Below are 126,384 nucleotides of genomic sequence, written 5' to 3' on the forward strand. Positions count from 1 at the left end.
AAATCTTAAATTCTCCACGTTTGCTTTTAAAATTTCTTTTTATTTCTGACTGCGCTGGGTCTTCATTGCTGCTCAGGCTTTTCTCTAGTTGCAGTGATCAGGGGCTACTCTCTAGTTGCAGTGCATGGGCTTCTCATTGCATTGGCTTCTCGTGTGGGGGACCACAGGCTCTAGGGCACACGGGCTTCAGTAGTTGTGTCTTCTCAGCTCTAGAGCACAGGCTCAATAGTTGTAGCACACTATTGAGCTTAGTTGCTCCGCAGCACGTGAGATCTTCTTGGATCAGGGATCAAACCTGTGTCTCCTATATTGGCAGGCAGATTCTTTACCACTGAGCCACCAGGAATGCCCCTGAATGTTTGTCTTAATTTAAGGACCTGTGACGATCTGCAGCACATGAGAAAGATAAGATGAAATATACATGCTTGCTGGTTTATTAAGTTTACAATAGAAATTATGCTTTGTTTACTTTCCAGTATTAATATCTTTTCTTCATCCTGGTTTCTCCTCATGTTCCACTGGAGATATTGAGTTTCCCAGTTAATTTCAATGTAAGGATTAGTTTTTATAAAGTAAAATATTAGTTTTATGAAAAAGTCTCAAAGAAAACAAAAACATAGATATATCTGATATTTCACAATGTAACATTTGAAATAACTGTCTACAAGAGTCTGGAAATTGTAGGGGGTTTCTACTTTTGGCACTGTGGTTGGCTACACATGAGACTTTCTTGTTCAACAAGACAGATTCTGGCTCGAACACGCACATGAAAGCAGTACCGATCTCATATGAAGTAGGGGGAAAGGCAAAATCAATCAAAATGGGCGGGAAACTCCAGGCAGAAGCGAGGGGTATGAGTGCCCCTGCCCAGAGAAACTTAGCTGTGAGGATTCTGAGCTTTGGGCTCAGAAGCAGAGTGAGGATGAGGGGAAAAGAACTACTCTCACTCAAGACCTTCAAGAAGGAGCTGAAATGGCCCCCAAATAATGATGCTTCTATACCAGCAGAAGCAGAAGTGAATTCTTTACAATTAAGCCTTGACCAGATTTGGCCTGTGGAATTTACAGATTAACAAGGAATGAATTCATAAAGGTTACCATAAATGTGAAGAGGCCAGATACTATGTGTGAGAGTCAGCACAAACAACAAGCATTTTAACTTCGAAGGACTGCAGGATCTGGAGTTCTTGTCAACATTAACATAGCATACTTGAACATGCAAATACTATATACATGAAAAATTAAACCAGATTGCAGCACAAAGACAAAGAGGTGAAAAATATGAAAGACAAAGATATGAAGGGTAGGATGAGGACTAAACATATGTCTAATATGAATTATACAGAGGACAGAATTGTAAAATTTCCAGAACTGATTAAAGATGCATCCAAAGATCCACAGATCCTAAAATCAAATGTATGTTGAATACAATAAATAAAATGAAGTTGCTGGGGGCAATTACAGTATCAATTCTAATTAGGCCATCTAAAAAGTATATGTTATCTAAACGATTTGGAGTCTTTTCTCTGTGGTGTAGTTTCCAACTGAAGCTTAATAAAGCTGGCTTTAAACTAAGATTTCCTAAGTATGCTAGGTTATGGATGTATTATTGGTGTTTAAAAATCAACCAAATTTAAACTACACAAAATTTAAATAATAAAGGGCATATAGTTTGATGTTTCTATGTATTTAAATCTTTATTACTGTCTATTAGTAGTATAAAGAACAAAACACTGATGAACTATAAATATATAGGGATTGCTAGTAGTTATGAATTTAAGCCATTAATTTACCTTGAACTGATTTTTTTGTTTACTATTAACGTTACTGTTAATTTCGTAACAGTCATTTATGCTCTTTTTAGAGTGAAATTTTTTGCCATTAATGAGAGTATTAGGAACAGGCAATTACTACTACAAGTTATCCACTCACTCTTTCAATATAATTGAGTGCCTAAATTTGCCAGGTACTGTTTTCAAATATGGGGATGCAGGGTACATAATATGTGCAGCAAAGAAAAAAAAGAAAAAAAGCAGGAGGATAAGGGAATGCAGAGGGAGACAGAAAGGGTTGCAGGTTAAAATAGGTGACATGGACAGGCTCACTGAGAAGACGACTTTTGGGCAATAACCAGAAAGGTGCAGAGGACCATGAGGATATCCAAAAGAAAAGTGCTCCAGACACAAGAAAAATAATGTTCAAAGCTCCTACGGGAAGCATGCCTGAAGTATTCAAATAACTACAACTGTAGCCAATGTGACTCTTGGGAGGGAAGCAGAAAGCAAAGACTAGAGGGTCAGATAGCATAACACCATGCAGACCAATATAAGGACTTTTGAGTTTTTACTGAGTCAAATATGAAGCCACTGAAGGGTTTTCAGCAGAGGAGTATAATGATTAAGATTTTTTAAAAAAAGGATCACTCTGTTCCACTCTTGACAACAGACTCTAGGTCTGGTGAGGTAAAGGCAGGAGCAGAGCCAAAAAGCTATTACAATAATCTAGGTAAGCAATGATGCAGCTTAGACTAGACAGCAGGCAGTGGAGGATGGAGTACCTGAATGCAAAATCTATTTTAAAGTTAATACGAATGGGATTTCCTGACAAATATGGGGTATGAATGAAAAAGAGAAACATAGGATTCCAAAATTTTTGGCCTAAACAAAAAGACGGAGTTGTCATTTACTGACACAGAATGGAGGAGAAATAGGTTTTGAAAGAAAAATCAGGGATTTTTAAGCATGCTAAACCTAAGATGCCTAGAAGATACCAAGTGGAGATAGTGAAGTGGCAGGTAGATACATGATTTTGGAATCAGATAAAAGAAGAGGTACAAACTCTAGAATCAAAACATATGGTATTATAAGTCACTAGACTGGTTAAGCTCACCAGGGAAGTGAGTAAGTTTACAGTAGTGGTCCAAGGTCTAGACCCTGAGGCTGTTCAGTATTTAGAGGTAGGGGATATGAAGAGACATTAGCAATGAAGACTGAAAAAGAAGAGATTAATGATATTGCAAGGAAAGCAGGAGTATGGTGTCCTGGAAGCCAAGGGGAAAAAAAAAGATTTTCAAGCAGGAGGAAGTAATCAACTGTGCCCCTGTAAATCAGGTAGAACAAAGACAGAGAACTGGTCACTGGAAAGCAGTGTAATGGTCACTAGTGACCTCAATAAGATGGGGGTGGTGGTGGTGGTGGGAAAAACCTCTTAATGAATTGAGTTCAACACACAACAGGGGGAGGTAGGTGGGGTGGGCAGGACTATGGATAAGTCTCTCATGTATATAACATGATTAGAGAAAACTAGTTTGTTTTCTAGTTAAATACAAGAGATTAATTATTCACCTTATTCTCTTTTCCCTTCAAAATCTCCCCCAAAATGACAATAAAAGAATGAGAGGTGTTAAAGCATAAAAGAGAAGACAACGAGACTTTCAGAAGCAGTAAAAAAGCAAATGAATGTGAGGTAACTGACTTAGCAGAGGTGATGAAATTATACCAGAGACTGGGATTCTGACAGCTGTTTACACTGCAGAACTCTTGAAAGGCCCAGCACGAAAGCATTAGGCACCACAACCTGTAGCCAGGTACAGTACACAGAAACGAGGCAAATAAAAAGCAAGGCAATGGCAATACCGGGAAAACCAGAAAGTTATATATGAAACAAACAACAGGGAAGAAAGAAATAGTATTTACACGGTCACAATAATGCAAACATTTTCAGTGACTTGACTAAAAATTAGACCGCAAGTAGATCAAAAGGAGATCAAACCAGTCAATCCTAAAGGAAATCAGTCCTGAATATTCATTGGAAGGACTGACACTGAAGCTGAAGCTTCAATACTTCGGTCACCTGATGCAAAGAACTGATTCACTGGAAAAGACCTTGATGCTGGGGAAGATTGAAGGCAGGAGGAGAAGGGGATGAGAGAGAATGAGATGGTTGAATGGCATCACCGACTTCATGGACATGAGTTTGAGCAAGCTCCAAGAGTTGGTGATGGACAGGGAAGCCTAGCTACATTTCATAGGGTCGCAAAGAGTCAGACATGACTGAGTGACTGAACTGAACTGACTAAAAATTAAAATAATATTAGGAAGAGGGGTGAGAGTAAGTGTGGATAGTAGTATAAGGCAGTCAAATCCTCCCTGGAGGGTGGGAAGGAGAGGGTAATAAAATAGATAACCTGTAATGTTGGTAAGTCAAAAGAGCAAGGTGAGCACATTACTTACAAGTAAGAAGGTAAAAATAGCATGGAGTTAAACACAATTGATTCTGGGATCTGGACTTTGGAGTAAGGCAAGGGACTGCTCTTATTTCCTTATGTGTTTTTAAAACCAGGTGATTATACTAGTTTGATGGTTAAACACATAAATGAATGGATAAAATGTATACAGGAAATAGCAACCTCAGACAAGTTATTTGTTCAATTAGCAAATATTCAAAATGAAAAATTAACTGGGATAAACACTCTTAAGTAATATCAACATGAGTGAAGAAGAGGAGCAGAGAGACAACAGGTAAACTGTCTGGGGGAAGGAGGGAGAATGACAGTGTCAATACTTCTGTGTTACTGTGAGACTCCAATGTTGGTAACTAAATACTGGTAGAGAAGGGTAATCATAAATATGGGTTAGAAGTAACCACAATGAGAATAAAAATAGAATGTATAGCTTCCAAACCTGCAGAAGAAAATCTATTAAAAAGCAAAACCAAAACCAGAAAGCATGCTAAGCACAAAACTTATAAGGCAGCAAAAATAAATAACTGACAAAACCATGAGAATATATCAACAATTGGAGATTTTTAAATGTATTTCTTAGAAACAGCAAAGAGACCTCCCCCAAGCAAATATAAATTTAAAATATACATTCACTTTTAACACACTGTTCAATTTACTGTAATTCCCTACTCTCTGTTTTCACATAGCAGTATTCCTCTATAGTAACACTTGTGCCTCTTTCTCCTTCCCTCTCTCTTACCAGCAGCTTCTTAGGTGAGAAGTAATTTATCTGAATAGTGAGTTTGGAAGGAGAAACTATACACATGCAGTTTTCCACTCTCTCATTGGAGCTGCCTACCTACCTAAAGTTGAAGAGCTTTCTGGTCTGTTTCCCTGACCATTCTGTAAGTTTGGTGGGTCACTCTGCCTGAGACTGGATCAGTTCAGTTCAGTTCAGTTGCTCAGTCGTGTTCGACTCTTTGTGACCCCATGAACCGCAGCATGCCTCCCTGTCCATCACCAACTCCCGGAGTCTACTCAAACTCAGGTCCATCGAGTCGGTGATGCCATCCAGCCATCTCATCCTCTGTCGTCCCCTTCTCCTCCTGCCCCCAATCCTTTCCAGCATCAGGGTCTTTTCCACTGAGTCAACTCTTCACATGAAGTGGCCAAAGTACTAGAGTTTCAGCTTCAACATCAGTCCTTCCAATGAACACCTAGGACTGATCTCCTTTAGGATGGACTGGTTGGATCTCCTTGTTTAAATCAGGGAAATATTAGCAAATCCTATGTCATGCCCCCTGAACTGGCTTTATCACAAACTTCACTGACAACAAGCCCTGCCTGTCTGCTCAAAGCCTTCAATCAGCTGTTCAGCCTCTTATTCTTAAACATAAGCAGACAATCAAAGTTCAGCAGAAACCTGAGAGAAAATCTTTATTGTGATAGATAAAACATAAATACACACACAGTAATACAGGGGGGAAAAGACTACGTAGGAAAATAGAAACCTGAAAACAAAGTAACTTACAATCGTTAATATCCTCAGATGGATCCTACAAGCTTCTAGAGGGGAAAACAAACAAAAACAAAATAGGGCACATATAAAGGAACAAGAATCAGAACAGCTTCAAGCTTTCTCAGTGATCACAATGGAAGCTGGAGACAACAGAGAAATCCCTTCAAATTTTTAACGGAAAACAACAGCCAGCTTGGAATTTTATATCCATACTATTATTTAAACCGAAAGCAGAATTAAAGACAATTTTCAGACATTCAAGGAACCATACTTCATCTCCCATAGAGCCTTTCTCAGGAAGCTGCTAAATGTGCTTTACATCAAAGAGAGTAAACCAAGAAAGACATAAGAGTAGGGTATAGAAATAAGAAAGATCATAGGACTCTTCAGGAAAATAAAAACAAAATCCAGGATAATTGTACCAGGCAAAGAGAGTGGCCAGTTCAGATTTGTGCAGAATGACTCGGGACTTCAACATAATACTTTCTTACGTGGTACCATATTTTTAAAAAAATCTGACAATGCCTGGGTGAGCCTGACCTAAGTTACTAGCTGTACTTGGCTTGCTGATGGTCTAGCTCTTTCCTTCTGCTCCCTGGATCTTTTAAGAACACACAAATGTTCTGCTTTGACCTGCTCCTGAGTGCTGAAGGATAGCCACCGGAAGCTTAAAAGTGGAAAAGCCTAAGCAGCCCAATCCTCCTGATTGTGTTACAGGCAGGTATCTAGTTCTAAATGCTGGCACATCTTTCAAAATATTGGGTTGGCCAGAAAGTTGGTTTGGGTTTTTCTGTACTATCGTATGGAAAAATCAAATGATCTTTCCTGCCAACCCAGTACATAAAATGTAGATAACCCTAGGTTTCCCAGTATAGCTCAATGACTTTTTCCAGAAAAGGAGAAAGTAAAATATCAGAGAAAATGAAGCCAGACCATGACCCAGAGCCCGTTTTCAGCTTATCTTCTAGGACACCTCATCAAATAGTGGCAATTCTGCCTTCTGAACACACAGTTACATTTCTGCATAATACTTCACTTTTAATCATCTTCTATATTCATTTATGGGCTTCCCTTGTAGCTCAGTTGGTAAAGAATCTCCTTGCGATGCAGGAGACTGGGTTTGATTCCTGCAATGGGAAGATCCCCTGGAGAAGGAAATGGCAACCCACTCCAGTATGCTTGCCTGGAGAATCCCATGGACAGAGAGGAGCCTGGTAGGTTCCCAGGCCATGGAGTCGCAAGAGTTGGACACAACTTAGCAACTAAACCACCATACTCATTTATATGTGTATTTTTGATAAATCATTTCATTAAAAAATAACATCAAGTAGGAATGCAAGAATAGCTCAATATCAGACAATCAGTGTTATTCTCTATATTATTATTACTAAAGGTGAAAAATAAAAAAAACACCTGAACAAAGGCATATATAAATTATCAATAAATAGCAACTTCTTTTGAAAAAGACCAACTAGCATAAAACTCACAGCAACCATAGCATTTAATAGAGCAAGTTTAGAATCTGAAGTAGAAATTTGATAAAAATGCCTGCTACCACAGCTCTGTCAAATACAGACTGGCAACATGGCTGAAAGAGTCAAAATGAAAGAAAGGTATTAAGGCCTTTCAGGAAGAAATCAAATTCATTATTTGCATTAAAAAACATTCATCAAAGCTACAAATACAATATCAACATACCCTGATTTGACCTTATAAAAATGTTAACTCTAAAGTAACCTGCAAATGAAATTTCAGCAGCTTGTTTTTGGGAATTTGATAAAAGGATACTAAAAAAATAAAAATCGACAAAAGTTAATTCTATCAAAGTAGAACAAAAAGATTCAGCTATTTAGATATATTACAAAGTTATATTAAGACGATGTTATACTGGGAAAGGAACTGACATCAATAAACAGAACAGAGAGCCCCAACAGTTTTACGTTTATGACAAATTGGTATGTAGTAAAATGGGTGAAAAATGGATTTAATAGAGGGTGTTAGAAAAAAACTTATAATTCTACTCTGCATGCCCAGCAGATATTCATACTCACAAGACTCAAAAGGATATAATTTGGTACTAAGGTCACTTAGCTTGCAGGAAAGGGCACAGTACAGTAAACCTGGCACCCACCTTAGGCAAGCCTCATATGCCACAGGAACCACTATGGTATAAAAATCCCTGAGGGTGGGTTCCTTGTCTCCCCGAGGAGGAACAAGCTTGGTTACCAGTTGTATCTTACTCAAAGAAATTTCAAAGCCTGTGCTTTTTACAACCAAATATATGCTGCTGGATAAACAGCTGGCATTCCTTATGTATCTTAACCCACAATTTCAAGGAAATAGTGCTAATAAAGTAAATGCAAGATAATTTTCCTCTAGAGAGAGAGAAAAGTCATTTTGTTAATACCTCTTTTAATGATTAGCTGGAGAATAAGTTGAATTCATACCTCATACTATATCCAATAGTTTTGGATTCCAGAGCCCGTGAGCCAGGCTGACATCCATTCCTGAGATATATTATATTACATTCTTTGACTATATTCTTCTCAGCCGAAGATGGAGAAGCTCTATACAGTCAGCAAAAACAAGACCGGGAGCTGACTGTGGCTCAGATCATGAACTCCTCATTGCAAAATTCATACTTAAATTGAATAAAGTAGGGAAAACCACTAGACCATTCAGGTATGACCTAAATCAAATCCCTTATGATTATACAATGGAAGTGACAAATAGATTCAAGGGATTAGATCTGATAGACAGAGTGGCTGAAGAACTATGGATGAAGGTTTGTGACACTGTACAGGAGGCAGTGATCAAGACCATCCCCAAGAGAAATAAATGCAAAAAGGCAAAATGGTTGTCTGAGGAGGCCTTACAAACAGCTGAGAAAAGAAGAGAATTAAAAGGCAAAGGAGAAAAGGAAAGGTATAACTATCTGAATGCAGAGTTCCAAAGAATAGCAATGAAAGATAAGAAAGCCTTCTTCAGTGAGCAATGCACAAAATAGAAGAAAACAATAGAAAGGGAAAGACTAGAGATCTCTTCAAGAAAATTAGAGACACCAAAGGAAAACTTCATGCAAAGATGAACACAATAAAGGACAGAAATGGTATGGACCTAACAGAAGCAGAAGATATTAAGAAGAGGTGGCAAGAATATACAGAAGAACTATACAAAAAAGATCTTCATGACCCAGATAACCATGATGGTCTGATCACTCACCTACAGCTAGACATTCTGGAATAAGAAGTCAAATGGGCGTTAGGAAGCATCACTATGAACAAAGCTAGTGGAGGTGATGGAATTCCAGTTGAGCTACTTCAAATCCTAAAAGATGATGCTGTGAAAGTGCTGCACTCAATATGCCAGCAAATTTGGAAAACTCAGCAGTGGCCACAGGACTGGAAAAGCTCAGTTTTCATTCCAATCCCAAAGAAAGGCAATGCCAAAGAACGCTCAAACTACGACACAACTGCACTCATCTCACACACTAGCAAAATAATGCTCAAAATTCTCCAAGCCAGGCTTCAACAGTACATGAACTGTGAATTCCCAGATGTTCAAGCTGGATTTAGAAAAGGCAGAGGAAGCAGAGATCAAATTGCCAACATCCGCTGGAAAAAGCGAGAATTCCAGAAAAACATCTACTTCTGCTTTATTGACTATGCCAAAGCCTTTGACTGTGTGGATCACAACACACTATGGAAAATTCTTAAAGAGATGGGAATACCAGACCACCTTACCTGCCTCCTGAGAAATATGTATGCAGGTCAGAAAGCAACAGTTAGTACCAGACATGGAACAACAGACTGGTTCAAAGTTGGGAAAGGAGTACGTCAAGGCTGTATATTGTCACCCTGCTTATTTAATTTATATCCAGAGTACATCACGCGAAATGCTGGGCTGGATGAAGAACAAGTTGGAATCAAGATTGCTCGGAGGAATATCAATAACCTCAGATACACAGATGACACCTCCCTTATGGCAGAAAGCAAAGAACTGAAGAGCCACTTGATGAAAGTGAAAGAAGAGAGTGGAAAAGCTGGTTTAAAACTCAACATTCAGAAAACTAAGATTATGGCATCTGGTCCCATCACTTGATGGCAAATAGATGAGGAAACAATGGAAATAGTGACACTTTGGAGAAGGCAATGGCACCCCACTCCAGCACTCTTGCCTGGAAAATCCCATGGACGGAGGAGCCTGGTAGGCTGCAGTCCATGGGGTTGCGAAGAGTCAGACATGGCTGAGTGACTCCACTTTCACTTTTTACTTTCATGCACTGGAGAAGGAAATGGCAACCCACTCCAGTGTTCTTGCCTGGAGAATACCAGGGACAGAGGAGCCTGGCAGGCTGCCGTCTATGGGGTCGCACAGAGTTGAAGAAGACTGAAGTGACTTAGCAGCAGCAGTTGACACTTTAATTTTTTTGGCTCCAAAATCACTGCAGATGGTGACTGCAGCCATGAAATTAAAAGATGCTTGCTCCTTGGAAGAAAAGCTATGACCACCCTAGACAGCATATTAAAAAGCAGAGACATTACTTTGCCAACAAAGGTCCACCCAGTAAAAGCTGTGGTTTTTCCAGTAGTCATGTATGGATGTGCGAGTTGGACCATAAAGAAAGCTGAGCACCAAAGAACTGATGCTTGTGAACTGTGGTGTTGGAGAAGACTCTTGAGAGTCCCATGGATTGCAAGGAGATCCAACCAGTCCATCCTAAAGGAGATCAGTCCTGAATATTCATTGGAAGGACTGACATTGAAGCTGAAGCTCCAATACTTTGGCCACCTGATGCAAGGAGCCAACTCATTGAAAAAGACGCTGATGCTAGCAAAGACTGAAGGCAAGAGGAGATGGGGATGACAGAGGATGCAATGGTTGGTTGGCATCACCGACTCGATGGACATGAGTTTGAGCAAGCTCTGTGAGTTGGTGATGGACAACCCTGCCGTGCTGCAGTCCGTGGGCTCACAAAGAGTTGGAAACAACTGAGTGACTGAACTGACTGATTAAATCCAAAACTAAACTCCAGTTAAATTAAATGTAAATATAAAACACTGATAGAACAAGACCTAAAAAAATGTAACAACTGGAAGCAAAATTTCTATTCCATCAATGACACCAAAGACAAGAATTAATAAATAACAAGCCTAAGTTATTTCCAACATCTGCACCTAACAAGGAAACATTATCTAGAATATATAAAGAATTTCTTGCACTATAATCAACATGAAAGGAAAAATCAATAGAAAAATGGGCATATTATAAGTACAGGCCATCCACTGTCTATAAGTATAGGCAATCCATAGAATGGAAAACCAGAATGACTAAAAAGTATATGCTCAGGGCTCCCCTTGTGGCTTGGTGGTAAAGAATCCACTTGTCAACACAGGAGACATGTGTTTGATCCCTGGTCTAGGAAGATCCCACATGCCATAGGACAGCTGGGCCCAGGCGCCACAACTACTGAGCTTGTGCTCTAGAGCCTGTGAGCCACAACTACTGAGTCCAATGTCACAACTACTGATTCTTGCGTGCCTAGAGCCCATGCTTCACAACATGAGAAACCAGCACAATGAGAAGCCGGTGCATCACAACTAGAGAGCAGCCCCCAATTGCATGCAGCAATGAAGACCCAGTGCAGTCTTTAAAAAAAAAAAAGTGTATGTGTGGGCTTATTAATAATCAGATAATGCAGATTAAGACAACATACAATTTCATTAATAGCAGATCACAAAAAAATCAGAAAATATCAAATGCTGCTGAAGATGTAAAGGAAATGATATTCTCGTGTCTTGCTGGTGTAAGTGCAAACTGTACAACCATTCATAACAATCCAGCATTACTAACTGAAATTAAATATGCATACACTCAAAACACCAGCCGTTCTACTCTAGGACATATATATCAAAGAAACTACAGGGCAGAGTCATAAGAAGAAATGTACAAGTTTGTAGAAGTGTGAACAGCTGGAAATAACCTGAGCATCTATGACTAGAGGAAAAGATAAGCTATAGTATATAACAGAATAATATGTATCAGAAGCATGTTATATACAGTAAGACAAATAGTTCCTAAAATCCTAATGTTTTATGAAAGTTAGAAGACAGTTCAGTTCAGCCGCTCAGTTGTGTCCGACACTTTGTGACCCTATGAACCGCAGCATGCCAGGCCTCTCTGTCCATCACCAACTCCCAGAATCCACCCAAACCCATGTCCATCGAGTCGATGATGCCATCCATCCATCTCATCTTCTGTTGTCCTCTTCTCCTCCTGCCCTCAATCCTTCCCAGCATCAGTCTTTTCCAGTGAGTCAGCTCTTCGCATCAGGTGGCCAAAGTATTGGACTTTCAGCTTCAACATCAGTCCTTCCAATGAACACCCAGGACTGATCTCCTTTAGGATGGACTGGTTGGATCTTCTTGCAGTCCAAGGGACTCTCAAGGATCTTCAACACCAGAGTTCAAAAGCATCAATTCTTCGGCACTCAGCATTCTTTATAGTCCAACTCTCACATCCATACATGACCACTGGAAAAACCATAGCCTTGACTATATAGACCATATGGACCATATATGACTATATGGGCAAAGTAATGTCTCCGCTTTTTAATATGCTGTCTAGGTTGGTCATAACTTTCCTTCCAAGGAGTAAGCATCTTTTAATTTCATTGCTGCAATCACCACCTGCAGTGATTATGGAGCCCAGAAAAATAAAGTCAGCCACTGTTTCCCCTTCTATCTGCCACGAAGTGATGGGACTGGATGCCATGATCTTAGTTTTCTGAATGTTGAGCTTTAAGCCAACTTTTTCACTCTCCTCTTTCACTTTCCTCAAGAGGCTCTTTAGCAAAGAAATAGAGGAAAACAGTAGAATGGGAAAGACTAGAGATCTCTTCAAGAAAATTAGAGATACCAAGGGAACATTTCATGCAAAGATGGGCTCGATAAAGGACAGAAATGGTAGGGACCTAACAGAAGCAGAAGATATTAAGAGGAGGTGGCAAGAATACACAGAAGAACTGTACAAAAAAGATCTTCACGACCCAGATAATCACGACGGAGTGATCACTCACTAGAGCCAGACATCCTGGAATGTGAAGTCAAGGGGGCCTTAGGAAGCATCACTACAAACGCTAGTGGAGGTGATGGAATTCCAGTTGAGCTATTTCAAATCTTAAAAGATGATGCTGTGAAAGTGCTGCACTCAATATGCCAGCAAATTTGGAAAACTCAGCAGTGGCCACAGGACTGAAAAGGTCAGTTTTCATTCCAATCCCAAAGAAATGCAATGTCAAAGAATGCTCAAACTACTGTGCAACTGTAGTCATCTCACACACTAGCAAAGTAATGCTCAAAATTCTCCAAGCCAGGCTTCAGCAATACATGTACCGTGAACTTCCAGATGTTCAAGCTGGTTTTAGAAAAGGCAGAGGAACCAGAGATCAAATTGCCAACATCTGATGGGTCACTGAAAAAGCAAGAGAGTTCCAGAAAAACATCTATTTCTGCTTTACTGACTATGACAAAGCCTTTGACTATGCAGATCACAATAAACTGTGGAAAATTCTTAAAGAAATGGGAATACCAGAGCACCTGACCTGCCCCTTAGAAACCTGTATGCAGGTCAGGAAGCAACAGTTAGAACTGGACATGGAACAACAGACTGGTTCCAAATAGGAAAAGGAGTACGTCAAGGCTGTATATTGTCATCCTGCTTATTTAACTTATATGCAGAGTACATCATGAGAAACACTGGGCTGGAGGAAGCACAAGCTGGAATCAAGACTGCCAGGAGAAATATCAATAACCTCAGATATGCAGATGACACCACCCTTATGGCAGCAAGTGAGGAAGAACTAAAGAGCCTCTTGATGAAAGTGCAAGAAGTTAGAAGTAAAATGAGTTTTATACCATAATATCATTTATATAAAATTGAAAAGTTATACAAAATAAATGTTATCATACAGTTTTTTAAAGAAATATGTGAAAAATTTAGAAGATACCTTGGAAGGTTAAACATTAAATACAGAAGAGAGTGGAGAGTATGCAATCGCAGGCAGTAGATGAAGAAAACTATTAGGGTAAAATGAAGTAGAACAAAACTATAGGTTTTCTAGACCAATGATACTGGTGTCATTAATAAAGAATATATTCAATAAGTGAGTCAATTCTGAGCACGTGAAATTCTTAAAAAACAATTTATGTGAGGAGAGAAACACCGTTAGAATACTTAAAACATTACTTCTTTAAATGTGAAAAACTATTCATAAGGCATAATGTAGTAAGTACTCCAGAGGATTCCTGACTTAGCTGTCTTAATTTAAAAGAAACAGTTTCCTTCTTCCAAATGAGATAACCTACATAAAAAGAACATACAATATGAAAGGACACTTCAAGGCAATGCTTAAAAAACAAAATTTCTTTGTGTTGAATAAATATTCCACTGCATTTTTCTAGGCTGTTTAGGTATTCAGCAAAATAATTTAAAATTATGTTTTGGGCAAAGTTGTAAGTACTAGGGAACTAATTTCAACTTTTAATTAGGTGTGAATAAGAAATTTGAGATTGATATAAATACCTTGTGCCATTTAAACAGGATGTGAGAAGTTTAAGTAAACATGGAAAAAATTACAAAATATATACCTGCCATAAGGTCTTTTGATTTATATTTTTTAAAGCAGCACTCATATGTAAGGTACATATAGCAGCTATCACCAATGTTATCAATGAGGATACTAAAAAATAATCTTACAGTAAGTAAATCTCACAGTAAGTAGTTGTCCAGACTAGAATCTAGGTCTCCCAAAACCTAGATCTGAGGTCTTATTTTAATATATTATTGACTGGAGATATATCAATACATTTTTTTAGAGAGTGATATAATCAGCATCACTGTGCAAAGTTGTTAGAGCTTAAAATTGATCAAGGGCTCATTATACAACTTATGATTGTCATTATCATTCCCATTTTGCTCTGTTGGGTTTTTGTTCCAACCTTGTGTATATTTTAAATGCAAGTTTATTTCATAAAATTTTCAAAAATGACGCATCATGAAATTTTAAGGAAGATGCATTTTTCAGTCAATTTTACATAGATACTTTCTCTGATTGTGTAAGGGACATATATACTAGTGTCTCAGAAGATGATAGTTCTTCAGAATATAGTTCTGATTCAGATGGAAAAAAGACAAAAAAAAAAAAGATAAAAAACCTTAGTGATGGATTCTAATACGGAAAGTGAAAATGAAACTCACTGGGCTGGAGACTTTACAGGTGTGTCAGGTATAACTACTGAGTGTAATAACCCAAAGAGTGCTAGTGAAATAACAGAATTAACTTTTGGGTGGCCGAAATAAAAACTGCTGGCCATAGGCATTAATTTCTTCAAAAATTCCCTGGTCAATAATGAGTTAACTCATCTTCAAGCTAGTTTTTATACAAGTGTAAATTCAATATTTTCTTTAATCACAAGTAAATAGAAAAGACACATGAATCTGCAGTAGCTAATATACACAATAATATGAAGAAAAACAGACTTTTACATTACTTGCAATCCTTTAAAGAGTTAACAGTTTGTCTTCAAAAAATGTCAATCAAGTTTAAATTATTTTTATTTGTCCAATAAAATAACTTCACAATCTATTAAAAATAAAATGTTAACTGCATTTAATATTTGTTCTTTTATCTATTAAAGAAAGCACAAGATAAAGGACATCAGTATTGAAGTAAATATATGACACACTGATAGACTAAATCAAATACCTAAATAAAATGTTAAAACATGAAAATTTATAAAGCTTACCTTTTTCCTTTCTATACTGATAAACTACAATCAGAAAAAAATTTAAATGAAACCTGTTTTATTGTTGTAACTTGTGATTATTGTATTTAATTGAAAATTTTTTTGTTTTGGTTTGTATTTTCTACAAAGCAGCACTCCTTAAATAAGTTTCTAAAAATAACAATTTTGAAACCTAAAACTGTCATGATAAGAAAGGTTACAAAATTTCTCTGCTTATTCCTAAATTCCTTTTCTAGATTCTTATTAGAAAAGGAATTTTTAGACACAAATAATGTGTACATAAAATGTACATTGCAATTTAGCATTCTTAACCAACAAAAAAAAACCACCATAAGAAAAGTCAAATTGTTTTTGTCATTTATTTTGTGCTATACTCTTCTCCCTGTACATCTTTAATAGCAATCATAAAGACCCCTTTTCTAATCTAAATAGCACCAACTCAAAATTTCACCTCTACTTGCATTCAATTTAGATGTCTCAACATCAAATTTAATAATTTGTTTTGTAAAAAACTGTTTCAAGAACAAAATTTCCATAAATGACGTTCTAACAAAGCAAAGCAGAACCTCTAACTGTAGAATACAAATGGAAAATAATATATAAGTAACTTAATCTCCTCAACTTGAAGGTTTGAAGAACTAGGTGTTAGAAAAATACATCTAGATAACAATTTTACTATTACTTTTTTCTGTATGGGGTCAACATTGTATTTTAAATGATACATTACTTATTATATTGTCCCAAAAGAGAGGTTCCCAAGAAGCATTTAGTAAAACTCTATGTTGATTATACATATACTTGGTTCCTAATGTTTTAGTTTGAACTATTCCAGAATTACTTAGTTGCTGAACATAAACTCTATAAGAAGAAAAAGATCAAAGTCTTTATCAAATAATTTCAAGTTTTCAACAATATCTGTAATGTATTCTCATACTCTGTATAACTGATATTATTTTTGTAATATGATAATAGCAAGTATATGAATTTTCCAATTTTGTGGGGAAATAGTGTACTGAAATTTAACTGTACCTAAAATCATTCCTAAACAAGTCAAGTATTATCATATTCTAAATGGCAATTCAGCATTTTCTTTATAGTCTCGGTAGTAAAAACTGAACCTAAAAGAAATATGTACCCAATGGAATACACTCTCAACGTTTAAAGAACAGCCTGAATATGGAATTAAAAAAATAATTTTAATAGGTAGAAGCAGAGAATCTGTGAAAAGATTTAAAATCATTACTGCTAGAATTGAGTTGCAAATTTAAAGAACTTGAGTCTAGGCTGGAGAAAAACAAAGTAAATCTTTCAGATTAAGAATTCTGATTCACCCAGGATGGAAACTAGTCATACATATAAAAAGTCATATGACCCTCTGAAGAAAAGGAAGCAATCTGTAAGAAACATAAATTATAGCCTTTTTACTAGCAAGGAAAATTATTTGGGCTAACTATCACCCTGGAACCATTTCCTTCACAATGTTTTTAGCAACCTTTCTAAGATAAAATTTTCAAAAATACAATAAAACATAATAGCATTAATTGTTGTTGGGTGAAAACATTTTACTACTGCCTAAAGCAAACCCAGTACAGAATGTAATACACATCAGAAAATTTTTATTATTCAGTTTAATTAAAGTTGTAGAAAAATTAGCCTGTTCTCATATGTTGTCACTCAATTTCTGAGGATTCCAAGTCAATTAAACTAGAATTTTAAAATGTATTAGTGATCCCTACTGTAGCAAACTGTGTGTTCTCCAGTTCACATCAATCTTACTCTTTCAAGAGAAACACAGGGTTTCAAATAAGATGAAAATGATAGTCTCCATAATCTTATAATCTAGGCTAAACAAATATCCTCACGGTCCAATAACTCGTAAAACGTAACCAGGTCACTAGACCAACATACTAGTGTACAACTTTAATAATTTCTAGCAGCAAAACACCTTAAATAGTCATTAACAAATGTTTTCATTGGATTGTAGATTAATGTTTTTGTAAGAAGAAATTTTTAAAAAGTACTCTATAGTTCAACTTCAGGCAAACATGAAAGTTATCAAAGATCTTGTTTATCTCCATTTTTTCCAGTGGAATCAGATGCAACTGGAACCTTATTAGTTTCAACAAAAACAGATTCAAAGGCAGCTTCCTGCTCATCCAAAGAATCAGCAGCTGTGGCTCCTTTAATTAGTGTTGTGTTGGTAAAAGACTGTTGCTGCTTGGAAATTTTACTGGATTCCACTGTTTTTCTACCTCTTCTTTTACCAAGAATTTTGACATAATTAGCAGGTATAAGTCCTGTTGTTTGACCATCAAGACTGGCTAGAAGCCAACCACGCACTCTGGGTTGTTGCTCTGATGGAAGAAAAGACAGCCTTGTAATTATAACATACTTTGAGGGTCCAACAGAATATTGACAGTAAAATGTTAAAATCTGTGTTATACTTACATAATATAGTATACTCATAAATAAATAGTGCACATGAATATTTAAAATCAAGATGAGTGGGCTTAATTCTAGGATCCCTTCTTATAACATTTTTAATTTTGTATTTATGAAAATTTTTTTCAGCCTTTAAGAACATAAAGTTTATGTCAGTTGGTGCATTCATAGAGAAAAAAAATTCAGTTCTCTCAAAAGCTGAAAATTAACATAAATGTCTTTCATATTTTAAATTGAAATTTAAGGAATGAGTATCTCACTACTTCTTGATAAGTTAAAGTGAGTATAGAAAATAGATACGTTCATTTATATAAGCCAGCTTTCTTTACATATTTTTGGCTGAAATTTAAAAAAATCCATTCTATGTGATTGCGATTCATAATCCTGAAGGACAATGAATTTTAATTTTAATCCAAGGTAGGCAAAAGTTGAAGATCTCAGTTACTTACAGCCACATAACAAGAAGTTAATACTTTAAGCTTAAAGTAGAAAAGATTATTTAAATACTCCCACCTATTTAAAAAAAAAAATTATTGAAGTATAGTTGCTTTACAATGTTGTGCTATTTTTATTTACGTCTTTAAAAAGCTGTTTAATTGTTAAGTTTTAGTTCAAAACTGTAATTCTGGCCCAATATGACATTTTCATGTTTCTCTATAATAAAAAGGAAAAAAAGTTAAATTACCCATGTCTGTGACTGATTTTGTTCTAAATGCCCTAACATATTTATGTTAGCAATGAAGAAAATAAAGAAGCAAAGCCAAAGTGTTAAAAGGCACTATTAGTTGAAGAATAATCTGAGATATAAAATTTTTCTGGAATATTATAATTGAAAGAATCCACATTTGATCTTCTTTACTTTATATTTAATTTATTAAAACTAATTATCTGTATTTTCCTCTAACAATAAATCTTAGAATTCTTTTGAAATCTAAGTAAATCACTATTTTGACTAGATGAAAAACATGAATATAATACCTAACAGCCAGAATTTTTCTTAAATTTACATTTTATTATTTAAAATTTTTTCTTGTAAGCCTAGGTTTTGTGTGTGAAGAGATGAGGCAGAGATTTAGCAAATTTGATCCAAGATTTTCAACTAGTTACCCAATTAAAGTAATGATTTGAACACTAAAGATATTTCTCCCTTTTGTAAAGAGTGACTAACACCAATAAAATGGCAGTTTCCATTAATAGATCACATGGAAAACAGCCAAAGTGATTAAAATACAGGTTCTGAAGTCAGATAAACCTAGGTTCATAGTCCATCTCCATTACATCATAGGTAACACTGGACAACTCACTCATTCTGAGTTTCAGTTTCTCATGTATAAGCCAGGAGCAGAATAATAACACTATTTACATCCCAGCATTATTATAAGGTTTAAATGAAATATGTAAAGTACAATGTCTAGTACATTATATTTTTTTCTTTTTTTGACTGCTCTGTAGTTAGTGGAATCTTAGTTCCTCAACCAGGGGTTGGACCTGGGCTCTAGGCAGTTGAGAGCACTGAGTCCTAACCACTGGACTGCCAGGGAACTTCCCCTAGTACATACTAAGCAGTCTATAAATGACCATTCTTATTATTGTTACTAGTATCTTTACCAACAAAATATGACTTTTCATAGCAAAACTGAATTCCTACAAATACACACATACAAAAAATACAAAAAAATCTTTTTTTTTTTTTTTTTTTGGGTAAATCTACAAAAATTCTGATCATCATTACTGGGGAAAAGTGGAGGAAAAGGCCATTTTGTTTGGAGTTATGGTCTGAGAATTAACCTGAATGTCTATAAATTTCTTGCTGAGGTTCTTTAATACTTATGACAGTAATTCCTAAATATTCATGTTGAAGTCTCTAAGGTAAACATGATTCAAGTAAAAAAGCACTACTAGTCTCAGCAACAAAAGACCAACAGGGATGTTTTAGATGATGCCAAGCAATTACCTTTGGTTTATTAGATTCATTAAATTTAGTGCTTACCTCATGTTTTTGGGTCAGTAATTAACTTGGAATTCAAATGTTTTAAGTTTAGAAGAGATCATATAAGCAAAATCTTTCCTTATCTCAGTGAAATATTGGAACAACTTTGCTGGGACATTTCTCTCCCACTCCCCCAGATTTGGAAGGTTTACACTGACATAAAGAAATTCTAGTAACTACCTCTGAGTTAACTAACAGTGACCAAGATCCTTTTTGTCCCCCACAATCCTTTAATGCAGTTTTCAATACATTAACAAATTCTAAAAGTGCACAGATAATTCCCATTTATTCAAGTTTTCTTACCTTTGAGAGCTAAGTTCAGCATATCACCAGCACGGAAAGAAATTTCTTCCTCCGATACAGCAACAAAATCATATTCTGCTCTAGCAACTACATGGTCATCCTCACCACTTGCCCAGTTGGTATTGTCTATAAACCAAATTAAGAATTAAGATTAGGTTAATAGAACTTAAAAAAAAAAAGATATTCCAGTGGCTATGGTTTGCAAACTATATAAACTTATTTACCAAGAGAAAAGCTGTCCTGCAAAGTAATTTCCACAATTAACACTATGTAAGATCAACAATATGTTCATTACAATATCTTTTATAAACTTTTTCCTTTTCTTTAAGCTCCAAATTCTAGTTTCCTTATTTTAAGCCAGGGGTTGGCAAGTTTTTTTTATAGAGTAAAATAATTTTGATAGGAAATATTTTAAGTTTTGCAGGCCATGAGGCAAAATTGAACATGTTGTATAGTTTATTATATAATGACAGAAAAAATTTTTCCATAAATTTTATGAAAAACTCAAAATATAATAACAGTTGAGTTCTCTTTTTGTAATATAGGTCTATTGTAAAGAATGGAACCTTTTTGGGGTAGGATAATATTTCACTTAATTTGGGGTTCAAAGATAATATTTTCTATCATCTATTATCAATTGCAAATATACATCTGTTGACACTAATTTGTAATGAGATTTAAGGTATCTCATTTTGAAAATATTTTTTCACAGAGCTATGTATTGCCAAATTCTAATACCAATCCATTGAATATGTGATTTTAATGAGCATATTCTTCCTAAGAAGGTGAATAGCATAGAATTGTTAAATTCTCTTGATATTAACCTTTTAACATGTTGTTTCATTAGAAACTAATCACTTTCAAATGAAGATTAAATGGAAGCTCTTCAATGGCAGTTAAATGGGTTCTGAAATATGGACATTTCCTCCACACTTGCATGGAGGTCCAAAAACACATCTGAAATGTAGAATGACCTAAAAAAGTATAATTGCTGCAAATTTATGTGGGAATGGAAATCTTGTTTCATTAACTTTTGACAATCTATGAGGTATAAAAGCAGTGTGACATTACTTGTGATTCAAACAATATTAGTTTTTGTCCAAGTAACTTTACTCCAATGCTATTTTGCCTTACAGTTTTAGGTTGAACTCATTAAGAAGATTACCAAGTCTGCAGCAAAGACTGATTTCCAAAGCCATTTAGTGTTTTCTAATAGTGGCTCATGGTGATTCCCATTTTTCAGAAAAATTTCAATCTTGGCCTTGATCCTCCCAAAACAGTAATAAAACTTAACCACTGACTGCTCAGTCATCTCACTGCTGTATGGTAGGGCAAGTCAGGATTTTCAGCTTCTTCTGATAACAATTCACAGAACTGACAATAGCTATGTCCACGAGAGTGACTGAAGATCATCTTTGACATTACTAGTTCAATAACATAAGATAAATTCAAATATTTTATGCAACATACCTGCTGATGAAGAATACTATGAATAATTATAGGCTTTAAAAACTGTATTTTCAAAATTCTGTAAATTTTGTCCTGCCCAGTCTTCTGTTACACACAAATTTTTACCATTAGTTACAACACATCTCTGTAGATGTAACTTCAAGTTGGGTTGGATTAGTGTGTTTTCCAACTGCTTTGAAAACACTCATCTGTAGTTGTTCCCTGCAGTCTGTACACAGAGGCAACATCTTCAATCACTTCAAATTCAACAGGACTCTTCCAATAAACTACTGAATAGTATCAATATCTATTAGGTCCTCATGAGCCAAGTAAATCCATTCAAGCCAAGTAAATCCATTTGCCTAGTTTTAAAATGACTATTGCTGTTGTTTTAAATACTCTTCCAGAAACTGTTCTCCCTGAAATGTTAATAGTCTCAAACAAGTTTATTTTCTTTGAACAGATTTCCTTGGCTGTTCCAATAACCAATGGTAAACAGATTTCCTTGCTAATATGACAAAGCAGCCTCTCAGAAACTTATCTTGGTTGCAGGCTTATTTTTTTCTTTGTTTGCTCCTTCTCCCCCACCCTGTTTTCAGGGGAGGGAATTCTGCTCTGATGAGATATTCCATTTTGAATTTTCTAATTTTTCTCACTGTTGACTTCCTGTCAGTTGGGAATACTGTGATGAGTGCTCAGTCTGGGAATGGTGATGCATATTGTACCACTTTAACATAGCTATGTTGTCACTGCATAACAAATGCAATGCTTTGTCACCTAATTCAATACTAGAATAATCCAGACAATACTGTGCCTTCAAAGTGTGACATTCAAAGTATACTTCACTGTTCTTTTCTCATGAGGCATGTCTGCACTCATAATAAAAAATATGTACTGCAGTATAACAATACATGTCGCACTCAATACATTGCAAGTTATAATACTGAGATATGCAGTGTGTAGAACAAGTGCAAGGCAACAAGAGTGCCAACAAAGATAGGGTCTCTATTATAAACTACTCAACTCTGGTCTTTCAGTACATATGCAGCCATAATAAAACGCACATGAATGAATGTTGGCTGTGTTCTAATAAAACTTTACTAATGGACACATGCTCCCTCTCTGGCCTCAGATTAAAAAATCACCTCCCCTTTTCACTTGTCTTGGATCGTATCCTCTCCTACTTTCTTACAGGAGACTTCATCTTTTGACTCCTCTCCATGGAAATTAAGATCTTCCACTACTAGGTTCCAATATAATTTCTCAGCCTTACTTCCCAGTATCCTTCTATCCAATATTATAGGACAGTTGATGAACAATTCTTATAGTTCCTGCCTATATACTTTTGTTCAAGCTATTCCATCTGCTTCACAGTCTTGTTTTTTTCCTATATAACTGATGGAACATTACCTGTCTTTCCAAAATCTAACTTAGATGCTACTTCTTTCTAGATACGAATAGTCAAAAAATGTCAGCTTCAATTCTAAATTGAGATAATATTCTGTACCAGTTGACAGAGTAGGGGCCTAACAGTCAACAATGCCTCATTTTGTTTTTGGTTCTAGTGTATTAAAGATGTGATCCTGAGCAAGTGACTTCTTTGAACTTCAGTCTATCACTTGTAAAATGAGGATAATTCCTCTTAGGATTGTTTTAAGAATTAAATGAGTAAAATACACAAAATACTTAGCACAGTGTCTTACATATAAAAAAGGCTCAATAAGTCTTATGTTTCTCCCCAACTGTCATACTCCTTACACTCTTTATGCCTCACTACAATTACCTTATGTGTCTGACCTACCTCTCTCTCAGTAAGTTTTAAAAAGGGTAAGGGGATTATTCCCTATGTTATCTCTGTACCTTCCACAGCATCAAGTTTAGTACTTTGTGAACAGCAGTTAAGTAATGGGTGCTGTTAAACTGAACTAACAAAGAATAAATCAACAAGTCTGTTTTTGCTATATGTTCCTCTTCCAGTTTTGAAGTTCTTAACTGAAAAAAAATTACTCAATCAAAAGATTAAATACAAATGAATATAAAAAAGCTAATTTAACTAATTATTGAAATTTAAGACTTATACATATATATAGTATTTTTTGTTTGATGTATACCATTTTTTAAAAGTCTTTATTGAATTTAGCATTGCTTCTGTTTGGATGTTTTGGTTTTCTGGCTGTGAGGTATGTGGGATCATAGCTCTCTGACCAGGGATTGAATCCACACCCTCCACGTTGGAAGGTGAATCTTAACTGCTGGACCACCAGGGAAGTCCTTGTTACATAGTTGTTAAACCCATTCTATTACTCTTACCTGTTACTTCATCACTGTGAGTAGACAGCAGTTTCCAGATGAGGTAAGGACCACCAAGGATAACAGCAAAGAATAAGAATATTGGCCAAGATTTTGCTGAGTTAGCCGCTCTGTCCTCAGCACCAAGGCAAGCCACAGTTCCTTCACTTTCTGCCCATAGGTCCTCATTCTCTGAGCCTCTTCTTAAACCTATCATCCACTGTAACCGTCTGTAAAGATACCTTATAGTCCTAACTAATGCAAAAGCTGAAAAAACCTTTGTGAAGTGTATTTTTAATCGGGAAAAGTGGTTTGCTACATCCAATACAGCCCTGAAACTGTTATAGACAGCTGAAAAAGTAGCATCCATCATCATGCTGACAGAGGCAAACGCATGCACAATACTTTCAATGGACTGAAATGCACCTCTGCTGCTTTCTTCAGCTTGCTGAACGAATCTACTAGGTGGAAGATCATCTATACGAAGGCGGTTATAGCCCAGCCCGTTATATCCGTAACTATAAGGGCTATAGCTTCCATAAAATGAATTTCCATAGGCACCATATCCAGAAGAAAATGAACTGTAAGCAGGTCTGAAAGTGTTCAAATTACTGCTTCCTGTCTGCTGTGATGGCCTTGGAAGAATGGGTGGTGGCACTCTGGTAAGTGTTGGTTGTCCAGGTCTTGTCAATAAAGTAGGACCCAAATCAGCAGATCTAAAACCGAAAAAGATTCAAAATTGTAACTTAAGCAGACAATAAATTCATTCAAAGTGAAACAGTATTATGATTCTATTAAATCTACTAAACAGGTTCTACTAAAGATTTTTAAGAGTAAGGAATAATTTCTAATATCCAAATGCTTAGAATCTGTGTTAAGAAAAAAATGGGTAAGATAAAATGGCTGAATAAACTCTTTTTCTTGTTTACTTGTGCTTGCATTAGTAATAGTATCTTCAACCTGGGGTTTCTTTTAAAGACGTACGTCCATTTTCTCAGAGTTAGTTACAACTTGATACCTATCCATCCTTATACCTAAAATGGCACTATCTTAATTACTGTAGTTTTATAATAGTTCTTAATATCCAATAAAACAAGTCTTCCCACAATATTCTTCATCTTCAGCAGTGTCTTGGCTATCTGACCGATTGAATATCCAGATATATTTTAGAATCAGAACTTGAAGTATTATACTGCTCTCCCTGCAAAAGCCCTATTGAGATTCTGATTTTGGATTACACTAAATTCATGGATTAATTTGAGGTAGTCAACATCTCCAAAATACTGAGTTTCAACTTAAGATTATAACATATGCTACATTTACTTATGTCTTAAAGGTTTTTCTCAATAAATGTTTTTTAAATAACCACCGAGTCTCAGTGTTTTATAGTTTACTTTGTGGAGGTCTTTCTTTAGATTTACTTCTATATATTTGGGGGTTTTTGATGTTACTGTAAATGGTGTCTTTCTAAAATTTCACTTTGTTGATGTTATATAGAAATAATTGATTAAAAAATATAGTCCTTATATCTAGCAACCTTATTTTGGATTCTTCTTTTGTATTTTCTAGAATCTTAAGTATCTGTGGTCATATTGTATGTGAATAACAATAGGTTATTTCTTCCTTTTTTCAATTCTTACACCTTTGATTACTAAGGTATTGCATCTAGAACTTGCAGTACAATCTTGAATAAATGGAATAATAGAAGGCATCCTAGTCTCATTCCCAATCTCAAAGGGAAAATTTTCAAGATGGCACCGCCAATTATCATGTTTGCTGTAGATTACAGATCTAGTAGTTTCTTTTCTACTTTTAAGGAATGTACAGTGCAGTAGTGGTTCCAAGTGGTGGATATTCCTGACCCAGGGATCGAACTCGCATCTCTTGCGTCTCCCAAACTGGCAAGTGGATTCTTTACCACTGGCACTACCTGGGAAGCCTGGTGGTTCCAATATCAAATGGCAAATTTCAACAATGCAAAAACCACAATTACTTTTGCACCAACCTAATATATATAAAATAGATAACTAATAAGAACCTACTGTATAGCACAGGGAACTCTACTCAGTACCCTGTAATGGCCTATATGGGAAAAGAATCTAGAACAGTGGATACTTGTATATGTATAATTGATTCACTTGGCTGTACCTTTGAAACTAACATGACATTGTAAATCAATTATACTCCAATAAAATTTTTAAAAAATGCCAGTTGAACAAAATGGTGTGTTTAGGGTCAATGTTGTTCTACATGCTGGTACAAATATCCTATCTTGTTGTGAACTGCTACTACATAGTTTGAAAAATAGCATCCAGCCCATAGATTCTCAGTAGCTACAGAACACACCTGTAGTGTCTAATCAGTTTTTAAACCCAACAAGTTCTCAGTCTTGATTATTATTTTTGTTCTAGAAATTCCTTTTTTAATAGTTTCCAACTCTCTGTCAAAATTCTTCTTTTATTGCCCTCAACATATTAAACATAATTTAAAGTCTCTTTGATAATGCCAATATCTGGAGTCCCTATGAATCTTTTTTTCCCTAGCTGTTTACTTAGCTAACATTTATGTTATATAATGTCCTCCTGGGTCTGGCTATTTGATTTTTCTGTGCATCAGCAATCATTATTGTAGCAATAATTTGAGATTCTGGATGATGTTCTCTTTCTCCAGATGTGTTTCATTCTAGATATTGTTTTTCTTTTTTAAAATTGAAATGTAGTTGATTTACAGTGTTTTGTTAGTTGCAGGTATACAGCAAAGTGATTCAGCTATATATATATATATATACACACACATATGTACAGTCAAAGCTATGGTTTTTCCAGTAGTCATGTATGGATGTGAGAGTTGGGCCATAAAGAAGGCTGAGCATTGAAGAATCGATGCTTTCGAACTGTGGTGCTGAAGAAGACTCTGGAAAGTCCCTTGGATAGCAAGGAGATCAAATCAGTCAATCCTAAAGGAAATCAACCCTGAATATTCACTGGAAGGACTGATGCTGAAAATGAAGCTCCAATACTGTGGCCACCTGATGGGAAGAGCTGACTCATTGGAAAAGACCCTGATGCTGGGAAAGATTGAAGGCAAGAGGAGAAGGGGACAACAGAGGATCAGATGATTGGATGGCATCATCAATTCAATGCACAGGAGTTGGAGCAAACTCTGGGAGATAATAAGGACAGGGAAGTCTGGTGTGCTGCAGTTCATGGAGTCACAAGAGTCAGACATGACTGAGTGACTGAACAACAACAAAGTAAGTGCATATACATATACGTAACTGAACATATATATTCTTTTCCAGATTCTTTTCTATTATAGGTTATTACAAGATATTGAATGTAGTTCCCTGTGCTATACAGTAGGTCCTTGTTGTTATCTATGTTATATACAGTAGTATATACCTGGATATTGTTTTCTGAACTATCCTTTAGTTTGGTTCAGGCATGCTTCTAAGGCTACTATCAATTCATAATGTCCTTAATATAATTTCAGGAATTGATTTGAAGCTGGGCTTCTGTTTCTATAAGGGCCTGTCTTCTACTTTTATATCCTTATATCTAGATGTATCTTTTCAGGGTCTAACATAAATGCATGGGTAATTTATCAGTATCTCCTCTTGCAGGGCATTTGAACTCCAACCGTGCTTCAAAAACGTGTTATTCAACTAGCTTCATTATCTAAGCTGCTTTTTCTGAAATCAGCAGAAGCTTATATGGAAAAACTACATCCAAAGGCCACATTCACCTTTATGAATTTTCAGCTTTCCTGAATTTGAGCTCCATAAATCTTTATTTTCTTTTTTGCTCTAACATGCCTTCTAGCATATGTTTTTATATTCTGCTTACCTTTCAACTTCTCCTCAATTACTTTTGCCTAAATTACTTATTCTGCCATCATCAAGTTCTTCCTATAATTCTTTATCCATATTTTGTACAGTTGTTGCTGTTTAGTCGCTAAGTTGCGTATGACTCTTTTGTGACCCCATGGACTGTAGCCCACCAGGCTCCTCTGTCTGTAGAATTTCCCTGGCAAGAATATTAGAGTGGATTGCCATTTCCTTTTCCAGGGGATCTTCCCAACCCAGGGATCAAACCTGAATCTTTGGCACTGGCAGATAGATTCTACAGTATCTTACATTTATTTATGCATCTGATTCTTCCTGTCAACAGTGCGCTCCTCAAAGGCACAGGAGCTCTCCTGCCTCTCCATCACCTACTATAGAGCTCAGCATATAAATAGGTACTGATACAAACACTATAGGGTTTACCAGGTGGCTCAGTGGTAAAGACTCTGCCTGTGTTAAAACCAAACTGAGCACATGTGCACACACACAACACTATGTGGAGTCTTTCATTAATAAGTGTTTAATACACATGTATCACACAGACTATTAATATAGATTTTCTTTATATATTCTTGTATTGTTTCATAAATTGTAATGAATATGTAACTTAAAAAATTATAGGGAATTAAATTTAAACATTTGGTAATAAAAAGATTTCATATACTACATATGAAAGGTAGTATATTCCTCTTACTCTTCTTTGTTATTGTTTTTGGTTGCCCTACTTGGCTTGTGTGATTTTAGTTCCCCAAACAGGGACTGAAACTGGGCTCTCGGCAGTGGCCATTTGGAGTCCTGACCACTGGACCATCAGGGAATTCTCTCTCCTTTGGTTTTAATGGTCTCTGTTTCTGGCATACACAAATACATTCAGTGGGTATATATGGTTTTGCTTTATGTTACAACAAGCATAATAACTAAAGAAGCCTATGGTTAGAAGAATAAAAGATTTTTCCTTAGTGCTGAAAGTGCAAAAAGTCTCTCCCACCCAGTTTTTTATCTTGAAAAGTTTCAAATAGGAAAGAAAAAAAAAAAAAAGAGCATGAAAGAAAAGTACAATCACTATCCACATACCTTCCATCTAGATTCAACAACTGCTATCATTTTGCCACACTTGCTTTCTCTTTCTCACTCTACAGTCTTTAAAAAATTCTTGAACCATTTGAAATTAACTTGCAGACTGAATAAATTACTCCTAAATACCTCTGCGGGCATCTCCTAACAACAAAGATATTTCATACAAAACAGTAATACTGTTTTCCCATCTTTGAAAATTAACAAATCCATATTCTCCATTCTCAATTGATAATTCAGAACATATCCATTACTCTCAATTATCTTTGTCTAAATAGCTTTATTGAGATATAATTCATATACCATAAAATTTACCCATTTAAAGTATAAAAAGCAAGGTTTTTCATATATTCACAGAGGTGTACAACTATCACTATATGCAATTTCAGAAAATTTTCATCATCCCAAATAGAAATCCCATTTTCATTAACAGTCACTCCCTGTTTCTTACTCTCCTCTAATCCTGGGTAATCACTAATCTACTGTCTGTAGCTATAGGTTTGCTTTCTTTGGACATTGCCTATATAGTTGATCCTTGTTATCTGTCATACTTGTGTTCCCATAAAGCTGAAAACACTGAATTAACAAGTACCAAATCACTGCTCAAGAAGGCAACAAAGAGTTAGGTTCCTTCAAGCCTCTGGTCAAAACATTTCATCTGATCAACACATATACTGTTTTATGTATGTTTGTGTTATATAACTACTTTAATTACATTGTTGACTCATTAATAATGAACTCCTGGCCAAAAGCACAACTCCTCAAGTCTGAACAAAGTTTATCTAATGCTAATGTTTTTTCCATAAAAGCTTCCTAAGAATACTAGATAGCACTTCAGTACTATGTGTATGGGTCAGTTTAAGACTGTGAAATCAACAAAAATGTGAAAAATGTGGCTGACACTTAATAGATTTTGAAAGACACCTGTTTACAGTATGTGAACTGAAACAAGAAGTCAGAGTGTTGTGTTTTGTTTAGCCTCAGCAAAGAGATGACTCAGATATTTCACTGCTCTGTGCATCTGATAAGATTATGAAAATGTCTCAAGTACCGATTTCAGACTTACAAATAAATTTCAGTGAGTAGGAGAGTTTGTAAATGGGGAATCTGCAAATAAGGAGTATCTACTGTAAATGAAACATACAATATGTAGCATTTTGTGACTGGCTTCTTTCACTTAATGTTTTGAAGGTTCATCCATGCTGTAGAATGTATTAGTACCTTCAGTTCAGTTCAGTCGCTTAGTGGTGTCTGACTCTTTGCGACCCCATGGACTGTAGCACGCCAGGCCTCCCTGTCCATCACCAACTCCCAGAGTTAACCCAAACTCATGTCCATTGAGTCGGTGATGCCATCCAACCATCTCATCCTCTGTCATCCTCTTCTCCTCCTGCCCTCAATCTTTCCCAGCAGCAGGGTCTTTTCAAATGAGTCAGTTCTTCACATCAGGTGGCCGAAGTATTGGACTTTCAGCTTCAACATCAGTCCTTCCAGTGAACACCCAGGACTGATCTCCTTTAGGATGGACTGGCTGGATCTCCTTGTAGTCCAAGGGACTCTCAAGAGTCTTCTCCAACACCACAGTTCAAAAGCACCAATTCTTCAGCGCTCAGCTTTCTTTATAGTCCAACTCTCACATCCATACATGACTACTGGAAAAACCACAGCCTTGACTAGATGGACCTTTGCTGGCAAAGTAATGTCTCTGCTTTTTAATACGCTGTCTAGGTTGGTCATAACTTTCCTTCCAAGGAGTAAGCGTCTTTTAATTTCATGACTCCTTTTTATTACTGAATTATATTCATCCATAAATAGGTTGTTTCCACCTTGGAGCTATTATGACTAGAATGATATTCCTGGGTCATATGGTAACTCTGTGTTTAACCTTTCTGAGAACTGCCAAATTGTTTTCCAAGGCAACTGTACCATTTTACATGCTCACCAGTGGTGCATGAGGGTTTCAATTTCTCTACAGTCTGTCAACACCTGTCATTATCTGCCATTTTTTTTACTAAAGCCATCCTAGTGAGTGTGAAATGGTATGTCACTGTGTATTTGATTTGCATTTCCCTAATGGTTAATGATAAGAGTCTCTTTTCATATGCTTATTGACCAGTTTTATATCTTCCATGGAGAAATGTCTAGTCACATATTGTCCCCATTAAAAAAAAATAGGTTGTTAGTCTTTTATCACTGAGTTGTAAAAGTCAAAACGTCTTGTTTATTTTTTGCGGGGGGGGAGAGACAAAAATTCAATTATGTCTCACACATTGCATTTGGTTGGTTGTGTCCTCATTCTCATCTAAAGGAAACAACAATGTCTTGGAGTTTCAGAAGAGTCCAGCCAGTTTCTTTAATGAATGTCCCACATTCTGGACTTGTGTTTCCCCTAAATGTTGTTTAACTTGTACCCCATCCTCTGTATTTCCAGTCAAACTAAAGTATGCATCTAAAGGTCTGATCTAAAGGTTCTGGCAAGCATAAATCATCAGGGAAGTTGTTTACCTCAGACGGAATCACATCATAAAAAAAGAAACAAAACTTTAAAAAGAGTCAGTGGACTACCAAATGGTGTAGTGCATCCAGGTTTGGATGACGCAGCTCAGTGTGTAAGTGTTCCACTCAAATGAAACTACCTCATTGAGGCTAGGCACTAGGAAGAGCCACCTTGGTTCATAAAAATTTGCTTACAGTGGTAAAAAAGATTATAAAATTTGCTAACAACAGATTACAATTTTTAGAAAGTTATGGAACTAAGAAGGGGGAAAGAAAGTGAAAGTCTCTCAGTCGTGTCCGACTCTTTGTGACCCGTGGAATTCTCCAGGCCAGAATACTGGAGCGGGTAGCCTTTCTTTTCTCCAGGGGATTTTCCCAACCTAGGGACTGAATCCAGTCTCCCGCACTGCAGGCGGATTCTTTACCAGCTGAGCCACAAGGGAAGCCCAAGAATACTGGAGTGGGTAGCCTATTCCTTCTCCAGCAGATCTTCCAGACCCAGGAATTGAACCAGGTCTCCTGCATTGCAGGCGGAGAAACTCTGATAAAGCATTGCAGGGGAAGACTCTGATAAAGCCTCAAACCCAGGAAATGAAACAAGTTAACAACTGACTCAGTGACTTAATCTGTGATATCCTAATCTAAGCTACCATTTTTATACCAGATTCTTACATGGGGAGTGGGTGTTGAGAGGGAGGTAGAAGCAGCAAAGAAACCTACCAGGCACAGAGTACTGAATGTAGATGAGACAACAGAACTCACAAATTCCTACTCAAAATGGACACATTAAAAATATTCAAAACTATACACAAGAAGAAATAAAAAGACTAGGACACCAAAGTAACAAAAATCAACATTAAGAATTAAAGGTCATTCAAGGAAAATCTAAGTTTATATAACAACAAAGATTTTAAATATGTTTAGAATGGTCAAAGAGATGAGAATAAGAATTAGATTGAATGAATTGATTAAAAAAGTCAAAGATGTAAATGAAGTCATAACATCTGTAAAATAAAAAGTGAAAAAAAAGTAAGTATTAAAAAAATTTCATTAGAACTCTTGTACACAATGCCCACGACACAAGGAATCTTGTAACTGTGAGGCAAAAACAAAATCAGTTGTTGTACAATAAGGTACAGAGGAGAAACATAGACCTTGGGGAATTCTACTTCAAGTCATGGTATTCTAAGTAACCAGATCAACCCTTCCACAGAAAACAATTAAAAAAGCTAGAGAGCCCATTTTAGATGTTTCTCAAGGGATGGGCCAGTTCCAGAGATGGCTGACAGTATGAGAAGCTGAGCAGAGCTTTTTAAAGCTTCTCTGAGCTAAGGAGACAAAAACTAGAGTTCAGGAGCCCAAAGAAGAGGGACAAGGTAATGCCCACACTTCAGACTGGGATCTTAAAAGGTCATATGCTAGGAGTAAGGGGGAAAACGTTAACAAGAAATAGACTAGCCCAGGCAGAAACTGAAAACCACAATTTCAAATTAGTTCAAATTTGAAATTATTAAAATGACCCTGGACTGCTCAAGGTGCCTGTCAAAAGTAAAACCCTCTGTGGGAAGAGACCATCACAGGCCTCAAGTTGCCTTACATTGTCTATATATAATGTCCAGCTCTCACTGAAAAATAATTGAGCCTCTATGATGACAAAACTACATGTAAAAAAAAAAAAAAGAGCAATGTTAGACAATCAAAATGATATATATTCAGATAATGGAATTATGAGGCAGAGACTTTAAACAACTATGCCACAAATACTCAAGAAAAAAAAAAAGGCAAGGTTGGGAATTTCAGCAGGAAATAAACTCTAAAGCTGGATCAAATGAAAATTCTAAAACTAAAAAAAAATAAAGTACCTAAAACTATGAACTCAGTGACTGACTCGTTTAATATCAGATTAGACAACTGAAAGAAAAATAGCAGTGAACTGGAAGAGTGCTCAGAAGAAAATACCCAGAATGAAGCATGAGTAACAAAAGGACACGTACAGAAAAGAGTGTACGACATGGAGAGTATAGTGAAAAACAGAGCATATATATATAATTAGAGCCAGAGAAGTGAAAAGATGATGAGCAGAAGTGATATTTAAAGAGAGAATGCTTGAGCCTTTCCTAAAATCAATGAAAGACATCAAGTCAGATTCAAGTTATCTATGAATCCCACCAAAAATAATATAATGAAAAATACATTAAAGCCCAACAAAGTATGACTGCTGGGGAGAAAAAAAAGGAAGGCGGGTAATCTTGAAAGCAGTCAGAGCAAAAAAAAGATATTCCTTTTGAGGGAGCAAGAGTAAGGCAGGGATGACTGAAACTGTCAGAAAGCTGACACACAAAGGAAGCCAAAAAAAATGTAGGTCCCCTGATGACAATGCTGAGTTAGCATATCTCTAGACTTCCTGTCAACTAAAGAATAACTGTGTCTATAGTCCAAAGCACAGTAAGTCAGATACTGTTACTTGTAGCAGAACTACCCCTGATATGTTTAATAGGAATTCTATAAGAGATGGGAAAGAATAGTGCTCAAACAGTATTTAAAAACAGGACTGGTGAGAGTTTTCCCGAAATAAAGACACGAATCCTCAGATTGGGCACTGTGGGTACCAAGCACAAACACTGTAGCTGCTAAGCAGGAGAATACATATACATACATTAATCTGAACATTTGAACCCAGATCCAATCCCAAAGAAGGGCAATGCCAAAGAATGTTGAAACGACTGTACAAATGCATTCATTTCATATGCTAGTAAGATTACACTCAAAATCCTTCAAGCCAGGCTTCAGTACTACGTGAACTGAGAACTTTCAGATGTTCAAGGTGGGTTTAGAAAATTCAGAGGAACCAGAGATCAAATTGGCAACATTTGTTGGATCACGGAGAAAGCAAAGGAATTCCAGAAAAACATCTACTTCTGCTTCATTGACTACGCTAAAGCCTTTGGCTGTGTGGATCACAACAAACTGTGGAAAATTCTTAAAGACATTGGAATATCAGACCACCTCATCTGTCTCCTGAGAAATCTGTATGCAGGTCAAGAAGTTAGAACCGGACATGGAACAATGGACTGGTTCCAAATTGGGAAAGAAATATGTCAAGGCTATATACTGTCACCCTGCTTATTTAACTTCTATGCAGAGTACATCATGCGAAATGCCAGGCTGACTGAAGCACAAGCTGGAATCAAGATTGCCAGGAGAGATATCAATAACCTCAGATATGCAGATGATATCACTATAATGGCAGGAAGTGAAGAGGAACTAAAGAGCCTCTTGATGAAAGTCAAAGAGGAGAGTGAAAAAGTTGGCTTAAAGCTCAACATTCAGAAAACTAAGATCATGGCATCTGGTCCCATCACTTCATGGCAAATAGATGGGGAAAAAGTGGAAACAGTGATAGATTTTCTTTTCTTGGGCTCCAAAATCATTGTGGATGGTGACTGCACCCACGAAATTAAAAGACACTTGCTCCTTGGAAGGAAAGCTATGACCAACCTAAACATCATATTAAAAAGCACAGACATCACTTTGCTGACAAAGGTCCATATAGTTAAACCAATAGTTTTCCCAGTAGTCATGTATGTAGGTAACAGCTGGACCATAAAGAAGGCTGAGCACCGAAGAACACATGCTTTTGCATTGTGGTGCTGGAGAAGACTTTTGAGAGAACCCTGGACTACAGGGAGATCCAATCAGTCAATCCTAAAGGAAATCGGTCCTGAATATTCATTGGAAGGACTGATGCTGAAGCTCCAATATTTTGGCCACCTGATGCAAAGAGCCAACTCATTGAAAAAGATCCTGATGTCAGGAAAGATTGAAGGCAAGAGGAGAAGAGGGCAGCAGAGGATGAGATGGTTTGATAGCATCACTGACTCAATGAACATGAATCTGAGTAAACTCCAGGAGATAGTGAAGGATAGAGGAGACTGGCATGCTGTACTTCATAGGGTCACAAAGAGTCAGACATGACTTAGTGACTGAACAATAAAGAGCCTAATGAAGCTGCAGAGGGCGAAGGTATCAGGTAAAATTTTGAAAAACGCTAAGGAAAAGACAGTCTGTAAAGAAGTAAAAAATAGAGTCCACAGAAAAATTTCTGTAGCTTTAAAACTCTGATACCAAACCAGAAAGATACAAAGAAAGTAAATTAGAGGTCAAATTGACCTAGGAACATATATGCTAATATCTTAAAATATTATATTTCAACATTGTATTTTTTTTTAAAAAATCAAAATTAAGCTGAGTTCATCCAGAAATGCAAGGATGATTCAAGGATGATGAAGTGATGTAATTTATAAAATTTACCCTTCATAATAAAAATCCAAGCTAGGTAGCGAGATAGAAGTTTGCTGGCTATCTATCAAAAACAAAAAGCAAACATCATAATTGATAGCAAGACTTGAGAAGAATTTCAGTGAAAGCCTGGACCAACAGAAGTCACTCTTCAGTCACTCTTTCACGTCCGACTTTTTGCAAGCCCATGGACTGCAGCATGCCAGGCTTTCCTGTCCATCATCAACTCCCAGAGCTTGCTCAAACTCAGGTCCACTGAGTCGGTGATGCCATCCAACCATCTCATCCTCTGTCTTCCCCTTCGCCTCCTGCCTTCAATCTTTCCCAGCATCAAAGGTCTTTTCCAATGAGTCAGTTCTTCCCATCAGGTGGCCAAAGTATTGGGAGCTTCAGTATCAGTTCTTCCAACAAATATTCAGGACTGATTTTGTTTAGGATGGACTAGTTTGATCTCCTTGCAGTCCAAGGGACTCTAAAGAGTCTTCTCCAACACCATAGTTCAAAAGCATCAATTCTTCGGCGCTCAGCTTTATAAGCCAACTCGCACATCCATACATGACTACTGGAAAAACCACAGCTTTAACTATACAGACCTTTGTTGGCAAAGAAATGTCTCTGCTTTGTAATATGCTGCCAAGGTTGATCATAGCTTTTCTTCCAAGGAGCAAGTGTCTTTTAATTTCATGCAGTCACTATCTGCAGTGATTTTGGAGTCCAAGAAAATAAAGTCTGTCACTGTTTCCATTGTTACCCCACCTATTTGCCACGAAGTGATGGGACCAAATGCCATGATCTTAGTTTTCTGAATGTTTTTAAGCCAACTTTTTCATTCTCCTCTTTCACTTTCATCAAGAGGCTCTTTAGTTCTTCTTCACTTTCTGCCATAAGGGTGGTGTCATCTGCCTATCTGAGGTTATTGATATTTCTCCCGGCAATCTTGAGTCCAGCTTGTGCTTCAGTCAGCCTGGCATTTTGCATGATGTACTCTGCATAGAAGTTAAATAAGCAGCATGACAATATACAGCCTTGACATACTCCTTCCCCAATTTGGAACCAGTCCATTGTTCCATGTCCAGTTCTAGCTGTTGCCTCTTGCCTCTTGACTTTCATACGGGTTTCTCAGGAGGCAGGCAAGGTGGTTGTTACTTCTATCTCTTGAGGAATTTTCCAGTTTATTGTGATCCACACAGTCAAAGGCTTTAGCACAGTCAATAAAGCAGACATAGATGTTCATCTTGAATTCTTTTGCTTTTTCAATGATCCAACGGATGCTGGCAATTTGATCTCTGGTTCCTCTGCCTTTTCTAAATCCAGCTTGAACATCTGGGAGTTCACGGTTCACGTACTGTTGAAGACTAGCTTGGAGAATTTTCAGCATTACTTTCCTAGAGTGTGAGATAAGTGCAATTGTGTGGTAGTTTGAGCATTTTGGGGCACTGCCTTCGTTTGGGACTGGGATGAAAACTGAGCTTTTCCAGTCCTGTGGCCACTGCTGAGTTTTCCAAATTTGTTGGCATATTGAGTGCAGCACTTTCACAGCATCACCTTTCAGGATTTAAAATAGCTTAAGCTGGAATTCCATCACTTTGCTAGCTTTGTTCGTAGTGATGTTTTCTAAGGCCCACTTGAGATGCACTCCAGGATGTCTGACTGTAGGTGAGTGATCAGACCATCATGGTTATGTCGGTCATGAAGATCTTTTTTGTATAGTTCTTCTGTGTATTCTTGCCAGCTCTCCTTAATATCTTTTGCTTCTGTTAGGTCCATATCGTTTCTGTCCTTCATTGTGCCCATCTTTGCATGAAATGTTCACTTGGTGTTTCTAATTTTCTTGAAGAAATCTCTAATCTTTTCCATTCTATTGTTTTCCTCTATTTCTTTGCATTGATCACTGAGGAAGGCTTTCTTATCTCTCCTTGCTATTCTTTTGAACTCTGCATTCAGATAGATAAATATCTCCTTTGCCTTTCGCGTCTCTTCTTTTCTCAGCTATTTGTAAGGCCTCTTCAGACAACCATTTTACCTTTTTGCATTTCTTCTTCTTGGGGATGGATTTGATCACTGCCTCCTGTACAATTTTACGAACCTCCGTCCAGAGTTCTTCAGGCACTCTGTCTATCAGACAGAATGAAAACCACAATCACAGAAAACTAAACTGATCACATGGAGCACAGCCTTGTCTAACTCAATGAAACTATGAGCCATGCCATGTAGGGCCACCCAAGAGAGGTTATGGCAGAGAGTTCTGACAAAACATGGCCCAATGGAGAATGGAATGGCAAGCCACGTTAGAATTCTTGCCTTGAGAACCCCATGAACAGTATGAAAAGGCAAAAAGATATAACACTGAAAAATGAACTCTCCAGATTGATAGTTGCCCAATATGCTATTGGAGAAGAGTGGAGAAATAGCTCAGGAAAGAATGAAGAGGCTGAGCCAAAGCAAAAACAACACCCACTCATAAATATGACTGGTGATGGAAGTCAAGTCCAATGCTGTAAAGAACAACATTGCGTAGGAACCTGGAATGTTAGGTGTCAGGTCTATGGACCAATACAAGGATGTTGGCTACTTATGCTGGCTTATTTATAAATGACAGGATTGTCAACATGGGATTTAAAAAACTTTAACCAAATCATCAGGGCAAATTAAGAGTCTGACATTAAGCTGGATATAATATCTGTATCTTATAAAGGATAGGGAAGAACTTCATGGAAACTACAATAAAACATTACATAAGGTAAAAAAGGATAAAATTTTCACCAATTTCACCTTACACAACACTCATGGATGAAAAGACTAACTTTATCTCAATGAAATTTCCAATAAAATATAAAGTTCCAATAAAAAAATTCCAGTAAGTCTTTTTATAAAGGCTAAATGTAACAAAAGCAATTATGAAGTACAGCAATGCATGAAGGATCCTGACAAACCAAATATAAAAACTTATTATAAAGACAGTGTGGTGTTAGCATAAGAATAGATAAATACCACAATAGAACATATCACATGCTGTGAGCTAAGTCATTTCAGTCATGTCTGACTCTTTGTGACCCCATGGACTGTAGCCCACCAGGCTTCTCTGTTCATGGAATTCTCCAGGCAAGAGTACTGGAGTGGGTTGCCACTTCCTTCTCCAGGGATCTTCCTGACCCAGGGATCGAACCTGGGTCTCCTGCATTGCAGACAGATTCTTTACTGTCTGATCCACCAGAAAAGCCAGAAATATAAAACAGATCCTAAATTTTATTATTCATCAGAGAAGTGCAAATTAAATGTCATTTCACATGCATTAGATTCATAAATACAGTACTATAAAATAATATCAAGTGTTGAAAAAAGTACAGAGAAACAGAATACCTTGCTAGTGAAAATGTAAAAATTGGTATACAACTACTTTGAGGAGCACCATGGTAATAGTCAATACTTGAAGATAAGCATACGGTAAGATTCTTTACCACTGAGTCACCTGGGAAGCCCCTATACAACAGCATATTCTATGGCAATTAAAATGTACTACAGGTATACTTCATTTTATAACGCCTTGCTTTATCATGCTTTGCATATAGTGTGTTTTACAAATTGAAGATTTGTTGCAATCCCACATCAAGACAATATATCTGTGCCATTTTTTCCCCAAAACTTTTTAAAATTTTGTATTGGGGTATAGCCAATTAACAATGTTGTGGTAGTTTCAGGTAAAGAGCAAAGGGACTCAGCTATACATATACATGTTTCCATTTTCCCCTAAACGCCCTGTCTACCCAGGCTGTCTGGGCCAATTTTATTTTTTAAAACAGCATTTGCTCACTTTGTGTCTCTGAGTAACATTTTGGTAACTCTCACAATATTTCAAACTTTTTTGTTATTATTATATTTGTTATGGAGATCAGTGATCTTTAATGTTACTACTCTACTTGTTTTAGAACACCAAGAACTGCACTCATAAGACAGCAAACTGTCAAAATATATGTGTGTGTTCTGACTGCTCCACTCACCAGCCTTTCCTCCAAAGTCTCTCCCTTCACAGGATCCTCTTATTCTCTGAGACATAAAAATGTTGTAATTAGGCTAATCAACAACCCTACAATGGCCTCTAAGTGTTCAACTGAAAGGAAGAGTCACAAATCTGTAACTTTAAATCAAAAGCTAGCAATGAGGACTTCCCTGGTGGTACAGTGGATAACAATTGGCCTTGCAAGGCAGGGGACATGGGTTCAATCCCTGGTTGGGGAACTAAGATCTCACATGCTGAGAGGCAACTAAGCCCACACATCCATGTGCCACAATGAAGATCCTGTGTGCTGCCACACAACTAAGACCTGACACGGCTAACTTGAATAGATAAATATTTTTCTAGAAAAGAAAAAAGTTAGAAATGAATAAGCTTAGTGAGGAAGGCATGCCAAAAGCCAAGACAGGCCAAAGGCTAGGCCTCTTACACCAGTTAGCCAAGTTGTGAATGCAAAGGAAAATTTCTTGAAGGATATTAAAAGTGCTACTCCAGTGAACATATGAATAAGAAAGTGAAACAACCTTATTGCTGATATGACAAAAGTTTTAGTAGTCTGGCTACCTCAAATCAGCCATTAATATTCCCTTAAGCCAAAACCTAATCCAGAGCAAGACCCTAATTCTTCAATGCTGTGCAAGGCTGAGAGAGGTGAGGAAGCTGCCGAAGAAACTTCTGAAGCTAGCAGAGGTTGGTTCACAAGGTTTAAGGAAAGAAGCTGTCTCTATAACAAGGGAGTGCAAGATAAAGCTGCAAGTGCTAACGCAGACACTCCAGCAAGTTATCCAAAGATCTAGCCAAGATAATTAATGAATGCTAAATAATAGATTTTCAATGCAGACAAAAAAACAGCCTTCTATGGGAAGAAGATGCCATTTAGGACTTTCATATCCAGAGGGAAGTCGATGTCAGGCTTCAAAGCCTCAAAGGACAATCTCTTGTTAGGGGCTAATGCAGCTGGTGACTTGAAGGTGAAACCAATGCTCATTTACCATTCTGAAAATTCTAAGACCTTTAAGAATTACGCTAAGTCTACTCTGCCTATGCTCTATCAGTGGAACAACAAAGTCTGCATGACAGCATAACTGTTAACAGTATGGTTTATTAAAAAATTTTAGGACCACTGTGGAGACCTCGTGCTCAGAAAAAAAGATTCCTTTCATATTACTGCTCACTGACAATGCAAGTGGTTACCCAAGAGCTGACAGAGGTGTACAATGAGATTAATGTTGTTTTCATGCCTGCTAACAAATATCCGTTCTGCAGCCCATGGATCAAAGAGGCATTTCAACTTTTAAGTCTGCTTACCTAAGAAATAAATTTCATAAAGTTAACGCTGCCACAGATAGTGATTTCCATGATGGACTTGGGCAAAGTAAATTGAAAACCTTTCTCAAAGGTTTTCTTAATGGCACCTTTTAAATGCCATTAAAAACATCTGATACCTGGGACAAGTTCAAAATATCAATTTTAACAGGAGTTTGGAAGCAGATGATTCCAATCCTCATGGATGTCTTTGAGCAGCTTTAAAACTTCAGTGAAAAAAGTAACTGCACACGTGTTGGAAACAGCAAGAGAACTGAAGTGGAGCCTGAAGATGTAACTTTATTGCTGTAACTTCATGATTAAGACTTCAATGGGTGAGGAGCTGCTTCTTATGGATAAGCAAAGAAAGTGGCTTCTTCAAAAGGCATCCACTCCTGGTGAGGACATGAAGATTGTTGAAATGACAACAAAGGATATAGTCTATTATGTAAATTTAATTGATAAAGCAGCATCAGAGTTTGAGAGGATTTACTCCAACTTTGAAAGAAGTTCTACTGTGGGTAAGATGCTATCAAATAGGACTGCATGCTACACAGAAATATGAGAAAGGAAGAGTCAACCAATGTGTCAAACTTCATTGCTGTCTATTTTAAAAAACTGCCACAACCACTCCAGCCTTCAGCAATGGGGACAAGACTCTCTACCAACAAAAAGATTACAACTGGTTGAAGGCTCAGATGATAGCCTGCAATTTTTTTTTTAGTCATAAAGTATCTTTAAGGTATGTACATTATTTCTTTAGACAAAATGCTACTGCATAGACTTCAATCGAGTGTAAACATAACTTTCATATGCACTGGGAAACCAAAAAACTCATGCAACTTGCTTTATTGCAATATTCCATTTATTGCAGTGGTCTGGAGCCCAATCTGCAATATCTCCCAGGTATGCCTGTACAGCTTATATGAATGAAAAAGATAAATTTCAAATAATACTTAGTGGAAAAACACTTTGCAAATGATAACATACAGTTTGATAATATTTAAAGTTTAAAAATATACTAAATACTACATACATACATATGTAATGTACACACAAACCCAAATACTAAAGTATAAAAACATTGGTGGTGGTGGTTTAGTTCCTAAGTTGTGTCCGACTCTTGCGACCCCCATGGACTGTAGCCCACCAGGCTTCTCTGTCCATGGGATTTCCTAGGCAAGAATACTGGAGTGGGTTGCCAATTCTTCCTCCAAAAAAAACATGCACACTAAACACCAAATAGGGACAGTAGTTACTGTAGGAAAGAAGAATGGGAGGGTTTAACCGTTGCTCTAATTTTCATTTTTTAAAAGACCTGTGGCAAATCTGGCAAAACGTTACTAACTGCTTAAAGCTGGGAGTTAATACATGAGTATTTATCATCTTAATCTCTACCAGTCTCTAGGTGTTTAACATAGTACAATTCACATTTTCTTAAAAAGTGGGAAAATGGTTAATTTTACATAAACAGATCTTAACCAGAAGCAAGAATAAAAGTTTGCTCTTCCCAAGAGCAGTCCAAATTTTTGAAGACAGTCAACCACTCATAAAAAGAGGTAGCAGAAAGTGTCACCCATCTTAACAGCATAATTAAACCTTATTACTTATGTGCCTATCATTATTAAATAAAGTAGCAATTGTGCTCAAACATCTTAATAAAAGATAACAAGATTTCAGAACATAGCAGAAATTCATTCCAGTATGTTCAGAATTTCTATGTAAGGAAACGTACCATAGTAGGTGATTTGACATTCCAGCCTCACTATCTGAATTAAGATGTCCAGGTCCACAGACTTGGAGAATGAACTTATGGTCACCAGGGGCGAAGGTGTGGGGGAAGAATAGATTGGGAGTTTGGGAATGATATGTACACACTGCCATATTTAGATAATCAACAAGGATCTACTGTATAGCATAGAGAAAGCTGCTTAATATTCTGAAATAACCTAAATGGGAAAAGAATGTGAAAAAGGATACACGTATATGTGTAACTGAATCACTTTGCTGTACACCTGAAACTAACACAACACTGTTATGTTCCAATATAAAATAAAACTAGACTCCAATACAAAATTTTAAAAAATTAAAAAGAAGTCCAGATCCACCCAATACAAATCACACAGGCTGTGAAATTCTCCTCTTTTATTCTATTTTAACCTTTTTTGAGTTGTAGATTCATTTAACACTAATTAAATCAAACAAAAAACCATAGGCCTTAGGGGAAAAAAAAAATCACTCGCTATGTAGCTCACAAAGGCCACCCTTAGGCCTCCCTCCTCAACGGTTTTGAACTCCCGCTTTCAAGTTGCTTTCACAAATCTCTATCCGAAACAATGCTGGGTTATGCTGGAAAAGAAGGCAGAGTACAGTCTTGAGTTATAGTTGCGTAAAAGTGACCTTTTGGGCTTTCACCAACTTGTAGAGAGATGGTTAAAGGCTTCAGAGACTTTGCTCCCTAACGAGAGGAGCTGGGCAAATGTCCCTCTCACCTACAACGGACCGAAAGTCTCCTTAAGGTGGGAATGGCGGGAAGAAAAGAATCAAGCAGTTCAGTTTCCCTCTAAGATAAGGGACAGGTACCTGCCCCTTTCTTCCGAGCACCCGCACCCGCACCCACACAGGCGCACAGAAACCCCCTGGAAAATGTCGCTATCGAGAGCTGCCGAATCAGAAACAGCTGTCTGACACCGAAACTACCCCTGCAGACGCCCCGGCTGCACCTCGACCCCCGAAAAGGTGCGGGTGGAGCTGGTGGAGAGGGGGAGGGGACACCTGAGCACCAACAACGGCCTCAACCGCCTCCTGCAAAGTCCGCGCTGCGGCCCACAAAACTCGCGACCTGCAGAATCGCATACTCACTGGAAAGTGGGGCCGGGTCCTGGCCCCGGCCCGGTCCCTGGAACCCGGCGGGTCTCCCAGGGTTTCGGGGGAGGCGGCGGCTGAGACGCCATCTCCGCCTCGTCTCAGCTCCCGCTCTGAACTGGGACTCTCCAGGCCCCGGGACACCGGCCGCTTGAACACCAGGCACAACTTGCAGAGCGCCGAGCCCTCCACCTGGCCCGCTCCTGAAGTCAGGATGTGGCTCGTGGTGCTTTGCTACTTGGGATTACAGTCTAGGTCTATACCACTAATCCATGGGAAGAAATGCTCTCTTTTTATTTGTCCTAGAAAGAATTTCCATTCTAAACCGAGGATAAGAGTTCATCGATATTTCCGGCAGCGGCTACAGTGCCTCAGACGTCGGAGTCCCACTGAGGCTTCCCAGGGACAAGTCCCGCACCCTTCCGGAGTAATGCCCCACGCACTTCTCCCCCCGCTGAGGAGGCAGGGTGTGTTGCGACTGGCCAAGCATCTTGACTGATCTCCTTGCCAACATGCAGGGGAGAGAGAGTTCTCTCAGTCCTCGCGTGAGGGACCTGGTACTTTCGTTCTAAAGCTCTTGTTTCCTCGGGGAACAGAATTGCTAGACGCAATAGGTGCGTTGTCTTTAGTCTTCCCCGTTCTCTCGGAGGGCTGGATGGGGTTAAATTTCAGGCTCCGGCGTCCTGGGAGAAGGTGAGGCTGGGAGGTCTGAGGTGTGGGGTTGCGGACTGGGTGCCGGAGAGGTGTGGATAGAGGGGATCGTTTCCTTCCTTCGGGAGAGGCTTTGATAGCAAGGAGGGGTGCGTGGGAAGTTTTTTGGATCCCAGTGGAGGGGAGAAGGGCTTGCTTGGTTGGCCAAAGACTCGAGGTTAGACATGGGGATGAACTTTCCAGAAATTAGGTTCCACTACAGAGTGTATCGGTAGCGCGATGAAGTTACGAGCACCTCCTTATTTAAAAAGTCCACACCCCACCCCACAAAACGAATGATCCCCTTCTGTATGAAAATGAGTTTTAAAAGATCCCAGGATGTGAGACTCAGCCTGGGTATTTTGCCTGCTCCTTTGCCATAAATAGTTTCTGTAATCATCGGAGCTGTGAAGAGAAAATTCATCCTCTCATCTAGTAAACCAGGGACGGGGCGAGTTACCGCTGGTTTGTGGAGAAGAGACTAGGGATCCTGACACCTGGGAAGAGGTTCTGTTGCAATATGTTCCAGTTCTTTGTGTACACACGTAACCGAAAAGTAAATATCTTGAAGGCAACCAACAATTAAAACCTTACAGCAAGGGATGTATTTCTCAAGGCTTGCTTGGAAAGATAATAAATCTAATACGCAATAACTGATTTCTCATGTTTTATGAGGGAGAAGGCAATGGCAACCCACTCCAGTACTCTTGCCTGGAAAACCCCATGGCCGGGGGAGCCTGGTAGGCTGCAGTCCATGGGGTCGCTAGGAGTCGAACACGACTGAGCGACTTCACTTTCACTTTTCACTTTCATGCACTGGAGAAGGAAATGGCAACCCACTCCAGTGTTCTTGCCTGGAGAATCCCAGGGACGGGGGAGCCTGGTGGGCTGCCGTCTATGGGGTCGCACAGAGTCGGACACGACTGAAGTAACTTAGCAGCAGCAGCAGATAGCCAGTCCAGGTTCGATAGCATATTAAAAAGCAGAGGCATTACTTTGCCAACAAAGGTTCGTCTAGTCAAGGCTATGGTTTTTCCAGTGGTCATGTATGGATGTGAGAGTTGGACTATAAAGAAAGCTGAGCACCGAAGAATTGGTGCTTTTGAACTGTAGTGTTGGAGAAGACTCTTGAGAGTCCCTTGGACTGCAAGGAGATCCAACCAGTCCATCCTAAAGGAGATCAGTCCTGGGTGTTCATTGGAAAGCCTGATGTTGAAGCTGAAACTCCAGCACTTTGGCCACCTGATGCAAAGAGCTGACTCATTGGAAAAGACCCTGATTCTGGGAAAGATTGAGGGCAGGAGGAGAAGGGGATGACGGAGGATGAGATGGCTGGATGGCATCACCGACTCGATGGACATGGGTTTCAGTGGACTTAGGGAGTTAGTGATGGACAGGGAGGCCTGGTTTGCTGCGGTTCATGGGGTCGCAAAGAGTTGGACACGACTGAGCCACTGAACTGAACTGAACTAGAACCCAGCCACAGGCAATCTGTTGTTTGTAGTCTTGCCTGCTCAACTGATTTTTATGGTGAAGAATTCAATAGAACTATCTACCTGTCTTCATTATTTTCTGTCAAAGATCTACTCTTGATAAGTGGCCATAAACATTTAGAAACTTGCATTTAGTAGTGAGTTTAAAAGGTTAGAAAACACAAACTGATTCTAAGAGTCACATCTTCATAGTAAGCAGCTGGTGAGAGCTTCACTCTCCCACTATTATTAATCAAGTTCGTTTGAATTATGACATTGCACGAATTAAAGGTGCCAGTCTTTTATCAGTACCTCAGTATCATTACCATGCAGTTATGATTTTATAAAACATCACTAGTTCCTCATTTTAAACTAATGTGAGTTGATTCATTAATCAGAAGACCCTGCCCCCAAAAAGAATGATTCCATAATTTAATTTTTATTACCCCTCTTTCCAGGCAACAAGAGCCCATTCTCTATGCAATATTTACTGCTAAGTGAATTTTTTCAAATTGAAAAGTAGCAAGTTGTTTTAGACAACAATTACTCTGAAATATTTTGCATTTAATTTGTTTTTGTTGGCGTTTTTACTTGTGTATGGAAAGAACAGATTGTTCTCACTTTGCTAGTAGTTGGTTGTTTTTTAGTTATTATTTCATCAAAGTAAAATTGACATTTTTGAATCTACTGATCATTTTATTTTGAATACTTGTCTGCTTAACTATCATTCAGGTCAGTCAAGTATTACATAACATAGAATGATCTGATTATTTTTTTCTAGCAAAAATATAAAAGATTTATTTTTGGCTGTATGGGTCTTCATTGCTGCATGGGCTTTTCTCTGGTTGTGGCAAGTGGGGACTTCTCTCTTGTGGCACATGGGCTTAGTTGCTTCACAGCATGGCGAATCTTCCTGGATCAGGAATCAAAGCTGTGTCTCCTGCATTGGCAGGCAGATTCTTTACCACTGAACCACCAGGGAAACCGCTAGCAAACTCATTTTTGATTTCTAACAGGAAAGTTGATAGAATTTACTACTCTGTTTTCTCAAACAATACTGAATGGTACAAAATAAAAAGCAAAATTGCAGTCTCTATTCTTGTTTTCACTATCCTCCTCAGAGACAACCATATTTTATTTGTTTTATTTTTATTTCTTTTGATTGATTTAGTTATGTTGGTGCACTTATCGTAATCTAGAATGTTGAATCCTCGACAGCTAGAAACTTTTACCTGATCCATCTAATAAATTGCCTTCAAGTTTATGTTTCAATAAAGATGTAAAGAAAGCAACGTTATTGGAGAGTACCAAATAGTGATTTCCGAATATGAACTTTTTATCCTTTAAGAGTCTTATCCTTAAAGGTGACCATATATTTGTCTATGAAAGTAAAGCACAAAAGATGCTCATTAGTTTTACTTATTCTTTTTTTCTAGTTGCAATTACTGAGTATGTTTCCTCTGACTGTGGAAAACAAGCATGTGGCCCAGTTGTTGCTCAGTACTGGTACCTGTCCAAGATGTATCTTCAGATTCTGTGGTGTGGATTTTCACGCACCATACAAACTTCCCTACAAGGTATTTTCTTTCTTTCTAAAGTTAAGAAAGGGTCTCTATTTTTAAAGTCAGTACCTGTGTATTTGAGAGCAAGTATCTGTTCATAACTCTTCATTAAAAAACTAATAAAATAATTACTGATAATGATAATTTTAGAATTTCCATTACCATAAATGTAAGTTCCTTCTTAAGTGATTATATGTAGCATTTAATGTAGTAGGATCTTTGTGGAGTAATTCCCTGGTACATTTAATGTTTGCATAGACCTTTCCTAAAGACTTCCTAGACAGAATATCACAAAATAGTGTTTCTCACCAAATTTTAGTAAAATATAACAGAAGGGGGTCGAAACGTTATGAGTTTGGTTGCCTTTTTTTCTTTTTCTGTTTTCTATTTTACCACTTGTATTTACAGATAGGGGTACTTGCAACTTTCTAGAAGTAAATGCTTATCATCTAGCATCACTTGCTGCTATTCATAACAAAAAAGTAATATACTGATGTCTTTGACATTTATGGTAATATACAGAGAGCTTTGACATTTTATAGAATATTTCATATAAGATATGTAACATTTTGTGAAATATATTTTACTCTAATAGTGATGTTCATTTCAGAGGCAGATAGTAATTATATATGTATATAAATATGTACTTATATAAGCAGTACAAATTCACACACATGTATGCCTGCACACTCAGTTTCCTATAATTTAAAAAAAAATTTCCCAGGGACTTCCTTGTCTGTCTAGTGGTTAAGAATCTGTGCTTCCATTTCAGGGGGCATGGGTTCAATCCCTGGTTGGGGAACTAAGATCCCACAGGCTGCACATGGCACAGACAGAAAAAAAATTTCCCAGGAGTTAGCAACAGCAGTCATTCCTTCTATGTATTAATCGTTTCTATTATCTTGGAAATTAGTAATTATGTCCAGTATTCATATACATTTTTATATGTCAAGTGCTAATATAATCCTCATACTAACCTATTAGGTAAGTACATACTATGATTGTCTCTATTTTCAGATGACGAAACTGAGGCACAGAGAGGTTAAGCAGCCTGCCCAAAGTTACACAGCTATTAAGTGAGCAAGCTAGGATATGAACTGTCTGTCTGAATCCAAAGCCTAGAATTTGGAGCTAGAAGACATGGATTTGAAACCCAGTTCCACCACTTTCCAGCTTCAGTTTTCTCCTCTGTAAATGGTATTGATGATAACATCCACCTCACAGGATTTTAAGGGACAATATCTAATAACGTATGTGAAAACACTTTGAAAACTGAAAATGGTACATATGCTATGATAACTAATAAATATATCTATATCATTTATACGCATAATAACTACAAAGTAATAAGATTGAGTTTATGTAACTCTCCTCAATTATTTTCAGATACATTGTTTTATACATATGTTGTAAGTATTGTATAGAGACTTAGTGTTACCATTATATCATTTTATGTAAATAAACATGAAAATATCTGAGGACTTTATTTGGTAAATATACTTATATTTTGGTATTTTCTATTCATGTCATATATGTCACATACATATTAATATATCTGTACAATGTTTATTGACATTATAAATCTTAGGTAATAATAAACATATTTGTGTGGGCCATAAGATACCTATATGTGTATATATGTATGAGTACATATGTCTCTGTTAAAGATTTAATAAGAAAACTAATGTCTTAATAAAATGAATTAAATTTGTTTGAGTGAAAGATTTTTCCCTTTGGAGTCAGTAAATTGTAATGTGAGTGAATTTCAAAGGGATATTTATTCAGCAACTGAATAATATATGCCTAATTTAGACAAAACAGAAGAAAAGTCCTCTGAATATTTAGATGAGTGGAATGTCTGAAATATGAGAATGTTTGAAAGCAGTGCCACAATTTACATTCCAATACTAAGAGTGACAGAAATTAGGGAAACCAGAATGTAGTAAAGAGCTTTTTTTAATAATTACTATTAGTAGTATGTAATTATGATGCCAAATTTCAACATTGCCAGCATCTGTTTGCCTTTGTGTAGTTAATTGCCTTGAAATTATTTTTACTTAGTAGACTTTTAATCTAATTTTTTAGATTTCATATTAAACATTATACATATGAGATTTTAGTGGTTGTGAGATTATTAAATAACCTAACATGAATGGAAATTCAGTTTGCATTTCTAGTTGTTAATAATTAGAATTGAAGTTTTTTGTTTTGTTTGTTTGTGTTGCTGAAATTAGCAAGTGAATGACCATCAAAACAGAACTACAAATCAAATTAGTAAATTTGTTAATGGAGCTTTTCCATCTCAGATTTAAGAATTTAGCTCCACTAATGTATGAAACCCTTTTGAAAAAATATTCACACACATATTATAGGAGCTAGGTGAATCTCTTCTAAATTTTCCCGAAAGCCAGTGCTGGTTAATAAAATAAATTCGTTGCTCCAGAATTGATGTAAATCAGCATTGTATAAGTCTATGATATATCATAATTTTCATTCCTGTTTTCATGTTCATCTTTAAGGATATTGTCAAAGAGTCATTACTTTTCCTTTTTAATTAACTTTCAGGAGTTGCTCAGTGAACTACAAAAATTTCTGGAAGCTGAAGAAGATAAATTAGTTTCTGAAGTTCCATACCCACCTCCCAAGAAAATTCGACTCCAGGAACCAGAAGATCGGATTGTTGGGATGGATAGTCTGAGTCAAAACGGAGAGGGAAAGCTCTCAGTGACTGAAGATGGAAGCAGTTCTTCCCAGAACTCGAATTTAAATGTATGCAATATATGCTTAGGAATTCTTCAAGATTTCTGTGAAAAAGAGTTCATTAGAAAGGTACACTGTTGTTATTTTTTTTACTAATGTGTAATATATAAAGATTTTCAGTTCTAAGGCCTATAGTTCCTGTTTCCAAAGGAAGAATGCCATTCATTTTAACTTGTTTCACACAAATGGATCATTGGAATATTTTAATTTTTTTAAAAAACAAAGTCTACTATTCTCAAATTGCCTTTTCATCGTGTCTGAAAAAAATCAATGAAGTATGTATCCATGTATTTCTATTATGAGTCCTGTTCAATTGAACAAAATATAGCAGTTTCCCTTTTGCTGTTTAACATAACTAAGGAGTTAGAGAAACAGTTCTTTTTGAGACCTGTCAGTGTCTAGAAAAGATGAGTATTACAGCCTTGTGAAAGGTACATGATTGAAGGTGACATTGCTTTTTGTTGCCAAATGTTAAGAGTGCCTATTTGGCTTTATTTTGTTTAAAATCTTTTCTGAATTATCAGATGACTTAATAGAAAAGTATTTCAACATTCGATAGATTGTTCTGCACGTGAGTCCTGGCTCTTTTGGTGCCTCGTGATATCAAATATTTGATTTTAGGATGTTTGTGAGAGTTTCCTACTCAAAGATAAAAGTTTAGAAGTTTTGCAGTGCTGTCTCTTGGACCAAAAGTTCATGTTATGAAGATGCGTATAAAATTTTCAGCAATTCCTAGAAATCTGTATAACACTTTTTTTATGGAATAAAAAATACTTTCTATGTAATACTTTTTTAGGTGTGCCAAAAGGTTGAGGCCTCTGGGTTTGAATTCACCAACTTGGTATTGTCGGTCTCCTTCCCACCACAGCTATCTGTAAGAGAGGTAAGGTCATTTACATTCATAAAACTATATGTGAAGTATGCAATAGAATTTCTAAAAAATTAGGGAAGTATAAATATTCCTTACCATATTATGTTTTCACACTTTGTGTATTTATTGAATGACTGAAAGCGTTATATTATTATAAATGTTTAATAATGTTGAGTGAAGGCATGAAAAAAGGAATTATTGGTTCAAGTTAGTCTATCCCTCACAGGACTGCCATCTTTTTTAAAGGTCCTTATTCAGTAGCGACATTCATTGAGCATTAGCTCTGTGTGAGACATGCTGGTCAGAGAAAGAGATTTAACCAGGACTTCAGAGATCTTTGGGGCTTCCCTGATGGCTCAGTTGGTAAAGAATCTGCCTGCAATGCGGGAGACTCCAGTTCAATTCCTGGGTTGGGAAGATCCCCTGGAGAAGGGATAGGCTACCCACTCCAGTATTCTTGTGCTTCTCTTGTGGCTCAGCTGGTAAAGAATCTGCCTGAAATTTGGGAGACCTGAGTTTGATCCCTGGGTTGGAAAGATCCCCTGGAGAAGGGAAAGGCTACCCAATATTCTGGCCTGGAGAATTCCATGGACTGTGTAGTCCATGGGGTCAGTCACAAAGAGTCTGACATGACTGAGTGACTTTCACTACTACAACTACAACTACTCCTCCTCCTCCTCAGAGATCTTTGGGGGCAAATGTATGTGTTTTATAATGGTCCTAGGCTAAGGTCATTTTAATTTTGATGAGCCTTCTCTTTTCCAAAGCAAAATATAAAAAGGTAACACCTCTTTTAGTCAAAGGAAAAATGGAGAGAAAGTACTTTATTTTAACTTTTTTCCTTTAGTAAGTGAAAAAAATAACAGCAGGCATTATCCTAACATTCCTGTGTGTAGAAACTGATGTGAAAACAAAGCTATCTTTGTTAAAACTGTTAAATGTAGCATAGAGAGAATGACCTCTGTAATCTTAACTTATAACGAGTTGTAAACACATCCATTTGTATGTATGAGGTATCTTTTCCCCAAGAATCCCAAAACTTCACCTTTCATCTGTACCATCACTTTCTATGGGTGAGTATGTTTATTAGCCCCTAAAAGGCTAAAGATTGACTTAAGACTTGTTGAAGCTGGATAAATGATAGAGAAGAGGTGGGATGTGAAAAAGAGTAGAGTGATTTTCAGTAGTATCTCTGTTGATAACAAGATAACAGAGCAAATGGAAGAGTAAAGGGGATGATGATGCGATACCAAGGTTCATGAACACTTAAAGTAATTTTCTAGTCAGTCATCAATGAATTTCTCACTGATAGGTCCAATTTTGGTAGAGAAAAACAGACTTTGAAAAGCTAACGGATTCACAAAAAGTTTCAGTATTTGAGTAACAGAGATAGGAAAAGAAATATATTTTCTAAGTGTGGTTATATATCTTGCTACCAACCTCTTCATCTGAATGTTTATGTTTTTACATTAAAATTTGTAGTGTCCGTTTTTACCACATATGTGATTATTTTAACAATCCTAACTTAATATTTGTTGAATACTTGTGAAGTATTTATATTCCATATTAGAAATAGAAGATGCTTCTTTAAATAAAAAGTAGAATTATTCTTCATAAACTCTTCTTGGTTTTTATAATTGATTTTTAATCATTAAACTATTAGCAGAAATATAAACTATTCCAATTATTGGGAAATTAATACATTAATACATTTCCACAGTTTAGTGTATAAAGTTTTCCTATGTATTAATGCGTAACATATTTTTACCCATTATTTCCTTGAGAATAATAACTATTCACAAGTTTGCAGTATACTGTTTTCGCAACCCAGATATTTTCAGCAAATCATGTTTATGGTTCACTTTGTCATTTTCTTTTATTATTATGTTTTGATACTTACTTTTATTGCCATCTCTTATTACTTCTTTGAACTTGAGTTATATTTTATTAGCCAAGTGGAATATAAATTGCTTTTCAAACTTGTTAACTTATTTGCTACTCAACCCAGTTTAAACAAACTACACATCTTCAGAATATTCTTGTATTTTGAACATAAATTTTGTGCATCTCTACTGCCGTGTTTCTTCTATGTTGTCAGCTTAGATCTTATAAAACTTGGAACTTATTGATCTGTATGTAAAATTAACTATTAACCTATGTGCCATTGACTGATGCTGGTTATCTCATAATTCATGTTGGAATATACAATTGAGTCAGTTGAAATCATTCACCTTTTTTCCTACTTCTAAAGAAGAAAATTATGATCACAGATAAATTGATTTGAAAGCAAATAATTTTTCATTAGCCTAGTAGTATTTATTATATTCCTGTTTACAGAAGAATCTAGGAAAGGGATGAGCTCAAATAAAGAATTTTTTAAAAAATCAAACTGTCAAATTTGTATTCACTCTTCCATATTTCTGGCCTTACCAGTTCCTTTCTGGCTAAGCTATAGTTTTAGTTTATCATCATTATAAAAGCACTAATTTAAAAGCTTAGAAAGAAAAATCACCATCATGTTCACTGAGTGTGGGAGAATATGGAGGGAGGGGTGGAATAAAGTTCCTGTAAATGTTTTTCTAGGAACTAGCTGGACTAGTTGGTCTGGTCAGGACAGTTACAGACTAATATTGCTAAAGAGCGGAAAAACAAGTGATGAACTGACAAACACCTGTTAGACATCAAGTAAAACATGATAAGTGGAATAAATGGAGACCGTATCCAGGGATTCACAGAAGTAACAATATGGAAACTAGCTGGATATAATACTTAGAGGCTCCAAAGCCTTCATAACAGCATACAAAATTTGGATGCTAAAGTTAGTTATAAGAGAGAGTAAAAAATATCTTTTAGCTATCATGGTGACTTTCTGAAATTGGCCTTACCACTTGAATGTAACTATGGAAGGATTTTTTTTTTTTTTGCAAGATTCAGATTTGTTTAAAGGAGAGATGTAATATTGTGATGTGGCAAGAAATTATGTACATGCATTGAGATCTGAGATCCTGCAAGTGGAAGGATGCTGAACACCCAGAGAAGCATAAAAAGAGAAATGGCATCAATGACAGGAGTGGAACGGTGTTGATGTCCCTTGGTCAAGGGCAGAAGTGATGAGTTGCAGACATAAGAGAGTCATGAAAGTAGGCAGTAGTATGGGAGAATTTGGTGTCAAGGCAGTTGATTGAAATCACAGTTTAAGGCACATTGTCTTGACAGCTTTTGAATTGGAACAGTTTACTTTCTTGAAGTAGTTGTTCTCAAGCTTTAATGTGCATAGAAATCAATTGGAGAGTTTCCTAGGCCCCATCCCCAGGGATTCTGATATAGTAGGTGAGTGGGACCCATGAATTTGCATTTCTAACAAGCTCCTGGGCAATATTGGTGCTGCTATAAGGACCACACTTTTGAGAACCACTGCCCTAAAGGATAATGGGGGAACTAATCTACTCCTAAGTGAAAAAACCTTTTAAAATTTGTGTTCCTGATAGGATGGGAGAAGTAGGCATAATTAGAATATATACTAGGCTTTTGATATGTAGACTTCAAACAGTTCAGAGGAAAAGGCAGTCAAAGAAAAAATGGCATAGGAATCTGGGCTGGAAAATAAAAGGATTGGGAAATTCAAAGAAAGTGCAATTCAGACCTAAGTTAAAGCCAGATTATCCATGTGAGTTCCCTGGCAGTCCAGGGATTAGGACTTGTGCTTTCACTACCATGGCCTGGGTTCAGTTCCTGGTTGGGGAACTAAGATTCTGCAAGCCATGCGGCCTGACCAAAAAAAAAAAAAAAGCAAATTACCCCAACCAATAAAGTTTAGGGAGAAAAATGCATCCCGATGAAGAAGAAATGGGGGCTATCTTCTCTCACTTTCTGTGTGTGTGTGTATAAACATTTGTATTTATATATTTGTTTGACTTTTTCTTTGATAAGTTTCAAAAGTAATAAGACTAGCCTAATGAACCCTATGTGTGTATCATCCAACTCCAACAGTTAAATTTTTTTTATTTTACCAACCTGAGATCAATTTTTAAAAAATATAGAAAAGGTGAAGTCAAATTAAGGCAGATGTAGAAGGAGGCTTAGATCTATAATAATAGCAAATGGAAAAACGAGTACAGACTTGCAAAAATTGCTAAGGAAGACTTGGGGTACTTAAAGTTATATTTAGATCAACAAAGATGAAAAGGGGATAGATCTGCTTTTTGATACTGAAGGCATACTGCTGATGCATGATATAGAGAAAGCAGAACCCCGAAGATCCTATTTTGTTTGTCAAAGAAAGTGAAAGTTAAGTCCGACTCTTTGCAATCTCATGGATGGTAGCCTGCCAGGCTCCTCCATCCATGGAATTTTCCAGGCAAGGATACTGGAGTGGGTTGCCATTTCCTTCTCCAAGGAAAATGACCTGCAAATGAAAAGGATCGAATGGTCACTGCTAAGGGAATGAAAGCTCCACATGATCAGTTCAGTTCAATTGCTCAGTTGTGTCCGACTTTCTGGAACCCCATGGACTGCAGCACGCCAGGCTTCCCTGTCCATCACCAACTCCCAGAGCTTGCATTTGAACATGTCCATCGAGTTGGTGATGCCATCCAACCATCTCATCCTCTGTCATCCATTCTACTGCCTTCAATCTCTACCAGCATCAAGGCCTTGTGAGTCAGTTCTTTGCATCACGAGGCCAAAGTATTGAAGTTTCAGCTTCAGTATGAGTTCTTCCAATGATTATTCAGGACTGATTTCCTTTAGGATTGACTGGTTTGATCTCCTTGCACTCCAACGGACTCTCAAGAGTCTTCTTCAATACCTTAGTTCAAAGCATCAATTCTTCGGTGTTCAACTTTCTTTATGGGCCAACTCTCACTCCATACATGACTACTGGAAAAACCATAGCTTTGGCTAGATGGACCTTTGTTGGCAAAGTAATATCTCTGCTTTTTAATGTGCTGTCTAGGTTGATCATAGCTTTTCTTCCAAGGATAAGTGTCTCTTAATTTCATGGCTGCAGTTACTATCTGCAGTGATTTTGGAGCCCAAGAAAATAGAGTATCTCACTGTTTCCATTGTTTCCCCATCTATTTGCCATGAAGTGATGGGACTGGATGCCATGATCTTAGTTTTTTGAATGATGAGTTTTAAGCCAACTTTTTCACTCTCCTCTTCCACTTTCATCAAGAGGCTCTTCAGTTCTTCTTCACTTTCTGCCATAAGGGTGGTATCATCTGCATACCTGAGGTTAGTGATATTTCTCCCAGCAATCTTGGTTCCGGCCTGTGCTTCATCAAGCCCAGCATTTTACAAGACTCAACCTGCATATAAGTTAAATAAGCAGGGTGACAATATACAGCCTTGATGTACTCCTTTCCCAATTTGGAACCAGTCCGTTCCAAGTCTGGTTCTAACTGTTGCTTCTTGACCTGCATACAGATTTCTCAGGAGGCAGATAAGGTGGTCTGGTATTCCCATCTCTTGAGGAATTTTCCACAGTTTGTGTGATCCACACAGTCAAAGGCTTTGACATCATAGTCAATAAAGCAGAAATAGATGTTTTTCTGGAACTCTCTTGCTTTTTCTTTTTTTTTTAACAGAAGGCAAAATATATATATATATATTTTTTTTTTTGAGTGACATACATACATTGACCCTTATTTATTTATTTTATTTTTTTATAATTTATTTATTTTAGTTAGGGGCTAATTACTTTACAATATTGTAGTGGTTTTTGCCATACATTGACATGAATCAGCCATGGGTTTACATGTGTTCCCCATCCTGAACCCCCCTCCCACCTCCCTCCCCATCCCATCCCTCTGGGTCATCCCATTGCCCCAGCCCTGAGCATTTGTCTCATGCATTGAACCTGGAATGGTGTTCTATTTCACATATGAAAATATACATGTTTCAATGCTATTCTCTCAGAATGTCCCACCCTCACCTTCTCCCTCAGAGTCCATAAGACTGTTCTATGCATCTGAGTTTCTTATTCTGTCTCACATATAGGGTTATCGTTACCATCTTTCAAATTCCATATATATGCATTAGTATACTATATTGGTGTTTTTCTTTCTGGCTTACTTCACTCTGTATAATGGGCTCCAGTTTCATCCATCTCAATAGAATTGATTCAAATGTATTCTTTTTAATGGCTGAGTAATATGGAACTCTCTTGTTTTTTCAATGATCCAGCAGATGTTGGCAATTTGATCTCTGGTTCCTCTGCCTTTTCTAAATCCAGCTTGAACATCTGGAAGTTCTCCGTTCATGTATTGTTGAAGCCTAACTAGGAGAATTTTGACCAATACTTTGCCAGTGTGTGAGATGAGTGCAGTTGTGTGGCAGTTTGAACATTCTTTGACATTGTCTTTCTTTGGGATTGGAATAAAAACTGACCTTTTCCAGTCCTGTGGCCACTGCTGAGTTTTCCAAATTTGCTGGCATATTCAGTGCAGCACTTTCACAGCATCATCTTTTAGGATTTGAAGTAGCTCAACTGGAATTCCATCACCTCCACTAGTTTTGTTCATAGTGATGCTTTCTAAGGCCCATTTGACTTCTCATTCCAGGATGTCTGGCTGTAGGTGAGTAATCACACCATCGTGGTTATTTGGGTCATGAAGATCTTTTTTGTATAGTTCTTCTGTGTATTCTTGCCATCTCTTCTTAATATCTGCTTCTTTTAGGTCCATGCCATTCTTGTCCTTTATTGAGCCCATCTTTGCATGAAATGTTCCCTTGGTATCTGATTTTCTTGAAGAGATCTCTAGCCTTTCCCATTCTATTGTTTTCCTCTATTTCTTTGCATTGATCACTGAGGAAGGCTTTCTTATCTCTCCTTGCTATTCTTTGGAACTCTGCACTCAGATGGGTATACCTTTCCTTTTTCCTTTGCCTTTCACTTCTCTTCTTTTCTCAGCTATTTGTAAGGCCTCCTCAGACAACCATTTTTGCCTTTTTGCATTTCTTTTTCTTGGGGATGGTCTTGATCACCGCCTCCTGTACAATGTCACAAACTTCCGTCCATAGATCTTCAGGCACTCTGTCTATCAGATCTAATCCCTTGAATCTATTTGTAACTTCCACTGTATAATCATAACGTATTTGATTGAGGTCATACCTGAATGGTTGTGGTTTTCCCCTACTTTCTTCAATTTAAGTGTGAATTTTGCAATAAAGAGTACATGATCTAATCCAATTTTCTGTTGTTGGGTGGGGCTGTGTTCCCTCCCTGTTAATTTGGCCCAGGCCAAACTATGGTGATGATTATAATGGCGGCCTCCTTCAAAAGGACTTGTGTATGCACTGTTGTTTTCAGTGCCCCTGACCCCACAACATGCCACTGTCGACCCACACCTCTGCCAGAGACTCCTGGACACTCACAGGCAAGTCTGGCTCAGTCTCTTGTGGGGACTCTGCTCATTTCTCCTGGCTCCTGGTGTGCACAAAGTTTTGTTTGTACCCTCCAAGAGTCGGTTTCCCCAGTCTCCAGTCCAGATTGTTAAGCATTTCAAAACGGGTTCAGGTGTTCAGATCTGGATGAATTACATTCCAGAATAGATTGAGAAGAAACTTGCAGCCTCCATGATCATTGAGAGGTTTTAAAAGCAGATTTTCCAAATGTCTAGAGACAGATGAGGGCCGTTGTAACTTTCCAAAGCTGAGGAAAGTTGGTTTTGTTACCTACTAACTGGTGAACTTGAATCTAAAAGCCTGGCAAGATTCTAGATCAGAAACTAAAGAGTAAATTGTGGACAGTGAGGATAAGGAAAACTTAGTTGAACAAATTCATTAAAGTCGAATCACAAACAAACAAACAAACAAACAAACAAAAAAAGTCGAATCACGTCTGTATTATTTCTTGCATTTACAGTCTAGTAGGACTGGATTGTCTGTGTGTGCTCAGTTGTATCCAACTCTCTGCAACCCCCTGGACTGTAGCCTGCCAGGCTCCTCTGTCCGTGGGATTTCCCAGACAAGAATATTGGAGTGGGTTGCCATTTCCTTCTCCAGGGGATCGTCCTGAACCACGATTGGTAGAACAGGGAAATGCGGTAGTACCTGTATGACTGGGACTCAGCTAGTCATTTGATCAGGTTTCTTTCCCATGGTAGCTTCCTAAAAAGTGGCAGGAAATGTGACCAGGATGTGAGAACAGTTGGGTGGATTTTGGTCATACCCAGAAGGAGCTGATTAACGACTGGTATCAGACTGGATAATGTTTTTCCAAAGGTGCTCTGCAGATCAACCACTTGAAACTCACTTTAGGAAAGATGTCAAAAACATTGTAGGCCTTGTCTCAGACCTCCTAAATCATAATCTCTAGAGAGGAGTCAGAGAAGCCCCTCCACAAGTTAGGTACATATTAGAATTCCGAACTTCAGGGAGATTTCTGGTGTGCTGCAACACTCTTTTCATACCTTGTCCTGTTCATGATTTCTATCAATGATGATGGAACATGTGATGATGAGGAACACTTACTGTAGTTGTGCATGACAGAGACTTGAGAGTATAACAGACAGGTTAACTGTTAGAATTGAGGTCCAAAAAGATTCCAAGAATAGGGAAAATCTAACAAGATAAAATTTAATAGAATTAAACATATGTTTTTATACTTGTGTTTGGAAAAACAACTGCCAAGTAAAGGATGAGGCAGGAGTAGCTTCAGAGCTCTGTTTATAGCAAGGCTTAGGGGTTTTAGTTAGTAGCCCAATGAAAATTATGGATGTGATTAGATAAGCTCTTTGGATTTCAGTCTGGATATTAGAAGTATAGCAAGGAGAAATAAGAAGGACTTCTTAAATGAAAAATGGAAAGAAATAGAGGAAAACAACAGAATGGGAAAGATTAGCGATTTAAGAAAATTAGAGCTATCAAGGGAAGATTTCATACAAGGATGGGCATGATAAAGGACAGAAAATGGTAAGGACCTAACAGAAGCAGAAGGGATTAGAAAAAGGTGGCAAGAATGCACAAAAGACTTCTACAAAAAAAGGTCTTAATGACCCAGATAACTGTGATGGTGTGGTCACTTACCTAGAGCCAGACATCCTGGAGCGTGAAGTCAAGTGGGCCTTAAGAAGCATTACTACTAACAAATCTACAGAATTCCAGTTGAGCTATTTCAAATCCTAAAAGATGATGCTGTTAAAGTGCTGTACACAATATGTCAGCAAATTTGGAAAAGTCAGCAGTGGCCACAGGACTGGCAAAGGTCAGTTTTCATTCTAATCGCAAAGAAGGGCAGCGCCAAAGAATGTTCAAACTGCTGCACAATTGCACTCATTTTACGTGCTATCAATGTTATGCTCAAATTCCTTCAAGCCAGACTTCAACAGTACGTGAACTGAGAACTTCCAGATGTACAGCTGATTTAGAAAAGGTAAAGGAACCAAGATCAAATTGCCAACATTCACTGGATCATGGAGAAAGGGAGTTCCAGAAAAACACACACTTCTCCTTCATTGACTATGCTAAAGCCTCTGACTGTGTGGATCACAACAAACTGGAAAATTCTTAAAGAGAGGGGAATACCAGACCACCTTACCAGTCTCCTGAGCAATCTATATGTGGGTCAAGAAGCAACAGAACCGTATATGTAACAACTGACTTGTTCCAAATTGGGAAAGGAGTACGGCAAGGCTGTGTATTGTCATGTTAACTTATACGCAGAGTACATCATGCGAGATGCTGGACTGGATGGACTGGATGAATCATAAGCAGGAATCAAGATTGCCAGGAGAAATAGGAACAACCTCAGATACGCAGATGATACCACTCTAACGGTAGAAAGTGAAGAGGAAACTAAAGAGCCCCTTGATGAGGGTGGAAGAGGAGAGTGAAAAAGCTGGGTTGAAACTCAGCATTCAAAAAACTAAGATCATGGCATCTGGTCCCATCACTTCATGGCAAATAGAAGGGGAAAAAGTGGAAACAATGACAGACTTTATTTTCTTGGGCTCCAAAATCACTGCAAATGGTGACTGCAGCCATAAAATTAAAAGATGCTTGCTCCTTGAAGGAAAGCTATGACACACCTAGACGGTATATTAAAAAGCAGAGTCATTACTTTGCCGACGAAGGACAGTAGGGTCAAAGCTGTGGTCTTTTCCAGTAATGAATGTGAGAGTTGAACCATAAAGAAGACTGAGTGCTGAAGAACTGATGCTTTTGAATTGTGTTGGAGAAGACTCTTGAGAGTCCCTTGGACTGCAAGGCGAACAAACCAGTCAATCCTAAAGGAAATCAGTCCTAAATATTCATTGGAAAGACTTGCTAAAGCTGAAGCTCTAATACTTTGGTCACCTGATGAGAAGAACTGACTCATTGGAAGAGACCTTGATGCTGGGGAAAACTGAGGGAAAAAGGAGAAGGGGGCAGCAGAGGATGACATGGTTAGATAGCATCATTGACTCAAAGTATGAATTTGAGCAAACTCTGGGAGATAGTGGAGAACAGAGGAGCCTGGAAGTCCACACGCCATGGGGTCGAAAAGAGTTGGGCATGACTTAGTGACTGAACAACAACAATCTGAAAAGGTTAAGGTGACAGTCCTTTTTTCACTCAGTGCTGGTCATTCCTGGAGTCCCGCATTCAGATGGAATGTTCTATGGAATGCGGAGTCCCGCATTCAGATGGAATGTTCATAAATGAGGAATAAATACAGATGGGAATGCATTTTGTAGTAGTCCATGTACTAATCCCCCAAACTTGTGAATATGTATCCATACCTTAAAAGAAGGGACTTGAACACATGTAAACCCATGGCTGATTCATGTCAATGTATGGCAAAAACTACTACAATATTGTAAAGTAATTAGCCCCCAACTAAAATAAATAAATTTATTTAAAAAAAAAAAGGGACTTGGCAGATGTCATTAAGATTAAGGATGCAGAGATAATACAGATTATCCTTAATTATCTAGTTGTGTATGTGTGCTCATTCAGTTGTGTCCATCTCCTTGCCACCCTTTGGACTATAGCCCGCCAGGCTTCTCTTTCCATGGTATTATCCAGGCAAGAATGCTGGAATGGGTTGCCATTTCCTCCTCGGGAGGATATTTCCAACCCAGGGATCGAACCACAGTCTCCTGTATTGGCAAACAGATTCTTTACTGCTGAGGAATTGTCTAGTTGGGCTCAGCCTAATCATGTGAGTCCTTAAATGTACCCTTCCTGGCTGAGATGGTGGTAAGAGAAAAAGGTGATTGTGGAAGAATGGTCAGAGAGATGCAGTGTTGCTTCCTTTAAAGATAGTGAGAGGGAGTCATGAGCCAAAGAAAATGAGTGGTATCTCCAAGCTAGAAAAGGCAAGAAAACAGGTCCTCCTAGCCTAGAGCCTCCAGAAAAGAATGTGGCCCTGTTGGCACAGTGAGACCAGTGTCAGGCTTCTGACTTGAAGAATACTAAGATACTAAGTGTATGTTTTAAATCACGAAATTTGCAGGAATTTGTTGTAGCTGCAGTGGAAACAAACACACATTTAGATGAGTATATTTGGAATGGAGGAGACATCTGACCCCTGGTCGCAGGAGCTGCTGCCAAAGGAACTTGCGTTACTTTGTTTGGAGAATAGACAATTTAGGGGGATGAATTTTCTCTGCTTAAATATTTGAGGGGTTTTCTCCTGGAGAGATAGAGTTATTTTCAGCCCTAAGTGGGATTATCCGGAATAGAATAGACTGTTTTCAGGTATGGTGAGTTTTCTGTCACCAGAATGTGTAAACCAACGCTGGGCAACTACTTGGCAGAGATGTGCACCGTATAGTTGGTTAGACTAGAGACTTTGTTCAGCCTTTTTAAACAATAAGATCCTATATAGTTTTTAGAAAAATACAGTAATTTTTAAGTGTTACCTTATGTTAGTGATGGATTCCTCTAAACGTCTCCACCACATTTAATTACTGCCACAATAAAATTACTATAGAATGAATAACCTAGACTTATGCTAATATTAGACTAAACTTGAATTGTAGGAAAAGAGCATTCCAATTAAGTCCTTTTAAAAGTAAGCACTTTAAAAAAAAAGTAACTACCATAAAAGTCCTGTTGAGGTTTCTCTTTCCCAGTCTAGTCCAGTAGGGGGCAATATGGTACTATCATTTTGGCATGCTGGCCCCACCAGAGGAGCGGCATGTGGGAAACAGTTGTTTGCTATTGACTTTGCTTTGTTTTTCATTTTTATTGGTGTAGAGTTGATTTACAATATTGTGTTAGTTTCTGCTGTGCAACCAAGTGAGTCAGTTATACATATATCCACTCTTTTAGATGCTTTGCTCACATAGGTCATTACAGAGTATTGAGTAGAGTTCCCTGTGCTATGCTATACAGTATACTGGTTGACTTTGAATGGATTTAGTGTCCCTTAAATGTTACTTTGGTTGTACGAAACAGCTACTTCTCTATATGCAACTTGATATAGTTTGGATTTTATTTGTCACATCAAAACCTTTTCCCTTCCCTTTCATTTGTTATACTTTGTAATAGCCCCAGGCTTTGCACTAAGTACTATAAATTATACATAGCCCTGGGAAATTAGCCAAAATTAAAAGCAGTACAAAATTGTTTTTTTTTTCCTTAAATTCTGACAAATGGGTATGCAAAAGACTTTGAATTTTAAATCTGTGGGTTCTTAAGATAACATCTCAGTTTGAGATGTTATCTCATTAAGAATCTAAAGAAAGCAATGACTTCCTTGTCCTAAAAATGCACATATTCAAAAATTTCTGTGTATTTATAGGGACTTCTTAAACTCCCAATCATTAACCTAGGATCTTTCTTAACTGGACACTCCAGTAATTTTACCCACTATAATTGACTCATGTGCTTACTTTGTCTAAAGGGCAGTGCTTTTTCTAATTATGTTTAGCTCTGGCACACCACTCCAGTACTCTTGCCTGGAAAATCCCGTGGACGGAGGAGCCTGGTAGGCTACAGTCCATGGGGTCGCTAAGAGTCGGACACGACTGAGTGACTTCACTTTCACTTTTCCCTTTCATGCACTGGAGAAAGAAATGGCAACCCACTCCAGTATTCTTGCCTGGAGAATCCTAGGGACGGCGGAGCCTGGTGAGCTGCCGTCTATGGGGTTGCACAGAGTCGGACACGACTGAAGCGACTTAGCATAGCATAGCATAGAACAGAATTTGATGATATCTCTTTGACTCCAAGTACAGAGAGATACACTTTCAAGTTCATGTTGTATGTACAGGCCTAAGCTGGCTCTCTTGGTTCATCAATCCAACTCTCTAATTTAGCATGCATATTTTCTACTTTTTGTTCATTTTTCACGACTTCTCAATTTTTATTTGTATGACAAACACCGTGCCTAAATCACTTTTTGTTCTTTCTTACCCACCATTTAGTATAACACCAATTTAAGGTTCACTTCAATTGACAAATTTTCTAGGTTTACTAAGGAGTTTTCAGAATTTGTAGCTTTATTTTTTGGTTAGAATAGTTAGGTAGGACATAACTGCAATCTCTATATGGTCCATTTATCCATGCAACGCATTTTTACAAGGTTGCTGGTTGAGGTACTGAAAAACATGCAAAACTATAGCAATCACTGTCTCTGCCTCTTAAAGATTTTTCAGTACTCTTTATGGATGGGTTGGGGGGAAGTAACCTTGCTAATGTTTTGCATACATAGGCTGCAGCATTTTAAGCCATTCAGAGGATAGGCAGCAACTGAAACCTATCTTCCTTATAAAAGGTAACCCCAATAGCATGGCTCTGTGAGCACATCAGTATATGAAAGTCTGGTCATGCCACAACCCCAGATGTAAATGCATTAAAATCTCTAGTGGAGAATCTCTAACGGAGAGCCAGCAGTTCCCAACCTTTCAATCTGAAAATTTAACAGATCCCCAGTATCTGTGAATTGGAAAGAGAGTATGTTTGGGTGATTGGGATTATCTCACTAATTATCTCATCTCATGTGAAGAGGGAAAAACCAAAGCTTGCCCAGTGTGTCACATTTATTGGAATTTGGGTGTGTCTCCCTGATTCATGCTCTTTTTTTGTTTTTAATCTACACTGTCTCGCCGTCTTTCATATTTAGGTGTGTTTTATTTACTTAACTACCTTGGCTCTATGGGCATTGCCTTTTCCTAACTACTGCCCTTGTTAAATCATGCACTCAGAAAAGGTCAGGGGACACAAGAATGATACAATCCAGGCAGAGGTGTTGCATCGGGGGCCATGGGACTGGACATGGGAACAGGTTCAGGATTCTGTTACTGGATCTACAAGTGGGACGTGTGTTCCCAGGGAGAAAGGATGAGTGACATGTGGTTAGTCAAGGTTTGTACAGAACCCAAGTTCTGGTTAGGGTGAGCAGTCAGGAGTCTAGCTGTCAGGGAGTCAGAGTAGGTATTGAATGGTTTAATAACTCCCAGTTGGAGGGTAAGGTGCAGGGAGGCCAACAAATAAAGCAAAAACCCTTTCCTAAGGTCGTTGAGGCTTGTAGCAAGGAAGAACAAATCACATTTCCAAGAATGAGATGGCATGGTGAAATAGAACTAGGAGCAAGGCTAATTCTAAAGAAAGTGAAGTCGCTCAGTCATGTCCGACTCTTTGCGACCCCATGGACTGCAGCCTCCCAGGCTCCTCCGTTCATGGGATTTTCCAGGCAAGAGTACTGGCTGCTGCTGCTGCTAAGTCGCTTCAGTCGTGTCCGACTCTGTGCGACCCCATAGATGGCAGCCCACCAGGCTCCGCCGTCCCTGGGATTCTCCAGGCAAGAATACTGGAGTGGGTTGCCATTTCCTTCTCCAGTGCATGAAAGGGAAAAGTGAAAGTGAAGTTGCTCAGTTGTGTCCGACTCTTAGGGACCCCATGGACTGCAGCCTACCAGGCTCCTCTGTCCATGGGATTTTCCAGGCAAGAGTACTGGAGTGGGGTGCCATTGCCTTCTCCAGGGGATCTTCCCAACTCAGGGATTGAACCTGGATCTCCTGCATTGCAGGCGGATGCTTTACCCTCTAAGCCTCCAGGGAAGCCTAATTCTAAAAACCACCACAAAAATAGAATGCATATTGGATTCAGGAATGCCATTGGCAGAGTGTTCAGATGTATGTTTAAATACTTGAAGATGCATATGGTTACTTCCAAGCTTTGCTTTTTTCTTGGCCTGACCCAGCTAAGCCCTGGTAGAGGAGGCAATGGGAAAGAAAACGTTGCTGTGGCCAATCTACCAGTGTGGGTGGTCGAGAGGGAGCAGAGGGTGTTAAGAGCATGAGGCAGCCTTGAAATTTTGAAACTTATTGTTCTAATTTGTATGGCCTTATTCTCATGAATTGTCACATTTTGCATCTTTAAATTTTATAGTGAGAAATGGTTATATAACAGAATTAATAGGAATACAAGATATAAAGCACGTCCTTTTTCTATTTCCCCATCAAATGCAGTTGCTACTTATCACATTGCTACTTACCAACTATTTTTTTGTCAAACGTTTTCTTTTTTTCATTCAGTTTTAGGACTGTGTGGCTGAGTGGACTAAGTTTCAGAAAAAAGGGAACTTCTAAATTAGACTCTGCCTTTTTCAGATTGGGGTTTCTCTTGTTACATAGAGAAGTCATCTCAGTTACTCTATTTGTGGGATCAGCTCCGTGTTTTAGACTTAGTACTTCTCAGCTATTAAATTATTATTCCTGAAAAATCATTCACAATAATTTATATATATAATATATATGTATATAAAGTGATCATTTATTTGTGGAACAGCCACACCACAACGTGTGCTGATGTTTTAAGAACAGCAAGATATAACCCCTTTCCTGGTAACACAGGAGGCAGTAGCTGCCACCATTTAGTATTTGTAGGATGGGGTGCTGCCTGTGCTGTCTCATTTAATTGTAATAGCCCCTTGAAGTAGGTGGGATTATCATCTCTATTTTATAGATTACAGAATTGAAGCTCAAGGTTACATTGCTAACAAATAACAGAGCTAGGATTTAATACTCATGTATCCAACTCCAAAGTATATGCTTTTGATTATTGCTATGTCTGGTGGTGCAAGTGGTAAAGAATCCACCTGCTGATGCAGGAGACTCGAGAAGCTCTGGTTTGATCCCTGGGTCAGGAAGATCTGCTGGAGAAGGAAATGGCAACCCATTTCAGTATTTCTTGCCTGGAAAATTCCATGGACAGAGGAGCCTGGTGAGCTACAGTCCATGGGATTGTAAAGAGTTGGACATGACTGAGCGTGCACACTCCATGCCCTACTTACTGCCTATAATGTGATTTGGTCAGCTGGATATCAGAAGTGGGTTATTGTATATCTATGTTTGGAGGAGAGACCTAGTCTAGGTTTTGATCTTCACACTCAAAAGGTCCATTACCTTCAAAGTTAGGGAAAGGATTCTTGATTTAAGTGTATATATATATATATAATTTAACAAGCATGATGATAAACCAACAGTTTATTTGGTGATTCTCTAAGACTACAACTTTGAAAGTAAAATTAACATTATATTTTTTTAGCATTTCCTCACCATGCTTGTGTTCAACTTTTGTTATCAGATGACTGTACAGAAGAGCTTTTTTTTTTTTTTCCTCAGAAGAGGTTTTAAATAAAATATTTTATCACAGCAGATATCTTAAAAATAGAGGAATTTCCAGTCATTTTTGTGAGGCTCTCCTTCTGATGTTCCTTTGATCTTAAGACAGTTGTTCGGCCTGTGTGATAATGAATTATCATGTTAAGTTCAGTCGCTCAGTCATGTCCGACTCTTTGCAACCCCATGAACCGCAGCATGCCAGGCCTCCCTGTCCATCACCAACTCCCAGAGTCCACCCAAACCTATATCCATTGAGTTGGTGATGCCATCCAACCATCTCATCCTCTGTCGTCCCCTTCTCCTCCTGCCCTCAATCTTTCCCAGCATCAGGGTCTTTTCAAATGAGTCAGCTCTTGACATCAGGTGGCCAAAATATTGGAGTTTCAGCTTCAGCATCAGTCCTTCCAATGAACATTCAGGACTGATTTCCTTTAGGATGGATTGGTTGTATCTCCTTGCAGTCCAAGGAACTCTCAAGAGTCTTCTCCAACACCACAGTTCAAAAGCATCCATTCTTCGGCGCTCAGCTTTCTTTATGGTCCAACTCTCACATCCATACATGACCACTGGAAAAACCATAGCCTTGACGAGACAGACCTTTGTTGACAAAGTAATGTCTCTGCTTTTCAATATGCTATCTAGGTTGGTCATAACTTGCCTTCCAAGGAGTAAGCGTCTTTTAATTTCATGGCTGCAGTCACCATCTGCAGTGATTTTGGAGCCCAGAAAAATACAGTCAGCCACTGTTTCCACTGTTTCCCCATCTATTTGCCATGAAATGATGGGACCGGCTGCCATGATCCTAGTCTTCTGAATGTTGAATGTTAAGCCAACTTTTTCCTTACATGATTTCTGGAAAAACCATAGCCTTGACTATATGGACCTTTGCTGGCAAAGTAATTTCTCTGCTGTTTAATATGCTGTCTAGGTTGGTCATAACCTTTCTTCCAAGGAATAAGTGTCTTTTAATTTCATGGCTGCAATCACTATCTGCAGTGATTTTGGAGCCCAGAAAAATAAAGTCAGCCACTGTTCCACTGTTTCCTCATCTGTCTGCCATGAAGTGATGGGACTGGATGCCATGATCTTAGTTTTCTGAATGTTGAACTTTAAGCCAACTTTTTCACTCTCCACTTTCACTTTCATCAAGAGGCTCTTTAGTTCTTCTTCCCTTTCTCCCACAAGGTTGGTGTCATCTGCATATGTGAGGTTATTGATTTTTCTCCCTGCAATCTTGATTCCAGCTTGTGCTTCCTCCAGCCCAGCATTTCTCATGATGTACTCTGCATATAAGTTAAATAAGCAGGGTGACAATATACAGCCTTGACTTACTACTTTTCCTATTTGGAACCAGTCTGCTCTTCCATGTCCAGTTCTAACTGTTGCTTCCTGAACTGCATACAGGTTTCTCAAGAGGCAGGTCAGGTGGTCTGGTATTCCCATCTCTTGAGGAATTTTCCACAGTTTATTGTGATCCACACAGTCAAAGGCTTTGGCATAGTCAATAAAGCAGAGATAGATGTTTTTCTGGAACTCTTTTGCTTTTTTGATGATCCAGCGGATGTTGGCAATTTGATCTCAGCTTCTTCTGCCTTTTCTAAAACCATCTTGAACATCTGGAAGTTCACGGTTCATGTATTGCTGAAGCCTGGCTTGGAGAATTTTGAGCATTATTTTACTAGCGTGTGAGATGAGTGCAATTGTGCGGTAGTTTGAGCATTCTTTGGCATTGCCTTTCTTTGGGATTGGAATGAAAACTGAGCTTTTCCAGTCCTGTGGCCACTGCTGAGTTTTCCAAATTTGCTGACATATTGAGTGTAGCACTTTCACAGCATTATCTTTTAGAATTTGAAATAGCTCAACTGGAATTCCATCACCTCCACTAGCTTTGTTTGTAGTGATGCTTCCTAAGGCCCATTATCATGTTATTCCCTTAATAATTAGAGTTATTAATCAGACATATCAGTTAGGCTTTTCAATGATGTTCTTTTGTCATGTGTATATCCAAATGTCCAAGAAGAGGGACCTGGTTGCACCCTGAAGTCAGACAATCCAGCTTCACTATTGACTATGTTCATTCAGTATTATTTACAATAACCAAGATATGGAAACAACCTAGATGTTCACTGAAGAATGAATGGATAAAGAAGATGTAGTATAAATACACAGCGGAATATTACTCAGCCATAAAAAGAAAGAAATATTGCCACTTACAACAACATGAACAAACCTGGAGGATATTATGATAAATGAAATAAGAGAAGGATGAAACTGTATGATTTCACTCTTGTGGAACTTAAGAAAAACAAATGAACAAATAAAGCAAAACAAAAACACATTCACAGATACAGAGAACAGATAGGTTGTTATCAGAGGCAAAGAGGGTTGCAGGGTGGGTGAAATGAGTGAAGGGGCCAGACTGTGATGATGGATGGTAACTAGACTTTTGGTAGTGATCACTCTGTGGTATATACAGATGTCAAATTATAATGTTGTACACCTGAAACTTACATGATGTTATATACCAACTTCTTGCAATTAAAAAAGAATCATAAAATAGTTTCCATTTAGATTTCAGTTCCCATCTAGGATTTAAATTTTCTGTGAAGCTGGTGTTATGTGTTTTAATAATATAATATTCATTTGGTATTATCACTATAAATTTGTATTAGAAACCATGGGAGAGTGATTTTAGTGAGACTTTGGATCATATTTCTGAAAGCATTACCTATCAAGGTAAAATTCTTTCCTGATGAAGAAAGTGGGCATGTACACTCAAGTCCTAGTGAGTAAATCAGTAACTAGGAATGAATGCTAAATTGATATTTCACAAGATTTTTTAAAATGCAGACATATAATTAGGGCACTTCTGTTGGATCACATTTTTATTCATGATGCAACCTGAGTTATTTTGCAAATAAGATTAAGATGCACCACAGGTGTCTTCTGAAGAGCTTTTAATCACACTCAGTACAGGTATAGTGTAATGAGTCAGAGTGAGTGTTCAGATAAACAATATCAATTAACATAGAGATTTCTTTCCCTGAGCTTGTGATATAGTAGGTATATTGGATAGCTTGTTGAAAATCTTAGATAGTCTTTTTCTAGTTTGTTTTATCTTTCGTATTTCTGACATTTTAAGTAATTGCCTCATAGAAAACAGAGGTTAAATATTTTCATTTTCTTTTTAGTAATTTATTGTTTTTATATTCATCAGCATTTAACCCCTTCCTTCTTCTCACAGGTAACCATTGTCTTTACACCTCAAGCTAGAATTGAAATGGGTGTGATCTTGAACTTTATATAAAATGGAATCATAACATGATAAATCTTCTGTCTGGCTTCTTTCATTTGATGTTATTTTTGAAGAGATTCATTCATACTGCTATGTGAAACTGTACTGTGTTTTCACGGCTGTACAGTATTCAGTTGCATGTATATACTACAGTTTATTCATACTACTATTAATGGATATTGAGGGCATTTCTAGTTTCTAGCTGCTCTCAACAGTGAAACCATCAGCATATGGTTATCTTACACACATGCAGGAGTTCATCTATGATATATGCCTATGACTAAAGTTGCTGAGTCATAAAGGAATACATGTCTTTGAGCTTGCCAGATTATGCCAGACAATTTTCAAAGAGGTTCTACTTGTTTCCATTCCCATCAACAGTGTATGAGAGCTGCAGTTATGTTGTATCATCATTGACTCTTAGTATTGCGTCTTTTTAGGAAATATTAATTTATTTGGCTGCACCATGTCTCAGTTGTCATACCTGAAATCTTTGATCTTTGTTGTGGCATGTGGGATCTATTTCCCTGAGCCCCGGGATCAACCCCAGGCCCTCTGCATTGACAGCACGGAGTGTTAGCCACTGGACCACCAGGGAAGTCCCAGTATTGAGTTTTTTTAATTTTGGTATTTCAGTGAGTGTTAATGATATCTCCTTGCATGTATATGTTTCAGCTTATGAGTTATAACTATGAACAGTAAACTGTACCTAGTTAAAAAATAGTTTACTGCGTTTTGATCAATGCGTATATCCAAGTAACCATCACCAAAATCAAGATATAAAACATTTCCAACACATGGAAGGTTTTCTTGTGCCTGTTGCAGTGCTTCCACGCCCAGCTCTAGCCAACTACTGATCTACTTTCAGATATTATAGATTTAGTTTGCTTTGTGTTTTTTTAGAATTTCATATAAATGGAATAATACATTATTCTTTTCCATCAGGCTTCTTTGGTATAGCATAATGATTTTGAGACCCATCCATGTTGTTTATATATCAGTAATTAATTCCTTTTACCTGCTTAGCAGGGTTCCATTGTATGAATATAATACCATTTGTTTATCTATTCACCATTTGACAGATATATCAGTTGTCCCAGTATTTGGTTATTTTGAATAATGCTGTTATGACTTTTATGGACAATTCTTTGTGTGGCTATATGTCTTCATTTTTCTACCTTGAAGTGGAGTGTCTAGGTCATAGGGTGGCTTTGTGCTTAACCTTATGAGAAACTGTGGAAAAATTTTCCTAAGTGGATTTATCAGTTTAAGTTTATATCCCACCATCAGTGTATAAGCATTCCACTTGCTTCACATCCTTGTTCGTACTTGTTGCTGCCCTTCCTTTTCATTTGAGCCATTCTGGTGATTGTGTAGAGGTTGTGTATTTGTTTTCTTAATGACTAATGATATTGGGCATCTTTTCATATGCTTACTTGCCAATCATATATCTTTGTAAAGACTCTTCACATTTGGCTTTCTTGACATATTTTGTGCATCTAAAAAGATAGGTTGTCTTTTTTTCATTGAATTGTAAGAGTTCTTAATATGTTTCATGTACAAATTTGTATTATAAATATGTTGCCAATATTTTCTCCCACATTGTGGCTTGCTCTTTAGTTTTCTTAATGGTATCTGTCAAAGAGGAGAAGTTTTTTACTTGTGATTAAGTCCAGTTCACCAGCTTTTCATTCTTCTCGTTCATGTTATTTGTGTCTTGGCTAACAAATCTTTGTATACTGTAAGGTTGCAGAGATTTTTCTCCTGTGTTTTATTCTAAAAAGTTTCTTACATTTAGCTTTTATATTTAGATGTGTGATCCATTCCAAGTTAAATTTTTTGTATGTGAGGTAAAGGTTGATGAGTTTTTTCCCCCCAGTACCATCTGATGTCTCTTTTCCCATTGATTTTCTTGCTACCTTTGTCAAAAATAAACCGGCAGTGTGCCTGAATGTGTATATAAATGTATTTGTTCCCTTTTCTCTTCCATTGACATTAGCCCATTCTTATGTCAGTTCTACACTGTCTTGATTACTATGGCATTATAGTATGTCTTAAAAACAGGAAGTCTTTGAACTTTGTCCATTTTAAAATTTGCTTTGCTTTGACTATTGTAGGTATTTTCCATTTCCATACTAATTTAGGAATCAGCTTGTTAATTTCTTAAAAAAAAAAAACTTGCTTAAATTTTCACTGGAATTGCTTGAATTTATAGATAAATTTGACAAGAACTGACTTCTTAACAATACTGAATTTTTTAAATCCATGAAAGTCGTATGTTTTTTCATGTATTTTGATCTTTAATTTCTTTCAACAATGGTATATAGTTTTTAGTTGTGCAGATTTCACACATATTTTAAATAACTTGTCCCTAAGAATTTCATTGTTTTGGGTGCTCTTGTAAGTGGAATTAGAGTTTTATTGCATTTTCCAATTTTTCATTGCTGATCTGTAGAAATATAATTGGTTTTTGCAGACTTGTAACTTGGAATCTTGCTAAACTTGTAAAAATAGCTCTGATAGTTTTGTTGTAGATTCCTTAGGATATTTGACCCTTTTTTTAAATTACAGATTCAGTTTCTTTAGTTTATATTGGTTTATTCAAGTTTCCTATTGCATCTTGTGTCAATTTTGTTAATTTGTATCTTTTGAGAAATGTGTTTCAATCTAAATTGTCAGATTTACTGTCATAAAGTTTTTCATAATATTCCCTTCTTATTGCTTAATGTTTTATTCCATGACAGTGTAATTTGTGTCTTCTCTTTTTTTCCTCTGTGATCTGTTCAGCTGGAGATTTACCAATGAATGTGATTGATTTGTTCAAAGAACCAGCATTTGATTTCATTGATTTACTCTATATATGTTTGTATTTCATTGATTTCTGTTCTCTATTGTTTTCTTCCTTCTACTTATTTTGGCTTTAATTGTTCTTCATTTTCTGTTTCCTAAAATTGGGAGCTTAGATAGTTTATTTTAGGGTGTTTTTCTTTTGTGCTATAATAGCAGAGTTGATTGTGGGCTTCCCTGGTGGCTTAGTGGTAAAGAATCTACCTGCAAATACAGGAGATACAGGTTCGATCCCTGAGTGGGGAAGATCCTCTAGAGAAGGAAATGGCAACCCACTCTAGTATTCTTGCCTGGAAAATCCCATGGACAGAGGAGTCTGGTGGGCTATAAGTCCAGGGAGTTGCAAAGAGTCAGACACGACTGAGCAACTAAACAACAACAGAGTTAATTAGGTGCTAGATGCTTATGTCCTACAAAGCCTAAGATATATGCTTTCTGCCCTTTTATGTAAAAATTTTCCAGCCTTTGCTCTAGGGACTATAATAAGCATCTTTATCCTAACTCTACCAGGTTAATATTGTAATTTTACAACATTATATTTCTATTTACTGTTCTTAGTGCAATTATTGTGTATTTGTTATGTCCATATACATTTTAACCCTACAATGCTGTGTTATAATTTTTGCCCTGAGAATGTATCTTTAAAAGAAGAGATGAAAACAATGTGCTCAGTTGCTCAGTCATGTCTGACTCTTTGTGACCCCATGGACTGTAGCCTGCCAGACTCCTCTGTCCATGGAATTTCTCAGGCAAGAATACTGGAGTGGGTTGCCATTTCCTCCTCCAGGGATCTTCCCAACCTAGGGATCCAGCCTGCATCTCCTGCATTAGCAGGTAGATTCTTTACCACTGAGCCACCTGGGAAGCCTGACACCTACCTATTATATTTACCACAAATTTACCGTTTCTAGTGCTCCTCATTCTATGGAGATCCAAGTTGCCATCTGGTGTCATTTCCTTTCATTTGACTCATGATCCACATTGAAAAGACCATCATTTTACCTTCTACAGGAAAAATAACTAGCCTTTTACAGAAGTTAAGGAGGAGCATTCACCTGGCTGAATGGAGTGGTGTGGGAGATTTGAGGGTCTACATCTTTTTCAAACAGATTTTTAGTCAATCTTCCTTTTTCCTCCTTCTATCCTAACTTCGAGAATTCCGTGGTGGTGTTTACTCCTCAAACTTTTGTTAGTCCCAGCGTATCAGCTTCCCATTCTGCCAGTTTAGGATTCAGCTTTTTTGTGTGTATATGTGTCTTTGTCCCTTACCACTCCTCTGCTTTCCAACATCCAGATTTCCAGCTACACTCCTACTGTCCCCATTCTGGGTACAAATCTCATTACTTGTTTTTTTATAGAATTAGCAAAAGTATATACCTGAATTTGCTCTTCTTTACCGAGAAATCCAAATATATTTGCTTACTTTTAAAATGTAATTTTTGCATTTGTTTCATTTTCATTTTTATTGTTACATTATTTTTATTTATTACATTAAACAAATTACTAAGATCAGAGCATACTGTCCTGTTTGTTTCATCTGTGAGGTTAGAAATACTTTTTTTTTATACAATAACAACCCTAATGAAAATCTGTCAGTTAAGTGTAGAGAAAATACACACACAAAAATTATTTGTGGTAGAGTTTATATTCTTTTTTGAGAGTTAATAGTAGGACTCATACCCAATAGTGATCCTTTACAATGTTTGCATATTTTAAGTTTATATAATGGAGAAGTGGTAGATAGAAGTAAAGGGTAGAAAAAAATTCATTACCAATTAGACTCACAAGTGTATTTAATAATCATTTTTGACAGCTCATGAACTTAGGCCTTTTTAATTTTTTAGTTATTGTAGCTTCTATTTTTATATCATATTGTATAAATTAGTGGTTGTATCTGAATAGCTCATCACTCTGCCATATTCTAGAAAAGCACTTGAAATTTCCCAGCCAAAATGTCAAAGCTTTGGCATTAGATCTTGCCATTAGATAGGCTTCCCCAAATTATTCTTAGGAATCTGTGGTTCCTTTTCCCTCCTTTTTCTCTCATTGTCTCCATCTTTCTCCCCCTTTCTGTCTCTCTTACCTTCCTCCCCTCCCTCACTGCCTCTCTCCCTTTCCTTCCAAATACTACACAAGGTCACCTAATAAAGGTTTTGACAGGATTTATACTGGACACGATTTAAGGTCCCAGTTCAGTTCAGTTCAGTCGCTCAGTGTGTCTGACTTTTTGTGACCCCATGAATCACAGCACGCCAGGCCTCCCTGTCCATCACCAACTCCCAGAGTCCACCCAAACCCATGTCCATCGAGTTGATGATGCCATCCAACCATCTCATCCTCTGTCATCCCCTTCTCCTCCTGCCCTCAATCTTTCCCAGCATCAGGGTCTTTTCCAATGAGTCAGTTCTTCGCATCAGATGGCCAAAGTATTGGAGTTTCAGCTTCAACATCAGTCCTTCCAGTGAACACCCAGGACTGATCTCCTTTAGGATGGACTGGTTGGATCTCCTTGCGGTCCAAGGGACTCTCAAGAGTCTTCTCCAACACCACAGTTCAAAAGCATCAATTCTTCGGCTCTCAGCTTTCTTTATAGTCCAACTCTCACATCCATACATGACCACTGGAAAAACCATAGCCTTGACGAGATGGACCTTTGTTGGCAAAGTAATGTCTCTGCTTTTTAATACGCTGTCTAAGTTGGTCATGACTTTCCTTCCAAGGAGTAAGCATCTTTTAATTTCATGGCTGCAGTTACCATCTGCAGTGATTTTGGAGCCTGGAAAAATACAGTCAGCCACTGTTTCCACTGTTTCCCCATCTATCTGCCATGAAGTGATGGGACCGGATGCCATGATCTTAGTTTTCTGAATGTTGAGCTTTAAGCCAACTTTTTCACTCTCCTCTTTCACTTTCATCAAGAGGCTCTTTAGTTCTTCTTCACTTCTGCCATAAGGATGGGTGTCATCTGCATATCTGAGGTTATTGATATTTCTCTCAGCAATCTTGATTCCAGCTTGTGCTTCCTCCAGCCCAGCATTTCTCATGATGTACTCTGCATACAAGTTAAATAAGCAGGGTGACAATATACAGCCTTGACGTACTCCTTTTCCTTTTTGGAACCAGTCTGTTGTTCCATGTCCAGTTCTAACTGTTACTTCCTGACCTGCATACAGGTTTCCAAAGAGGCAGGTCAGGTCCCATGGCCCCTGCCTTTCTCCTTTCCCCAGAGACTTCCTGCATTTTGTTGTTGGGTGTATGATTTGATCTGCCTTGGTCATTTGCCTTTATGTTTTGCACACCTGTTAACCAGCATTCATAGCTAGAAACTGGCCCAGTTCGGATGCTGTTCCATACTCAAATTCATAACAAATGACCTTCCTTAAACTTTTAGATAAAACTAGAACTGAAAGTTTGGAAGGTGCAAGGCTTGAGGAAATCCCCTTTTTTGTTTAATGTGCACTACTAAACTGAGTTAGGAGACCTGCATTATAAAAACAACAATTAACATTTTGGTAGAATATCTCATTTAAATTTTCATTTATACGAGAAACAGCATTCTGACTGTTTTACAGATGAGTAAACAAGCAACTAAAGGGCATATAATTGCCCCAAATACTTGCTGCTAAGTAGGAAGAGAACTTGAACCCAGTTCTATTTCAGAATCCCATGCTTTTCCTAGGATACTTAAAAAAAATTTTTTTATTGGAGAATAGCTGCTTTACAATGTTGTGTTAGTTTCTGCTGTATAGCAGAGTGAATCAGTTATACGTATACGTCTATCTGTTCTTTTGATTTCCTTCCCATTTAGGTCACCACAGATCACTGAATAGAGTTCTCTGTGCTGAACAGTAGGTTCTCATTAATTATGTTTTATGCACAGTAGTGCATGTATGTCAGTCCCATCTTCTGGGATACTTTTTGACCTCTTTCCTGTCCTGTTTCTGATACTACTTAGGCAAGTCCCTGGGGAGAAAAAGTGGTAGGCATACTAAACCTTGCCAGATCAGAGTAGTTTGTCATGTGTTTGAAAAGATTTTGTTTGAAGTTTTTGGTACATTGCTTTAACACATTTAGAAAGACTTCAGTATTAATACCATGACAGATAATCTGTTTTTCAAATTATAATAAAATTCTTTAACAAAAACAGGATCATGGTATATGGGGTGGGAGGGGGTGCAAGTGTCATGTGCACATTTTACCATTTACAAAACATTCATTCTGTCATCACAGCACCTCTAAAATGGGCTCTTATATTTATGGGAAATGAGGTTTACATTCAAAATGGGCAGCTCTTGTCTTTGAATTAATTGAAATTTTGATAAGTATTTCTACGTTGCCCTTCCACAAGATGTTACCAATTTACAACAGTGTCTTACACCCTAGTACCCTCACCCAAACTGGGAATATAATACTCTTTCACATTCTAAACTACATGCAAAAATTATCTTGTTTTAATTTACGCTTATTTGATTTTCAAGTGAGGTTTCACATTTCTTTTGCATGTATGTTAATCATTGGGGTTCCTTTTTATCTGGTTATTTGGCTGTTTAAAACTGATTTGTGAGAGCTCTTTGGACATATGGTTATTGATCCTTTATACATTTTCTCTTCCAGTCTTTCATTTATTATTTACCTTTGTTTATAGTCATTCAGCAAACTTAAGTTTCTAATTTTTATGGAACTTTTCAATGAGGAGCAAATGTCTCTACAGTGTTTCGGTTCTTCATTTGGGCTTACAGTTATTTTATCATTTTCATCTCACATTTCATAAATTTATGCCTATGTGTTTTGGTTTTTTTAAACTTGTTTTCATTTTTTATTTAAAGGCAATCTGAGTAGGGTTTCTTTTTTTCATAACATTTTCTGTTTGATTACTAGGAAAGCAATATGTGTATGTTTGTATGTCTTGATATTTATCTTGTAATTGCCCAATTTTCTCGTCTCTATTAAAAATTCTAGTGGTTTTTTTTGGTTGATTATCTAAATATACCATTACTTTATTTGCAAATAATGATCACTTTTCTACTTTTTCACTATTTATGTATATATGATATATATGTCTATGTGTGTTTGTGTGTGTACTTATCTCATAAACTTGATTAAGACCTCCAAAACATGTTACATAATGGTAATACTAGTAGTGACTCTTGTCTTGCTCTTCAGTAATAGGAATGTTTCTGAAGTTTTAGTAGTAATTACATTGTTAACTCTTTTCTTATACATATTCTTTCTCTATTTAAGGAAATTTGCTTCTATTTCAAGTTTAGTAAGTGTTTTAATCAAAAATGAGTATTTACAGTCATTATATTTTTCTTTTTAACTATTATTGTAGTCAAGTAAATGAATTGGTTTTCTTATGTTGAACTTTTGTTGTTTTCCTGAATAACATTTTTAGCCTGATTTTATTTAAATAAAAATTTGACTTATTAATATTTTATTTAGGATTTTTATATATATGCACACATGCATGCTCAGTCACATCAGTCGTGTCTGACTCTTTGTGATGCAATGGACTATAACCCAATAGACTCCTCAGTCCATGGGATTCTCCAGGCAAGAATATTAGAGTAGGATCCTTACTCCAGGGAATCTTCCCAACCTAGGGGTCAAACCCAAGTCTCCTGCATTGGCAGGTGGGTTCTTTACCCCTAGTGCCACCTGGGAAGTTTGTATGTATATATATGTAAATAAAATAACCTCTTACCTACTATTTTAATGCTATCTTTGGTTTGGGTATTAAATTATACAAGTATATTACATATTAGATTATGGATTGGATATTAGATTGTATAATCCTTGTGGATTTAATTATCAGGCTTTCTTTTGTGCTTGGAAAATTTTAGCAAAAAAGAAGTAATTTGTTTCTGTTTCTTGAAGTTCTGATAGACTACTTAACAAACTGTTTTAGGGAGTACTAAGGGGATAGCGTTATTATTTTTTCAATTTATTCTGTTAAAGGTTATTGGTCTATCTGATTTTGTTCATTCATCTTGAGTCAGATTTTAATTATTTGTATGTTCCTTCAAAATTGTCCGTTTCAGTCACATCAGTAGTTCTCAGAGTGTGGTTTAGGGACTACTTAGGGTCCTTGTAAGAGGTTCAGGAAGTCAAAAGTATTTTCATAGTAATATATAATTATTTGCCATTTTCATTCTCATCCTCTCAAGAGTATACAGTGTAATTTTCCAGAGGCTACATGATATATACTATTGCAGCAAATTGAATGTAAAAGCACATATGAAAATCCAGATGTCTTTTATTAAGATGTATACTAAAAAAATTGCAAACATGTACTGCATTGTCAGTATTCTCACTGAATTATTTTGTTTGAATGATACAGTATTTTTAAAGTGTTCTTTATGTTAGCATGTAGTAGATTTATCACTTTCTTATCAATTTTAGATGAATTAATATTTTAAAAATTTAGTTTTAATTGCTAATATGATAAATATTGGTAGATATAACCAGCATAAACAAAAGCTATATTGGGTTCTCAAAAAATTTTAATACTATAAAAAGCTCTGAAACCAAACTATTTGAGAGTCACTGATCAAGATTTAACAATTTTTTTGAAAATGCACGTACTCATCAACTCTTTCTTGAAGTCTTCTTTGAATAGAATATTCTGCTGTATAGATGTGTGTGTGTGTGTTTGTATATATGTTTGCATCTGTATTTACACATACATATGTGCATGCATCTTTGTTTTTTATGTATTCATTGTGTATTTCTTCATGTGTGTCTGTGAGCAGAACCCCAGTGTAGATGGAAGAACTGGCCCCCTTGATATTTTGGGTCTTCTTTGTGGCTGATTTGGTCCACAGGCCAAGTTTACAGAATTGATTTAGGTACATGAAGTGGCCAACTTCTGATTAGGCCTGGATGAAAGGCATAGAGTTCTGAGCCATAGTAGGGAGAATGGGAGGCTCCGCCAGGGAAGTTGCTGTCATAGGTCAGCCCCATCCTCTGACGGTTGCATTGGACTTCTTGAAACCCATCTTGTGTCCAAGGTAGGGATTCAGAAAAGCCCCTAGATTGAGGCTGCTATGTACAGTGTCTTGGCCACTATGAATCCCATGGTCAGTAGTTTTCTGGGATCTGCAGTCTATGCACGTCAACTGTCTGTCCTCAGTGTACCCTCTCCCCAACTTCCACCAAGCTGGACTATTTCATCTTCTTATCCCTGATGACCAGAAGCCTCTGGCTCTGAAGGCTAGTGCCTATGGAGATGTACTGCAGGACACAGGTGAGATGCCTGGGTCTGGTACCTCCTGCCTGCCCACTATGCACTGGGAGCTCCTTCTTGGAAGAGAATAATCCAGCACAGTGTGAATCAGAGGATTACAGACCAAGACCTAGGACAGGGTTTTGGCGGTAAAGCCCCAACTTACTCTTCCAGCAAATGGGCCATGGACTGTTGGCCCATTAACAGACTGATTAATTTGAAGGCATTAAGATCCTGGAAATAACCCTAGTCTTTCTCCTTGCTGTACCTGTCAAGATAATTTCCCTTATCCAGAGGCAGGTTAAGCAATTACTTGGATTTTTATAATGACCTCCTAAAAACTGTCCTTGCTTCCATGCTTGTCCCTTGCCACTTTAAAAAGTGAATCAGTTCATGTCCTTCCTTAGTTTACCCTCCATGGCTCCCCATCTGGCTCAGAATGAAATAAGAGTCCTCTAAGTGCCTTCAAGGGCTTATACTGGCCCTGCCCTACCACTGCACCTTAGTTCTTTGATTTCATCACTAGATACTTGCTCTCTTCCCGGACTGGTCTAGGCACATTGAACACAACAGGCGCACTTCTGCCTCCAGGTCTTTGCACTGCTGTTCTCTGCCTAAAATACTTCTCCCTCAGATATATGTATGGCTTATTCCCTCACCTTCTTTTTTTTTTGCTTCTCAGTGAGGCCTTTCCTTACTACCCTATTTAAGCTTGCAAATTGCTCTTCTTCCATTCCTCTTTCCTGTTTTAGTTTTCTCCACAGTAACAGATAAATATCAACCTCAGATATGCAGGTGACACCACCCTTATGGCAGAAAGTGAAGAGGAACTACAGAGCCTCTTGATGAAAGTGGAAGAGTAGAAAAGCTGGCTTAGAACTCAACATTCAAAAAACTAAGATCATGGAATCCAGTCCCATCACTTCATGGCAAATAGATGGGGAAACAGTGGAAACTCTGACAGGCTTTATTTTCTTGGGCTCCAAAATCACTGCAGGTGGTGACCGCACTCATTGAAATGAAAAGACACTTACTCCTTGGAAGAAAAGCTATGACAAACCTAGACAGCATATTAAAAAGCAGAGACATTACTTTGCCGACAAAGGTCCATCTAGTCAAAGCTATGGTTTTTCCAGTAGTCATGTGTGGATGTGAGACTTGGACCATAAAGAAAGCTGAGCACCAAAGAATTGATGCTTTTGAACTGTGGTGTTAGAGAAGACTCTCGAGAGTCCCTTGGACTACAAGGAGATCAAACCAGTCAATCCTAAAGAAAACCAGTCAATCCTAAAGGAAATCAGTCCTGAATATTCATTGCAAGGATTGATGCTGAAGCTCAAGCTCAAGCTCCAGTACTTTGGCCACCTGATGCAAAGAACTGACTAGTTGGAAAAGACCCAGATGCTGGGAAAGATTGAAGGCAGGAGGAAAAGGGGACGACAGAGGATGAGAGGGTTGGATGGCATCACCGACTCGATAGACATAAGTTTGAGCAAGCTCTGAGAGTTGGTGATGGACAGGGAGGCCTGGCGTGACGCAGTCCATGGGGTTGCAAAAAGTTGGACATGACTGCGTGGCTGAACTGAACTGAACCGATAAATGGATCGTTTCTCATTGCATTTATCACATGAAACAGCATGTGATTTATTTATTTATTTTGCTTGTTATTTGTTTCTTGACTATAAATTTTACAAGGGTAGGAATTTGTGTCTATTTTGTCTACTAATATATGCCTACCACACTTGGACACATTTTTCATTGACTGTGGTCACTCTGGACTGTATCCAGCATGTCTTACCAGGTTCCCAGCAGAAGCCATGGGAATTCATGTCTATTCAGTGATCAGAGTAAGAGAAAGAAATGGAGAAAGGGAGGAAGGAGGTCTTTCTTTCTCCTCAAGGGCCCTCATACTTCTTTTCTTTGCTGAAAAAACAAAAAACCTTTGAGGTTGAGATGATATACACAGAGAAAGTGAGAGAGAAAATTATGTTCCACAATAAATAACAGTGTATTCTAGGGACTTCCCTGGTGCTCCAGTGGTTAAGAATCTACCTTCCAATGCAGGGGACATGGGTTTGATCCCTGGTTCTGTAACTAAGCTCCGACATGCCACAGGGCAATTAAGACCCAACACAGCCAAATAAATAAATATTTTTTTAAACCAGTATATTCTGTACTTTTTACATGTTATCTGAGAGGAAAAACAGAAAATGAGAAGAAAAAAAAAAAAAACCCTTCTCCGCATATGTTATTCTAGTCCCTTTTTCATTTCTAATGGTGTTTGTCTCTGCTAAAGTTCAGTAAATGCTTTTCAAACATTTTTACGTATGTACCCTTCTCCAGCCCCAAAAGAAATTTGAGAAACCATGTGCTCCCTTACATATGTTTAAATTGACATCAGAAATGTTTCAATGTAAGTTTAAATAACAAAGAATATTGCTTTGAAAAATGTTTCCATTGGGAGTTGTTCACAGGTGAAATTATTTGAGATTTTCTTATGGTAACTCCAGCCCACCTCCCTCTTAAATGAAAAAGTCAATAGAGATAAGTAAAATATGTTTAGCAAAATGTTGATAACTTGAGGCTGGCTTGAAGGGCAGATGGAAATATGTGCACTATTCTTTCCACTTGTGTTTGTGTTTTGGTTTCTTCCTTTCATGTTAGCGATTTTCTTCAAATGACTTATCGTCTCTGTGCATTCATTTAAGTACAGAACATTAAAAGGTGATTGAAAGTTATGTGTGGGATGGTGGTGCCTGTTGACTGAGTTTTATTAGAAGAGAACAGGTAGTAAATTGACTTTTTATATGAAAGGACCATATTATATTATCTGAAAAATTTCCCTCAAAAACCATCCACTTTGTCCAGAGAAGAATCCTCTAGTCTCTCGTCAAGAAAGGTATAAGCTTGGCAGCCTGAGTGCCAGAGCAGGGTAAGAAAGGGGGCTGCCGTTCTCTCTGTTGAGACTGTAAGCTCTTATGGATCCCTGCTATTTTCCTTGCAGGGCTTCACTCCAACTGTCCTCTTGCCAGGGGCTCCTTAGTGTAGACACCTCTAGTTTGGTTTCCCAGAGTATAAATCTCCTATTGCTTGGTGTCAGGGAGGGACGTGGGGGTCCATCTATTCTTTATACAGGCCTTCAACTATTCCCCTTCTTTTTAGCCCATATTTCACCCTCTATTGTCTTAGGTTTCCAGTCCTCAGCTTTGCTGGGCTTGGAGGAGCTAGTATCTCTCTTTGCCAAGACTGAGGGATCAACTTCCTGGGCTCTGCTACTTTCCACTCCTGCATTCCTTTTCTGGTGTACATCGAGAGTTGAGGTGATGAGTATTCTTGTCTCATTGTAGATGGAGTGCCTGTTTCTCATTCTCCTTATTTTGCAGTGATTGTCCAGAGAAGTGAGCAGAAAGGGCCTTTTTCCACTCTCTTGAAGCCAGAAGTCTGATTATTTTGATAATATTCTTTTAGTATATTTAAAAAGTAATATCTAAAAGTTAATTTTAAAAATGCAATAAAGAAATCTTTATCCCTAAGAATATTAATACATTAGTGCAAATCAAGTTCAACATATGGAATGATTCCAGTCTTGTAATTTTCCTAATTTGAATTTTTTTTTTTTTTAACTGTACTGCTCAACTTGTAGTATCTTAGTTCTCTGACCAGGGATTGAACCTAGGCCCTTGGAAGCGAAAGCCCAGAGTCCCAACCACTAGAGCACCAGGGAAGACCCTGGAATAATTTAAAAATAATTCTCTTTATAGAGTTCTTGAGTTATTTATTGAAGACCTTTTTCAACAATTAATAGGTTATCAGCAAGTTAGTTTATCTCCTTAATATTTCAAAACTTAAAACTTACTTTTAAAAAGCTGTTTTTCTTGGTAGTTGTTTTGAAGTAAAATTGTATTTATAACTATTGAAATTGAGCTAGTTGATGAATTGAAGCCTCTTGAATCCGCAGGTTCACTTCACATTAACCAGCATAAGTAGAGGTGGAGAGAAGGAACCGAAAAGACAGAGCAGCTGCAATGAATGAAGGCTTGGGGACAGATATAAATAAAGACAAATAAGGTTCAGCCTTGTCCTTCAGTGTCATATGCTAACTGGGTGTCACTGGATGCTAATTCTCTAAAATCAAATTCTAAGAGAAAATACCTTTGCACCTTCAGCCGCACCCAATTACTAACAGATATTTGTTGTTATCTCCATTTGACTAATGTCTTTAACTCTAGAGTTACCTGAAATTCAGTAGCCAGGTTATCTCCTCATTAGCATATGACACCAAAGGACAAGACTGAACCCTGTTTTTATTTATATCTGTCCCAGAGCCTTCATTCATTGCAGTTGCTCTGTTTTCTGGTTCCTTCTCTCCTCCTCTACTATTCCACCTTCCCACCCCTATAGAATTTTTTCTTGTAATTATTTCCAATTAAATCCTTCAGAGGTAGGCAAAAATTATCTAGAGTATTGGAAAATGCAATGGAAATTCTCCTTTTTCTTCCCCAGTTCCCCTCAAATTCTCCTTAAAACTCACAAAACAGAAGTAATAATGCTCTTGGAAACTATCAATAGAGCTGTACTCTGGTGGCTCAGATAGTAAAGAATCCGCCTGCAATGTGGGAGACCTGGATTCACTCCCTGGGTTGGGAAGATCCCCTAGAGGAGGGCATGGCAACCCTCTCTAGTATTCTTGCCTGGAGAATCCCCATGGACAGAGGAGCCTGGAGGGCTACAATCTATGGGGTTGCAAAGAGTCAGACGCAACTGAGAGACTAAGCACAGCACACAGCACAGAGCTGTATCTAATTTGCTCTGCTGCTGCTAAGTCGCTTCAGTTGTGCCCGACTCTGTGCGACCCCATAGATGGCAGCCCGTCAGGCTCCGCCGTCTCTGGGATTCTCCAGGCAAGAACACTGGAGTGAGTTGCCATTTCCTTCTCCAGTGCATGAAAGTGAAAAGTGAAAGTGAAGTCGCTCAGTCGTGTCCGACTCTTCCCGACCCCATGGACTGCAGCCTACCAGGCTCCTCCGTCCATGGGAGTTTCCAGGCAAGAGTACTGGAGTGGGGTGCCATTGCCTTCTCCGAATTTGACTCTGCAGATTCATTCTATCTTTGCTGATTTGTCCTTGCTTTTTTCCTCTTGCTTTGTCACAAATAAAATGTTCAACGTTTTTAATGCTATCTAAAGTTTTATTTTATTGCCAACAGTAGTAGGAAAAGTTGGAGTGAGAAGGTCATATGTCTGGCTTCATTTTCTTGTCTCGCAACCCTGTAGAGAAAGATAATGTAGAGGATTGGGGTGGGTTTTTAAACATGGCTAAAAACAGATCTTTTATTTATCAAAAGAGACACCCAGATTCTGTGTTAGTCATTACATCACAGGTCTGACATCAGAGATTCTGAGGAACAAAAGAGTGGCAGGGAGGTGATGGTGGTGAGGAAACTTGGAGGTAGGTAAGTGGGAGAGAGAGAGAGAGTATGTGTGTGTGTGCTGGGTAGAGAAGAGCAGAGGGTCATGCCTCTAACTGCCCACACTGCTATTGTCATTTCCCTGTAGGTACAACTCTATATTTGTATTATCCAAATGAGCCCAAGATATGTGTAGGATTCAAAAGACTTTAAAGTTTTAAGGGCATTGGTGGTAATTTAGAAACCCCAACATCAGTGTTGATCACCAAGTCCTACCCATCTGTGTCTTCATTATCTCTTAAAGCTGCCTCCTCCTCTCCAGTCCTACCACCACTGCCATATATATGCTTTCTTACTTGAATTACTGGTTTAGTTTACCAAATGTCTTCATTTCCCTTAGTTACCATCTTCTTCCTCTAACTCACATTGCAACCCAAGTGAGAATTCCTGAAGACAAATATGATCATGCTACTCCATTGCTTAAAATCCTTCTGTGGCTCCATTTTGCCTTAAGTGTAAAGTGTAAACCCCTTACCATGGGTTCACTAGTTCTATCATTTTAATCCTGTTTCCTCCTTTGTACTTTGCAGCGACACAATCCTCAGCTCTTTAGGGACCAGTAACCTATAGTTCCCAGGAGCTTCCTGATGCTCTGTGGCCTTTGCACAACAGTTTTTTCCTGTTCGAATTGTATTTTCTCCATTCTTCACCCAGGTGATTCTCAATACGTGATTCTTCAGAACTCAGATTAGATGTTGCTGCTGCTAAGTCGCTGTAGTCGTGTCCGACTCTGTGCGACCCCATAGACGGCAGCCCACCAGGCTCTGCTGTCCCTGGGATTCTCCAGGCAAGAATACTGGAGTAGGTTGCCATTTCCTTCTCTAGTGCATGAAAGGGAAAAGTGAAAGTGAAGTCGCTCAGTCGCATCCGACTCTTAGCGACCCCATGGACTGTAGCCTACCAGGCTCCTCCGTCCATGGGATTTTCCAGGCAAGAGTACTGGAGTGGGGTGCCATTGCCTTCTCCGCAGATTAGATGTTACTTCTTGATAATTTTAATAACAAGACTGAACTGAGGATGCTTTAAATGTCCCCTCAAAATATTTCCCTGTCACAGCCCCTACTACTCTGTATTTCTATTTGTATTAATCTAATTAATCATTATTATTGTAGTATTACCATTTTGGGGCTTCCCTGATAGCTCATTTGGTAAAGAAAGTGAAAGTTGCTCTTTCATGTTCAACTCTTTGCCAACCCCAAAGAGTTGGCTATTGTGAATAGTGATGCTATGAACATAGGGATGCATGTACCCTTTTGAATGATAGTTTTGTCTAGGTATATGCCCAAAAGTGGGATTGCTGGATCATATGGTAATTCTATTTTTAGTTTTCTGAGGAACCTCTATTCTATTCTCCACAGTGACTATACTAATTTACATTCCCACCAACAGTGTAGGAGAGTTCCCTTTTCTCTACATCCTCTCCAGTGTTTTTTCCTTGTAGACAAACAAGTTTGAGTTTGTCTCAAAAAAATGAGTTTCCTTTTTAATGATGGTCATTCTGACCAGTGTGAGGTGGTACTTCATCATAGCTTTGACTTGTATTTCTCTAATAATTAGTGATGTTGTGCCTACTGGCCATCTATATGTTTTCTTTGGAGAAATGTCTGTAAGGCCTATTGCCCATTTTTCAATTGAGTTGTTTGGGTTTTTTTGTTGTTGTTGTTGAGTTGTATGAGGTGTTTGTATATTTTGGAGATTAAGCTCTCATTGGTTGCATTATTTGCAAATATTTTCTACCAGTCTTGTTTTGTTTATGGTTTCCTTGTCTGTGCAAAAGCTTGTAGGTTTGATTGGGTTCCATTTGTTTATTTTTGTTTTTATTTCTATTGCTTTGGGAGACTGACCTAAGAAAACATTGAATAATTTATGTCAGAGCACGTTTTGCCTATTCTTTCTTCTAGGAATTTTATATTGTGATGTCTTATGTTGAAGTCTTTAAGCCATTTTGAGTTTATTTTTATGCATGATGTGAGGGTGTATTCTAACTTCATTGATTTACATGCAGCATTGGATTTACATCCAATTTTCCCAGCAACACTTGTTGAAGAGACTTTTTCCCATTTTATATTCTTGCCTCCTTTGTTGAAGAATAATTGACTGTAGGTGTGTGGTTTTATTCTGGGCTCTCCATTGATCTGTATGTGACAAGTGCCATTTTTAATGCCTCCCCACATCTTTCTTTCCTTCCTTCCTGCCTCCTCTGCTTGAACAGCCTCAATTCCTGGCCTTACTATAACTCACTTTCATTATTTGCTGGTGAATGAATCCCTAGCTGGGAACTCTAAGCTTAAAAGCCATTCCCAGGCATAGAGTTTCCATGATATGTGTATGGGTATATGCTTGTGTGTGTGTGTCTGTCTGTGTGTCTGTGTGTTGCCAGAGTGCACAAGCACTTTAGTAAGCATGTTATTCAACTCCCCCATTTAGCAAAGCTGAGTCCAGGATTAAATTCTGTGGGTCCTGAGTTTTCAAGAGGTGACATGCTACCTTTGGTATCAAATTTGATTAAACTTGATAACTTTAAGTGGTTCTATTGGGGAGGAAGAATTAAATTTCTTACTCCAGAGAATGAATTTTTTCCACTGACTAAGGAATAGAACATTTATTAGAAGTATATTGGTGACCTGAAGGGGAGGAATGTACTTTTTTTACCTCAGCAGAAGCAGGTCCATGGCATTATTAGCACGTGGTAAAATTGAATAATTGAACAACACTGGCTACTTTGGGGTTCAGCCTTCCAGCCCCTGCTGTGTGATTAGTTCAGTCCAACCTGCTGGCATGCTTGAGCAGGGAGCCTGCAGGGGATTAGGAAGGAAAAACCCTTTAACAAATCTCAGGTACTAAAGACATTTGATTTAATTTAACATGTTACACATGGTAATCTGGTTTCCCTTGGCAACCTCCACCCTACACTACTTTATAATCCGAGGATGGCAGGGTAGATTACAGACTAGATGGCATCATCTGGAAGGGACCATAGAGAACAGAGGTCAAAAGAGGAAATGAAAAGGTCACTAAAAAAGGACAGAAGAGTCTGAGTCCTCTGAAAAAAAGGACAGATAGTTCTCTACAGTGCAGATACCCAGGAGGGTTTCATTGATGGGGGAGGTTCCAGGACTGCCTACAGCAGAGCAGTCTGGAATGTGAAGGAAAGGGATCAAGTCCTGTAAATCTTTAAAGGGATAATAATTTTATTATTTGTGAATTACAGATAAGGTTTTAATTAAAAAATGACTGTAATAGGTACCATTTATTAAGTGCATGCCAGAAATCTTACTTGGTTCTTTGCATATGTAATTTCATTAAATCCTTATAATGTCTCTGCAAGGGGAATATTAATATCCATTTATAGATGAGGAAACAAGTATTTATTGATCTCTTAAAGTATGGAGACTGAAGAAAGGTGGGGTAACATTGACTCCAAGGTTTCAACTTTAGGAAACCATTATTTATTTTTTCTATGATCTCAGAGTCCTAGAAGTCTTAATAGCCCCTGTTACAGAGCAGTATACCCACTAATGTCCATTAATGGTGACCTTTAGCCATCCAGAAAAGTTTATATTACAGTCATCTTTAGTCTTGTTGTTGTTCAGTTGCTTAGTCATGTCTGACTCTTTGCAACCCCATGGACTGCAGCACGCCAGGCTTCCCTATCCTTCACCATGTCCCGGAGCTTGCTCAAACTCATGTCCATTGAGTCTGCTATCCAACCATTTCATCCTCTGGCATCCCCTTCTACCACCTTCTATCTTTCCCAGCATCAGGGTCTCTTCCAATGAGTCGGTTCTTCACGTCGGGTAGCCAAAGTATTGGAGCTTCAGCTTCAGTCCTTCTAATGAATATTCAGGATTTATTTCCTTTAGGGTTGACTCGTATTATCTCCTTGTAGTCCAAGGGACTCTCGAGAGTTTTCTCCAATACCACAGTTCAAATGCATCTTTGGTCCTCAGTCTTCTTTATGGTCCAGCTCTCACATCCATACAGGACTACCATACAGGACTACTATGGAAAAACCATAGCTTTAACTAGATGAACCTTTGTCAGCAAAGTAATGTCTCTGCTTTTTAATATGCTGTCTAGGTTTGTCATAGCTTTTCTTCCAAGGAGCAAGTGTCTTTTAATTTCATGGCTGCAGACACCATCTGCAGTGATTTTGGAGCCCAAGAAAATAAAGTCTCTCACTGTTTCTGTTGTTTCCCCATCTATATGCCATGAAGTGATGGGACTGGATTCCATGATCTCAGTTTTTTAAATGTTGAGTTCTAAGCCAGGTTTTTCACTCTCTTCTTCCACCTTCATCAAAAAGCTCTCTAGTTCCTCTTCGCTTTCTGCCATAAGGGTGGTGTCATCTGCATATCTGAGGTTGTTGATATTTCTCCTGGCAATCTTGATTCCTTGATCCCAGCTTGTGATTCATCCAGTCTAGCATTTCGCATGATGTACTCTGCATAGAAGTTAAATAAACAGGGTGACAATATACAGCCTTGATGCCCTTCTTTCCCAACTTTGAACCAGTCTGTTGTTCCATGTTCGGTTCTAATTGTTGCTTCTTGACCTGCATACAGGTTTTGTGGGAGGCGGGTAAGGTGGTCTGGTATTTCCATCTCTTGAAGAATTTTCCATAGTTTGTTGTGATCCACACAGTCAAAGGCTTTATTGTAGTCAATGAAGCAGAAGTAGATGTTTTTCTGGAATTCTCTTGCTTTGTCTATGATCCAGCAGATGTTGGTGATTTGATCTCTGGTTCCTCCGCCTTTTCTAAATCCAGCTTGTACATCTGTAAGTTCTCAGTTCACATATTGTTGAAGCCTCGCTTGGAGGATTTTGAGCATGACCTTGCTGGCATGTGAAATGAGTGCAGTTGTGCGGTAATTTGAGCATTCTTTGGAATTGCAGTGAAAACTTACCTTTTTCAGTCCTGTGGCCAGTGCTGAGTTTTCCAAATTTGTTGGCATCTTTGTCTAACTCTCTTATTTTACACACTAGAAAACTGAGTACCAGACATCTGGTAAAGCCTAAAGCCAAGTCTTCCAACTCCTTAATTTGTGTATTCCACTATAACCATACACTTTCAAAGAAGGCTTGAGTAACTGGAAGGCAGGAGGGAAGGGGTCTTGCAGCACTATAAATGGTATTATTTTGAGGTAGCGAAGTAAACAAACTAATAGATTGGAAGGTACTGATGAGACATTTAGGCACTGGGAACAGTTGTAGTTCTTACCTAACTAGTGATTAATTTATTCTGCTTGGCTAATATCTGATCAAATTAATGCACCTAATGTTTCTAAATGATCCTAAGTCTTTAGAAGTCTCTGGTGCCCTACCAGCTATTTGAAGTTTAAAAAGACATATGAACAACAAAAGCTATCTCTCCAGGTCTTAAAATGGGTGTGACTGGCCATTTTTGTGACATGTAGAAGCAGAGACTACATGTGGTGTTTTATTGACTTACACATTTATGTTTCTGTCATGTTCACAAAATGCCGTATATATGAGGCAGGCCATATATTACCTTTCTTTAAGGTGAAAGCTGTGGAAGTCTAATGGCAAACTGAGAAATCTTGGTGTCATACACTTAGTATACAAAGCATTTTACATGAATTTCACTAAATCCTCATAACAATTCTGATTGTAAATGTTATTGTTTTTGTTTAGGCAACTTTTTCAGTTTTTTTAATTAATCCTTCCCAGAACATTTCCCCTAGCATTTTATTATGAAAAATTTCAAACCTATATTAAAATTGAAAGAATTGTACAGTGAACACCCATATACCCACTTAGATTCTACACTTATTTTTCTATATTTGCTTTTTTTTAATACATCTATCCATTTATCCACCCACACATCTTGGTTTTTGTTATATTTCAAAGTGAGTTATAGACATTAGTACATTATACTCCTAAACACTTTTATGTGGATATCATTAATTTGAGTTAAAAATGTTAGCCCTATTAAAAAAACAAAAACAAAAAACTGAGTCCTTCAAATCTATGTTTTGGGGACATAGTATGTCATTCAGTTTGGGCTTTCCCCCATGAAACAGATATTTTAAGAGAAAAATGTGAGCCACCCATATTAAAAAACACTTGTAACTTATTAATGAGAAATAGAAATCTGTGGGAAGGAGGGGGATACCCCTGTTGAATTCCTAGGCCACAGCAAGCCAGCACTGCAAATGAGGCATATTACCTCATTTCTGATTTTAAATGAGATTGAGGTCATTGCCACATTTCTGAACAGTAACTCCTCTTCTACAGGGGAGAGTTTGATTAGCAAATTACTTAAGCACTTTAGTAGTGATATTGGAGCCAAAATTTCAATGAACATTTTTCCCTTTTCTCTTCTTTCTGGGTGTGACTAAATTGCCTACAGCATGCTGCTTGGTTGCTGGTAAAACAGGAAATGGGGTAAGTAATTTACATAGGGAATTTTTACTACTATTTAAATATAAGCTACTTAATTCTTAAAGGACTTTTACTACTACTATTTTTTTAGAGTGAGTTCACTAGCAACTAGAGAAATTGGCACAAAGAAAAATTTTTAGGTGTTAACCTTGTTTAACTGGTTTATTGCACAGCATATTAGTAGTCTCATTTTTTTGGTAGATTTATCATGAACATAAATGTATATCTTATAATCATTATGCACTTGCATAATGTAGTTTGGCAGCTTATTTTAAAGGAACACATTTTATGCTGGTCTTAGAATCTAAATTATTAAACTAATTATGCTATAAAAGATATGTAGTAAAGTCCTAGTTAAGGCAGAACAACGGTTAAGTTTATACATAGATAAGACATAGAAGACATAGGTCTACAGGCCTTTATCTGAAACCCTTGGTGGCAAATGTGTCTTGGAATTTAGAATTTTTTAGACTTTGGAAATGTAATACTGTGTAAATACCATATATGATATACCTCTGTCCTCTGGGGTAGTACTGTATTATCAAGCATTAATATTTCTGCAGTGAAGCATACCAATATTCACACCAAGTTTGATAAACAAAGCCTTACATGTTCAAGTTAGAGTTTGGTTGCCAACTGAGTTAAGGAAAAAGCTCTTTAATTTCCCAGAGCTTTCTGGATTTTGAAACTAAAAATTTTATACCAGTATGAAAAGGGTTATGTGGCTACTGGAGGTTCCTGTGTATTCCTGAAAGAAAATCACAGAGAGAAGTACAAATTTCTGTATCAGAATCTCATACTTGGTATTTTACAGAAAATTAATTCATCTGGCATTTGTGTGTGTGTTGTATTTCACATCTGCATTTTTAAAAGGGTAGTAACCACATATTTATCAAAGGTTTTGGGGTTCTGTTAGGTTATGTTAAATTAGTCTCAAATGCTTGTGATTCTGGCATAATAAAATTTGATCCTGTGTTTGAGAAGTTTTTTATTAATAGCATAGTCAGAGTGTGCTATTTTTTAAATGTTTCCAGTTTCCATCCTCCTTGCTTATTGTGGTTATGTCTTCTTGAACGATTTTAAACCAAGGTTAGCTCTTCCAAAACATCCTGATCAATATAGGGATACTAAAACAGAAAAAAGTGCAGAATACTACTCTTTTCTCTTAATATCCCTAGTTCATTCTATAATAATAATGTCAAAAGGCTGTGGAGGGATTGCCATTAAAGAATTGATTCAAGGAATTTGGGGAAAAAGTGTATTGGATATTTTGGTTCATCTTTGCTTAAGAATGGTTATCCTGTTGTATCTATAGAAAAAGTGATTGTAATTGATATCCTTATCATTAATTATCCAACAGAGGAGAGGGAAATGCAGTTTCTAAGTATTAAATTGGTACTGAATTTACCTTAATGACTACTGATTCCTCTAAAGGACCATCCGTCATAAGCTAAGGACCTCTGTGAAAACATTCACCCTAAATTATATTAGAAAAGCTATTAGCCACATTCCACTTGCAGGATTGAAAATCTGGTGTTTTAAGTACTGTATTTTTGCCTTAAAGGTGAGGTTAAGGTTTCCAAAATGTCTGTTAACCCTTTCCTATAGTTCATTAATCTGGAAGGAAAAAATTACCTGTAGTTGAAGTTTTTAAACTGGAGTAAGTTGCTTTAAATTTAAATGTATTTCAAAAACCATGAAGGACCTAAAATATCAATTTTCTTAAACACATAATGAGTAATGTTTTAATCTGTTTTTAGGATTGGCTTTGGCTACAATCCTTTGTACTTTAGACTCTCTAGAGTCTAAACAGTTTTAAAGGGTTTTCCATTCTTGTGTTTTGTGTTTTCATCTTTTTATTCTTTAAAATGTGTGCTCACACCTTAATTATTTAGTTTCAACTGTGATGCTGTTTCATGCAAATATCATTAGTTAAACTGTTGATGCAATGTCAAGATAGTCTTTGAAAATTCCTAAAATGTTTCTGATATTCAGAGAACTAGAAACGGTTTATGAAGCTCAAACACTTAGTGTTTGAATAAGTTCATAAGTGTAGAGAAGTAATTTAATTTTTTTTTTTCAAATGTAGGGCTTATCAGAGTCCTTCATTGTTAAACCACAATCCCAAAGCATATGAAAGCATTCATTTTAACGCATTATCTCAGCTGGATGGGTAGATCAGCTATTTCTTAATTTACATTTTTAGAGTAACAGTGGTCTTTATATTGTGTGTATATAATTATATTTTTAGGTCAATTAAATTTAGCAATTAACAAAATTATTTTTTATTTTCTACTCATAGTGCATAGTGTCTTTTTGTATTGAAGAATTAAATACAGTAGATATTGACTATATTGTCTTTTTTATTAGTGAAAATTGGATATTAAAAGAAATCATTCACAAGTTTGCCTAAACACCTCTTTTGTTAAAAAGCAGTCCTATAAATAGCTGTAACTGATTTAAAATTTTAATTATTTGAATGACATGGGCCTGTTTATTAGTGATATTTCAGAGTAGAGCTGTTTAAATTTTACCATGTTTTTCTTTTCTTTCACTTCAGTTCCTTTCTATCTCAATTTTAGGTTACCAACTAAAAGCTAGAAATCATAACTGGGACTTCCCCAAACCTATTTATTGGCTATGAGTAGATTTGGGAGGAATGTAAAATGTTTATTAAGACACGTATATGTTGTTAAATTAATGAACATTTTAGAGCACTGATACTTTAGGATTTAATCTTCTTTACCAGTAAAGAGAAGTACAGCTTTTACTTTGATTTCCCAAAAGTAAGTCCCCATTATCAGGAAGAAAGTAGATGTAAACATTTTTGATCTGGGTGAAATTATTGTAATACACAGTTTGTAATTTCTGAGCAGTAAACAATCTTCTCTATTCCATCTTTCCATCTTCTGATATATAAATCCTGGAATCTGGCAGTTGTATCTCAGAAAAACTCATTTGTATGCCTTTGTCTTTGAAACTTCAAAATTTGTCCTATATGCCATTAAAAAAAAAAAATAGTTTCTTGATTCTACTAGAATATAGGTCCATGAACTGAGGAAACTTTGTCTGCTTTGGTCTCTGCTTTCTATCTAATTTGTAAAATAGTGTCTTCACATAGTAGGCACTCAATACATTTTAATAATCGCATAAATTCTTGCCTTCATAAAAATGATGTTTTTCATATCAGTGAATTAATTTTTATGTTATTCAGAAAGCAGAGTCTGTCGCTGGGAAGAAATGATATAGTTCAGCTAAAAGAAGCCTACAAATGGATAACTCACCCCCTGTTTTCAGAGGAACTGGGTGTTCCCATTGATGGAAAGGTATTGGGTCATCAGCATTGTTAATTTTATTCTCTGGTTTTACTAGTTTTACTTCATTATATGGCAGAGTTTTGGTTACCCAAAAGAATCTTCTCTTTCAATAATCCAATAAAAGGCTTTTAAGCTTTTACAGTTCTTAAATTGAGGTTAAAATTGAGATTAAAGTTTTTCTTTTTCTTTTTTAAATTTCTTTGTAATCAACACACTTATGAGTGTAACAGGTGCAGTATACCCTAACTGATGATAAAAGGTTAGAAATGAGTTCATGCCTTTAAGTATATTTATAGTTTAATTAGACAGATTTACTGATATAAAGCTATATATAAATAACCATGAACAAGTGTGGAGTCAGCTGTAGACTATTTAATTTTGGTTGTCTGTGGCTAGTCTTGTTTTCAAATATGTAGACAGAACCTGTTCAACTATAGGGAGCATGGGCTCAACCTATCCCGCCTTGCTGGTATCTCAAATCCCTTGTCTTTAATTTTAAGCAGACTGCCTTTGAAACCAGAACACTTCCCATCCCCTCTGTTCCAGGGTAGACCTTGCTTCAGCCTTTGAAACGGATTGAATTTTAGGGAAGAGCTCAGTAGATTTCCAGACGTGGAAACAGGACATATTCCCAGCTTATCTTAAATTAGATTTTAATAGTATGGCCTCATTGCTTCATCGTTTTGCTTGAAGGAAATTCCCTGGGTATCAGACACACCCCTATTCAAATAAAATCACAAAACCATCTTTCAAAGCTAAACAGTTAAAAAATTTTCCTCATTCTGAATTATATAGCTCTGTTTCCCTCTGTTAGTAAGAATAAGCTCTGTCCTTTAAACTGAATACTGAGAGAATAGAGAATAAAACCACTTCACAGATAGTATGAAGAGGAAATGAGGTGATGAAAGTACTTTGGAAATTAGAGAAGTTATTGATGCAAAATATTTTTACCTCAAATTTCAGTTTGAAGCACAGATAATTTTACATGTTGTATCAGTGAGAACAGAAAATAGAAAACAAAAGATGCAGTAATGTTCTAATAGAGTCAGGATGAATGAAGTTTTCTTAAGTAAAAGGAATATGTTGTAATTTTAATTTTATTTTGTTGATTTGAGTAGAACAAAAAAGATCAGTCCTTCACTATTGTGATTAAGAGTTGCTAATAGGCCTGCTGACGATCCAATGCAATCGATAAATATAAAATTCAATAAAAAGGAAGAATTATTCTATGACATTTATACCTTTTTTTCAGTGTGAAATTTTGTATAATCTCCATGGAGGTAAATGTATATAGAGTATGAAATTGTGCTTCTTCGTGTGTACAAGGATATTCATTGTGACATTTTTTAAAATATTTTTTAAAATTTATTTTTAATTGAAGGATAATTGCTTTACAATGTTGTATTGGTTTGCCATATAGCAACACTATACCATTTTTTAAAAATGGTAAAATTTAACTACAACTTAAATGTCTAGCAGTCCCTAGAGTTGAAAAGATGTTCATGATGTAATATTAACTGAATTAAGCAGTTTTCTAAATGTCTATTTAATATACCAAGAAGTACATATATTTATGTTTATATTCATAAAAATGGCTAGAAGGGAACATGTCAAACTGTTACTAGTTCTACCTCAGTGGAGTGGGATTGAAAACCCATTATTTTATAATATTATGTATTACATTTTTAATGAAACAAAAAAATTAAGATCTTTCTTTTAAAAGTCACATCTATTAAAAACTTTGAGAACTTAATAAAGAAATCTCATACAGAGTTTTTAGGCATGTGCATAAATAATAGTTGCTAATTCTAATCATAGTACTGATAGGGGTATATCTTCACTTGTTTCAGTTACCCCTTTCCAATTCCCTGAGTTCTCATTCATCTTTGTACCTAATTTATATACTTTACAAAAAAATCATACAAATTTAATTTGTTTTAAACTTATTTTTTGTAGGATCACTAGTGATTGAGTTCTAGGAGTTAAAAAAAAAAAAAGATTATTTCCTTTACAGCCGCCCTGTGACCAAGCTGATTTGAAAACAGTAGTATTTCCAGTTTTCCTTGTCGCTTTTTCTGAGCCAATCTTTGAGAGTTAATACTGTTTCCATTGATAAGTTGTTAGATGTTAGTTTCTTTTTGCTCATTTTTAAACTGTCTTTATAATTTTTAGAGCTTGTTTGAAGTGAGTGTGGTCTTTGCTCACCCAGAAACAGTTGAGGATTGCCACTTCCTGTAAGTTACAACTTAACAATGCCAATTGTGCAACATTGTTAATACCTTTTGACTTTCATGAAAATAGTTTTGTTCTTCTTTCTAAGGGGCCTATCAGAACTTGTCATGTCTCTGAAGGTTTAAAGTGTGTGCTCTCTGATATGAGTCTAGACAAACCAATGTGGCTCATATAGGGATTCATTTTGTCCGCTTCTGATATCCTGAGTTTAGCAGCCATGTTGTATAAAATATTTGAATTTTATCCACCCTCAAATAAACTCATTAATCTTTTATATTAACTTGAATTTTGCTTAGACGTACAATATGCCCAGATTGTTTCAAGCCAGCCAAAAACAAACAGGTAAGGATTCCTGCTTCTTATTCTTTAGTGAGTTTTTTCTGAGCTTAGTAATCAAATTAACAACAAAAAGGATATTAGAAATATTGGCAATCTATTATACTAAGAATCAATCTCAAACTATTTCCACTTGCTACATTCATTTTTTTTTTTTTTTTAACTCTCAACACCCTTGTGTGTGGCTCAGAAGTCATAACACACAAACATTCTCATGCTTGTGTCAGTGTCTGAATCATTTCCCCAAGATTACATCATCTGGGAAAATATGTTTTCAGTATCATCACCATTCCAAACTTTTGTCTAATGTTTGTTTTCTAGAAATTGGTATTTTGAAAATATAATCCAAAGTAAATTGTTTTATTTAGGACAGTCCTGAATTAATAGAACATATTTCAGGCTACATTTGCAAAAGGGTATTTTATTTAAACTCTCCTTTGCTGTCTGGTTTTGTACAAGCTCAGACATTCTAGTTTTATTGACCGATGTTGTGGTTGTTAAACATAACTGACGGATGTTTTGCTGTTGTGGTTGCTAAAAAGAATATAAGTTTATCACCAAAGATACATCTTTTGGTCTTTCCTCTTACTTTGACTAATTGCTGGATCTTTTAGTACCTGGGAGAGATTGGAGGCTTGGGGAGTTTGTAACATTTGCCAAATGCCCTGTGATGAAGTAATCAGAAATGCAGATCAAGCCTAAAACCCTGCTTCCCTCCTTTTCTCACATCATGGTACATCTAGAACATTACCATGTTTGGCCAGCACCCTGAGGTTAACAGGTGAAGTTGCTCTAAGTGTGAGTAGTAGGCCTAGGGGTTCTCATTGTTCCAGGCCCTTCCCCTCAACCCTCGTGACCTAGAAGGACCGGGTACAGCTGTAGCTCACTGCTTTGCCATACCAACTGGGAAGTTCTGCCCAAATGACCTGTGAGCCATGTTTATATAAAGATCTAGTTTTATTTTTTGTTATCTTTGAGCAAGTATGTAAGTACCAGCATCAAATAATAGAGTAAGGAAATTTTTGTTAAACCATCGCAGACATCATGCCATTTGGCCAGTAGGTGTTGTTTAGTCTTAAGTATAGTTTTCCTGCATTATGGCTGGGAATAAGTTGAATGACCTTTTGAGATTCTTCCAGGGTTAAGATTTCATATCTTAACAAACAGGCACTTAATTTTTAATTCTAATCCTATGACAGAGTATGGTTTACAAAATCATTTCTTTTGTTGCTGAACTGTTTAGATATCTACATTGTTCCTATTTTCAGTCAAGTATAGTTTCTCATAACAGAAGAAATAATTGTAACTTGTCATAGTGACCACATGAATATGCACTAATTAGTTCTAGTATGTCTACCATGAAGTTTGGCTTTTCTTGTTTTAGAAAACCCGAAGTGAGACATTTGTAGATGCCCTTCTATTCAGTATAGTGGATTTTGTTTACTTTGTCTGTGGTGGTTAGTGAGTGATACTGAATTTCTGGATGTCAAGACATGCTAGTTGGCTCTGTTTTACCCCTTATCCTGGCAGCCAACTCCTAAATTAATATGTACTGTGACCCCTGAAGGGATGTAGAGAAGAAAAGAGAGATAGGTCCATCTAAATTTCTTTTGAGGTCTCGGAAAAAATATTCGAATCACATTTCCTGCCATGTCATCATTTTTTTGTATTTGAAAGATACCACATTTTGAGGGGAGTGGGATAGTGCAGTGAAGAAGACATATTTTGCTAGATCCACCTGACATTATAGACATAGCCTGAATTGAAGAGAAGCATCCAGTCACAGAACTGACAGAATGGACACTTGGGCTGTATTTTCTTAATTTTCTTGACACTATTAAGTATTTCTCCCTTTTAAGTGTGGTTTAAAATGATTATAATTTCTCCAACCATTTTCTGTTTCAACTCTGATGTTTTCTTATATAGGTGATAAAATGTTTTTTTTTTCTTTTCATTTTATCCTATATAGTCAGTATTCACTAGAATGGCAGTTATGAAAGCTTTGAATAAGATAAAAGAAGAGGATTTCCGCAAGTAAGTAGAAGTATAGAAACAAGAAATAATCATGGAATTTTAGAATAAAGGGAATGTTAGAAATAATCTGGATTATCTCTGAAACAAGACTAGATGTATTTTCAGGACCAGAATTGTGTCTTAATCTCCATTATATCCCAGTTCCTGGCTCAGTATCTGGCATGTAGTGGTGTTCAATAAATGTTTCTCAAATTAATATTTGGATTTATGAATCACGTCCAACTCGTTTATCTTTTAGAAGAGGATGACTTAGCGACTTTACAACAACAACATTGAGGTCCAAAGTGGAGGTTGACTTGCCTAAGATTGAGTGTTGGATGTTGAGCCAGGTTTCCTGATTCTCCAAGCTAGTACTAGCCCCATTACATCCCTCATCCTGGATTTCCTGTTATTGTACCTCTCCAGAAGAAAGAGGAAAAGGCTCATGAGTTTCCTTTCTTGCTAAAGTATGCTGAACTACAATAAATCTTAGATTTTAATATTCAGTGTGTTCATTTCATTTAATAAGATATTATCATAGTTATCCTTCCAGAATAGCCTTGAATAAATTTCAAACAAGGAAGTTATGAGGAAGGTTTCATATATTTTGCTGACTAAACATGTCTCAGAATAGAAATATTTTTATTAAGTTTTTTTGTTTGTTTGTTTTGACCATGCTGTGTGGGATCTTAGTTCCCCCACCAGGAATCGAACTTGTGCCCCTTGCAGTTGAAGTGTGGAGTCCTCACCACTGCATTGACAAGGAAGTCCCTGTTAAATTTTAGAAACAAAAGACAGTTACTCTCTACAAGCAGTAGTGCCTGAGTTTCTAAGTGATTTCGTTGTTAAGACATCTTGGGAAACTGAAACACAAGCATTTTGGATTAAATACACATCTAGTCATTTATAGAGAGACTCCAGTTCTTGGAAGTTCCCAGATGGTGGACAGAGAATAAAGTCATACATTGCTTTCTCCTGTCTGTCCTCAGCTGGATTGAAGTTTCTTAGCTAAAGGACAGAGTCAGCCACATTTCACTTTTTCTGGCTCTATAGTCTGATTTCCAAGATCATAGTTGAAATGAAAAGAGAGGAAAATGGTGGACTACCCTCCCCACAGGTGTGCCATGCTCACATGACCAATCTCTGACTGCACACCAGCTTTGCCCAAAGGACTGAGGATTTTGTAAGCAGCAGCAAGTGTTCATGTATACTAAAATGAAGCTGGAGAGGCTTCTACTACATGTGTATGGATTTTTTTCCCCCTAAATCTCAAGGCTGATGTTGAAAACTATCATCTGGGAACATGAGCCCTCCTGAGTCTGAATGTTATTAGTAGAGCCCTGATTTACTTAGTGCAATTCTCATGTATTAAAAGTGGTCCTCCAGAGGCCCAGAAGACCCTTACAGTCCCAAAATTTAAAATTTGGGAGAGGCTTAATCCTTGAGAGACTCAGGCTCTGTGCATCTCAGGCAATGCTGATTCATCTTAGTTATGTGGTTCAATATCATGTCTGGAAAATAGTAGCTGTAAAATTTATTTTGTTTTGCAGGCAGTTTCCTTGTCCTCCAAACTCACCAAAGGCTGTATGCACTGTTCTTGAAATTGAATGTGCTCATGGTGCTGTTTTTGTGGCTGGTAAAATACTTAGTCTAGAATATACTTAACACTGTCAATTGTCTCTCCTTTCTGAAAAACTCAATTGACTCCTCCTCTGTTTCCTTCTTATTATTGTTATTAGTTTCTGATTAGTTAACTCTTTTAAGCACTAGACCTGATAGTCGTTTATTTTAGATTTTATAAGTATTCTTATGGATCACTAAAGAGATTTGATATTTAAAATGCCATGCCAAAAGGAAATAATACATCCTAGATTTTAACAGTTTTCATCAGAGATGGCCAAGTAGAAATATAGGTAGATGTACAGACCAAAAACTAATCAAGAGAACAGAGAGGATGTTTTACAACATGAAATCAATCCTGAAAAAAAAAAAAAAAATTTATCTGCAGAGTGGCTGAACACTTGGCTTCTGCTTGGAAAAAGAAATTGTTGCATTGACTTTCCCAAGAGGTAAATCTGGTTAGACAGTTTTTGTTTTGAAAGCTACAGCTGTTTCAGAGTAATAGCTGAAATGAAATCACTCTTTAGTCTTGACTATAATACCCTGCCCTGGGGTAATAAAAGCTACCTGCCTCGGTGTAGCGTTATTCATAAAACAGTGAGTCATATTCTGTTAGGGTGTTTTCTTTTTTTTTTTTTAACTTATAAAAACCTCAAAATTTCCTGTATTTGAACTCTTTGGAATACATTATCACCAATGACTGTTACACTGAGAGTATTATCAATCAGGCATAAAAGCAGAAGTTGCTCTTTTTTTTAAGTGATCCTTGGTGTGTTCCATAATATTGTAAATTGTTCAGTCAGTCAGTCAGGTTAGTAAGTATACTGAGCATTCCTTTAGAACTCATTGATGATTCATACCATGTCTTTAGCCATCTCTTCTATTGCTACCTTAAATTTTTTCATTGAATTATGTGTATGTGCTAAGTCACTAAATTAGATTATAAGTTAGTCGAAGGCTAAGCCTTGTTTTGTATCATAGCACCTAGAATATTGGCACTTAGTGGATAGTCGTTACTTTCCTTTTTATTCTTCCGTGTTAATCACACCATCCCAGCCAGGTAACCTTTATATTTCTTTGTCAGGGAGATATAATAAATACTCCAGGAATCTACCACAAACTCCTTGGATAATTGATGGAGAAAGGAAGCTGGAATCTTCAGTGGAAGAATTAATTTCAGACCATCTTTTGAAAGTGTTCAAAGCAGAAAGTAAGTGTTATAATATTCATATTTTAAATATTTGTTCACAAATAGACTTCTTGGAGGTGGCAGGAAAGATTTCTGTATTTTGTAAACCACCACCAAGTCTGGGCCCCTTGCCTGGCAGCTTCCTGTGAATGGGGATTGCCATGTCCTGAGCTCCTTTGCCCAGGGCTGGATTTGAGCCAAGCTGCCCTAAGATTTCTCTGTTCTCTCAAGACTACTGCCTTTTCCTGGGCAAATTCAAAACAATTGAAACTACTTTAAATGAATGCACTTAAGCTCTGACCTTGGGACACCTTAGCCTCAGCCTCTTATTGGGAATATGAGGAAATTAAAACACAGCTTCCATATCCATTGCTTATTCAAGAGTAACCACTGGCAAATGCCTGGCTTCCATCTTAATGGCTAAAATGTCCTAGAATAGAGTTCAGACCTAGAGAATAGATCAACAGCAACCATTTCACAAAGACTTAATAGTAGTGTTGTTGTTTTAATTTCTTAGGTATTAACAAGCCCAGGTTTGTGAGCTGAGTCAGATCCTGTCAGGAATATGCTTTCTTTGTCTCAATAGGCCTGTCAGGTCAAAGGAGCAAAAAACCTTGTGATTTCACCCAGGATTAGACTTAGAGGAAAGGGACTAAGATTTCAATCAGAGGAAATCATGTTGTATATCAGGAAAAAACATAGTCAGTGAGTAAGTATATCATACTCTTTGGAGTAGGTCTCCTAGCATAATTAGAACATCTTCTTTGAAAGACCAGCTAGACATCCATCTTTCTCTCTGGCAAACCTTAGACAAATGTGCTTTAGTAAAGGCAGACAAGTGATCGAAATGAGATGCCCTGTCCCTTCCAGCTCTCTGCTTGTCAAAAGGAAAGGGAAGCACTTCAAAGCCATATCCCTTTTATAATTTGTTGCCTGTCAGGTAGGTGGGCCCTTTTTAAAAAGGCCTTTAAGAACTGTTTACTGAATGGAAAAGAAAGTAACCTAGCAACCTAACATGTTCCAAAATCTTAACAGTAAAGACTCAGGGCTATTGCCATGAACTTTTACCTACTGAATTTAATATTTACACACTGGTTATCTCATAAGACTTATTCAAGTTACAAAGAAGTGAAAATAAAGCGTTAGCATGAAAAGTCTCTTTCAAACTCTTTTTTGGGGCCACCTTATTTCCCTTCTGTAAGAAGATACAAGATTTAGTTCTGATTATTTGGGTTCCAAGGAATCCCCCATTACCAAGAAGGCTATAGAGGGGTTCTGGAACACCTGTATGTTTCCCCCTTGCAATCTTTCATGAGGTAATTCCTTGTCATAGTCCACTTGAAAAGGAAAAAAAATTGTCCCCAAACTTAAAAGAAAGCAAACTGTAATTGTATGTTTAGGAAATTTATAAAGAGCCACTTGAGAAAAAGCAAACCTCTGGGCCTCTGTGCTAATTGGCTCCTTGTCATGAAATAAAACCTTGTTGTCTGAAATCCCTGATTAGTAGCATCAGTTTGCTAAACTTGTGCTTCTCAGATATATTACTTGTCACTTCTGTGATTCACACCTGACAGCTCTGGGAAGATGGGTCTGACTGTTGTACCTCTACACTTTACAGCTCTATGAAAATAAACCAGTATTGCATGAAACAGCCTAACTACTTCTATAAAGGGTCCTTCCCCTCAGTGGGTGATAAAAACTTGTTTTCCAGTCACTTCAGACTGGCATGTCATATCCTTTACTTGCCAGTTCTCTAGTTAATAAATGAAACTTTGACACAGTCTCAAAACCAATGTGTCTAAGAAATCTTTTCCCAATACATTTATTACTTCACTTATTGAATAAATATTTGTCATGTCAGTTGCCTGCTGAAAACTGGTCAATGTTTCAGCTACAGGGTAAAGTCCAAACTATATAACTTGATATTCTGAGGCCATCGTCATCTGACCTCTGCCCATCCTTCAGTCCCATTGTCTGTCTGTCTCTCCCCAAGTATGAGGGTCACTGCAGACTACTGAACCCCTTATCATTCTTGTCCTTGTTTTTCCTGATCATTGTCGTTCCTGATCATTCTTGTCCTTGGTTTTGTTGTTGTTGTTTGAAATATCTGTTCCATTGAGAAGTCTGTAGAACTCACAGGATTTGGGGGATAAGGCAAGGCATAGTATGAGTTTTTTTTAATTTATTTATTTTAATTGGAGGCTAATTATTTTACAATATTGTTGTGGTTTTTTGCCATACATTGACATGAATCAGCCATGGGTGCACATGTGTTCCCCACCCTGAACCCCCCTAAATTTCTGTTATTCATAATTGCATACAAATAAAGTTTTAAAGTTTGCCCCCCAAAGTATTTCTCAGTGTAGGGTCCAAATTTGCAACATTTTTTCTAAAAGATGTAATAAATACCCTTTCTCCCCCAGTCTGGATTTAATGTTTCTTTGGGCTTCTCAAGAGCCTATTTTTCTGTACTTCTTTCTTGTTGATGGGCTGGAATTTTGGGGAAGCTTTATGGGCTAATTTATGAATTTGAGGTTTCTGATCTGATTGAGGAGTCACGGAGAGATCTACCTCTTTGTGTCTTGTTCATTCCCTCCACCCCATCAGCCACAGGTTATGGCTCAGTCACTGTAGGGCCCTAGTTCCCTGAGGTTGGATTGGAGATGGAGGTGCGCAGGTATAAGACAAACTACAGCCTGCTCATGGTAATGTTTGCTCTGGTGAAATCATCAGCTGGTTCTGTATCTAAGAAAGCTGTCATGGAACCACTCCCCCCACCCTCTGCTCCGCTCCGTATTTCCCCTTTCCCACCCCAGTATTTGTAGCTGTTAGTCTGTGATGATCCATCTATCTTAAAATATATACTAGTTTTATTGTGGCCCCAGCTTAAGTTTGCTTATATAATGAATTTGCTTTTAGAGTCAAACTTTTTCTTTTCCCTTCCTTTCATGGAGTTTAATTCTCAAATACTGTTTTTCTTTTCTTTTGTTTTAAGAAAAAGAAGAAAGATTTTTCACCATAAGTTTGTATCCAGTTTGGTAGCAGGGCCTTTCTCCAAACAGTGCTCTGCCTTTGGCTTTCCCATGGGATGGTGGCATGGGATGATAAGAAAGATCTGGCTTTGACCTCTGCCCTTTAATTTGTGTTACCTTGGGGAAAGTACTTAACCTTTCAGAAGCTTGGTGTTCTTTCATTTAATACTTACCTCATAAGGTTACAGTAAGGAATAAATGAAATAGTGTATGCAGAATTTTAGCTCAGTGTCTGACATGTAATAAGTACTCAATAAATAGTATTTATTATTATCATTGTTATTTTCAGTAGAGATTAGGACTAGAGTTGTGATGATGACTGTTCCTTGGGATTCTCCTGTAGATTAAGACAACTTGGGTTTCTACCAAGGGTGGGAATGAAAGTCTTAGGACTATTATGTTGCTGACTTTATTTTTCTTTATCTGCTTTCCAAAGGCTTTAATTTTTCTTCCTCTGGAAGAGAAGATGTAGATGTGAGAACATTAGGAAATGGTAAGATTGTGACATCACTTGACTAGAACTAACTTTCAGATTATCACCCTTTTCCAGCAGCAGGTTTTCTGTAGTCACTTAGTCAGAATCAAAGTTGGCAGAGCCCACAGCTTCTCCATGAGAGGAAGCCTTGTGGATTGTGGAGCTACCCTTGTAAATTATATGATTATGTTTTAACAGGGATCATTTCTTCAGAGGCCATCTTTATTGCACACCTATAGGTTATAAGGGACTTTTACAGTTGTGCATTAACAAACAGGTACTTGATTTTTTCCAAAAGTCTGATTATTCATTGTTCCTTTTAATAACATTTCAGTAACAGTACAGTTTTCAAAGTGCACATCTTCATTGAAAAGGTGTTCCTGCTCTCTTAGCCTTCATTTTTCTCATTTTATATTATTGCATTACAAGAAAGATGATGAGAGTAATCCTGAACTATTCGAGATTTATAGTCCCTTCTTCTCATGGAATCTAAGCTTTTCATTTCACTAGGCTAGGAGAATATATTTCAACTTGGTATACCTGGGCATTACTGCACATGACAACGTTACATTAGTGTAACCAAGTCAATTAGTAGCTGTTTGGATGTGATTTTGTAAATTAACACAGGCTCGTTCATGGACTTTTGGGAAAGCAGTCATTTTCACATATTGCCTGTACTGGGGTTTAGCAGCCCCCCAAAAACCCCTTGATTCTTTTCACACATTCTTCCCTCCCCCAGATGTAGTCATGTCACTGAACTTTCCGTCCTCTAGAGCTCAACTCGTTTTTTTCACACCTCCTAACCCTCTTGCATTAGCCCAAATGTTAACTCCATCAACACGTTTCTGTTTCATGACGGGGTGTTTGCTGCCAGGAAGGCCCTTTGCAATTGAGCTGGTGAATCCTCATAGAGTACATTTCACTTCACAAGAAATTAAGGAACTTCAGCAGGTAAACCACTTCATGACATGGAAATTGTCATGTTTCTGCAACTCTGTAACTGAACCAGAGTTGCTAATTGTTTTTCTTTTTCTAATACTACAGAAAATTAATAACTCATCTAACAAAATCCAAGTCCGTGACTTGCAGCTTGTCACAAGGTAAGGGTAGGCTCACTGGTGATGGATGTCTCAAGAGGGGAGTTTTGGTTGTAGATCATTTATCTGATAAGGGATTTGTATCCAGAATATATAAAGAACTCCTGCAACTCAATAATAAGAAAACAACTCAATTAAAAATGGAGAGAATGTTAAGTGCACATTTCTCCAAAGAGGATATACAAATAGCCAGTGAATACATGAAAAAGTGTTCAGCATTATTAGTCATTAGGGAAATGCAAATCAAAACCACAATGAGATCCCACTTAACAAAAAAGACAGAAAACACCAAGTATTGGCAAGAATGTGGAGAAATTGGATCCCTTATACATTGCTGTGGAATTGTAACTAGTACCACTTGGGAAAGCAATTTGGCAGTTTCTCAAAAGGTTAAATATAGAGTAACCATATGACCCAGTAGTTCCACTTCTAGCTATATACCCATGAGAAGTGAAAATGTACATCCACACAGAGACTTCTGCATGAATGCTTATAGTCACATTACTGACAATAGCAAAAAAGTAGAAACCACTAAAATGTCTATGGATAAACAAAATAGTATATCCATACAGTGGAAAATCAGTGGTAAAATATCAGTACTTTACTTTGAAGTACTGATACATGTGGCAACATGGATGAACCTTAAAAACATTATGAAGTAAAAGAAGCCAGACATCAAATACCACATATTGTACATTTTACAGTATTCACATTTTATATAAAATGTTCAGAGTAGGAACGTTTATAGAGATATAAAGTCAACTAGTGGTTGCCAATGGCTGGGGGAAATGGGGAATGAGAAGTGATTGCAGTGGGTGTGGAGTTTCTCTTCTGGGGTGATTAAAATATTCTAAAATTAGACTGTGGTAATTGCTGCACAGCTCTGTAAGCATACTAAAAATCACTGACTCGTTCAGTTAAACAGGGGAATTGTATGTAAATTATATCTCACTAAAGCTATTTTTAAAGAAAGAGAAGTTTGGGGCAAGGCTTATCTGTATTTTATAAACTCAGACAAACTTTCTTTTATTGTTTTTGTTTAGAGAGGCAATAGGACATATGAAAGAAGGTGAAGAAGAGAAGACCAAGACCTATAGTGCCTTAATATGGACAAATAAAGCAATACAGAGGAAGGACATTGAATTCCTAGATGACATAAAGGTAGTTCAGTGCTCTAATTCTTTTATTTTTCTACTGCCTATAAGAGTCTTTTGTGTTCTCATTTATTACCAAGTCATAGCACACTGGCTTTGGGGACTCTTCAGTTGTTGCTGTTGTTTAGTTGCTAAATCATGTCCAACTCTTTTGCAACCCCTTGGACTATAGCCTGCCAGGCTCCTCTGTCCATTGCATTTCCCAGGCAAGAATACTGGAGAGGGTTGCTTTTCCTTCTCCAGGGGATCTTCCCGACCCAGGGATGGAACCCACGTGTCCTGCATTGGCAGGCAGGTTCTTTACCACTGAGCCACAAGGGGACTATGAAACCTGGTTCTAAATTCTGGCTTTGCCATTTACTCCTTAAATGACTGAGTAATTCATCTAACCTGTCTGAGAGGCAGTGTTGCTATTGATTAGGAGTCTGACTCCAAGAACAGATCACCTGGATACAAATCTTGGTTCTGCATTTCTTGGTTGTATGACTTTGGATGAGTTGCTTAGCTTCTTTGTGTTTCAGTTTCTTCATCGATAAAATTAGTTAGAAGAATTAAACAGGTTTAGTCATATAAAGCCCTTATTATAGGATCTGGCATATAGAAAACACTCAACAATTCTATTATTTTATTTGACCATCTGCAGAAAGGAAATACAAAACAGAATTTATCTAATAGAATTGGTGCTCAGATTAACTGCACAGATAAAACATATTGTAAATAAGTATGTCAGGGTGATATATGTAGGGCACAAATGTTTTGGCACATGCTAGATTTTCCTTCACATGAGGATGTTGCTCTTGAGGATCTGCATGTTCGTTTGAGTATTTCTTCCCACCTGCCTCCACCTCTTCCTATAAAGATAACTCACTTTCACGTGCAATGAATGAGCATAAATGGGCACAAATATGTAGTTATCACAACATTGTTTAAATGGGCAATATTTTGTAAAAATCTAGAGGGGACTGGTTTAATCTTATGGCTTATCTGGTATGATGGACTATTACTAACCAGATGTTAGAAATTTTATGGAAGATGAATATTCATTGACAAAGGGAAATGTTCCTGATGAATACTAAAGGGGAAAAAAAAGCCACGCTGTAAGAATATAAAGGACTTCTGTAGTGGTCCAGTGGTTGGGAATCTGCCTGTCAATGCAGGGGCACGGGTTTGATCCCTGGCCTGGGAAGTTTCCATATGCCATGGGGCAGCTGTGCCTGTGTGCTACAACTACTGAGCCCGCACAGTCTAGAGCCGTGGTCTAAAACAAGAGAAGCCACAGCAAATAGAAGCCTGCACACCGCAACTAGAGAGTAGCCCCTGCACGCCACAACTAGAGAAAGCCCATATGTGGCAATGAAGACCCAGCACAGCCAAAAATAAGTAAATTTTAAAAAATAATAATAAAAGAATATATAGAGGATGATACATTGTGATTTAGACACACACGTAAGTGTGTGGTTATGTATACACATATGTATGACTCTATACAAAAAAAATGTATGGCAAAAGAAATACCATAAATAGGATTTATACTTATGAAAAACACAAATACCCAATAGAGAAAACTGGACAGATTATTTGAACAGACAGCTGAAAAAATGGCAACTCCAAATGGCCAAGAATCATTTGAAAAGATACTTCACCTCTAGACTGAAGTAACAATAGAAAGAAAGAAGAAAGTGAAATCGCTCAGTCGTGTTTGACTCTTTGCAACCCCACAGACTGTAGCCCACCAGGCTCCTCCGTCCATGGGATTCTCCAGGCAAGAGTACTGGAGTTGGTTGCCATTTCCTTCTCCAGGGGATCTTCCCAACCCAGGGATTGAACCCAGGTCTCCCACATTGCAGGCAGTAACAATTGCAGGAAGTAACATTAAGACATTGCTTTATTCTTCTGAGGCTAAGAATGCCTGTTGGTTGGAGGGAGAAGGCTTGTTACCTCTATTTTCAATAGAAATATAAGTGTTTTAGCCTTTTGGAAAACAATGTGGCAGTGACTGTGAAAATAAAAAATTTAATGGTCTACCCAGTACTTCCCCTATTGGCAATCTGTCCTGAAGAAATAAAACTTCAGTGTATAAGGATATGTGCACAAGGATGTTTGTTGACTTTGTTCAGAGTGAGAAAATCAACAAAACTGTAAACAAAGTAAATTTCCTTTGATAAGGAAACGGTAGAACATGTTGGAATATTATGCAACTGTTTAAAAAAAACTAAAACAACATGTGATCCCATTTAATTTGTGTTGTTGTATTTATATATGTTTAAAACTGTTGGGGAAAAAAAGATAGAGGTAGGTCTACATCTATGACTTGTAGGAACACCCATAACATTGGGGGGAAAAAGCAAGGTGCAGAATGCTGTTTATTTTAATAATGAGTATTTTGGTGAAAACATACATGTCATTCACCTACTGAGAGAAGTTCATCTATAAAATGATGGGTGGACTAGATGATCCCCAGTGGGCCCTCCACTTCTTGGCTTCTGTGATTCCATACCTAAGGCCCTTTGGCTTTTGGCTCTATTATTGAGAGTCTTTACAATGATAGTTATACTAAGACAGATTTCTTTAAGATTGTGAAACAAATTTCTAAGCCTCTACTCCATGACATGTGTACATATCATTTAGAATGCTGTGGGGAAAATAGAAACCCATTTTAACAATAGATTGACAGTTTGGAAGTAGCCATAGAGCTAATTCAGAAATAATGCTGAGAGATGATTGTTAAAGGTACACACTCAGTAGTGAAAAGGTCTATTTTAATAGACCACAGCCCAAGTGGACTGATGATAACTAACTGACATCTAATCATTTTCTTAAAGTGCTAGGGTTAAAACGTTTTTCAGATATTCCTATTGGCATCAAAAATATAAAAGCTGATCACTGCCCCATTCTGAAAAAAAGTCATTTGTCTCCTGTTTTTTGAAGGGCTATCTAGTTTTGTGTGTGTGTGTTTTGGCTGCGCTTGACCTTCATGATGCAAATGGGCTCTCTCTCTAGTTGAGGTGCACGGGTTTCTCATTGTGGTGGCCTCTTCTGTTGTGGAGCACAGGCTCTAGAGCTTGGGCTCAGTAGTTGTGTCACAGGCCCAGCTGCTCTGTGGCATGTGGAATCTTCCCAGACCAGGTATCAAACCCATGTCCCCTGCATTGGCAGGCAGATTCTCAACCACTGGACCGCCAGGAAAGTCTAGGGCAAGCTAGTTGTAAGGAAAAAATCACTTGTGAATGTTTATGTGTGTTTCTGAAAAATTCAGCAGTATGGGGAAGCAGAGCACAGTGTTGGAGTAAATGAAATGGTTTCATTTTGTTTACTAAAAAACCAAAAAGACACACGAGTGTGTGTCTGTCTGAGTGTTGTGTTGGAAGCGGTGGTATGTCTTCTGGCTCAGTTTTAACTCCATTGCCTGCTCCTGGGTCAGAGTCTCAGGAATGACTCGTTGTAAAGGAAACAGGGGAAGGGCACACCTCACCTAGTCATACCTTTAAAGCCCAGCTGATTCTATGCCCTAAAGTGGAGACCATATCTTTATAGATTCTATAATAATTCAGCCTTGTCCTTTTTTTTTTTTTTCTTGGTCTTTTTGACCAGAGTAACGTTATACCTTATGGAGACAACTTATCTCATCTGAACAAAGTGCTTCTAAAATCAAAGAATTACAGAATCGTAAAACCCACAAGTTAGGAGGAGCCATTGACTCACTGCTCTGATAAAAGAAAGCAGTCATACCATTTCAAGTGTAGTCTTTGTCAGAACCTGCTCTTCTTTCTTGGTGGAGAACTTGATAGAGGAGAGGCCAGACAGAAATCTTTCTTTTCTCAGCATGGCTTCAGGCACTTACTAATCACATAAATCAGGAAGGAGTTGTTCCAACAAGAAATTGCAGAGGATTCAAAGTTCTTGTGAACCTACATTGCTGGTTATGCCCAGTAGCTATTTTTAAAACTGGGAATTAGTTGGCCTTTTACAATATTAACCTGTATTTCTTTATTTATATCTTGTGACATAAAAGGACATCTTTAATTGTGAGAAAACCAAGTCTTTGTCCCTAAAAAGCTGAGCTATAAAGAAAACATGCAATGTAATTCTCAAGTGACTTGAACTGGGCTGACAAATATTGAGAGGTTCTGGTTTACTTGTAATTATTATTCTGAAACACCACCCTAGACAGTGATGCAGCTGTTAATTTTTCAGATATTTCCTTTTGTGGAACAAAAAGAAATAACCCTGTGAATAGGTACATTATTATCCCTACAACATGGACACTGCCCAGGCACACAAGTGATGCTGATGTCCATCTTCTATAAACACCATTTGTCACCTCAGTATGAAATTCTCACTGTTAGGTCACTCTGCTGGGTTAGGGGGAAAAAAGTAAGAACATTATCTTCTAGAAGATCTGTGTTTAATGGGCAGGATAACACTCCAGGGTCCAATCAATTTGTCAATATTAGAGTAAAAGAGACCTTGGGTATCGTTTCCTTCAAATCAATGATACTTCGTTTGTTTTTAAATGGTGTACTGGGGCCCAGAAGATAAGTAATTGTAGACTAGATTATAGGAAGTCCCACAAAGTTTGAACCTTAGAGAATACAATTTATTACAGTATTAGTTTCTATCCTGATAGTAATAGATGGGATCCTTAAGAAAACATCTATAGTGAGCCATGGATGACAAAGGAGATGCTAAGACAGGCTTCACTGGGCAGGAAAGCTGAAACATGGTTCTCATATCCTTCTCTAGGACTTAAAGATTGACCAGAAAACACCTTTACGGGTCCTTCACCGGAGGCCCCTGGCTGTGAGAACTCGCATCATTCACTCCATGGAGACATGCTATGTGGACGAGCACCACTTCCGCCTCTACCTGAAGACTCAAGCTGGAACGTATCCTTTCACCCTTGTGTAGCACTAAGCCTGCCAGAATCCTATTGGGAGAATTCATGCTACCCTAGGAAAGAGGTTCAACCTTATCTTGAAACTGTTCAGGAAAGGTTTGGGTTGGAGAAGAATCTTTTTTTTCTATCTGAGGTATTTTGACCTATTAAATTTGTGTTTTTCAAAATGACATTGTAAATCACGAGGCAGCAGCCAATTCAATGTGAACCTTAAAATATGTAGTGTCTTACACAATGCTGAGGTACTGAGGGCATAGTAAGTGTTCAGGGAACACTTTTGATTGATCCATACCTTTACATATTTTGCAGGCCACATATTCATGACCACATTTAGGTCCTTTCAGCATTCTGCCCCAGATGATTAAACAGGGGTGGTGGATGGGAGTGGCCCCACTTCACATGCAGACCTTCATGTTATCTGGCCACTGGCCCAGAACAAAAGAATAGTCCCAGTTTAAATCATTTGTTTGTAACCTACCCTGCTTTGTGTGGTTTTGTATCAGATCTTGAGTGAGTGAGTGAGTGAAGTCACTCAGTCGTGTCCAACTCTTTGCAACCCCATGGATTATAGCCTACCAGGCTCCTCCATCCGTGGGATTTTCCAGGCAAGAGTACCGGAGTGGGTTGCCATTTCCTTCTCCAGGGGATCTTCCTAAACCCAGGGATCAAACCCAGGTCTCCCACATTATAGGCAGACGCTTTACCATCTGAGCCACCAGGGAAGTCCTTGTATCAGATCTTAGTTGCTGGGTTAAAATATATCAGGGAACTGCCTTTGTCTTAGTTTTAGTTTATTTTTCAGAAGTGCTCCAAGTTTTTGTTTGTTTCTTGGTTTGATGCTATTTTGTGACTGAATAGCATGAAGTATGAAACCTTCTAATTGGTATAAAACTCATGACATAACTTATTGGATATAATAACAGGGGGGAAATATGTCAAGTTTTAATTACCAAATAGCATCCTTACTGTCTTTCTGTTATTAGTCTGCCTCGCCTTTCCATCAATCTTCTCTCCCTTTCTCTTTCCCTACTCCACCCCAGGACTGACCAAGCTGTAATAGGTACAGGTTATTTACTCCAAAAATCTCCTAATTTTTGTAGTTTCAATCAAGTGATGACCTGTTTAGACCAGGGTACATGGAGCACATTTGCTTATTGTAGATGGAATGTGGGTGGAATTTCAGAGAAATCACAGATATAAAAGACATACCTTTTCACCTAATTTTAGCGTCTGTTTTGATGTGCTAAGAAGAAATGCAGTGGTCTTATGGAGAAGCCAATGTCTTTTCAATCTCACTAACATACTTTTAGAACCAGTCTAAGGCATTAGCCAAGGAAGACTATTACATGGTAAAACTTTAGATTCCATAATTCACAGAATTTTGTGAATTTTTCTCATATATTGCTCAGTATACTAAACTAGTTCATTTGACTTATACTTCATCCCTCTGGCTATGAATAAAAACCATTATGGACCTTTTAATTGGTTATTCTGGGACTTTTTCTCATCCTCCCTCATTATTGCTACTCAGAAGTAGCACTCTGTAAAGAGGTGAGTGAAAAGGGACAGTTGAGCAATTATGAATTTAGCAAAGAAGACAGTTAACTAGATAACTATATACTTTATGTTTGAGTCAAAATATTTGGTGAAAGTACAGTGAACAAATTATCAGTAAGTGAGGAAGACTTAATATCATCATATTATGGTTTTAATTTTATATTTATCATCTGAGAAACTTTTATATTCAAATTATATTAAATTTTTATACTAAGTGCTGGTTTATAGATAACATAGGCTAAATGAGTGTTCACTTAATGCTGGCAAAAACATATCTCTCAGGTAAAATACAGTTAAGATTATAGTAGAGTTCTGTGTAAGGAGTGTTAAGGTAATCTGAATAATTCTAGGATTAGTCATTGACTTTGGAATGTCTTTGAAAATCTATAAGAAAAATACACACACAAAAGAATTAGTTCTACTGCTAAATGAGTGTTCACTTAATGCTGGCAAAAACATATCTCTCAGGTAAAATACAGTTAAGATTATAGTAGAGTTCTGTGTAAGGAGTGTTAAGGTAATCTGAATAATTCTAGGATTAGTCATTGACTTTGGAATGTCTTTGAAAATCTATAAGAAAAATACACACACAAAAGAATTAGTTCTACTGCTAACCATGCAAGAATTGCAAACAACTAGAATACAGAATCCTTCTGAAGGACCTTCATTAAGTCTAAATAAGTACATTGTCTCCCATCCTATTGCTATTGTGTCACTGGGTCATGTTACAAGAGAAGCCATCAATAATGTCACTGTGAGTGACCCTGTGAAAACCTACCATTTGGCAGATATCTGCTGTCATTACTAAAAAACAATGAGACCAAAAAAGATGACAAAATAGAATTTGTGGCAAAAAAGAAAATAGCTGAAGTTCTTTTTTTAAAGCATTGAACTACAGTTAATTTTAAAAATCCATATTCAAACTTTGGCGGCTGGAGATGAGCCAAAAGAAAAGTCATGACTCTTGGTAAGTTTGGTGTAAACATAGGCCTTTAGGCCCCAGTCTTGGCTCCCAGACTGGTAGGAATCAGTTTGCCATAGCTTATTTATTGCCATAGCTATATTTTCTAAGATATATGTCCCAATTATGGCTCAGAAATAAACTCCCTTCTGTTGCATTTCTGCTTTTGTTTGTCATTTCCCCTCCAACCTGTCAAATCTCACCTAACAGTTGGTATTACACGACTATCTTCATTTTATCCTTAAACAGACCTCAGCTACATTAAAGAGTTTGTACATGGAGACTTTGGAAGAACCAAGCCAAACATTGGCTCTCTGATGGATGTGACTGCAGACATTCTTGAGCTGGATGTTGAGGTAAACCATTTTATTGTGGAAATGCTTGTTTACACACTGAATTCAGCCAACATTATGCTCTTGCAGCACTAAGCCAAATGGTACTGTTCACTTTAACAGATATTTGAAATTGGTCTCGTTTATGATCCTTATAAATATATAGCTAATTGACTAACTGTGCTTTACATATGACATGAGACGCTTGAACCACACAAGGAAAGAAAGTTTTCAGTGCCCTTCACATATCCTTTGGACTCTCTTGTAGAGAATTTAAGACAGCCTACTCAGAAACAAGTAGGGATAGAAAATGGGATGAGTCAATGGTTATAAATAAAAGCAGTCCCATAAGGCTTCTATGATATGGTATAAAAGAAATTCTCCGTTCATATCATCTGAATTGAAATCAGATTACATTCTTAACTACAAGGATGGAATGAATGGATCTTTCAGGAAATTCTCCATAAATATTTTCCTCATTTGAGCACCAGTAGGTATTGAGTCACAAGTTGTACACCTTGGTAAATATCTGATTAAAAACAGCCCCCCAGCCCACAAAGAAAAAGGGGGGGAGGGAATTTTTGCACTTGGGAATCATCTCAGTATAAATGAAAAGAAGTGGGTATAATTACCTGGTGTGAAAACAGCCATGGTAATCAAATGATCACTGGAGCATTATTACCTTACCAGCACTTCCCTTGAGTTCTTTTGGGTTAGATTTTATACACCTTCTGTGGAATAACCAGTGATAGCACCTTGAGGGGTGCAGGGAATCTTCTTAGTAAGATTGTCATTTTCAGGAAGACAGTCTTCTCCTAAAGAAAATTCCAAATGCATTCATCTTCTTGGACCTTAATTCTTAGGATAGCTTAGGAGTATCGAAGAGCCAAAGGCCAGAGTTTCTCAGCCTTGACTGTCCACTGCAATCACCTGTAGAACTTTAAAAACCCAATAAATATGCCTACTTTCCCCTGCCCTCAACACATACAGGATATTGTGATCAGTAATGTTTGGTTTTCAGGCTTGAAAAAACACCCATAAATACATATATAGGTGTTTGGTTTATGGCTACTCTCTGAAATGAAACCAAAGTATTTCTTGGCATTTGTAAAAGATACACATACACACAATACTTACTTGGGCTTTTCTAATAAAAGTTCCCAAGTCTTGTATTGACTTATAGATTAACTTAAAAAAATAATTTTTAGTAAGTAAGTCATTTCAGATTTTACACTTTAGGTCTTAAAAAACAATGTGGGCATGGTAGTTTTGTTGTTGTTTGCTTTTTGTAGTTTTTTTGTTTGTTTGTTTTAACTTCTAAATTAGGCCCTCTAGGTAGTTAAGGCAAAGTGCAATTTCATACTTCTAATGCCTGGGACATGATGTTTTATGTGGAGACCAATAGTCTGCTACTGTAATTCCATTATAACTTAAAGATCAAGGTTTTGTTCTAGAAAAGCAAAACCAGGATGAGTGGAGATAGATAAATTCAATTTTAAAAGAAACAAAAATTCTATTGATGTGAGTGCAAAAATTTCTAATCCTTTTCTAGTTTCAGGTGATCTTTTATAATGATTTATTTCACATTTAGTTGCTAAGTTACAAACATTGTAAGTATAAAGACTGCTTTAAATGTAGTACTGTTAAATGCAGGATGGGAAAATGAAGACTAAAAGTTGCTGAGACTTTTGAGGGAAAGTTGGTATTGCCCCCTGCATTCATTCATTTTCCCATAAATAACATTTAAAAAATTTAAATATACTCTTGATTTGTTTATAAATACACTCTAAACTTGTTTTGATCAAAAAGTACGATTAATAACTGGCTGAGTAACCAAATACTCAGTGAATTCAGGAAGAGACCTCAGGTCCAAGAACCCCAAGTCCTAGAATGGATTTTAGAGTGTTAAATTGTGATGTTCTATGGCTGTTTTCTTCCAATGCAGTTTCCTCTGTTGCATTATATTAAAACTATTAAATATATACAGCATTACCAGTAAATGCTTACTAGAACAATAATGTGTTAATGACTTGTTTTCTTCTTTCTAGTCTGTAGATGTTGATTGGCCCCCTGCTCTGGATGACTAGCTTTCGGATTTGGAAACAAAGAGTAGGTTTTTCCAGCTCAGCATGGACGTCCATCCAGCATACACTGTAAAATGGCTGTTTTTACCCACCATAACAGTGTCTTGGAAATCATTTGGATCATGTTGATCTATATATTTTTAAATTTGTTGTAACATCTCAGGATCTATCTATGTGTATAATTTGTGTTGAATTATTCTAAGGATGTCTTATGATTTTTCTCCAACCCCCAACAAGCTAAATTATGAATAATGAAACCATTCATTTAGAGAGTTACAAAAACAGGATACATTCTCTGATAATCTGAGAAGCTGTAATTTCTTTCAGCAAAATTTCCTTCCATAAGATAGTTAAAATCATGTTTTAAATTTTTTAAATGATCTTGATAAAAGTTACCTCTAGATTTATGCAGCACAGTATCCTTCTAATATTCTAGGATATCAAATGAAAATCTGACATCATATTTTTCCCACTAAGCTTCAAGCAAGCTATTACCAATAGAAGTACTGTTTTGGTATGATTTGTCAAAATCTTAATGACTCCAAGTTACTATTCTGACAATCTAGAATTGTCAGTATGTTTCCTGGGGGAGAGGAAGTAACACCTTAGGAATTGTAAGAGACTTTTAAATGAGGAGACACAAGTGCCTTCAATGACTTTAATCCCAGGGATAAGATTCTGAAAAACTGACTTGCTAAACAAAGGTAAGCTGATATTATTCCAGAGTGCTTCAATATATTATCTAATTGCAAACATCTTCATCAGGTAGATAGAGTATTATCATCTCCACTTTATAAATATGAAAACCAAAGAATAGAAGTTAACTGATTTATCTAAAATTCATCTAAAGTTCCATATCTGGGACTAGAACTGAAGTTTCCTGGTCTCTAGGGTCCTTTCTAAAAAACCTTATTATTGAGCACCTGCTATATGAAGGAGGCACCTAGAATGTCATTTTAATGTACATAACCATGAGAACTGACTTTTGGAATTTAGATACCAAATCAAGCTTACAAAAAAATAGCCCAAGTAAATTTCATGTGAGCTCATATGATTACCATTTGTTAATTAGTTAATCATCAGTTGGTACTCTGAAAAGGAAAATTATTAAATAAGCACAACCTAAAGAAAATGGATGGATCATTGAGAGAAAAGTTTCAGAAAGGAGTCTCATTAAAATTTCAGATATAAGTGCAATTTCCATCACCATGGTTCAACTTTCTGAACTTATTTTGGAACACGTGTGACTTGGATAGTATGGATTACTCAGTTTCCCATCTCTACATTAAACATGCTTTAGAACTACCCTGGTGGTACAGTGGATGAGAATCCTTTTGCCAATGCAGCAGACATGGGTTCAACCCCTGGTTCGGGAAGATCCCACATGTCACGGAACAACTAGCCCATATGCCACAACTGCTGAGCCTGTGAGCCACAACTACTGAAGCCCAAGAGCCTAGAACCTGTGCTCTGCAACAAGAGATGCCACTGCTATGAGAAGCCCATGCACTGCAATGAAGAGTAGCCCCTACTCACTGCAACTAGAGAAAGACCACTCACAGCAACAAAGACAAATAAAAAAACAGAAAAACATGCTTCAGAGATACTAAGTTGTATCATTAACCTTAGGAATCAGGAAAATGCTTTAACTGACATGAAAAAGTTCATATGTGAATGAAAGTGAAAGTCACTCAGTCATGTCCGACTCTTTGTGACCCCATGGCTGTCCATGGAATTCTCCAGGCCAGAATACTGAAATGGGTCCCTTCTCCAGGGGAACTTCACAACCCAGGGATCGAACCCAGGTCCCTTGCTTGGCAGGCAAATTCTTTACCACTGAGCCACCTGGTAACAGCAAATAACTTTTTCATTGTTCTCAATGCCAGAAAATGAGAAAGGGATAATAGAAATAAACTTGTGGCAAAAATGTAAGAACTTTTGTGTGAATGTTTCTCAGTTTCTAGGGAAATTTTGCCACAAGAAAGATTTAAGTAATTTGAGAAATAGTCTTTTGTAGGTTTCTTCTTGGCTCAGCTTTGAATTTAGTAGATCTGCAAATGGAAGAATTAAGACTCTCCTTAGCAGTTATTAAAAGACTTATTATACTTATTATACTGGGATTATATAAAATTTCAAGAGGAAACATTAGCTGTATATACTTATTCCAACTATTTATGAGACAGGTTGTTGAAAATTAATGTAGGTCTTTGTTTAATTAGAACTGAAAACATTAATAAGAGTACAATATCGTATTTTGCCTATATAAAAATATTTTTAAATTAGTTTTGTGATCTTCTCCTACAACTTGTTTAAATTTTTGTTTTTTGTTTTTGTTTTTTTAGTAACACTTAAGAGAAAGGGCCCTTTGTACTTTAAGTATCTCTTTGTCCCAAATACAGTCTTGTTTCATTTAAGAAAAACACTGAATAGCTGGAAAAGTGAAAAAAAAAAAAATTGGTAAAATGAAAAATTTCCCAAGTAAGATAAGTGGTTTCATTTACATGTTATGTGAAATCAATTTTGAAGTTAAATTTCTATTTCTATAAAAAGCATCTTATTTAAATAGATCTTTTCCTATGGGATTCTGTTCTTTGATATTTAACTCCATATAAGAAAATGAACTTCGATTAAGCTTTCCTGAGTTGATTTTTTTTTAAATGATAGCCTTTATTATTTTAGAGAAAATATATTTTATAACATTTTTCAATTTGTTTCATTTTGAAATAGTACAAAGACTGTTTTTTCCTGAAATGTATCACCTCAAATACACTAGGTGTGTAATTCCTACAAATAAGGACAAATTCCAACAAACAAGGACATTCTTCTACTTCATCACAATGTAACTATCAAAATCAGGAAATTAACACTAATATTACTATTTTTTTAAACTTTTATTATTTATATATTTATTTGCCTGCACTGGGTCTTAGTTGCAGCATGCAGTATCTTTTTAGTTGCCACACGTGAGATCCATAGTTCCAAGATGTGGGATCTTTAGTTGTGGCGTGCAAACTCTTAGTTGCAGCATGTGGGATCTAGTTCCCTGACCAGGGATTGAACCCGAGCCTCTGTTTTGGGAGCATGGGAGTCTTAGCCACTGGACCACCAGGGAAGTCCCACTAATACTACTATAAATTAATCCACAAACCCAGCTCAAGTTTCACCAGTTGTCCCAACTATGTCCTTCATAGTCAGGAATGATACTCTGCATTTAATTAAGTTTCTTTAATCTTCACCAATCTGATACAATTTGTCTTTCCTTGATTTTCATTACTTTAACGTTTTTGAGGATTTCAGGCTATTTTGTTGACTATTTCTCGTTTGGGCTTGCCTGAAACAAACTGAAAACTCATACTGAAAACTGAGTTTATACCAGTATTTCCAACTCCAACCTTCTTCTAGTTTCTCCCTTAAAATTAGGTTTAGCTTGCACCTTTCTAGCAAGAATACCCACAAATGGGAGATTACCATCTTACATATTCTCAGATGTCACATGATTTGATACCTGTAGTTACTGGTGACTGGTCTTGGATCAGTTAATGAAGGTGATGTGTGCCAAACTCCTCCAATTTTTCAGTTAGCCCTTTTTTCCCCTTTAATAAGTATCTTGTAGGGAGACCATCAAACTTTTCATTCACTAGTTTTTAGCATTTATTGAAGACTTTCACCAGAACCAATCACAATGATTGTCAAATGATTTTCTAATTCCACCATTCCTTTTACATTTTCTGGTTGGCATTACACTGAATCCACATCCTTCTTGGGGATTCATGGCTTCCTATTTTATTTGATGGTTTATAACGTTACTGACATTTATTTTTATTTCTAAATGTTGACTTGGCCAGTGGATACCCCTTCAAGCTGGCTCCTTTGTCCTTCTGACATACCCCCATCATTCCTAAAGCATGTCCTTACTTTCTAATACAAAGACATTCCAGGCTTATCTTGTATTTCATCTGCAGCCCTGAAATGGCCATTTCTCTAAGAAGAACTGGTTCCTTTTCATGGAAAATGATGGAAAAAAGATCTAGGTACTAGGTGTGCCCACTGCTACTGTGGCAGGTGTGCCCACTGCTACTGTGGCATTGCTGCTCCCAAGCCCTCTCATGGAGCGCATGTGTGCACACACACCTACCTATAGATTTACCTGCACACACTATGAGCTTATACCAGTACTTCCAATTCCAACCTTCTTCTAGTTTTCTCCCTTTCTGTATTTGCAGTTCCTTTCTGACAGAAATCTGGCCCTCATTAGCCTTAACATTTTACTTAATAGATCATTCCCCTTGATAAATAACCAATTTCTATTGCCACATCCTTATTCAAGATCACTGAGATTTCCCTTCCTCCTACCCTCAAATGTTCCTAGGCTCCACACTGTAATCCCACACTGGGTCAGCACCTTTTCTCCCTGTGGCAGATGTAACTCTTATCTTGCGCAGAATAAGCAAATGATTTTTGTTCTGAATTGTTCAAGAAGGGAGAGACACAGGGAGCAAATAAGTTAGGAAGGCAGAAAATGAAAATCTTTTAAAAAGGCATTTTGGTACTATACAGAATTATCATTTTAAAGGACAGTTACATATGCAAATATATTCAGCTATAGCATTCCGTAAAAATATCTAATGTTTCTAAGCAACCAAAATTGCTTTCTTCTGTAAGGCATATGCTATAAATATAAGAAAATCTCCAATGTTTTACAAGTCAGATAGCAAATTTTTGTAATGGCTTTAGAATTTTTTCCATTTATTATATTATCAAGAAAAAAATCACTGTATACAAGATATTACAAAGGTAATAAAATATTCTGTACAAAAGACATTTTGACATTTTAAAAGTGATTTCATCTTTTAAGTATCAGACTTAACATTAAATAAACACTGAGAACTTTTAAAAATCATTTTTTCAGTGCTTCCAAATTCATTAGTCATTAAGAAGCATATACAAATATTTAGGACACTTAAAAAAATAGAACAGTGACATTTTGTGGGGATCGGGATTCATCATAGATAACAGTATTTTTAAGTACACTCTTTTAAAATGGAAGTCATCTAGAAAAGGATTCATCTGGTTTGACCCATGCGTTTAAGAATGCCCATTACCCCAAAACTTGGGTGTTTTCCTTTCTGTCTCATCTTAAAACTGTCTGAAGTGTGCACCACGTTCTCAGTTGTGTCTGACTCTTTGCTACCCCATGGACTGTACCTGCCAGGCTACTCTATCCATGGAATTCTCCAGGCACGAATACTGGAGTGGGTTGCCATCTCCTTCTCCAGGGGATTGTCCCAATCCAGGGATCAGTGATCAGTATTTTTATCTAATTACCCAATAAAATCAAGTGTGTCACCAACGAAGTCTCCTGAGACTGAATTTCAGAAATAGATCCTCAAACACTCCAACTTATTTTTCACTACATTTTATGCAAAGCTATAATGTTTGATTAAAGTTTCAGAAAATAAGCAAGATGAATGTTTGCTACCTTTAACAAAAATTTGTATTTTATTGATCTGCCCATATTCCTGAGAACTTGATTTACTGAAGCACCAACATTTTGCACTAATTACTGTTTATTACTGTTCACACATAGGTGTTTAATGATTCTTTGGTTATTCTTTAAATTTCTGAAGTCCAATAGTAAACTGAAGTTGTAGAAATAAGACATAAGAATAAAGAGTATAAATGCTACTCCCTTTAAATATATAATTACTAGCAGGTTTTTTTTTTTTCTAAAACTATAGACATTTAGAATAGAAAAAATATTTAGAAGAAATAATTGTTTTGTACCTGTGTTTTATTAGTGAAAGTAGTGGAGACATGATTACTATTGAGATTTGACTTTACTCACTGATGTTAAGTTTGTACTTTAAACTCTGCTAAGATGTATTAGTTAAAATATTAATTTGACTGAATCTTAGACAAAGGCATAAAGCTGGACAAGACAACTCATATATTTATCTCTGATTTGCTGCCCACATCTGGGCTTATAATGTAAAAAGCATGAAATTTTCTGTTACATGCAATGCAAAAAGCATATACTCCATCTCTGGAAGCAAAACAGATCAGACATCTTGCAGTGGCCACTTCATTAACTATGATGAGACTCCTTTTCAGGAATATAGTCATAACACTCACAACTCGTAGTCAATTTTGGCAAAGAAATTTAAGAGTTAGAATTCGAGAACTGGAAGTCATTAATTGACCTTATCTTCAGTATACAATAGGAAATGTTCTGGAAAGGATACAGCCAAATGAAAGTCCTCCAGACCTGGCCTGGGCAATAGCTAGCCATTCTAAAGAGAAAGTCATCTCAGGGTTCTTACTCAAGAATCTAACTCACAGTGATTTGTCACTCTGTGAACTGGAAGAAGTGTCTGCATAGGAAATTATCAGGGCCACAGGGTATATGCATATATTGGTTTACTAACGATATTTGATTTGCACTATACAGTTTACAGTGCTTCTTATGCATTATTTTACTTAATACAACACGCCTTGTGAGGTAAATAGGCTGGGAACTATGTGTGTTTTATATCTGAAGAGATAGGCCTGTAGGAAGTGCCATCTGCAAAATACTGTATAACTTCTAAGTGGCAGAGCTGAAAACTCAAACTCAGATGTCCTAACTGAAAACTACTCTTTCTATTTCTGTTATTTAACACCACACAGCAATTTTTTCAAATCCCTCAATAAATCAATTTATGATAGAAGAAATTATTTGGGGCTACTAGGCACCCTGGATCACCAATTCTAAGTCTCTCTCAACATAGTCAGCATAATTCGTTTTTCTGAAGCATTAGGCTAGAAATAACCATCTGTTTGTTGTTCGCTAAGGCTTTGTTTGAGTAGGGAAGCCCAGCTACCAGTGTTGAAGACCAATTAGTAGGTTCTGATGACAGAAATCAGATAGTGGTTTTGAGGTTCCTTCCTGGCAAGGGGCAGGAAGGAAACTTCTGGGGATGTAGAAATGATTATTTACATATGTAAAAATGCATCAAGCTGTAAACTTAAAATTAGCCTACTTT

General features: G+C 37.2%; 2 protein-coding genes across 13 annotated transcripts; one reads left to right on the forward strand and one right to left on the reverse strand.

The window, feature by feature from the left end:
- Positions 1–15,174: 15,174 nt before the first annotated feature.
- Positions 15,175–44,034, reverse strand: PEX13 (peroxisomal biogenesis factor 13). The gene is made up of 4 exons (XM_081593081.1): positions 43,912–44,034; positions 24,041–24,735; positions 20,282–20,407; positions 15,175–17,900 (listed from the first exon to the last, which is right to left on the reverse strand). Exons 1-4 carry the CDS (start codon positions 44,001–44,003, stop codon positions 17,602–17,604), a joined length of 1,212 nt encoding a protein of 403 aa, XP_081449207.1. The 5' UTR covers positions 44,004–44,034; the 3' UTR covers positions 15,175–17,601.
- Positions 44,035–44,305: 271 nt separating this feature from the next.
- PUS10 (pseudouridine synthase 10) lies at positions 44,306–121,294 on the forward strand. 12 transcript variants are annotated; one of them, XM_081593075.1, is made up of 19 exons: positions 44,306–44,528; positions 47,513–47,653; positions 48,656–48,919; positions 50,204–50,467; positions 51,195–51,281; positions 93,035–93,069; positions 96,281–96,392; positions 98,556–98,617; positions 98,912–98,957; positions 100,921–100,985; positions 102,515–102,600; positions 103,669–103,794; positions 107,242–107,298; positions 108,155–108,231; positions 108,325–108,380; positions 109,421–109,538; positions 114,275–114,417; positions 117,203–117,302; positions 119,327–121,294. In XM_081593075.1, exons 3-19 carry the CDS (start codon positions 48,917–48,919, stop codon positions 119,363–119,365), a joined length of 1,476 nt encoding a protein of 491 aa, XP_081449201.1. In that variant the 5' UTR covers positions 44,306–44,528; positions 47,513–47,653; positions 48,656–48,916; the 3' UTR covers positions 119,366–121,294. The 12 variants fall into 12 exon arrangements, 9 of the variants coding, with proteins under 9 accessions (XP_081449201.1, XP_081449204.1, XP_081449200.1 ...); XM_081593078.1 differs by having other exon boundaries at positions 48,656–48,888; XM_081593074.1 differs by having other exon boundaries at positions 48,656–48,835.
- Positions 121,295–126,384: the final 5,090 nt, after the last annotated feature.

Source organism: Giraffa tippelskirchi, chromosome 4 (genome assembly GCF_054371585.1).
Source record: "Giraffa tippelskirchi isolate mGirTip1 chromosome 4, T2T-mGirTip1v1.2.pri, whole genome shotgun sequence".
Taxonomy (NCBI): Eukaryota; Metazoa; Chordata; class Mammalia; order Artiodactyla; family Giraffidae; genus Giraffa; species Giraffa tippelskirchi.

Excerpts from the sequence above, each read along its gene's own strand:
- PEX13 (XM_081593081.1), bottom strand. The coding sequence starts at position 44,003 with ATGGCGTCTCAGCCGCCGCCTCCCCCGAAACCCTGGGAGACCCGCCGG. Across the intron at positions 24,736-43,911 it reads GGACCCGGCCCCACTTTCCA|ATCTGCTGATTTGGGTCCTA; the intron begins GTGAGTATGCGA and ends TTTCGGTTTTAG. Across the intron at positions 17,901-20,281 it reads GCTGAACTTAGCTCTCAAAG|AGCAACAACCCAGAGTGCGT; the intron begins GTAAGAAAACTT and ends TTCTTCCATCAG.
- PUS10 (XM_081593071.1), top strand. The coding sequence starts at position 45,125 with ATGTTCCAGTTCTTTGTGTACACACGTAACCGAAAA. Across the intron at positions 47,654-50,203 it reads CATACAAACTTCCCTACAAG|GAGTTGCTCAGTGAACTACA; the intron begins GTATTTTCTTTC and ends ATTAACTTTCAG. Across the intron at positions 117,303-119,326 it reads TTCTTGAGCTGGATGTTGAG|TCTGTAGATGTTGATTGGCC; the intron begins GTAAACCATTTT and ends TCTTCTTTCTAG.